At 43.2% G+C, this 142,438-nt stretch overlaps 8 protein-coding genes across 11 annotated transcripts in view; 1 reads left to right on the top strand and 7 right to left on the bottom strand.

Annotated features, from left to right (window-relative positions):
* Positions 1–10,489, bottom strand: part of aatkb (apoptosis-associated tyrosine kinase b) — a 28,454-nt gene extending 17,965 nt beyond the window's left edge. The window contains exons 1-3 of the mRNA XM_071907840.2: positions 10,462–10,489; positions 7,137–7,270; positions 1,936–2,077 (exon numbers count right to left, since the gene is read on the bottom strand). Of these exons, the coding sequence (XP_071763941.1) occupies positions 1,936–2,077; positions 7,137–7,270; positions 10,462–10,489 (304 nt within the window). The remainder of the gene's footprint in view (positions 1–1,935; positions 2,078–7,136; positions 7,271–10,461) is intronic.
* A 25,541-nt stretch (positions 10,490–36,030) lies between these two features.
* LOC139918345 (parvalbumin-like EF-hand-containing protein) lies at positions 36,031–37,692 on the top strand. The gene is made up of 4 exons (XM_071907681.2): positions 36,031–36,136; positions 36,276–36,411; positions 36,514–36,629; positions 37,649–37,692. Exons 1-4 carry the CDS (start codon positions 36,031–36,033, stop codon positions 37,690–37,692), a joined length of 402 nt encoding a protein of 133 aa, XP_071763782.1.
* A 1,025-nt stretch (positions 37,693–38,717) lies between these two features.
* Positions 38,718–49,442, bottom strand: st6galnac (ST6 (alpha-N-acetyl-neuraminyl-2,3-beta-galactosyl-1,3)-N-acetylgalactosaminide alpha-2,6-sialyltransferase). The gene is made up of 10 exons (XM_071907873.2): positions 49,319–49,442; positions 47,662–48,102; positions 45,977–46,346; positions 44,428–44,593; positions 43,769–43,943; positions 42,784–42,922; positions 41,876–41,979; positions 41,551–41,634; positions 41,179–41,278; positions 38,718–40,757 (listed from the first exon to the last, which is right to left on the bottom strand). The coding sequence occupies exons 2-10, from the start codon at positions 47,799–47,801 to the stop codon at positions 40,587–40,589; spliced, it is 1,449 nt and encodes a 482-aa protein (XP_071763974.1). The 5' UTR covers positions 47,802–48,102; positions 49,319–49,442; the 3' UTR covers positions 38,718–40,586.
* A 1,088-nt stretch (positions 49,443–50,530) lies between these two features.
* cep131 (centrosomal protein 131) lies at positions 50,531–72,025 on the bottom strand. The gene is made up of 26 exons (XM_071907740.2): positions 71,899–72,025; positions 70,683–70,879; positions 70,333–70,427; positions 68,456–68,567; positions 68,039–68,166; positions 67,508–67,612; positions 66,713–66,889; positions 66,406–66,523; positions 66,193–66,309; positions 65,455–65,647; positions 64,864–64,961; positions 64,476–64,655; positions 64,105–64,296; positions 63,404–63,541; positions 63,148–63,273; positions 62,896–63,012; positions 61,931–62,033; positions 60,255–60,456; positions 59,008–59,115; positions 58,187–58,304; positions 57,184–57,258; positions 55,025–55,167; positions 54,612–54,789; positions 54,264–54,460; positions 53,940–54,000; positions 50,531–53,820 (listed from the first exon to the last, which is right to left on the bottom strand). Exons 2-26 carry the CDS (start codon positions 70,866–70,868, stop codon positions 53,749–53,751), a joined length of 3,339 nt encoding a protein of 1,112 aa, XP_071763841.2. The 5' UTR covers positions 70,869–70,879; positions 71,899–72,025; the 3' UTR covers positions 50,531–53,748.
* A 371-nt stretch (positions 72,026–72,396) lies between these two features.
* On the bottom strand, positions 72,397–102,740 carry rnf213b (ring finger protein 213b). 4 transcript variants are annotated; one of them, XM_078290864.1, is made up of 65 exons: positions 102,681–102,740; positions 101,833–101,992; positions 100,362–101,272; positions 100,101–100,256; positions 99,817–99,989; positions 99,419–99,714; positions 99,065–99,312; positions 98,365–98,571; positions 98,080–98,284; positions 97,926–97,981; positions 97,673–97,838; positions 97,439–97,588; positions 97,138–97,236; positions 96,707–96,835; positions 96,270–96,435; positions 96,005–96,172; positions 95,720–95,869; positions 94,941–95,572; positions 94,341–94,500; positions 93,953–94,170; positions 93,721–93,864; positions 93,453–93,605; positions 92,011–93,334; positions 91,530–91,714; positions 91,260–91,412; positions 87,303–91,145; positions 87,076–87,212; positions 86,881–86,979; positions 86,657–86,769; positions 86,432–86,545; positions 86,237–86,298; positions 85,951–86,107; positions 85,329–85,464; positions 84,626–84,814; positions 84,399–84,532; positions 84,113–84,288; positions 83,813–84,016; positions 83,301–83,488; positions 83,076–83,196; positions 82,646–82,743; positions 82,044–82,223; positions 81,632–81,777; positions 81,429–81,528; positions 81,225–81,336; positions 80,863–81,058; positions 80,536–80,735; positions 80,092–80,214; positions 79,488–79,598; positions 79,128–79,370; positions 78,930–79,011; positions 78,761–78,795; positions 78,547–78,647; positions 78,302–78,452; positions 78,033–78,198; positions 77,842–77,936; positions 76,973–77,221; positions 75,984–76,116; positions 75,780–75,863; positions 75,432–75,612; positions 75,108–75,309; positions 74,934–75,011; positions 74,512–74,709; positions 74,142–74,231; positions 73,449–73,627; positions 72,397–72,870 (listed from the first exon to the last, which is right to left on the bottom strand). In XM_078290864.1, the coding sequence occupies exons 2-65, from the start codon at positions 101,932–101,934 to the stop codon at positions 72,732–72,734; spliced, it is 15,696 nt and encodes a 5,231-aa protein (XP_078146990.1). In that variant the 5' UTR covers positions 101,935–101,992; positions 102,681–102,740; the 3' UTR covers positions 72,397–72,731. The 4 variants fall into 4 exon arrangements, with proteins under 4 accessions (XP_078146990.1, XP_078146988.1, XP_078146989.1 ...); XM_078290862.1 differs by lacking the exons at positions 99,817–99,989; positions 100,101–100,256; positions 100,362–101,272; positions 101,833–101,992; positions 102,681–102,740 and having other exon boundaries at positions 96,005–96,169; positions 99,419–99,541; XM_078290863.1 differs by lacking the exons at positions 99,817–99,989; positions 100,101–100,256; positions 100,362–101,272; positions 101,833–101,992; positions 102,681–102,740 and having other exon boundaries at positions 85,954–86,107; positions 99,419–99,541.
* A 1,382-nt stretch (positions 102,741–104,122) lies between these two features.
* Positions 104,123–105,558, bottom strand: LOC144543003 (uncharacterized). Its single transcript, XM_078290952.1, has 4 exons — positions 105,417–105,558; positions 105,131–105,239; positions 104,690–104,819; positions 104,123–104,482 (listed from the first exon to the last, which is right to left on the bottom strand). The coding sequence occupies exons 2-4, from the start codon at positions 105,228–105,230 to the stop codon at positions 104,200–104,202; spliced, it is 513 nt and encodes a 170-aa protein (XP_078147078.1). The 5' UTR covers positions 105,231–105,239; positions 105,417–105,558; the 3' UTR covers positions 104,123–104,199.
* An 880-nt stretch (positions 105,559–106,438) lies between these two features.
* nploc4 (NPL4 homolog, ubiquitin recognition factor) lies at positions 106,439–123,123 on the bottom strand. Its single transcript, XM_071907876.2, has 17 exons — positions 122,980–123,123; positions 122,130–122,210; positions 120,057–120,166; positions 118,620–118,865; positions 118,440–118,488; positions 118,232–118,326; positions 118,008–118,131; positions 117,590–117,769; positions 115,628–115,714; positions 113,310–113,381; positions 113,084–113,210; positions 111,635–111,795; positions 111,215–111,286; positions 110,958–111,050; positions 110,353–110,469; positions 109,736–109,838; positions 106,439–109,609 (listed from the first exon to the last, which is right to left on the bottom strand). Exons 1-17 carry the CDS (start codon positions 122,992–122,994, stop codon positions 109,446–109,448), a joined length of 1,896 nt encoding a protein of 631 aa, XP_071763977.1. The 5' UTR covers positions 122,995–123,123; the 3' UTR covers positions 106,439–109,445.
* Positions 123,124–128,506: 5,383 nt separating this feature from the next.
* pde6gb (phosphodiesterase 6G, cGMP-specific, rod, gamma, paralog b) lies at positions 128,507–132,044 on the bottom strand. Its single transcript, XM_071907810.1, has 4 exons — positions 131,964–132,044; positions 130,018–130,241; positions 129,871–129,911; positions 128,507–129,362 (listed from the first exon to the last, which is right to left on the bottom strand). The coding sequence occupies exons 2-4, from the start codon at positions 130,161–130,163 to the stop codon at positions 129,286–129,288; spliced, it is 264 nt and encodes an 87-aa protein (XP_071763911.1). The 5' UTR covers positions 130,164–130,241; positions 131,964–132,044; the 3' UTR covers positions 128,507–129,285.
* Positions 132,045–142,438: the final 10,394 nt, after the last annotated feature.

The following is a 142,438-nucleotide window of genomic DNA, read 5'->3' on the forward strand; positions in this document are numbered from 1 at the left end:
TCCTCTTCCAGTCCAGTGCATCCCGGTCCAGTCTCTGGTGAGGTGCTGAGCTATAGTGCTGCCCTTGGACAATCCTCCAAATTCAATTGTGACGTTTACCCATGGTCGCGTAACTCAATTTGAAATGGTGGCATGCCGAGGATTTAGAGGGCGCCATAATTGACAGGGTTACTTTGTTCAGCAAATTTGTGAAAGTGCAATTGTGTTTGTTAGAAGTATTGGGAATATGTTTTCTGGGTGAGAGGCGATGTGTGTGCACCCTTGCATATGTGTGTGAATACAAGGGCTGTACTTCTTTTTGCTTATATATATGTGTGTGTGTGTGTGTAGCTGTTCACACATCTCCGCGAGTGCTATGAGTGGGTGTGAATCCATTACTCTTAGCCTGCAGCACAGAGCAGCTGCATCAGGGTGGGTCTTGGGGACCTAGCGGCAGGCCGAGCCAAGCTCTTACAGTATGGGTGTCTCATTAGGGGCTCCACCTATCCACATACTCCATTCTCCCATCAATAACCCCAGTTCACAGCAGGGGGAAAGGGGGGGGGACGTTGGCTGAAGGCAACGAGACTTACTCACAGCTCCTAACTACTTCAGCTCCCATCTACCTCACCTCTCAGGAATCATCAGAGGTTGAAAAGGTTGGGAGGGAAAGAAGACGAAGCCCTGACAAAATGGCCGCGAATAGCAGCCGTCAAACATAAGAAAGATAATGAGAAAGGTATATGGAGATTTATAAGTATAGATAGAACAACAGATCGATTTCTCTCACTTTAGTCTATCATTTAAAAAAAAAAGTTCCTCTGGTGATGTCACTGGGTGAGGCCCTCCTGAAGGGTGCAGCAACAGACTCCTGACCTCTGTCACTACTGCAATACCATATGGTTTCTATTATTCACTGAAGAGGAAGCATATGTTAAGCTTTTATCCAACACTTAGCAGTATGTGCCTTTTTCACACTGCGACTGGATCTGCTTATCTGACTAGTACAGGTCAAACCTTAGGGCCTAGTCTCAAACAAACTTGCACATCCACTTCTGTTTGAGCTTTGATGCTTACTATAGTGGAGCGTATGGTTGGGGCAGACCGACCTCCGGGCGAACTCAGTGGGCATGACCTATTAAGTCCAACCACACTCCGATATCATAAGTTTATCAGGCTGAATCTACCCCTATCAGGGCTATCAGCCCCATATGCATCAACGCACAACAGCGGCCATTGTCACACAGAACCAGATAGAGAGGGAGAAAGCAACAGGGTGAAAGAGGGATATTCTCATCGGGGTTTGGTGCTCTCGCATGCCTCACATACCAAGGAGCAGTAGTGTAGGCTGGCCGCCTGGACATTATTATGCAACAGGCAGATGTTTGTGGGAGAGAGTCGGGGTGAGAGAGAGTAAGAGAGAGAGTTGAAGAGCACAGAGTTCATTCTGTAGGGACCCAACACTGGAGCTCAGGCTAGTAGGGATTGTGGGATAGGTGGAGGCCCAGCCAACCAAGGCCAGTGTTAGGGCGTTGGTCACTCACTCCGGGGACAGACTCTGGCTTGGGCCAAACACAGCCTTCCTCTTACATTACTCTCACACCCTTGAAAAGTTCTCGCATTTGTAACGCTCTGGCATATTTGCAAAGCTGTTGCAAGGTTTGCATCACTTTTTACGGCGAAAAGAGTAAAGACATAAATTACAAAGCGCTGACAAAAAACGTCGAAAACAATTTTCCGTTTGGATATTCCTAGGCCACCTGTTATACCTTTGACATCATCTTATATGTCATCCCCTTTGAAAGCAGAGCAAAATCTTAAATCTCTGTAAACGCAGCCTGGGGATTTCAAAGATTTTCTGGAAGTGAGAAGACTGCAAATGGGGGTGGAGGGGCCAAGTTTTAACTGAACTGAACTGAACTGAACTGAACCGAACTGAACTGAATGTTGACCCACCTGATCGAGCGGGTTGCTTGGCCACCGGCAGGGAGACCTCGGTGAGGGGCAGGATGTAGACCTCCGGGCCGCTCTGGGAGGCTGGCGATGCCAAAGTGGACAAATCCGCATGATACTCCTCCCCGTCCACATTCTCAAACTCCTGGAACACACAATGCACAAATACACACAAAGGTCAAAGGTCATCTAAACGAAGCTTGGCAGACCAGACCAGAGAAACAAGGAGCAGGTTGCTCCTTGTTTTGTTGCATTAGACTGGCAGTCTTTCTTGACTTGGACAGTCACAAATTTAAGGACATGAATTAGAAGTAAAGGTCAAAGTGAAAAGCATCCTCAAAATCTTCCAAACGCATTAAAAGTGTCATTTTAATGAAGTGACATAAAACTGTAGCCATTTAAAACAAGCATGGTGTGTTTTTTTACTGCATCAGGCCCTAATCTTCCTCAAGAAGCATCATAGAAAACAGTATAAGCAGTCCATTCCAGAGAAATAGGAAATGGTGCCAGCAAATGGAGCAGTCATACAAATACAAAATTGATGATATTGTGGCTTAGTCCTTGGCCTCTTGAGAGTGTTTCACAAGGCAGAACCGAAGCGAACTGAAGCAAGCAGTCCTGGCCTAGTTCAGCGTCTCCCTGAGCTGCTGTGAGACTGCTGGAACGGGACAATGTAAACACGGCAAGTCTGGTTTCTCCAAAGAATATTAGCACTAAGATTATCATCATCCTCGCGTTAGCAACGAAGACAGATGATTTTAGAGCTGAGATGCCTTCTGGAAACCAGCACAGCACAGGTACGGACTGGAGTGGAGAGATGGGCTGAATTCACGTTCACTTTGTTCCACTCAGGGAGTATGTGTTTTTTTGAAAATATTTGACTAGGAAAACATCATATTTGGCCATGAAACTGTTTAAGAAAACTTAAATAAATACCTAGCCATTGCAAAGCGCAGGGCAGTTTCAGTGTAAATTTAGCATTGATCGAATGAACAAAGAATTCAACCCCAACCCTCCTGTAGTGTGAACAGGGAATAAGACTTTTGCCTTCATTTACTGCAGTATAGGCATCCGATCCAGCTCTGCGATGCATAGGCCCCATATGGCCGAGAGCAGCAGAGCGATCAATAGGTCTTTGCAACATTGAGAGGCAGAGAGGCATTAGTGTCTGCAGCAGAGAGCTTGATAGTCAGACTGATCGAGCTCAAGTCACTGGCAATAGAGATCTTCCATTATAATACAGATAGCTGGTCCTCAGTGCTGACTGGCTGAATCACATTGTTACACACCAGATAAACACACCTATGACCGCATAACAGTTCATTTAAATATGAATGCACTAACTAGCAATCACCGCTCATATCAGTACTGTTCAAGAACTATATTGCTTGGCAGAAAAGTCACATTTAATTGTTATCAGAGAAGCTGCGTGAAAGATCCCTTATGTCTGGTGGATGCAGTGACACATAGCAGGATGAAGCAGAGATAGAGGAGGGGAGGGAATTGGCCGGATCCAAAGACCGGATGTCAGGATAAAGCTCTCTTAGTCGGGAGCCGTGGAGCGGCGGGGTCCCAACGATGGAAAAATGTGACCCGCCGTAGCCCTCTGCAACACCCACTCATGTATACACTCACACACACACACACACACACACACACACACACACGCGCTTGCACGCACACACACATTAAAAACACAAACACCTCCATCTCTTGTTTCATCCTGTCCCCCAAGAGCGCGTGCACACACACACACAGCGCGCTCATGCATGTATGACGCGCACATTGCACACACACACATATGCACACACACTACACGCACACACACCCTCCCTCCCTCCGCCTCAGATCCACATCTTCACACGGCCCTGGGCGCCCTCCCATTTAACATGTGTTTTCACTCTCCACATCATCAGAGGACCGACGACACAGACCTCTCACACATACTGTGACACGCACGCACACACACACGCACACACGCACACACACACACACACACACACACGCGCCAGCATTTACAGAACATCCAAAGACGCAAAAATAATCTCACACATTCCATGCATGCTGCACTAAGTCGTGTGAAAACATGCTGCGGTCTCTTATTTGCAAAAAGGGTAAATACATAAATATATTCACATACTTGTGCTTTTCACATGCAGAATGCAGAAAGACTGCTAACAATACACATTTACATGACCAGACTGTATAAATAAGTTACAGAAAACCATTACTTCAAATGAAACGCTTTCATTCCACAAACTTCTTCAAATATTTACATTTGCATTCTTCTTTTAAGTGCTCTTTCCCCATAGCTGAACAGCAATATAACCAATTGACTCTCCCAGTAGTAAAATAAACATAATAAAATCATCAATACATTTGGCACCGTGACCCCACAGCATATCCAGCTCTCTTACCTCGCCTCAGAGTCCAGTGGTGAGGATGACATGTTGCTCATTCAAAGAGGAAAGGCTCTCAAATGCCCTTAAAAATATGCCTTCTGCCCTGGTTACAGCATCTCAACCTCTGCAGACCTCTCTCTCCTTCTCTCTCTCTCACACACACACACACGTACAATAACACACCAGGGTCCCCAGGGTGGTGGGGGGGGCCCAAGCTGGTGTGATGGGCGCAGGGCAGCAGGAGGTTGGCGGTGCCAGGCAAGAGTGCCCACAGCAAAGGCAGGCACCGTTCTGCAGAGAGAGAGAGCCTCATTGTTGAGCGCGGGGAAGAGGAGGAAGAGCTTTGTAGCTGACCACCACTGTCCCTGGGACTGTTGAGAGGGATGGAGGGATGGAGGGAGAGGAAGAGGGATGGAGAGAGAGAGAGAGAGAGAGAGAGAGAGGGAGAAAGAGGGGGGGTGGAGGGGAGTAAGAGGGAGGAGCGCTATCTCCCAGTTCGCAGGCCAGCCAGATCTTGTGGTCTTCTCTTGTGAGAGAGAGAGGGAGAGAGAGAGAGGGAGAGAGGGAGATAGAGAGAGAAAGAGAGAGAGAGAGAGAGAGAGAGAGAGAGAAAGAGGGATGAGAGGGGGGGGGACTGAGAAAAAATGGGAGAAATTGAGCCCCCACAAAAATGTGAGGCAGAAAAAAAGTGGGAGGGAAGGGTTTTCACATTCTATACTCATGACATCACTCTCCCCTTCCTTCTCCTTCTCCTTCTTCCTCTCTCTCTCTCTCTCTCTCCCTCTCTCTCTCTTTCTCTCTCTCTCTCTCTCTCAAAAGCCAAAGAACATCTGCAGGGCAGTCCCCTTCCCCAATGAACCAAGAGCGCGCGCACACACACACACACACACACACACATACACACACACACACACGCACACACGCATACACACACACACACACACACACACACACACACACACACTGACTGACTGCATTCATTCCTTAATCCCTAACCCTGACCTCAACCCTCACCACTACATGACTAAACTTTAACCCTTACTCTAACTAAACCTAATCCTAATTCTAATCTTAATCCTAAAGTAGCCCCTTTAAAGACATGAAAACAAGCAAAATGTCCTCACTGTGAAGGATTTTCTTCATCTCCCTATCCTTGTGAGGACATTTGGTCCTCATAAGTATAGAAATACAAGAAGACACACACACACACTTTTTTTTTTCTTTTTTTCCCTGAAATCCTCTCTTCCTGCTCTGGGAGAGGCCGTGTCCAATTCCAGATGGGGCCCCGGGGCCGGATGCACTGTGGGCTCTGGGGTATGCCCTTCCTCACGCCCTCGCGCCCCCTCCCCCCCCACCCCCTCAACCCCCGGCCCCTTTTCTGTTTTCGGACACACCCTGACAGGACCGAGTTGGGTGGTCCAGCCCCACCAGAAGACATGAACCAGACATACAGCACATAGATACGCATACAGAACAATTACCTGCACACAATACATATTACTCTTATTATCTCTTATTATTATTATAGAGAGTGGGTGAGAAAACAGGAGAGATGTGATGTCATGCGGACCTAAAGAGATACTCCTCAGTGCAGCCCTGCGTTTATTCAGACAGACTCAACTTGTAGGGAGAGGAAATGAAAAAGGGAGAGAGAGAGAGAGGGCTTAGAGAGAGAGAGAGAGAGAGAGAGAGAGAGAGAAGATGGAGTTTTACCAGAGGGTGAACATGTCTGATGATTATTAATACAATCCTACACCTCCATGACTGTGTGAGAGGAGTCATTCGACAGGCTTAATTGCGCGGCTTCGTCTCCTCCTCTGAAATTTCCCCTCGCAGTGTCAGCGCCTCTGCAAAAGTTCTCTAAAGTGACTCGAATTATGTTAATGGCTTACACACTGTTGCGGCATAAATTAATCAGTCGGAGAATAAATCTCATATTCTTTTGACAGCGGCGCGTCTTGTGCGGGAATATTAACTATAGGAGCTTGTTGCATAAACCACAGCGGATGAGATCAATGGAATAATGCATTACAGTATCAAGCACTGCTGTGTGTTGTGTTATGCAGTGCGTATTTTGGTGATGTTTTTTGGTGAAGTTATCATAAATGTCACCTTTAATAAGTTGAAACATGCAGCTGAACGGTGCAAAAACCCACATATGTAAACTCAAGAGAGCAGATAGACAATGAGAACTCAGAGAGATAGAGATAGAGCACACACACACACACACACACACATACAGAGACATATAGACATATATTCCGTCAATTTTGCAGTCGTGCACAATCCCCGCCATTCCTCCCACGTTCCTTGTCCTATTTTCTCCGCTGCCGTGACCCATTTCTGCGCGCTGTTCAGAAATGGGGCCGGCATACACAAACAGCGAGTGGATGACAAGGACAAGATGGTTCAGAGAAGCTGCGGGCCTCCCACTGCTCCACAAAAAACAGCCTCTTCCCCACCTTTGTCTGCTCTTCCGCCTACATCCCATCAACATTTTTGCAAAGCGTAAGTGGCTGGAGACCTTGTGCGCGGAACACAATAGGCATCTAATGAGAGGCTGTGGGGGGAAATTTCCATGTTCAGGCCATTTGCAGTAACGCTTGTGGGCAAAGAGATTTGGAGTGCGTATCTCTATGCAAGACGGCATGAAAAGTTGATATGATTTAATGAGTGTGTGTGTGTGTGTGTGTGTGTGGGTGTCGAAGTGTGTCTCTCTGCCTCATATTTTGCAGATTAGAGCACCAAGGGAAGTGATTTTCTGTACATCCGAGTGTGTGTGCGCACAAAGGAGAGGCCCACCTTGAAGCCGCCCTTGCCCTTCTTGCAGCAGAGGCAGGCCAGCATGAGGAAGACGAAGGTGAAGAGGCCCGAGAAGGAGATGGCCACCACAGCCAGGGACGACGACCAGGACAGCTCACTCAGCGGAGCGCCATCTGCAGGAGACAACAAGAGTTACAATCACAGGTGTAGACACGCACGCATACACAGTATACTTTCAAGTGACTAAAAGGCATAAAAAAGCGTGAATCACATAACGATGCATTCAGATTACGCAGCTTTTTAAGGATGAATGTGTTTTTGCATGACTGTTTCACTAGCAGTAAATGGGCTTTTCCATCACTTCATGTATAATGTAATACAGCCCATAAACAACACCTGATTGCTTTGTCAGGAGAAATTATTCTCTTGATCTCGCATTCCCATTTAGAGGCATTTACATGTCTGATTTATGTCTCGGCTTCATGCGTTTGCTCCAAATCAAATGTTATGAATCATAGCCCCGTAGGATTCATATGCCATGATTTACATTACACCTCTGCACCCAAAGCCACGTTAAAATTAATCTGTTGATTTATCAGCAAAAAAGACATATTTTTGTTTTGCTTTTTCATTAGAAACGTCCCAGAGTGCGCCGTGAAACAGCATTTTGAAGGTGATTTAGACATAAATGTTTTTGGTATTAGTGCTTTTTACGTGAGTGAAAGGAACATTTTTGCATAACACAGTCAGGAGGGAGGCGGAGGATGAACTCGGGTCTCTTCCTTGTCTCAGTGCTACAGTGCAGTATCCTAGAAACAGACGCTCCAACTGTTCCAGCCTGTTTGAAGTGTTACTGACAAACCAAACCCCCTGAGATCTTCCAAGACATATGCAGTCAATATATGTTTACCCCGCTATAGCATGCACATGGTGTGTGCTGATGATGTATATTCATGATGTTTTGAGATGATTCCATAGGGAGAGGATACACTAGATGTGATATTTAAATCTAAACAACAGAGCAACAGAGCAGAAATACATGAAATATCTCACTAAGTGTTCTATTGCGTTCTATTGCACTAGCACTGATAAACACCAATGTCTCATCGAATCAACACCCACTGAACACCTTCAGAAAAGCAACTGAAACAATAAAGCTATTCATCAGAACATCTGAACAACATTCGATCCAGTACTAAACACTATGCACTATAAATTATACCCAGAAGGCCATTTTGGTGCCAATTTAGCTCATGGCATGATAAAGCCCCCCTATGTGTCCTAAATACATCATTTTTCAGTATGATTTCTCTGCAGAGAATAAATGTGATGATTTAATTAAAAGCGAGATGCAAATGCAATCATGATACAATATTAATGAAGTTTATTTACAAATATTTACACACTCCAGTTCCGCTTCTGAAGCCCAACAGCGTACATTTCTCTGCTGAGTTATTTTCTTCGAGCTCTTTCCTCACATCTCTCTCTCTCACTCCATTACGCTGAGCCCCCCCCCCTTCACTCTGTATCAGGAAAAGCAATTTTCAAACTTTGGTGTTTCGAATTATCTCGGATGTGAGCTGCATGCACATTGTCCAATCTCGTGAATAATATCTCATGTTTCATTTTTGGGGTTTTCTGGGCAGTGAGTGATTTATTTTTCATCCTGTGACGGGTTCAGAAATGCAACGGTTACCACGGAAACAGATTGGACAGACAGCCATGCAGGATTGCCTTCAGCTGTAAATCTCTCACGTTGATCCGTGCCAACAACAGTGCCACCCCCAGCACCAAAGACACACTCATACACTCATACACACACACACACACACACACACACTCATGCACACACACACACACACACACATACACAGAGCACAGAGAGTCATTTCTGCTGCCAGTTTGTGCTGATCCTCTGAAAGCTCGTACGACTGGCTCTCAGCGAGTATCAGGCTCTTAGTATAATTGGGCAGAGAGAGAACACTGTCGTTTAGGAGGCCGGCTGGCAGAATGCGGAAAGAGAACAGAATAAAATCATGCAAAATTAACAATTAAATGCTGGATTAGCCAGCCATCTCAGAAAAAATCACTTTTGGAGTCCTAGTCTTCATTTTATATTGCTGGAATGGACTGAATTGAATGAAATTAATTTACCTAAAGTCTCCATTGAAGTACAATGTAACACCGCAGCAGACAGAGGTGGAGGGAACCTTGGAAAGAGCCAGCTTGCTGAACCAGTCAGTAACCCTGTGCAATGCCATCCAAGAGATGCCTTATAAGATCCAGATTTAATTACATTTTATTTGGCAAGGGGGCAATTACAGAGAGCAGAGACAGTATTCTACCTCTGCTGTTTGTTTTAAACTCCCTCTATTCCTCACGCTCATATAAATCCCGGCTCCAGTGGCACACGGGGGGGGATGTGACTGGGAATATAGCTCTCCATTACAGTAATATTTGAGGGACACACTTAGGTCCACGTGCCGTCAAAATGAAAACAAAGCATTTGAGCCCCGGCTAATACACTTGCTCATTAAAGGCCTGTTCCGACCGGTTGCCCCTTGTACGCCGAAGCAGGAAAGTGAGCTAGTTATTTAATGCAATGCTTTTGGGGTAAAGGGAGAAAGCGAGCGCAGGAGAAAGGGAGAAAGAGAGAGGAGAGAGGAGAGAGAAAGAATTAATATCTAATCTTGTACCTGGGCTTTCTCCAGGGAAGTGCCCAGGAGAAGTAGGTGGATGCAGAAAGCCTAGTGCAGCACTTAAAGTTGGCGAGCTTGCATTAAAAGAAAAGAGAGGCGAGGAGAGGAGAGGAGAGGAGAGAATATATATTGGTGCAATGATATGAGGCTGCTGTACATGAATGTGAATGTGGGCTGGTTAGCACAACATGTACCAGTAACATGTTGTTTAGCAGGTAATGACCATGTCCTCTTGTATCCTCTCTTGTGAAAATGGGTCAATCAATTAATCAACAATCAATTAATGATTTTGGTGATATACTGCACCCACACATACACAAATACCCTCTTGCAGAGTCTTTCTTTCCCCAGCTGTGTGAAATCAATGGCATTGACTGCTCATCTTAATGAAGCAGAGTGCGAGTGGAGAATCTCCCTCTCGTTAGCTGTAATGAGCCCCGATCCAAAGAGACAAATGTCTGCCGCGAAAGGTCATCCAGCTCGCAGAGACACATCCCTCCAGAGAGCCTCTTTAACACCGCTAAACAATACCGAACATTTACAGTGACAAAGGTAGGGAGCAGGGAGGTGAACTGAGCTTTTTATTTATTTTTATTTTTTTTGCTGCATTTTACTTTGCTCTGCTCGAGTTCGGCGTAGCTCTGTAAAAAAAACCTGCCTCTCACCGAGCAGCGACTCAGAGGTGGTAGCCATTTTTAGCCTCCCGAGGCGGAGAGCCGAAGCACATCCTGATGACTAAATGATGAAAAGGGAAAGAGAGAGAGCGTGTGAGGAGAAGAGGGGGAGAGAAGAAAGGATCTGATTTGGGGAGAGAGAGAGAAGAGAGAGCACCCAGAGCTGTGTGCTCTGTAGACTCCCTCCCCCCCCCTCCCAGGAGAATCTCTCAGTACTCAACACAGAAACTCAACTAGCTAAAGAGCAGCACCGAGTCTGGCTGAGAGCAGACAGAGGCTGAGACTGCAGTGTGGTGCGTTTGAAACCGGCTGGGTGTTTCTGATGCCTCACGTGCTTGTTCTCCCCCTTTTGCAGTGTGCAGTTACTGTGGGCTGGGAAACCATTCAGCGTCTTTTTGCAGCTTAATGAGCTACTTAACGAGCTCTCTGGTAAGTTGAATTAGACTTCAGCGTTGGTTAATATGGTTGCACTAGAGGTTCTACTCACAGCTCGAGAGTCAGACCTACATGGCGTTGTATTTTTCCCACTCATTGCAGAACTAAACTGAGATGTAAAACTAAATATACCAACAGCAGTACAGTACAGGTATGAGTCACCGGCTTGTCAGATAGACCGGAGATGCTAGTTGGCAGGGTGGACATTTAGGTTAGGGGTTAGAGCGGGACTTTGCTGACAGCATCCCAGTCCAGACTCTTATCACCTGTCAGCATAATAACCTGGATCAGCCTCGATCTGTGGCAGTCTACTAACTCTGTGGCTTCTAAACTCATAAAACAGATGCTGTACCGGCAAAACGAATTGTCGTGCGTCTGCCATAGCTGGGTCTTGTGATTGCTTCAAGAGGACTGATTCCAAGTCTAATTCAAAGCCGTCAATGATTAGCGGCTCGTTACGGCCGGGCCTGTTCTATTCTGATAAGCCAGCTGGCCGTTTAGAGCAAGCGGTGCCCAGTTTTATCCCTCAGCTGCGATCCAGAGGGGTACCCACTCGCCTGTCCAACGGTAGCGGGCACTGGCGGGTGGGAAGATGCCAGGCTAGTTACAGTTCTGGCCCGGCTTCCTTTCCCCATATCCAGCTGAGGGAAGCAGTGTGAGGTACGTCCAGGTGACCAGCTGACACCCTTCACCCATCAGCGGCCCGTGGGGTCACTGTCCCCGCCGCACAGCTAAATAGTCCAAAGCTCGGCGGAGAGAAAGGTGAAAGCACCTGCAGGGCTGGAAGCGGGCCAGAACAAACCTTTTACAAAGCGGACACAATTAAGGGTGAGAGGGAGAGAGAGAGAGGAGAGGTCAGGAATGAACGGGATTGATTTCAAAACGCTGTCTAGTACGTCCATTTTGAAAAAAAACGATTTGGTGTGTTTGCCGTGCGTTGAAATTCACCACCATTCATTTTGTAAACTATTTTGTAAGCAACGTCTTCTAATGACTCTAATAACAAGGTCACAAAAAGAACAGAAGAAGAATCTGAGGATATGGAAAGTTTGTTTGTGTGTGTATGTGTGTGTGTGTGTGTGGGGGGGGGGGGGGGGGGGGGGGTGGCATGCTGCATCTTTATTACATAATTTATCATTCCAGACTCTAGCTGAGTGAAATGGTCTGTGGTCACGAAGCCCCGGGAGCAGAAAAGTAAAGGCTGGGCCCCCTGCTGGACTCCAACAGAGAGACAGGGCTTTCCTCTATTGACATGCAAACACACACACACACACACACACACACACACACACACACACACACTAATGTTGTAGATATGAACATAGAAGGCAGAGGAGCAGGATACAAAGAGCATTCTATGTGAGATGCAAATGTGACCTACAGTGTCTGGTAAAGGCCGCAGACCCACGCATACATCAAGCCAGGGACAATAGAGCACGTTCATACTGTTACATCATGTGTTCATGCATGGGTGTGAATGAACGCTTTTATTTCAACACACTATTTATCCCTTCTGAAACATAAGTAGCACCTGAAATTCCTTGCTCAAAATATCAAAAACACATATGACTAAATCCTAAAAACTGTCACTACTTTGTTGGAAACTTTACTTGTTTTTAACTTGGACTTGGACTTGGACAGACTTGAATGTCTGGTTTGGGAATGAAACTCTACAAAATGTGTGCGCACGCAAGCATAGCCAAGCTTCAAATCTCCATGAATTCCATTAAATCCCTATGCAAATATGCACGTAATCGCTGCCAAATGTTCATACGGTCACATCTGAAGTGTGTTCAGAGTATCGCTGTGGAATTCCTTATCTCTCTCCTACGCTGCATCAGGAGCAGGAGGAGTGAGTTAGGGCAGTCAGGCTAATGCTGACGGTCAGGTGTCAAGAGTGTGAGCGGTGATTTCACCCGCTGCAGTCAGGTGAGTGATGCCTGTGACCCACAGACCTTGGAAGAGCCACAGCCACTGACAGACGAGGAAACACAGCGTGAGCAAAGTGCTGAGAGATGCTCTGCAACCTGACAGTGTGTATGTGTGTGTGTGTGTGTGTGTTGCAGTATTTATATCCCTGTGAGAGCCAGTTTTAGTTTTTAGACCTTTGGAGTGAGGGCAATTTTGTGAAGTGAGGATATTTTTTATCTTGGACTTGGGTTTAGAGTAAGGATTAGGTTTAGGTTAGGGTTAAGGAATGAATATAATCAATGGAAAGTCCTCACAAGTATAGTAAGACATGCGTGAGGGTGTGTGTGTGCCAAGCCGGTGACAGAGACGGAGCTTCTCTGCTCAGAGCCAAGAGGGCCACTACATCAGAAATGCTGGCTCTGTTAAAATAAATCATCCCCCCCCCCCCCCCCCCCCCCCCCAATGCTAGCGCTACTGCTGACACCATGCTTCCATCAGACACTGAGAGAGAGAGAGACTGAGACAGAATAGAAAAAGGAAGACTGATCAGTGGAAAGGCCGAAACAAAACAAAAACAGGAAAAGTAGAAGATGTTGATGGTGACAGGATGAGAACAGACAAGGTAGAGAGGGGAAAGGGAGGAGGGTGAGAGGAGGAGGAGGAAGGGTTGGAGATGGTTAAACAAGCCCATATGGGCCAAACACATGTGAACTGCATGCGGCTGATGGCCTGGCCACATGATAACAGTCTGTCTAAGGGGACAAAGAGAAAGGCAAGCTGCCATGCATCTGCCATGCACAGTAAATAGTGCAATAATCCTCTTTCTGTTCATTTCTTTACATTAATATAATTATATTGAATATCTATGTAGAGATAGATAGATAGATAGATAGATAGATAGATAGATAGATAGATAGATAGATAGATAGATAGATAGATAGATGTACAGTATATAGTAGTAGTAGTATAGTAGAGTATAGTATAGTATTGCATAGTATAGTATAGAAGAGTATAGTATAGTATAGTAGTATAGTCTAGTATAGTATAGTATAGAATAGTATAGTTAGTATAGCATAGAGTACAGTATAGAATAGTATAGTATAGTATAGTATAGTCCAGTATAGTATAGTCCAGTATAGTATAGTACAGTATAGTATAGTACAGTAGTTTAGTATAGTATAATATAGTATAGTACAGTACAGTATAGTATAGAATAGAATAGAATAGAATAGTATTATAGTATAGTACAGTACAGTAAAGTACAGTATAGTATAGTATAGTATAGTATAGTATAGTATCATATGGTATGGTAACACTGAACAAAACAACAGAGATGCACTTTTGGTCTGTCATCAGTGATATGAATGTAAACAGGACCAAATGGTAACAAAGCTGTAACGGCTGCCTGGGCTTGTGACTCAGGAACCGGCCGGGGAGCAAAAATCAGCTGGTTTCCATGGTGACTGCTTCCCCCAATCCCGTTCAGACTAATTCAAATGCCCTCCTAATGCTCACGGACACTGTGCCAATACAGAAAACAACTTGCCCCTGCCACCAGAGAGGAAACGCACCTTCCACACACTCTCCTAAATGAAACATCCAGTCCTATGAAGCATAACCTTTCTTTTGGCTTTTCTAGAGGCACAACATAAAAAGGGAAAACAATCCTTAAATAAAAAATCCAACACTGTTAAAAAACAGCTATTGGTGATGCACCTTGCATTTCCTTCTATTTTGTTGTTTGGTGTATTTTTCTTATTCCTGTGGGTAACTGGCTAAACATGGATGTCACGTTGAGATATTTCCAGCGCAGCTACAATGGAGTTTAATAGAAAATGTTTCAGCGAACATCCATGGTAAACGTCAGGTTTTTTGGTGTCAGTCCCTCAGAATCAAAGAACGAGGGCTTCTTTCTAGTCTCGCCATTTTGCACCAACGTTCGACAATCATACAGAGAGAAATCCATCGTAGAAGAGGCAGAGAGACCAATTTCTCCACTGACAGCAGCCTCAATAGACCAGAAGGCAATGCAACAAGACATGCTGCAGTTTAAGTAAGAGGTGCGACTCACTTTTTCTCGCTCTCTTGCTCTTACTATGCTATCACTGTCGCTATTTCTCTCTCCACCTACATGTGTAAGCCACAGCTGGATGCAGCAAGTTCCCACCTGGGTTGTCGAAAGTCATTCTGGTAAATGAAAGAACTCACTAACTGCAGTGGACGTAGACAGGTTGAGAGAAAGTGGGTTCACCCAAAAAATTAATTCTAACACTATCACAAATTTGCATAACAGTGTAAGAGGATCTGTGGGTGGATTTTTCTTTTAAAACAAGATGAGACAACTCAGCCTATGGAGGACATAAGGTGGCTACCCATGACCTCAGCTGTGGACCACAACGCCCTGGGGCTCCTGTGCTCCTGGCCCGCCGTGAGGATTATGTAACTCTCCCTCTGTAGATATGTCACCCTGAACAAAATACCTGCGCCAAGCAAACACCACAAAGTCAATCACCTCTCCCCTGCGTTATAGCTCCCATCGGAAGGGTCAAAATCAAAACCACCACAACTCCTGCGTTGGAACTCGACACCCTCCCACTCGTCATCTGTCATGCAGAGGCTTTGAGGGGGAAAATATAGCCTGTCAGTGTGACATTCTCCAGCGTATCATCGTACTACTGTTGTTTGGACCTGTCACACAAAGGATTTGGAGGATTAGCTATTCATATCATGTGGGAGTTGGGTCTACCTTCCGTCCTTATAAGCAGCCAGCCCACGTACTATAACCTAATTACACAGGAAGCTGTAATTCAGAGCTACTAACCATGGAACATGCCTCCCTAGAGCAGCCATATTATCTGTGTTCAGCAGCCTTGTACAAAGCGCAGAGTCGTTCTCCAGCGCAGCCGCGTCGGCGTTTCTTGCTGACAAGACTGTGTTTGTTTCGGTGGGCGTTGTGCATGAGTTTGTGTATCTCTCAGTGTGTGTGTGTGTGTGCATATGAATATAGCATCTACCTGACATTTCCCTACCCTCCTCTGGCAGAGCTGCGCTTCAGTATGCTGAGCGCGGCCCTGGCTGTCTGTTCCCCTTTAGCAGACAGCTTTTACCCGAGGCTCCGCTCTCACCGCGTCCCCGGCCCAGATAACACGCCGTCTAGCCCCAAAAAACCGCCCCAACACTGTCGGGTTTTATTCAGCCGCGGCTCTCTCCCCCCCGGAGGGCCTGACAGAGGCGGATCTGCAGGACCTCGGCCTAGCAACTTGCTGTCCGAGCCGCAGCCATTAGTCTAATAACCTGCTGTCATCGCTCAGTGTCGTTTTCGCTGTCTGTTCCGCGCATCGGTGCCACCGCCAGACTTTTAATGGACAGTCAGAGAAGGGCGGATGGTGAAAATTCAGCGCGCAAGATAAACAGTTCCCGTCGCACTTGGGAACACATAATCTCCAAAGCCCAGCTGGGAGTCAGCAACTTTGGGGATATTTGCACTCGCTTATCAGCTGCGGGGATTCAACCGGATGTGTATGCCCTCATAGTGTGTGTGTGTGTGTGTGTGATCTGTTAAAGGTCGCAACACTGGGAGGAACAGCGGCGTTTACATCCCTCCCTCTGACCTCACATCACAAAAAACACGAATGCGAGTCACCCCTTCTTCTCTTTTCCGCTCTTTTCTCTCGGTCTAAACGTTGCAGCGCTGGCTGTCTCTGGGGAAGAGGGGATTTGCTCTGCGTGTGGATGCCTCTCAAGTATCGAAAACAGCCGAAGCTTGGTTGCTTTTACTCTATATATGGGGATCAACAGCAGTTTTGTTGTTTTTTTTGTAGGCTTACGTTGTCATAGAAAAGCGCACCCGGAAACCTGCTGGGAGGACGTACTTTGAAATAAACAAAGGGATGGAAGCGGGGGGAAGAGTCAGGATTTGTGTGTGATTGCAGCAGTTGTGTCTAATTGGTGTGTTTGTGAAGAGAGGAGGAGATGTGTGTGTGTGTGTGTGTGTGTGTGTGTGTGTGTGTGTGTGTGTGTGTGTGTGCCTGCTAACAAGAGCTGACGTTTGGCATTTTATTAATGCCCTCTAAGGTCACACTATAATGGTGATGTCACATTTGCTAACTGTGCCCGCGTGCATTAAATACATAAAGCATGTAAGATGAGATGAAAGATGAAACTTTATTGATCCCAGCGGGTAAATTAGGTTGTTGCAGTGGCAAAATAATAGGATTTCTCCAGGAAAAAAATAAGATAATAGAATTTAAGCACACAAACAGAATATGAAACAAGCAATAAGGGATGGTGTAGAGTAGAAATAATGAGAATAATAAAACAATAAAAGCAATAAAATCGAATAGAATCAGCTGTGGGGTTATGTAAACATATGCTGCTGACAACTTCACTGCAAGAGTGGCAAATATGGGAAAGACTATGGATTATTTACACGTATGGATTTATTTGAGCTTGAATGTGTTTGATGTAGTAGGGATAGAGATGTAGTATGGAATTGCATATGATATGTATATGATATAGTATAATATATGATGTAGTATGGTATATGACATGGATATGATATGGTATGTAAAGCCCTTTGAGACATGCTTGTGATAAAGGGCTATATAAATAAACTTGACTTTACTTGCAGTTGTTCCTTACAGATATTACTAACAGTCTCGATTGCTTACTTCAATATGGAATATATAACAATATAGTATGTAACACTCCTGTGACTTTCAGCCATTCAGTCTTTGTGCTAAACCATGAATATTCATTATCGTATTTTCATATTTGTCAGCGCGGGCACGGAATGTACAAACAGTTACAATAGCAATAGATCTTAAATCCTTCTTTTAGCCCCATGGAGAGTAAAATACATATTCAGTGAATAGCTTTATTGAATAAGGAGTATTTGTCAAGATGTTAACTCAGGAATATTACTCAGCACAATACGATGTGAATGTCTGGCATCTATCATGTCTTTGTAGAAGAGAAAGCAGGGGATTGTGGGTCTCTAAAGCTTGCAGCTCACGTGTAGCGGTGCTTTTCCATGACCAATGAACTATGACAACAAAGCAAGGCTGTATTTAGATGTAGGCCTATTCTGTATGTATGCACGGGTAGGTAATGAGACATGGCTGACAAACTGTACAAAGGCACATGTGCACGCATGCAAGGAGACAGACACAGATACGCCCCCCGCACAGAAACACACACACATTACGTGGTTCACCTAAGTGTACCTCCGAGGCCAGGGGGGCAGCGTATGAGAGCGTCCCGCTGTTTGTGTCTCTTATCTGGATGAATCACTCACAACACGCGAAGCTCAATGGAGCGGAGGGAATCATAGACTACTACACATCGCAGACTGTGAAGCACGGTTATTCCTGCATGCATATTTGTTCCTCCTCTCCTCGGTCTCTATTCTTTGAGTTTTTCATTCCCTTCTCCCTCTCTATCTCTTTCTACCCCCGTCCCGCTCTCGTCCTGTGCAGAGATGAACCTCGAGAGGCCACCGGAGCAGAATGAATCCCTTCTTCCTGCTCTCCGTCCCCGCCGGCGGTGACTGCACACGCTCAGATGTGACATCACAGGCGCCACGCTGGGGCCTATTACATAATACGCACCTCACAGGAGCCGCCAGTTACAGGTCACTACAACACACGGGAGACACAGAGGATATATATATATATATATATATATATATATACACACAGATGGCACATGCGGTGTCTCCACAGACACACACGCATGCATGCACACATACATCCACACTCAACACAAATGCATAAAGTGGCCATGTACAGTATATGCACAAGGTATATACGATACATAAAGGTTGTGGTTGGATCCATGCTTCAATGCGAGCTTCAAAATAAACAGAACATGATACAATTAGTCTCCAAATGCTTGTAAAAGTATACTAAGGATGTCAAGGAAGAAGATGGCATCTGGCTTTCAGCAGATGGTGATTGTGCCCAAATGAGTATTAGAGTCGGGAATTGTGGAACAGATTCAGAGACAGTGTTTTCATCATTACAGCAACTTCAGTAAAGTAAGGGGGAAGACGGGTTTCTGTTTGCTCCAATGGCCTCTTAAGACTCTCAAAGCCACCACATGTCACAAGAATAACTTTGCCCTGACTATTCCCAGTCTGGATAATGGCACTTCCAGGAAATGAAATGACTGCATTATAGGATAAAAGCAGCTCATTTGAATTGTAATGTTTGTATAAGGACTGCCGCCAATGCAGAATTCTTAGTGATAGACAGACGAAAAGGCAAAAATGGGAACTGACTGTACCACTGCAAATACTGACCCGCCAGAGCCTGTAATGTGTGGGCATTTTCTTGTTCTTGCCTGTTCCGTTGACAATGGATAAAAAGCACCTTTTAACTAATCAACTGGCCCACTTTGAAATGCCAGTGTATAAACAACACGGAGACTTGAGAGCATCTCTCCACAGCCAGCAGGATCTTTTCAAGTGCTGACGAGAGATGCCGGCCAGGTTTGTGATATTCCTTCGTGATGATTATGCGCGATCACAGAGAGCGCTCACACTCCAAAGTGCCCTCCCCCCCACCCCCCCACCCCGCTGTGCATGGTTTCCAAGCACGGTTGCCATGGAGACACTTAGTATATCAGCCTCCCTCATTTCAATGTGTGGCTCCATGTAAAAATGGCTTTACGATAAGAGGCATAATGTATTCCAAGGGTTATTAGGAGGGTGCTACCTGTTCAGGGCCGGAATAAAGCATTATTATGGTATGGAATGAGAAAAGATGTGCAGGCTGCTTTATTTATCTGTGCCATGTTGGCTTTATGCTGAAGCTGAGGAGAGAGAGAGAGCTGTTGCAGCTGGGTAAAAGTGTGAGATCTGCTCTGCCTGTAAATGATCGTCCTGTGTGTGTGTGTGTGTGTGTATGTGTGTGTGTGTGTGTGTGTGTGTATGCATAGATTTATATGTTGTGCAGCGAGAATAGCTAAGCTTACATCTATATTTATATGCTTTTCTGCATCTGTGGGTGTGAGAGTGAGAGAGAATGAGATAGAGACGGACAGAGAGAGAGAGTGAGAGAGAGAGAGAGAGAGAGAGAGAGAGAGAGAGAGAGAGAGAGAGAGGAGAGAGAGGGAGAGAGAGAGAGAGTGTATCTGGGGGATTGTAGTTGTCCGGCTCAGGCCGTGAGGGAGTCGGCTGGCTGTGATCAGGGAACACTGATCCAGGCGGGGGTGAGTGATGTTCTAAATATTGGATGAGCTCATCTGTGACCGAGAAGCAGCAGGGGAAATGGCAGAAATCAGAAAGTGGAGCAAATGCTTGGCCAACGCTGCTGCACAACACACACACACACACTATACAAACACACACAGATGCTCTTTCTCTGTCTCTCTCTCTCTCTCACATACACATACAAACGTATAGACACATACGCACTCACACTTACACATGCACTCTTTCTCTCACTCAATGCATAGTTAATACACTCACAAATGGCGCACATGCACACACACAGACTTAGACACATGCACAAAGTCTCCACTCCCTGTCGCTACCCATCATAACATGAAGAAACACGCTCCTGCAGCGGCGGCCTCACGTGTGGCGGCGGCCTGCTCACGTGCAAATCATAACGTTGCCGATTTCAGCGAGAGAGAAGACTCGCCCGCGTTTGCTGGCTCAGACCTTGATTGGTCAAAGAGCTCAGAAACGCTGAACTCACCTGTTATGAATGAGAACACTGATTCACAGAGATGGGGACATGTGCGTTGCCGTGGCGACCATTTGAGGAGCATCTGCAGCGCTATGGCTTTACCAGCGTCCCCAACGTCTAACACCTTGTCATCCCTGTGGCTGGTCAGTGGCGCTGACCTCACGGGTCCACCCACATGCAGATCTAACTGTTTCATAGATGCTCTCATTTTGCACAGCATTCAATCATAAATAGGAAGTAATCACAAGTCGCAAGTACATCACATATGAGTGAGCAAGACTGCCCTTTCTCAAAATAGCATGGGCAGCTTCTCTCCTCTCAATTCAACTGGCATCATTTCCAGATTTCCATACAAGTTCTGTAGCAGACCTAGTGAAATAGCATCTGCAAACACTTGTTATGGTTTGTTTAGCCCAGTGATTCTCAACCTTTTTCATATCAAGGACCCCTAATTTACTACACATTAGGGCCACAGACCCACATTTCATGAAATTTTGTCTCTCTGACCGAAATTTTTATTGTTAGATATGATTTTGTCCAGAATTCCATGACTATCTGTATTGTAGGTAGAGAGATAACAGTGAAACTATGATCAAAATAGTAATTCTTCTACATTCTCTAATTGTGTTAACTTATTGTAAATGAAATAACAGTGAAGTTTAACTATTCATCATTTTTCTGGGGACCCCTTGGAACCCTCTCAAGGATCCCTGGTGGCCCCGGACCCCACGTTGAGAACCACTGTTTTAGCCTACTTAGGTGTGAGATAGGTGGGGTTTGACCTTGGACAATACAATGAGTGCCAGAAGGTTCATACAATCACAGGAAAGCGTTCAAAAGTCAGTTTAGTATTCTTTTGACTGACAGCGATTCTACAGATCAGACACTATCAGAATGAAAAACCCCGACCATCTGGTTCTGCAAGCAGATTGAAACAAACGCTAAGAATGATGCACACCCAGGTCTGTTCTGCAGTCTATCCAGTACGATCAGTTTCGAGTTGATTTCCTCTTTCCTCTTGGCTCGCGTTCCTCCATCGGCACCATTCCCTGTTCTTGCTCCTCTCTCTGCGTCAGAAAGCGCCCGAGTCTGAACCCATCACCCCATTTCTCAGCCACGCAACCGTGGCTGACGATGAATCCCTCTAAATCACAGGCTTAACAGCCTGCTGTGATACTGCAGGGGCTGGGAGGGCCTCTCTTGCACAGTTCAGAGATGGATAGATAGATAGATAGATAGATAGATAGATAGATAGATAGATAGATAGATAGATAGATAGATAGATAGACAGATAGATAGATAGATAGATAGACAGACAGACAGATAGATAGATAGATAGATAGATAGATAGATAGATAGATAGAGTATGACCAAAGGAGAAAAAGCACAGGAACCAAAGAAAGAAATCAACACCATGTGATACTGTATATCGATTCAACCTGTAAATGCTCTGCAGTCAGTGCAGTCCACTACTCCTCTGTCCACTCTCCTGTCCTTGAGTCTAGCTGATCAGCCTCTTCTGTGTAAACACACTAGCCAGCTAAGATGATAACTGGCTGGAAGTCCATTCAACGTCTCTCTAACAGTCCGGAGCTCCGTAGCAAATCAATTTCTCATTAATGCCCCAGCCGGGAGAGTAAAAAGGAGCCGGAAATGAAATTATTCCCAAAGTACATTTTGTAATTACGCTGACAGGCGAAATAATAATTGATATATTGGCTTGCGTTTGTCTATTGCTTTTCATCCGGAGAGCCAAATTGTTTTATTTCAAAGGAGGTTATTTTATCCTATATGGGGAGGTCATTGGTGTGATGTGTGAGGCAGCCATTACCATAAAGACACATTTTTGAGATGGCTGGCTTGTCAGTCTATATTTTTGTTCTTTGTATGAATGAGATAAAATAGGCACCAGAGGAAAGAGAGAGGGATGAATTCAGTTTTTCCTGAAGTTCTTACTTCCTTTTCTGTGAACTACTCCTTTAACAAAGACAAAGCATGTCTTTCACAGTGGTTATTAGGTACATTTGGAATATACTGTAATGGAAACCCTCCATAGCAAATGTTTCCTCCTTAGCTCATTGCCTGGCCCTTGTTTCCACTGTGGGCGCTGTCCATTGTACTGAAACACATGTGATGCATAGAGGCCAGCACTCCCATTCACTCCCATTCTACATACTCCTATTCAACTTAGCACATAGGACAAAATACCCATTAGGCGTAACATGCATTTTGTCAACAACTCAGCAATCTCTCTGATCAAACATGACTTTCACAGCTATGGTGTGTGGGCCTCATCAGTAGCTGCAGAGAAAGAGATCCCAGCGCGGGGAACGAGCGGCGCCACAAAGGCGATCCAAACAGGTGACTTGTGTCACACTCTATCATCCATCCCATTAGTCAGGCCCGCGATAGAGCGGGATGGAAGCGGCAGGCTGGTAAACCTTGCTCAAGGGCACCACCGCAGAATCACGTATCAGAAATCAGAGAGGTAGCGAGCCTGAAACTCCCTGCTTGCGTGGCGCTATCAACAGAGACGATCAATGGGAGGATTAGGAGATAAAACACAGTTGTTTGACTTCTGCTGTAGTAAAAGCTGTAGTAAAACTCATGCTCCTGCACTCCATTATCCAGTGTTTTACACAGTAGTATATACAGTATTTTGCCAATCTAGTAATGCTGGCCCCAGTATATAAAAATCAGGATTGTGGTCAACACACTTTCAAGTCAAACACATACGGATAGTGCATTCTCCAGCATTCAAGCACTGGAAATCTTTTGCCATAACGTATATAAAGAAATTATGAAAGTGAAGGCTCTGACATTATTCTGTGAATTGCGTTTCAATTTACATTTTCAAATGAGCGAATTGAAAGTACGGGCGCAGCTCTGGTACATATATTGCACAAACTCGCATAGCGGCATTAACAACTGCCTCCGGCCACAGATTTCTCTGGTTTAAATGTCAAAGTTAATTCTGGGATGGAACAAGTCGCTCTGAGAGAAAGGCAGCGATAGAGCCAGGGTGGGAAGTAATTGTGGAATCAATTTTGGGTCTCAATCTATTGCTGTTGCAAACCTCTCAGCTGCTGAGCAATGCATGAGGATGACTCCCGGCTGAGCTTTAGGGCGGCTGTCAGACTGTTGGCCGACACAGTGGCAGCATATGATGGAGTCCTTGTTGCACACTGCTGGCTGATAAACAGTCTAATTGCCTCATGCCTCATCCTGCATATTGGTACATTTCCACAAGGCAGCAGGGTGGCATAGTGAGTCGGGGAGCCTGTTCTCCAACTGGAAGATCCTTACATTACGTTATTATTTCATGAAGTGTGCATACATCTCTGCATGGATTTGCAGAGATGTATGCACACTTTAATATATCCATAGGGATGAATGTATGAGTGTACACTTGAGGGAAAAAGGGAGCTGAATTAGACAGAAGGCTGGTCTCTGTCAATCCCCTATTCTATGCTATAGTCTCTGGGGTCCATGTTGGCAACAGAAGGAGAACTAAATGGCTAAATAATATACTTTACATACACCATATGATAGATTCTGTCTGTCTTCTCGTCCCCTAATCCCTCTTTCTAAAAGCCCCTTAAATATATCCTGTTTCATTGTACACCAGACTCTTCCCAAGCATTGATAATCTCCCTCCACAACAAGAGAAAAAAGGATTCCCGGTCAGGTTTAAACGGCGATGTTCAACAAACACTCAGCAGTTTGCACACATTCGCCGGCAGATGCAGAGGGAGGAACCGTTGTGTTGTACAAGCTTGTCAATCCATTGATAGTTTCTTTGTGGCGTATCGAGCCATTAAAGCGTCAAAGTGGGGAGTGTGTGAGTGTGTGTGTATCTCGTCTTCCGCTGCAAGCTGGGGATGTTTACATCCTTTTTTTATTCTCCTCCAGCCATCTGAGGTTGGATGGGAAGCTACCTGAATCACAGCGCTTTGAATTCAATTTGAATGGAGATGGCATGAATGAGCGTGAGTCAGTACGCTTCCTTCAACTAAAACATGGATGAACAATGGAATAGTTATTTCTGCAATCAAGCTATTATTCTTCAAAGGATTCTTCAGTCTGTTTACATGGGACCCCTACAGACACTTATGCACATGCGCACACACACACACACACACTCACACACACAAAGAACCTCCCACAGAGCGCAGTGTCCATTAGCAATCTGAGGCATTTCTGCAGCAGCCTCACTTAAGACACTTTGGGCTGCTCAATAGTGGAAGGATTATGCTGTGAACAAGTCTTTCTGCAGAGACAGAATAAAACTGCAGACAAAATACAAAGAAATACAGATGGTGCAACACTACTGCTGGCTGATATTCATTCTTTAAGACCACCAAGGTTCTTTTATCTTTTGAAATCGGTGTGTGTGTGTGTGTGTGTGTGTGTCGGTTTTGAGGCATAGAAAAGATCAGAGGAGAGAGCTTTTAGAGCTTGCTGAATTGCTGCACATGGCATGTATCCAAATCCTATCCACAGACATTTCGCCCTGCATTACTACGTCAAAAGCTTCTCCACTTGCCAACACCACACCATTTATTCTGCCAGCTTCCCTTTCTGTCAAAACATCCCTCTCCCTGTTATCCTCTTCTCTCCTCTTCCATCCAAGTCCTATATCCCTGCCCTGCCCTACAGGGAAAGGACTCGGCTACAGTCCAAACACAAGCACCCCACCCCAAACTGCGCATATTCCCACATCTCCTCCAGACCGACAGAGGAGAGGAGGGTCATTCACCTTTTACCCCCCCTCTCTCTCCTGGGTTTACCTGCTCCTCCTGCCCCCTGCCTGTGTCCTCCAGCGCTGGGACCTGGTGGCGAGGGTAGTCCACACGTCCTGTTTCCCCTTCTCCTTCGGCGTCCATATAACCCGAGTGTGTGCGGGCGTATGTGCAGCCAGGAGCCAAGTGAGATATGTGAAATGGATAACCTGGGAGCCTGGGCAGCGGGCCAGCGCTGCCAGTAAAAACACCCCCACCGCCGCTGATACCAAGCCCTTGCTTTTACTGCTAATCATATTGGCACTGGGTTGTGATGTCATCCCTATACTGTGGTCAGCATGGCTTGGCCCAGCAGGAAGATCCAGGTCAGGACAAGCCTCTTCCTTGCTCTCTCTCTCTCTCTCTCTCTCTCTGTCCTTGCTCTTTAGTTCCCTCCCTCTGAGCATTTCTTCCTCTGTCGCATTCTCAGTTTCACTCTTTTCCACTGCTTTTCAATGTGATCAGTCGACTTCTCTGCCTCCATCCCTCCATTTACTTGCCCCTACATCCCCCATCCCAGCATCAATGACCTCATTCAAAAGATTAGACACATTGTAGTAAAGAACAGAAAATATCTGAGCAATGGAGGCTCCCATTTCACAGACAAAGGCAGATGCGAACAAGATATTCGGACAGAAAGACACTTTGAAAGTGTATTTAATAATATGAACAGGTTACTTTGTGATATTCAGGAGATTAGGAGTAAAATGTTTCTCATGTATAAAGAAAAATGGTCTGTTGATATATGGTATAAGCAAAAATTACGAACTTATTGTCTCATAAAGAGTAGCTACAGTGTAGAACCTTATGTGAAGTATAATTTAAACAAAAGACAAAGATCCCTATGTGCACAGTTACGTTCAGGAACATTACCATTAGCCCTAGAGACCGGCAGGTTTAATGCCACTCCAGAGGAGGACAGACTTTGTTTGTTGTGTGAGTTAGGTGAAATTGAGAATGAGGTTCATTTCTTGCTTTACTGTCCTGTCTACGAGGACATAAGGGATGTACTTTTTAGTAAAATGTCTTCTATTTATGTTGATTTCTTTGGGCTGGATGATTATGAAAAACTTGAGTTGTGCTTCAAGAAGGGAATCTTTTCTGTAGCAGATTTTATTTGCCAAGCTTGGGAGAGAAGGCAGAATATTTTGTTTAAGACCGAGCTATATAATAATCTGTAATTTTGTAATGAAATGTAATGAAATGTATGACCACTGCAACTGTAACTTTGGTGTCTTGTAAACCCATGAGGGTTGGGCACTTTGTGTGCATGACACGAAAATAAAAAGAAAATCAATCAATCACATCAGAGTGACTTCAGCACCACGGCCAGCTCCATGACAATAGCTGACAATCAAAGGTTTCTCGGAGAATAGAGCAATCAAGGCAAATTAAGTGGGGTTCCCAGCAGTGGAAGTTAAGGTTCAACTGGAAGTAATAGAGAGAGGGAAACCAGAGAATGGAAAGTCTTGCTTGGTCCTCTCTGGCACTATCAGACCACAGCAGGGACTGATACAGTGGAAGGGATGGGGGGGGGGATTTATGCAATTCAATTAACGTGTTTCGAAAAGGGCAGGAGAGCATTACGAAACAAGAGCAGTCGTTGAAAGGGAGACAGCAGAGAGCCACTCAAGCGCAGATTGGGGATATCTAGTGGAAGACAACCATTATACACAGTAGGCTTAGTTATTACGGCACACTGAGCACTGCATGGCAATTTCGCAAACAAAGCAGACAAGTAATCCACACGTAGACAATAGTTAATAAGCCAACATGCCGGTATCCTTGCTTTGAACTCTGTGCAAAGTTAAAGGTTGGGAGACTCTTGAAAAGGCTTCGGCACTGAATGTGTAAATCCATTTTTTTTTTTTATCCGCTGTGAAAACAAGAGATGGGAAAGCCATAGACTGCTGCACCTTTTGGTCGCCATAGCAACCACCTGAATGACAGGCCAGCAGCTGCTTATGCCGCGCAATGATAAATAGGCAAGCATTGCATTTGGTTTCACATTAAAAACGCAGGCATTCATGTATTCAAGTGATTTCAAATGATTTCACCATGGAATATCCAATGAGATGTGAGGAACAATGGGCCGATCCGCGCTCCATTCATTGTCTTCTAATCCTCTTCTCTTCCAGCACTAATTGGATAACTCCAGCTACATCCTTATGCTCCAATTAGAGAAAGCCTCTGCTCCTCGGCTCCCAGGATTCCTTTCACCTTTCACCTTCATTTCCTGTTTTTTCACCTTTCACCTTTATACCTACTGCACCTTTAAACTGCCCAGCTGACCTGACTCCCTGACCTGGCCGGCTGAGGGAAACCGATGCTGAAGCAGAATCTCTGTGGACCTTGCTTCTTTAATAAATATTATTTATACACTTGCTCCATGATATAGTCAAAGGACCCACAGGTGAAGCCCACCTCCCCCTCTCCACCACACACACACACGTGCACACACGCACGCACACGCGCGCACACACAAACACACAATTTCTCTGTTTCTCTCTCTCTCCCTCTCCTTTTTCATCCCAATCTCTCTCTTTCAGACAAACACACAGAGAGGCACGTGTAGGACGCACAAAATCACGCGCGCGCGCGCACACACACAGCATTAATAATTGCAGATGGGGAAGCTTACATCATGTCTATATGGTTCTATATGGTGTATGTATATTGGTTCGCTCTTAGAAGTAGGCGCAAACTGACAAGATCTTTGCGCATATATTGCCAACCTACTGTTTATGCAGGGACTAACACACCTTAGAGTCTATTATGGGATGGAAATACATAACTGTATTCATTATTCAGGGATGTTAGCAGTGGAATGTCGGCTCACCTGAGTCGAAATGGGAGCTGAGGGCAAAGCCGGGGCTGATAAAGACCGAAGACATCGTCACCAGTAACACCAGCATCTTCCTCGCCGTGGAGATACCCGGTGCTGCGAACGGACAACTGCAGATTGCGGTGGCGACAAACTAGGCAACAGTATTTCTTGAGCAAAGCTTCATTTCTCCTCTCAAAGCGGCCCCGGGTGATATCTCAAAGCGCGCCTCCATTTCTCGCCGGTGTGATGAAGACAGATGCTGACAGAGACGCGCACCTCCTCCGTTTCTGTGCGGCAACTAGATGAAGTCACTGCATGCCGAGGCCAATTGTTCCCTTTCTATTTTTCCTATTGAAGTCCCCCAACTGTGAGATGTGCTGCTGAGATTGTCGCTGCAGAGGAGAGGAGGAGGAGAGGAGGAGGAGGAGGAGGGGGGGGGGCGACAAAGTGCCGTGTAGCAATCAAGTTGATCCAGAAACGAATTCCCCCCCTTTCCGTTTGCACCAAATCGCGCGCAGGTCCGGGACGCCGAGACGCCGGGACACCGGGACGCACTCACGGCCGAAACTCATCCGAAAGCCCTGACCGAGATCAGAGATAATGTAGCACCTCTGTTCAGTCCAGGTTTTCTCTCATAGCTGTTGAAAGCTGAAAGCGGTGGGAGCTGTCCGGGGTGCTGACAGCAAGAGCGCCATCTTGCTTGGTAATGCGCCCAAATAGAATTTATAGAGTGGGTTTTGCGCTCTGTCTGCAGGGGGGAGGGGACTTGGGATGCTGTGGACAGGCTTTTGTGTTGCTTTAACATGTTCACTTGACTGGCATATACAGTATAGAGTAAGATGGGATAAAATGATGTGCAACAGTCTCCTTTTTGCCACTAGTCTACTAATTTTCTAATTCTCACTCCAAGGTTGCAGGCTGTAGGCTGTTCCATCTTCACCAGGTGCAAGGAACAAAGCAAATGTTTCTACATGAATTTTGTATGATCAATGTGAATACTCCTATATGTGTGTGTGTGTGTGTGTGTGTGTGTGTGTGTGTGTGTGTTCAGAGCATCACCTTCAAGCTTCTGGAGGCAGCTCCTGCAGCTGCGATTTGTCTGATCCTCTGCCTCGACTATTTACTCACACTCCCACAGTTAGATAAGAAGAGATATAAAAAAAAAAAAAAATCTCCCATGAACAAACTGTGATGTAACACCGGGGAAAGGCGCACACAGCCTCTCCACACTAATCCCACTGTTCATACATGTTGGATGAGGCCCCCTTCCCCCACCCAACAACATTCATCCCTTTCCCCAATCCCCCCCTCCCTCCTCCCTCCTCCCTCCTCCCTCCTTTCTCCCTCATCCCACTTCCAGTCAGATTGGATTCCCCGGCGGCAGAGGGGGAGTCAACTTTTTCCTTGCACATCACCCACGGCTACTATGATTGTAATTCTTCTCCAACGCAGAGGGATAGAAATGTCACAGACTGGGCTGTCAAAGAAAAGAAATGTCTGTCTTCCCAGAAATCCATTCTTCGTCACGATCCTCCATCCTCCATCCTTCGCATTCTGCACAGTCTCGACCCCCACCCTGCTCTTTCTTCCATGGATGGATGGTTATGTAATGTGTCATCCATAATTAATAGATATTATATAGTCTGAATGATTGTCTATGACAAGATGTTCTGGCAGCTTCCATTAAGAGCATATATAGAGTTGTGGCTTAAAGAAAAATCTACAAACCAAAAAAAGCGGTGATGCAAATAAGCAATTGTTTAGGCTGGTGTTTCATGACAGGAATACAAATGGCACATCCTTGTTCAGATGACTGTATGTGCGAGGCCGCTGTCTTTCTTTTTCCTCCCGGAGAGATAGTAAGTGCCGAGGAATAAGAAGAGCAGATGATGTATGGCTTGTCATCTCTGTCCTTGATTCCATTTCAGTCCCATTTACTTTCTAATGGAGCCCGCACTTGATGAATAAGAACTCAGCGGAAATAGACGGCATGGGGCCACAGTGTATGTTTTCTATACAGGGTCCTATTTTTGGACATTTTGATTTTTCTCCTCTGACGGGAATATTCCTCTTAAATCTCTTTTCCTCCTCCCCCTCCTCCCCCTCCTCCCCCTCCTCCTCTTGTTTCTCTGTCTTATCACTTCATATTCTACTCTCTGACACATTGTGTTGCATGTCTGCCGTTTCCCTGGAAACAGAAAGGAAGACGATAAGATGGATTTTGGAGGTGAAAAGCCAGCAGAGGGGATTGTGTTTTCAATCACTTCACGTCATACATCAGCTGTGGTCAGCAGTGGATTAATATAGCATCTAACTGTACATTTAGATTTTCATTTTGTCATTGCACAGATGATATTATATTGACCATTTTCTACATATCAGTCCCATTTTGTGTTGCAGACAGCACTAATGGAATTACAGCATTGGAATTTAAGCAGCCGCCCATCCCCGCACCCCATCCATCTCTATCTCCACCCCAGTCTTCCCGGCTGTCCCCAGGGGGTGATGCGGGAGGATAGCAGGCCGCCTTTAACGGCTCCCTCTGGAGCCCCGGTCACTCTGCACCTGGGCAGCTGCAGATGGTGAGTTAGCCCTCTCTGGTTTCAACCTCCGGGCTCGTAAAGACCCGCTAGCCCTGGGATTCCACCGCAGCCAGCAGCGAGCTCAGCCTGGACCCTCTCCATCCTCCTCCCCCTCAGCAGCCCCGGATCCAACATGATACGATGGAGCTAATATGAGAGCAACAAATCGCTGTTGTCATGCGAAAGCCTTCCAATTTTGGTGATTTTCATGTTTTATCATCAAATGAAGGATTACACGCTCCTCTATGGGTTGAGAAAATTCTACACTCTATTGGGCTGATGAAACCCTTTCAAAACCCCATTGGATAAACTTAAAAATGCATGGTGGTCAAGATGAAAACTGTTCCTGGAAAGTTGACATTTGGGAGATACAAGGGTTTTACCTGACTGCACATACTTCATATTCAATAATGGTTCTCACAAGCCTCCATTTAAAACACTAAAGCACAAAAAAATCTCTGAGTATAGACTTAATATATGAAGCATATTTCTCATAATTCATTATGCATACTCAGTACATTTCCCAGCCCACAGTAAATGCACGATATGTTTCCTATTATGGTAATAGTCTTCTCCTACGATAGAAATATGGATATCTCCGTTCAGTGTGGAGCCTGAAAATTGGCTACAGTGGGCTTGCATAGTGCAAACATCCAAGCCACCGACATAATCAAACTGCCAATGCGATGAATTACTTTGTAATAGCTGAGCACACTGGGTGCCAAGACTCCGCAATAATACTTCTGCAGAGGAGGAGACCTTCTGCTCACATTGTGAATAGGCTTGAGATTGGTGGGGACTGTTCATTCAAGAATCCCCCTCATGAGCAAATAATTAGAGGATAGAGAGGGAGACTAATTAAGAAGCCCAACTGTTTGTGTGTGTGTGTGTGTGTGTGTGTGTGTGTGTTTTAGTGCAGGCGCATGTGTGTTTGAGATACCTCTGAATCCTGTAGGCCCAGGAAGGAACAATGTCCATGGGGATAAGAGACTGATTAACTCCCAGACATAACAAACTCTGCTGGGATAAAGAGGTGCTGTGGATTGTACTCCATCAGACTGCGGGGAGAGAGATAACGTCCCAGTCATGTAAAATGAGTCTAGGCTCTGCCGGGGTGAGCCGAACAACAGTGTTACTATCTGGCTTCTGGAAACAGCAGATTGGTAATAGGCTGAATTATATCTGAAATGCTCATTTTGCTTGTTTACAAGCTCAGTCCCCTGCTGGCTGCCCCACAGTCTATTTCCTCCGTCTAATAAAGCTTAAGAGAGAAATTACGCAATTTCTTCTTCAGTGGCCCCATAAAAATTAACCAAATGAAGGGTTCTTATTCTGTCTTCAAAAACAAGCAAAGGTCTTAAAATGACTTATAATTTTAATAGTAACCTATAATTTACTTTACCACCAATCATTATGTAAGAGTAGGTGTCAATTTTTTTAAATGGTGGGAATCTCATTTTGGAATCAGACTCCTCACATTTACAAAATTAAATGAGGCATCATTCAAAACACACTTTCACACGCAGTAAAGCCTGTGAATGGTGCATTAGTGTTACACACACACACAGCGACAGGATACAGCTGTGTGTATTCACACATCATTAGGAGGTTGTCGGCGCAACTCTGGTGTGCTAATCCACCACACTAATGTATGTCTGTTAAATGTGACGCTTCAGCTGAATGGGTCTTTATGAAGTCAATTTCAATTAGGCTCCAAGGCTCTTCGGACTTGAACACCCAATTCAGACATGCTAATAGGATTAATTACACTTACTTCATTCCAAAGTATTAAAAAAAGGGGAGACTCAGAGGAATGGAAAGATTTTGCTTTTCAAGTTACTCTATCTTCGACTGAACTGTAGCAGTCGTGCTGCATTATGGGTCAGCATCGCAGATGAGAATATTGAACCTTTGAATCAATACGGCGTCGGAGCCATTTTACTTGAGTGGTGAAGGCTTCGGTGAATCACGTCGCATCAAAACACCACTCAATAACTGACACAAACACAGTTTCACTTGCTCGTAGCAGCTGGGGTCGGAAACGCCTCACCTCACATGCAGTACTGTAGTGTGCTGTACACACACCTCCACAAACACACACACAGTGAAGGCTTAATGCACAAATATAGTGAGGACACTTATTAGAACACAGTGTTATATAACTGCTATTACTGTAAAGCTCCTACTTACAAAATCTTCACTTTACAGCAGACAGCTTCAATTGGTCTATCTTTTAAAACAACTTGTGAAAACACATTTGATTCCTGCTTGTGCTTCCTTGATTAGCCATACACAGCTGTTTGACTCTGTAAAGCACTTAGTTGTAATTGCTGTGGTGAATATCCAGGCTTAAAAGTCTTTTCCAGACTTGGCTGAGGCCCTAGAAAGTGCCCTGGATTTGGGAATGTCTGATAGAAAGACGGTGGGAACCGCCCTGTGGGGCAGATGCGGTCGGGGGGTGCTACATGCGGCGTGTGACCTATTAGAAACCAAGTGCTCCTCTCATGGAGTGTCTTAAATGTTAGCATCCAGTCTTAAAGGGGTCTGAGCACAGCTGGAGGCCTGGCTGGGAGGGGATCCAATGTAAGATAGCCTGGATCAATACACAGCGGATAACAAACTCAGTAGGGCCTCTGCAAACAGTCTGATAGGCTTCAATAGGCCTGTATACACATGTTCTTCTATTAATTAGACTCTCTCTCCAAGGAAGATAAGCACACATGCGCACACACTCATATGAATTGTACTATAGTACAAATCTGCACCAATATCACTTATCTAATCCAGTTTCATCTATGCATCATCCTGTACTGTAGTTTTGGTGCATGCATTAGTATGAGAACTGATCTATACACAATTGCCCAGAAGTGTTTCGCTGCGCATGTGTTATTTAGCACAAGTTAGCGCGTACAACTGAGTTATATAACCAGCCATTCTCTGCAGAACACCGTTTCCAACAGCCAGTCCTCTCTCCTGCAGCTCCTGTATTTAAGTGTGTGGCGAACAGCCAGCAAACTTGATTATCTGCCTTGCGTGAGGCTGACAGAGAACTAGGGCCATAGCTCTGAAATGATTTATCACTGGAATGGCGATGTTCTGATCAAAGTGGTAATGGTGTGTGTGTGTGTGTGTGTGTGTGTGTGTGTGGAATAGACTTCCCTACAGCTGCTGAGGTGCCCGGTCTACACTCTTTGCCTTTGAAATGTAGCCCCAGATTTTAAGGGTCAACTTCAGTAAATATCAGCTGGTATCAGAGAACTGACTTCAGGCAGTGGGCTCAGACTGCAAAGCACACAGCACCCAAAACTACCTGTTAACTGGGAGAGAAGAGACCAAAAAGAACATGGCTTGACATAGTATAGACTGTGAGAGTACTGCAGTCCTAATATGCTTCCTTGTCTAAAATACTTGAGAAGGAGAATAGAATAGAATAGAATAGAATAGAATAGAATAGAATAGAATAGAATCAAATCTAATAGAATGCATTTGGTCTGTACAGCTACTGTATGTTATATAGAGAACTGAGTTTCTTTTGCTGCTAGAGTATGTAGAGTATATTCTCAGTAAACTTCAACAGCCATGCCAAGGCCCTGGCACAGAGTGGAGAGTGGCTGGCTCAGCTGGCTCAGCCATAACAAATATGAGCTCATATCAGACCAGTGTTCAGGCTATATTACAAAGCAAAGCACTTAGCCATATCTGACAGTTAACTGAGAGAGAAGAGGACAAAAATCCATTGGCGAAATGATAGCTGGATGAAGCACTAACTCACAAGACTCAATGGTGTGCATCCTTGTCCCATTTGTAGAATCAGCCATTGGTGATGTGCTGCACCGCTGCTGCACTATCACCACCCCCTCTTAATTATTTGGAAAACCCTGCAGTACAAATGCATTAAAAATGCAAAGTGTGGGGACCGGTACAACAGCTCCCACTTTAGGAAAACAACCGATAAACTCTGGATGCACTGGGCACTATGAATAATCTTCAAGTGCCGTGCCAAGGCTGTCCTCTGGTTCAACCCTACCAAGAGGTGGCTGTCCTCCAACTCAACCCTATCAACAGGCTTAATGTGGGGTCTTGGCCAGTACATCTGGAGAGAAGCGTTCCTGTCTGGGACAACAGGAGCCAAGACTCTAATGGAGAACGGCTCCACCAGGGAAAGCAAGACAGGTGCAAGGCCACTGGTGGCTCCATCCTGCCCATATATAAGAGACAGAGAGAGGGGGAGGGTCATCTTTACCAGGAAACCTTGAATCTGGTGAGTAGGACTGGACAGGATATGGACAGATAGATACGTTGAAAAGGGGAAATGGTAAATGGGATAGACCTTGAGTTGGTCTTCTGTCTGTGCAGTAAACGTCAATAACTGGTAACGATTTCCAATTTCTCAGAGATGTTTTGCTTGATGTCAGTGTCATTTTCTCACTTCCAAGCGTGGCAGTAGTTTGTCAAAGTTGTAAAAAAAAAAAAGTGGAATAAGTGTTTTAATCTCCAGTGTCTTGTCTGGCTTTTTGCTCTTTGGAACTTGTAGATTGAGAGCAGAATTGTCCGCTTTGATCTGCTGAATTGATGTGTCTTTATAACCCCCGGCCAACGCGAGGGGAGAGAAACGCAGATATTCATCTTGATAAGAGAGTTCTTGAAGTGCAAATGATAGTGCGAGATTGGGGGGAGGAGTATGATGGGAATGATGAAACCCATGGAAATGCAGCAGCAGTTTACGCTTTATGTTGGGTAGCTTCTATGGCTGTTTTCACCCTCCGCCACATCCTGCGTGACCAGAATGTAAAAGCCTAGTTATACAGCTAACGAAGTATGTATACTAATGCTCGGCCATAGACCCATACCACCATTTCTCTCTCTCTCTCTCTCTCTCTCTCTCTCTCTCTCTCTCTCTCTCCCACACACACACACACACACACACACACAAGTACCATGGTGACTTCTGAAATGATGTGTCCTCTGAGATCAGCGTTGGCAGCATCCTAACCACATATCTCATTATGAGGAGGACCCAAAATATCCATGAGCTACCCCGCCATGAGTAACCCAGCTATGACTAATCACTTGACTGGGTAATTGAAGTTCTATTGATTTGCAGTGGCTCAACATTCGGGGCCGTAGATGACTGGATTTGCTAACCAAATCGATTGCCTTTGAGCGTGCCAAGAAGCTGTTGCTGAAAGAGCAGTGGACGCTTTGCTGGATATTCAACCAGTGGAAACAGAAGTGGGGAAGTAGATACTCCTCCACACACACTCCAAAAGTGTTTAACCCTCTCTGCTTGCTTCCTTCCTGCTCCCCAGCCCAGGACAGACGTAAGCAACATGGCAGATGACTTTGGCCTGCAGGTGAAGAAGGTGGCTGTGGCCATGGGCGCCTCCCTCACGGACCGGGACATCAACCGCATGCCACGGGAGATGAGAATGCAGGGTGTGTGTGTTTGAGATGGGAGTTATGCATTGAAAGCGATGAGTACGATGAGATAATGCATGAAGAGGTACATGTGTGAGTCATGTGGATGATGTCGCTCGCTGATGTCATCTTTTGTCCACTCTCTGTCGCACTGCAGGCAACTTCAACTACAGCAAGTTCCTGGAGTACATGAGGCAGTTCAAGACTTCCGAACAGCGGGAGGAGGCCATCAAGAAGGCCTTCCAGATGCTGGACAAAGACGGCAGTGGCTACATAGAGTGGAACGAGATCAAGTATGGGTCCGATAAAGAATGACACGCATACTGGCCTAACAATTCAGTCGAATAGATTTGAGTCTCTTCCACTCAAGCTCAAAAGGATTTCCCTTCTCCTAGGTATATTCTGTCCACTGTGCCGAATTCAACCCATTCAATGCCTCTTTCTGATGAGGAGGCAGAGGCCATGATCCAGGCAGGAGACGCAGACGGAGACGGACGCATTGACTACAGTGGTGAGAGAGCCTGTTCTGCTGAATTGACTTGCCCTGTATTCTAAGCTGCACTGACCCATCATCACCACTAAGGGTCAGCAGTTAGTAACTCTACATGTGTCAGGGAGCCCTAGAGGCAACTGGGTCACTCTTCAGGCCTTATAAAGTTGAATCAGCAAGTAATTTATTGTATCACGAGGATGTTTATTATGGGAATGCAAACACTTCAGTGGATTTAGTTGATCTTTCTCATGGTAAACCATTGATAGAGCAGTGTTTAAAGGTCAGGATAGCAGTAGATGAGCTCAGCATAATGCAAAACTGCAGTTGTTCAAATAGCAATACATGTTGTCGTGGAAGACTTAGAGCCCAGTTATTATCACAGAGGTCCAACCGCCAATATTTAACTTGGGCAAATAACTGGGTGGCAAATATATCCCAAGTGGACACTGACTGTTTAAAAATGCAACCAATAAAAATAGTGTCTTAGGTTGTATATAAGATACCTATTAATATGTCTTGTAGCAATGTATTTTCCTAAAAATCAATAGATGAAATGAGAATATTTTACTCTCTTTGGAACACTTTTGACCAACGTTTTTTGAGGGCCAAATTTGGCCAGCAGGCCCTAGTTTGGGCAGCCCAGTCCTACAGCCTAACATTATGTTGAGCACACACCTTCAGTGTCAGACACTGGAAAATTCGACCATGTTTGACCCTCTTGTTATGCGTTGACAACTCCCTGTTTTATTTGACTATGATCTGGATATACAAAATGAGAGCCATATGTGAACTGGTAATCTATTCTCACACACATTCACCCACATCTACTTAAATTCCTGAAAAAGAGCTTGGCTTGCAGACTTGTGGTCGCATACTACTAACTGTAGTATGTAACTGTAATGTCCCGCTGCCAGACATTTTGGCCGTCGCCCCAGCACTGAAATGCATGACTCATGACCGTGGTAACTCCCTTATGCAGCTCCCACCCTCACTCCCATTCACATCTGTCCCTAAAGCTTCCCCTCCCTGCCTTGCAGAGTTCTCAAACATGGTGAAGCTGGAGAAGAAACCAAGAAAGTAAAGAGGTCACATGGTTCATCTGCACTCCAGAATGTTACAAGAGAGTGTGTGTGTGTGTGTGTGTGTGTGTGTGTGAGAGAGAGAGAGAGTTTGAAGGAGAGAGAGAGAGAGAGAGAGGGAGAGAGAGAGAGAGAGAGAGAGAGAGGCCCTGCATGCCAGTTGTACCCTCCCTGAAGAATGCTCTTCCTCCTGTGGATTGAAAAGCATCCAGGCATCGGGTTAGTGTGAGGACTATTGTTGTTCCCAGTAGTTTTGGCTGTAGTTCACAAATACATTTTACCAAAAAGGGTGGGGGTGATTAAAAGTTGGGTGTTGGGGTTATTTTATTGGCTGAATGCCCCGTGTTTGTCTGTAAATTGTGTATTCCTCAGTCATTTTTGGAAGCTGCATAAAGCTATAGCGTGATTATGTTCCTCTCATGCCCAGCCTTTTCTTATCCATGCACTTTTGTTTGTCTGCTAGAGTTAAAGGGTAGGTGTTCGCACACACCCGTCATCTGACTATATAGGGGAGACCAGGGATGGTTGTAACATGGGGTTAGTTGTAAAAGCACCATTTCCATCAATCAGGGATAAGTGAGAGTCATATGATCACTACTGTACACACCCACTTCCTTTCTGATGTTACATGTACAGTTTGCAGTAAGTAAGTAAGTAATTTTTTGAACCAAGTTTATATTTTGATTAGCACTGATAGTGTTGAAGTTAACATGATAGGACTTGTATTAGATTAAACAGTAGTCAAGTAAAATGTGATGCGTTCCATCCATGCTAATCTCAAACCACCGTTCTACAACAGCTAGAAATATAATGGCCGACAGGGGTGGTGACAGTTGTAACACTGTTGAAAAAAGTGTTACTGTGACTCATTTATTAAACAGTTATGTGATGGAACACCACATTTCAGTTAATTTTGTTAAAAGACAACCCATACATGCATGCGCAGTTAAGAGATGTTAAAATGGTTTCGTTCAAAAGGATCAAGATAGTCAAAGACACACACACGCACAGACACATACACAGTGACTGACAGTCATGTTGTTCTTTAATGTCATACAGCCTTCATTAGAGCTGTTCTAATGCATAGTGCATAGTATGAGCTCAATTTTTGCTTCTTTCCTCTTGTTGTTACAACTTACCCCAGCTAGTGTTACAACTTACCCCGGTATCGGGGTAGGTTATAACAATGGAACTCCTTGTATTTGACATCAATTCATGAAGTCTGTGATAATATAATAGAGGTTAAAGTGTTTGCTATTTGTAGCAGACAGATGTGGGCACTTTGTGTCAAAATTTGAGAAATCTAACACCAAAACCCAAACAAAAGGGACTGAGACAAAATGTGTTACAATCATCCCCGGTCTCCCCTATATATCCTCACCAAGGCACCATGCCAGTCCAGAATACAAGAGCGTACACAAACATAAATTGGACACACACTGAGAATGACTGCTGTGCTTGACACTGCTAACCCTTTTCAGTGTCTGTGCTCTTGTTCTCCACTGGACATAGAAGAAGGAAAGGTCAGAGACAAACCAAGAATAAATCCCAAAACCACAGAGATAAAATCACAGTTTTGCTTTTATACAGATTTTTAAGGTCAAAATCAAAATTGCACTACAAACCCACCCATCCATTCCTCATTGCAAAAATATGATCCAATGTTTCAGTTAACTGGAACATTCAGTTTTGAACACAATCCGACACCATAAAAACTTGTGAATTTTAAATAAACATATATTCCCTGATCTGCACAGTGTCTTTGGTTACTTGTCTGTTCCCCTACACCACAAATCTACAGTACACTGTCATTATTGTTGCGCTACTCCATGTCATACATACAGTATGTCCATGGAGATGAGTCCAGATGAGTGACAATGTGAAGGAAATCAACAGTGAGAACAATGAATCTCGATGAACTTCGACCCCATACCGCCACAGCTCAGAGATGAGTTCAGGTGCACAAGCAGAGTCTGTAAAGAGCGTCCTTGGAGACCGTCACAGAATCCAAACAGAGAGAAAAAAAGGCCACTGGCAACGTGTCCTCTTTTGTGTTGTTGCGGAAACTCCACCGCTTCAAATATTTTCCTTGGTTACCTCGGCCACGACGCATTTTCCAGACTAGTGATTCACATTAAAGGCACTGAGAGTCCTAATGGAGTCCATACAGTATTCTTCTTATCATACTATGGCACTGTGTGGGAAAAAAGTACACTTTTGTGCTATAAAAAAATAGTCGGGATGTAAGAACAAAGAAAAAAACAATAAGTTAAGTTCCTAAAACTAAATGCACTTTCACTTTTAAATACTTTTCCCACTGAGCTTTCGTCACACTCAGTTTGTTCACCTTCCACTTTAAACACACACACACACACACACAGACATTCACACACACACTCAGAGAGGGAGAGAGAGAACAGAATCTGAGTAAATATCAGAATAGAACATGACTACTGCCAGCAGTGCTCTGACCAGCTATTTAGGGCAGGGAGACAGGATATTTTAAGTAAGTGGCCAACTGAATTGCAGTCTTGTCCCTTGTCAACATACTGTACCACACAGCACACACAACTCAGCTTTCACACACCCGAACTCTGATTGCATGATATGCCTTAAGTAATAGTAAAATGTGTCAAATAAAACCCTAAAACCCTAAAACAAATCCTGAACAATCATAGCAGCTGTCAATAAGAAAAAAAAAAAATCCTAGTTCAGGAATCATAAAAGAAAAAAGCGCTTTCTCTCTTCTCAACAACAGGAAGCTAGAGAGTCACTGTGAGAGAAAGCGGGGTTGTCTGTTGTCGGGGGTTTTCCGTCTTCCTGTCATGTGCTCCGGTCTACTGCTGGTTAACGTGCACGCAGGCAGGATGCCGTCATTTCCGGGCCCGACTCCGACTCACTGGTGCATGTAGAGGCGCAGGAGGCCCGCCTGGTTCAGCTGCTGCCACAGGCTCAACTCCAGGCGCAGGTCGTGGTTGGCGAAGAAACCCACCTTGTGGTAGCTCTTGTCGTAGTAGTGGTCAGAGTAGTTGTTGTAGTCCGGGGTCATGAAGCCGTACGCGCTCACCTTTATCAACACAGAAACAAACAGTGAATGACCTAATTTATGCCCTTTTTTTTGTTTTTTTTTTACTTGAATTTCAGCCTCGGGGGGGAGAACGCTGCTCATTTGCATCCGCAGAACAGACCAGTTGGAAAACAAGCTTTCACAGCGATCAAATTCAATTCAATGCTTGGGTGGATATTTAAACAATATGAGGACAATATGAGAAGGTTGGCACTGCAACACACTACTGTTTCCAAGGTAAACTTTCTCAGAATTGTTTTGTGAGTGACTCCCTATCACGAGCTGATCAGGGTTACACAACGATATCCGAGGTGTGTGTTTTGCAAGACCGACAGTTAGCAGTAAATCCGTTCTCACACTGTCAAGTGCAGTCCTGCCGCAGAGTGCATATAGACCTGTCTACGATGATGATGGATCCTACCTGGTCGCAGGTGTGCAGAGCGGCCAGCAGCATCGCAGCGCCTGTTGACGGACGGTATATGTTCTTATATTTGGTTGTCATGGTATGGGACCGGAGGAATCTGAAACATTACAAAATGAAAACAATCTGTATGGTCAGTTTCTGAGACAGTGATGCGGAGGAGCATGAGGGAGAATCCCCGAGGAGTTTCTTGGCATTCTTCACATATTCCTGAATCTTTTAGTAGTTGCTCATTAATACATAAGTCCTCTTTGTGTGGGAACTCCCCAGAGCACACTCCTATTTCAACCTCAATCTCATTCACACTATTTGTAACCAGAGACATGCTTTTATTGTGATCAGACACACCCATCCCGCTGGTAAAACTCCCACCTGTTTCTGAGGTAACGGATGAAATCGGGATGATACATCTTCAACTTTTCTGCTGACACATTTTCTCCAAAGTAGTTGGGTGGACTAAAGAAATATGGAAATATGAGAGTATTACATAATCACACAATCCATTCACAGTCAATTATCCAACACCACACACACACACACACACACACACACACACACACACACACACACGCGCACACACAGGTACAGACGTATGTGGACATGTGCATGCAAGCACACATACACACCAAAAAAACAAAATTTCATCATTGCTTGTGCGTCATCAGAGTTGACGATGCACTTCATGAGTGTTACTAACGACTTGCTGCGCTCAGGCCCTCTCTCTACTGGAGTGTGTGTGGCGGCAGCCTTCATCAACAAGTAGTCACGGTCATGATCTGGCAAGAAGATATACCGTGTCTCCTGGAGAGAGAGAGAGAGAGAGAGAGAGAGAGAGATGACTAATCTGATTTATCTAAACAGAAAACTTAAATGGTATCCTGTTCAGCTCTATCCAAACATGTTCCTTTTTTCTTCTTTTCTTTTCTATCCCATGACCAATGCCCAGTGGTGGTAAAAGTACTCAAATCCTTTACTTAAGTAAAAGTAGCAATATCATAATAGAAAAATATGTTTTTATTTTAACTCCATTAAAAGTAAAAGTCCTGCATTCAAAAGTTTACTTAAGTAAAAGTATAGAAGTATTAGCAGTAAAATGTACTTAAGTATTAAAAGTAAAAGTCCTCATTCTTTCAGAGTGTTAAATTATTGAAGCATTAACCTGTAAGAAGTATTTTAATGTTGCAGGTCTAACTGCTCCATATACTGTTGGGGAGTTTAAACTCCAATGCAACATATGTTTTGCATGTAAAACCTTATTCTGCAAAGTAACTAGTAACTCCAGCCATCAGATAAATGTAGTGGAGGAAAAGTAGAAAGTCTCACAAAATGGAAATACTGAGGAAATACTAGTAAGTAAAGTGCCAGTACCTCAAAACTGTACTTAAGTACAGTACTTGAGTAAATGTACTTTTCTCTTGTGTCAATGCCCTAATTCTATCTCCCCTATTCTATCTCTATGTGCTGTGACCTGGGCCTGCTTCTACCAGGACAGTATTTTAGGGGGTGCAGACCCCTTAATTTTATACTGTACCCCCACAGTTTTTCACCCCTGTGAGATGCAATCTAATTCTATGGTGAGGAAAAAGTGTCCTGTTTGGTCCTGACCTCAGACACAGGCGGCCCTTGATACCCGAGGCCGGCGTAGCTCCTCATGGAGTTCCTCATTGTATTGGTGGAGAACGTGTAGTGGGTGGTCCGTGACCCCACGTCCTGTTCGAAGCCCTTAATGACTGCCCCGTTGGTCCTGCAGATCAATGGTGTTCACACACACACACACACACACACACACACAAACACACAGATGAAAGATGCACACGCGCATGCATACAGGCAAATAAACACACCGACACATACAAGCACACAGACACACACAAGAACACTGTTAATTACCACTTAACCCATCGGTCACCATGGCAACCACACACACAGGGACCAGTCTATGCACTGAAGGAGCACTTGAATGACACATCCTGAATGACACACAATGACTGTGTGCTTGCTGGCATTAGCACCTCTGATCTGCAGCTTTTCACCAGAGCCCACGCTGACTATTCACTACAGGCTACAACAACACACCTATTCTCATTTCACAGTGCTTTGGCGACCGGGTGGGAAAACCAGTGAGGGAGCAATTTGAGTTCACAGGGGTGGTTTTAAAGGAAAAATCCACCATCAGATGTTCTTACACTGTTATGTTCAATGGATTCCAGGAGTTATTTTGTGATGAAGTGTTGTAATTTTGTTTTGTTTTTTTGGTGTATCCACTTTCTCTCAACCTGCCTCTACTTCTGCTTCAGTTAGTGGTTTCCTCCATTTCGCAGGATGCCTTTCGACAACCCCCAGAGAATGTGCCTGAACTTGCTGCATTCAGCTGTGGGTTTTATGTGTAGGTAGAGAGAGAAATAGCAATAGTGGAGCATGTTTTACCAGTCGAGAAAAAAGCACGAGTCGCACCTCTTACTCAAAACACAAAATAACATAACTGTCTGTGGAGAAATGACGTGACTGAAGTGTTTTAGGGTGGATTCTTCCTTTAACACAGGGTCCACTTTACACTTGAACACTCAACAAGGCCAAAGTCAGCGTGTACCTGAAGACGTAGTCGTGACTGTCGATCTCCGTTCCTTTCTTGGAGTCCTTCAGTATCCCACCATTCCCCACCACAGCACAGCGGATACACTGCGATTTGATCCGGCGATGGCTCCAGTCGTCAAACATCTGCCAGTTAGCAGAAGAATTGAGGACAGAGAGAGTTGCCACCAGCGCTGTCGACGCAAAAATAGAATACATTTGTGGATGGAATTTAACACAGAATCCTTGAATCGGGCAAGAAAAGATCTAGTGGCTGAATGCAGCCAAGATGGAATTTTTGTGCTTCTGCAGTTGTATACGCCTACAGACTCAGTTGTTGGGATTGGTCTGAAAGAAAAAAAAGACCCTGAGGCTACATGTGTGGGCAAACAGACAGGAAGCTATCATTCTCTTAACGTGACAAGCATCTTAACTGCGTGGAGGCCCACATGCCCTTGATTATATAATGAGAAACACTTTCAGTCTGCCATCCGGATATACTTGAATTTTAGATATGAAAACATACACCACCAGCTCAACAGTACATGATGTGTGTGACATGACAAAAGATGGCAAAACATGGCGTGTGACGTGAAAATTCTGTATTCGTTTTCTCAATACTCTCAATAAAATATATTGTGATTTGGTTTGAGGTCGACTAAGCGGTTGAGGACTTACTCTCGTAGTCGACCCCCCCCCAGCCGTGTGTCCCTGGGTACTGGCTCAGGCGCTGGTACTGCTCAGGAGTGGCATGCTTGGCCCACTGGAGGACTGGAATACTCTTCAGAAAACGCCCACCAAAGTCAGTTGATGGGACTCTCCTCCTCACACTGTCCGGACAGTCCTGCAGGGAGCAGGTACCAGAGTTGCTGTTATCTCACACACACACACACACACACACATACAGAACTTCCCCTCTAACCAATGACAGGGTCTTAATCCCAACATACAGTCATGTCTACATGATCATTAGCCCACACTACAGACCAGCATCATTAGTTCCACTTGGCGGGTTGCGCAACCGCAATATTAACCCACAGACTCTCGCTGGAGGCAATTATCTAGTAATTACACAGCTACGGAAGAGCAACTCTAATGACAGAAGGGATGCTGGAGGTTTTGTCCTGCGAGAGGAATATTCATTATGAAACTTACATGGAGACATATTACTGACACACATGAATAAAACACAAACTACATATATGAAGGAACACAAGGAAACATGAAAGAATGCACACATACATACACATAAACACAGAGTTTAAGGTCAACAGAAACAAAGAGCCTGATCTGATTAAACTGAACCCATTAGCAACTTTGTTTCACTAATTGTATTATCCATGCCACTGGTTCTCTATAGAATCAGTTACCCTACGTATCCCAGTCTATGAGGTACGCAATCCTTAGTCTGAACCGCAGTTAAACTGACATGGAAGTCTTTACAATATCATACTTAATACTTAATATGTCATTGAAAGACGTGGAAAATATGAACTGTGAGTCACTTAATCATAGTGAATTATTTTAATTATAGTCTTAATCAGTCAATCAAAATGAAACCGACACCACCACCGCCACAGAGCCCTGTGATTGCTCACATGAGACGTTCTTAAGCAATGTCTCCATTTCATAGTCGTGTGCTTTCTCATCCTCTCCTCTGTTCCCCTCGGTGGACCATCTGACAAACGCAACTGAAAGGATTTTGTGCTGATGACACACTCGAGGGGCAGAGGGAGACGGAGAAACGGAGCCAGACCGCGTGAGGCTTGACTTCATCTTTCTGGTAAACATTCACGGGGAAGGCTGGCACACCCTTTTTTTTTTACTCGGTTGCGTCAAACAAGTCCATCATTCTGTCAAACCTGTGGAAAAGCAGTGGTGTGTGACAGCTATCATGAAAACGAAGAGGTTCCGATACTCCGCCGATGATCTCTAAGCAATCTAATGCACCAGATCATCCGAGGCACATCGCAAGGGGGTATAAATTACCTCTCTGATTACCTATTGCATAATCCCTTGTTTAATTACAATATCACTCTTTATCCTCTTGCAACAGCTAACTACCTGTAGAATCATCTTACCCACCACCCACTGCTGCTGCAAAAAAAAAAAAAGGGGGGGGGGCATTATTTTTAAGCACAAAACGCAGACACAGAGATCAGAGATCTACACAGAAAGCTGAAGTCACAACAAGCAGATTCTGCAGAGATACCGAGGTGGAACTGACTGTTTGCGGTGGGATATCTTCACTGGCGTAGGTATCTCCGATGTAGGGAGGCTGTGTCGTCCTGGGAGTGCGGGTGGGCTGCCGGGGCCGCAGATTAAGGCCTTCGGTGGCGGTTCTGCCATTATCCTTGGCATCAGACTCGGAACTAGACTCGCTGACATCTCTTGGCGGAGGCAGGGTGTTGTTCTTGGCCGGTTGCTCTCCGGCGGCTGCGGGTGGTTGGGCCTTTAAAGGCAGAGCCTGTGTGGCACTTTTCTGCTCATGCGGAGCCGCTCCGGTGAACAGCTTCGGGTCAAAGGTCGAGGCAGGGGGCGCCTGGGACCAGCGGTCACCGTCGCCGCCGAGACGCTCCTCGGAGTCTTGTGACACGCTGGAAGACAAAACATGCACTGATAAGCATGGCAGGTCACTGGTGGACATGGATCATCTAACCTTCCTTTCACACGGTGCATTGCCCTTGCTTGACTCCAATCCCTGGCTTTTCAAACAAAAAACACGCATTCTTAATTGTTTTCTGTGAGAGTAGAAGGGTGAAGGTCTCCAGTGTGGGAGAGAAATAAGGTGATTTATGCCTCTCCGTTTCACAAGGCATAGCTTTGCCAATTTATTACAGTCATGCTGATGGTGTAAAGTGATTAAAAAGAAGAGCTATTCCTGAGAAAACAGTGAGCTAGAACATAAACATAGGTCATGGTTGAAACTTTCTGTCCTTCCACTTACACAGAAACTCTCAGTTCTGCTTTTCTTCTTCCCCTTTAATTATCAATATTGTACCTGGGGTGTGTATGTGAGCTACTGCACACAAGGCTTTTCACTGCTACAAACCATCCAGCACAAGGAAACAAAAAAAAAAAACGTAACCTTCTTGTTGTAGAATTAGTTAGCCTTCATGTTCCAGATTCACGGGTTGCATAGTGCCACATGGGCTACTCTGTTCAGGTAACCATGGCACTCCCTTTACCCTGATTATTAGGCTGATGCACCAGATGCTGTTGATGTCAGGCTCAGCAGGAAGTAAACCTCATAAAGCCCAGTAATGAGATGCAAATGTAATAGAGCAGTCGTATAAAAGTGTAACTGGAACTTGGCAGTCAGATAAAAGACCGGCTCAGCAGCTCCAGCATTCCTCAAAATGAGAGAGCCGTGAGCTGTGAATGCCCCAAACTTATCATTTAGTGTCTGAAATAGACCATTGAGAGATGGCCATCTTTGCCATTCCTTCCCTCCTCTTAATGCACCTTATCTGGACTCGCTGGCTTTTAAACCTGGAGCACTGCCCATGATAACAAAGCTTACATTTCACATATGTGTGTAAGAGACCACCTCCAGTGAAATAACTCCGGGGGCTTTTTTCATTACTGCAGCCAGAGCGCTGTGTGGCTCCTTTGTTGAAACCACAATGATACAACTAGAGGGGGGAATAAGTACTGGTTACTGAAAACCATGGAACTTTTAATACCCTCCATGATCTAAGAGTTTAACCCTGTGCCATTTTACTACTGGTGGCCATTTGGGAGAACGCTGAAATTGTTTTTATATGTGAATACTGTCTTTTCTGGATACAGCCTTCCATAATACTGGTAAATCTTGATTTAGGCACCATGTAATAACATATGAATACTGCATTCACAAACCACATTTAATGAAAGAAAGACATAAGTGTAGGTTTTGCCCCACCAACTCACCCGCTTGCACCCTGGGTGAAGTGAGCCAGACCCACCATGTGCCAAGGCACGCGGATCTCCAGGCTCACACACAGGATGTAGATGCACAGCAGGCAGCTGATGGCCAGGAAGCCCAGCACCAGCTTCTTCTGGAGCGCCATGGCCCGTCACGGAGAGCCCGACCCCGGGCGGCGGGCTGCGTGTGTGCCCCCTGCCTTCCGCGCTCCCCAAAGGAACATGAGGAGGCAGAGGATGGAGGCTGGGGCAGAGAGGGGGAGAGGAGAGAGAGAGAGAGAGAGAGAGAGAGAGAGAGAGAGAGAGAGAGAGAGAGAGAGAGAGAGAGAGAGAGAGAGAGAGAGAGAGAGAGGCCGAGGAAGCAGGAGGGGTGGAGGTGGTGAAGGTGGGGGACTTAATTAGCCCACAACAGGCTCTGGGCTCCACTCTGGGCTTCTCTCAACACAACTAGGGGAGGGAGGGGAGGAAGGAGAGAGGTACAGACAGACAGAGAGAGAGTTAGAAAGTGTGAGGGGGGGCAGGATGGAAGGGGAAACTTTATCTTTCAGCGTCAACACGGCTCCCAATAATCCCTTTTTAATGAAACCTCTGCCCGCGCACCCATGCACAAACTGCACGCTCACCATCGTCATATCCTTTTACATTCCTCTTTTATTCCGCCGCTTTCTTTGTATATTTACCCTGGCCTTCCTACTATGCAGCAACCGTTCATTATGCGGGATACAACAGAGGCAAGGCTGAAACTGGATCAATCTTAGCGATGACTGCGTAAATGAATCACACTCTGGCTGGCAGAACTGTGGCCCGGATAGACAGCATTCTCTACTAACTGGGCAGGAGAATGCAGAGGGTGATGACAGCTGCAAACGCAGGAAACCAGAAAAAGGACACGTCTTCTTATTCATCCCCCCACTGTTTTGTGGTCAAACCCTGAGTCTGAAGCAAATAGCATACACACTGAGCACCACCCCTCTCCACTTCTCACCTCTTTGTAAGCAGTGTAATAAACATGGCCCGAGGCAGCGGGGGCACTCCACTGCTGAAATCTGCTCTCTAACTTCTCTTTACCAGTCAAGTCTCTAGCTGCTTTGTTAAGTCCAGCCAATCCATGGGCCTAATCCCTTAATAACTGGATGAATCTGTAAAATGATAACCAGCACTGATGACAATGTCAATGATACACTTTCCCAAGCTTGTTTAGGTACTCCGGTCTGAGGCTAAATGGGGAATGGAAAGAATGTGTTGCGGTGATCCAGTGATAAACTCAGCTCCCGTGTCTCTGATAACAGACATAACACTGGGAAACTGAGACGGAATCTCTTTTGTTCCAGTAAAAGGTTTTTCAGACAATAAGCACTCGATACAGCTGGCAGAGATTTCAACCTTACTGAATTAAATGTCATGGAAGTAATTACATTTTCTCCAATATGACTCGGTGCCAAAAAAAGTCAGGGCAAAATGAAAGGAGTAACTAAACAGATATTGCATTAACCCCAGTTCAACATATTAAACTGAGACGAGTCATGACTTTTCAATCTCTCTCCCTTTAGTTAGAGGACTGTTACTCTCTTTCTCTTCCGTCTCTCTGTCTCTCTCTGCTCCTCTCCTGTCAACAGAAAGCTGTAAACATAAAAAAAGATAGATATTTTAAATGTCCTCTCACCAATTGGCAGTCTTCAGTAGTCTGTAGAGGCAGTTTTCCCGGCATGACAGTTATAATGAGAGTATATTCCTCTAAGTTAGGAGCTCTCTGTTCCTCATCTAGTGTGGAGTGGCTACACTGAGAGCCCCGGCACAGTATGGGCGGTACCATTGTGAAATGAGCAACAGCTGCTGGCAATTGGTCAACCCCCTCAACCCCACAGTGTGAGGGGAAGAGGTGGAGAGAGAGAGAGAGCGAGAGAGAGAGAGAGAGAGAAAGAGCGAGAGAGGGAGGGAGAAAACGAAACAGAGAAAGACCCTCTCTCCAGGTTGCAATAAAGTTAGACATGAGCAGACAGCTCTAAAGAAGATCTTTGCTATGATCACAGTGTGCGGAGACCCTGACCCTCACAAAACCTAATGACAGACAAGAGACAGAACAAGGCACATACACACACACACACACACAGGCCCATAAACAAACAGACACAAAAGGAGCTGTCAGTGCAACAAGCAGGAACATGCAGGGCTAATGTCCCCCAGGTTCTCCAACAAGCTGACAGCCTGTTTTTTTTTTTATCAAGGAAGGAGGCTTCAGTCTCCCCGTTCCCACACAAAGACAAACATCTCTATCAGTCAGATAACTGTACAGAGTCAGAGGAGGCCCCCCCCCCTCCTTTTCCCTCTCCTTTCCTCCTCCATCCAGCCTTCACCGGCCCAGTCAGCGGGGACCTTGAAGCCAAGTGGGAGTCAATAGTCGGCGTGCCTCTCTAGGTTCGGTTTCCTCTGCGAAAAGGGAGAAAGGAAACATACAGAAAGGAGAGATGCATTTCAATACGCAGCGCCGGTCGCTTTGGCAGGCAGAGGAAGCGAGCTAGCTGGAGGGCGAGGGAGAGAAGGGGAGGGAGAAAAGAAGTGGGTCAGCTCTGGACATTATTCCAGATGTATAGGCTACAACATCCCTCTGGTGTTTTCAGCCCGCCTTCATAAAGGCATAAGAGGGGGAAAGGACACTGCAATTAGGGAGCTATTATGGTGAAATCTCCGTTTACACAAGATATTCTAGAAACATTTGGTTTACAGACATTTGAGCATAACAGCTTGCTGGTATTTCAACATAATTGTTTAATTAGCAATGAAATTATGCATGTTAACAATTTTGACATTTTGGCAATAAAGTTCAGTAAGTAAACCATAACGGGTTCCAAACCAACAACTATTTTGGCTACGCATTCATATTCCAGAGGGTATTGACTAGATGTGATTGAAGACACTTTTCCACCAACCAATGAGTTATGGTCCGAGAGAGAGACAGGGAGAGACAGGGAGAGAGAGGGATGAGGGGAGGGTGGGGAGCCGAAACAAGCGAACAATTGTTTTTCTTCTCTCGGCGAATAAGGACGAGAAACACAAGTCCGTCTTCCAAACAGTCTTTTTCTTTTTATTCTCTTTTCGCAGATAGATCAGTCATCTTTTTCACAGTTTTGAACCATCACTATGAACAGCAATAAAAACGAACAAATAAAACAACATAAGAGTTCAGTTCGGTTCAGTCAAGAGCTAAGAGTTTGGGCACAAAGGGTTATACTGAAACCATATATATATATATATATATATATAAAAATGGAAACATGAAAACAAAACAATAACCGACGACAACTGGAGTGGTTTGTGTACAAAGTCAAATTAAAAATTCAACCAAATAGACTACTTTCAGTGTGTGTGTGTGAGTGTGTATCTGCACTCAAGCCATCAGGGTCATCCCAGGTCAAAAAGAGAGGAATGGTGGAACTGTGGAACGAACACACACACGCCCACACACAAACACACGCACACAAAGGCAAGGCTCATTGGCACATGTGGGACGGGCATGCGCGACAAATGCCAACCCATACTGCCACCCTCTAGGGTACGAGGCCAACAGCCCCGCCGGCTGTGCCAACACCAGCAGAGGAATGGGAGGCTGGGAGCAAACTGTGGCGCTTCAAAAAGCTCGGGCCTCCAAGTCACGGTCATTATGACTCGCGTCTAATCTCAGTTGCTGACCGTGAAACCCGGAGTGATGCGTGACACATGCTAACCTTGACGGGCAAATGAATCACGTCTGTCTCTCGCTAAAAGACTAAGCGGGGATTTTTTTATCCTTCCTTTTTCTTTTTTTTTTTTATAAAAGGTCTGTGAAGAGAAGATGGAAGTGAATTGAACTATTGGCATTTTGGTCTGCCTCCTCCTGGCTGACATGACATCACTTATTTAATGCCTCTGAGGTCAGAAACCCCATTACCCATAACCCCGCACTACATAAACCCCTAACCTAGATCACTAGATTACACTTCATAGGAACCTCGAACATTGTGGCTCAGACACCTACATTCCATATCAGAAAAACCTGACATACTGTACTTCAACCATCTGAAAATGGCATAGTTATTACGCATTACCACAATTATCTTGTGTTTCTGAAAAAAGCATGCAAAAAACATTGTTTGCTAGCTTTTTTGAAATTGTTACTTCAAAACCTTCACCTCGTCCACAGCATTTGTATGGACAAATAACACTACAAGGGTCAGATAAGAGTGCTAAGTGGGAAAATAAATAAAAAAAGAAAGAAACAATATAAATATTCTGTGACATGAGGTCTAATTGGGAGGGCCGTGGAGCCGTGAGAATGGAAGCAGAGTGTGGTCTGTCACATCGTGTTGCACCTAAATAACAGGCTTACTTCCTGGTTTAGAGTTTCCCCTGCAGCGCAAACTCTTGTTACAGCCCCCCCACCTATTTCAAGCTATGGACTTTCTGAAAAAGACCATTCTCACTGAAATCTTATCCACAAAGAGTTGCTGTGTCTGCGAGAGGCACTTCTTCTAAACATCTTCATATATTTTCATTTTTTACGGGTTAAGAAATTAGAAACAAAGCACATGAAAAGAAAAATCAAGGTAAAAGAAAGTTACTTTTAAAGCCAAGTGCTGAGAAGTTTTGGCTCCTGAGAGAATTACAAAGCAGGGCTGGACAATCCATACCCAGCGTTGTTTAGGGATAGTGTGTGACATGGCCCCCTTTCACCCCATTCAGAGTCTGATGCATTTTGTCACAGTGCTGCCTCTGGATCTGGTGTAGCAAAGCCTATAGGGCTTCTAGCGTACGCCTGGTCACATGAAACCAGCAGTCTTGCCTTGTGCACCCTCTCAACCCTCCTACTACCCCACTCTGTCCCAGGCTCTGCTTTCCTAATCCTATAAACATTTTCTATGCACATTCCTCCATCACGCCGCCCCCCCCTTTCTCCTCTTTTTTCTTTCTGTCTCACATTCAGAAACGTTCAAAACCACTCTGTAATCATGACCTCTCTGCCTTTGACCTCAAACGCGCCGTCAGAAGTCCCATCTTTCATCGCTCCTAACCTTACATTTGCCTACAGCCGTTCCTCTCATTCTTTCTAGCAACATTCTAGCACACGCTCTATAACTTTAGTCTACAACCGATGTTAGTACGCTACTTCTAACCTCTTTGTTAGATTTGATTTTGGTGCAAGACTCGCATAACAAACTGTTCGGAGCTATACTGGGCTGGTCACATGGCTGCAGAGGGGGGAGGTGGAGGGGTTGAGTTGTTGGGGTGTTCCTAGCGAGGCTGGATCATGTAATTAGCACTAGCCCAGAGGGGGCACTGGGACAAAAGACATCTATGACTCAACACACAAAGGGGGCACCGAGAGCCCAGGCTCGTACAGGCACAACTCTCAGCTCTGACGCTGAGTGATCTGAATCCTGGGGGTTGGAGGGGTGGGGGGTGGGGGGGTTGGATGGCTGTAAGTGGGCCTTCAGAGAGAACAACCCCCACCTTCTCCCACTCCCCTTTACCCCGGCAGCGCAGGCCTGGGCTGGTTTTTGAAAACATCTGGAACTGTTCTCTGTGGCCGCCAGAGTCTGTGGAGAACAAGGAGGCTTTCCTGCTCCCGCAGAGCGAAGAGAGAGAGAGGGGGGTGGGGGGGGGGGGGGTGGTACGGTCACAAAAACTGCAGCATTCCTCCTCCGGAAGGGAAAGAACGGACAAGATAGCCTTTCGGCTGGCTCCTGTGGGGCTGCTGAAGAAAACAGCCACCTGGTTTGTGGCATTTAAAAGAAGGGAGGTTCTGACACACAACATCCTCTTTCATGCCTAGGGAGGAAACCTATAGAGTGAAGCCCGGCGCTTTCCTTCTATGTCCCGTTTTGCATGTTTCAAATGAGGTAGGACAAGGCTCGGTCCCTGGAGCTCCCTCGCTCGGCCTTCTGAAGTTCCACAGGCTCCATCTCGCTAGCAGGAACAATATCCAAAGGAAAACCAAGAAACCGGGGGGGGGGGGGTGGCCCAAGTGACACAATGGATAGAGTGTCGAGGAGAGAAGGAGAGAGACGTTGGGGGCGGGGGAGAGCGCTCCAGAGGGATAAGACCTGGCCTTCCTGTCAGTCACTTCTCCAGCAGCTGCTTCCTCTGCTGTTCCCACAGGGCCTCCAGGTGATCTGCCCTCTTCAGAGCAGCCTATCAGAGGAGAAGGAAATATTTACTCGTGCTGTCAATCATCTCTCCCCGAGTGTGTTTACTTAGTGGTCATGCTCTGACAGAAAGATACAGTCTTCGCTGCATAACTGGCTTCTCACCTCATGCTGCTTCCGAAGACTAGTGACGGTTTCTTCCTTCTTCAAGATGGCTGACTTCACTCTGGAAAATCAGAGGGAGGAGAACATTATCATGGTGTTAGTGCTATTTCTTGACCAAAGAATGGGAGATTTTGCTGCTTTTTTCACTTAAACCCAAACCTTTTCTTAACAACCGATTGATCATCCTCTTTCCACAGTAGATAAATGTCCAATCCCTTTATTCAGTTCATCTAGTCATCTATTACTCCATCCATCTACACCTTCATCACTTCTGCACTCCTCCTTCAGCCCATTAACTGCCCTACCCACTCCATCCCGCCTTACCGTTGGTGGACCTCAGCCAGCTCCTCCTCCTTCTCCCTGGTGACTCTCTCCACCTCCAGCCGTAGCCGGGCCCGGACCTCCGACACCTCAACCTTCATCCGGCGGTTCTCCTCCTCCGTCATCACCAGCCGGTCGGCGAACTCCTGCCTGATCACCTCCGCCAGGCTGCGGCGCTCCTCCGCCAGCTTGTCCCTAGTCTAGACAAGAGGAGTTGGACTAAGTCAGATGGGATGGCAAATGCATCAGATTGTAGTTCTCTGGATATAAACCTTTGCTGACTTGCTATTTGGCAGTACACAGAAGAGAAGGGTCTTAAACTTTGGTGAATGACAGTGATTTGCTCCATACCTGTGTGACATCCTCAATCTCCTGTTCTCTCTGTCTGAGCAGGCCCTGCACTCTGATCAGCTCTCCATCTGTCTCCATCTGTCTCTTCCTCAGCTCCTGCTGTTTCTCCACGGCCGCCCTCTCGGAGCGCTCCAGCTCTCTCAGCTCAGCCTCGTACTTCTCCCTCACGCGCTTCACCCTGGGAACAGCATGTGTTACTGGTTGGTGTTGATACAAACATGTGGACCATATGGTGAAGCTGCAGTTTACACGAGAGGAGCATAGGGCTCCAACGGCAGGAGCAGAAGTGAAAACCAGCAGAAATAGTCTAGAAGTGTAAAATGGATGGACGCCACACTCTCTCCGTTAAAAGTAATGCCATAGTTTGTCAAAAGCGACGTGTACCGATTGTCAGCGCACACACACACACACACCTGTTGTCGGCTGCCCTGTCACACTCCTCTCTGGCACCGCTGGTCTCTTCCTCCAGCCTCTGGATGGCGAGCTCGATCTCCTTATCACGTCCTCGCCGCACTTCCTCTTTGAGTTCACGCTCCCGACTCAGCAGCCACGCTTCCTGTGGACACAAACACACACGCTGTCACTCCTAGCTACCGCTTGACTTCATATACACACACATGTAGAACCATGGACATACATACGCATTTAAATGATTTATTTATGTCCACATAAATACAAGCATACAAGACATAAACATCATGAACGCAGTCAAATATTAGGAGTCAGTCAGTTACATAAGTGCCTAATTGGCAACCACATTGTTGCATACACACACACACAAAAAAAGGATGATAATAATGACAGGTCGAAAGATAACAGATAGTATCCACTTCATAGGTATAAAAAGCAGCACCTTCTCCATATTGAGCGGCTGCCAATGATAGCGGATACTGAACAATACCTCGCTAACTGCTTGGCCCTTCTCTTAGGGAGACCAGCCATCTGAAGGCCCCTCACAACTAGCTACACATGACCCAGGCTGCCAAATATGAAAACTAAAAGTTTACACTTGTAGCCTAGCTGTGAAATGGTCTGCTCCAGCTGTTTATATTTCAGCATCTTGGTAGAAAGGCTTCCTCTAGGCTGTAGTCAAAAGTACAGCCGACCTCTAAAATGAACAAAGATCTTCACGGACAACAACAAGATCGTGGTGTTGGCTGTAATATTAGAGAACACGTCTGAATCATCACTACACAGACTGACCATGCCTGGCTTGACAGTAGAATGCTTATAAAGCATTATAGATGACCTGAAAATAGATGCGATATCTTTTGATATCAAATCCACTATTCTGTCATGCCTACATATGTAAAGCCCCCTGTATGCATGGCAACCATTCAGGATGTGAGACATGGTTTCGGCTATCTGATCATGACCATGATGTTTACAGTGAGGAGCATTGACTGTCAGGAAGCTGGATGGAAAGATCAAGCTTAGTTGGTAAAACCTGTACTTTTGCTTCTATTGTGAAGATGACAGTGCTCTCATCTATGGCACACACACTTCCAAGAAAACACACCAATGATAATCACCATGGACCAAAATGCTTTTTTGATTATTTTAATTATTAACATTCACATGTTAGAGTCACTGACAAACAGGGGAGTGGTGCGTTCGTGTTTTTCTAGCCTGACTCAGTGCCCTGAGGGTATTGTCCATGACATTCAAACATGCAATAAGCGATTTCGGACCCTGTAACCAACCCTGAACCTAACGTGTGCTATGTGGAGATTTCCGTGAGACGTAATGATATAAACAAGCAGCCACACACGCGGGCCAGCTGTGTTGTTGTTTTCACCTCTTTCCTACAGCTTGTTGTCAAAGTCGGCCCGAGTCGTAGCTTTTCCTCTTTCTAAAACTAGCTCGTCTCCTCCCTCGCAGTTTGAAAGCGGCGCTCTACCCCTCCCATCCCTGAAAAGAATTCTAGTGAATGCGGAATCCATGAAGCAAGCGAGTAAACTTGTTCAAGTAGTAAACTTGCTACCTACCTCTTCACTTCACAAAATCTGGCTAAGCAAGACTGGTAACGGGCGACATTTCTCCGTAGGTACTTTATGCACGGTTTGTCCTTAAGGGCTTTGCTGTGCATGTTTACAAAATGTCGTGCTGTTTCTGTCACCCTCTAGTGGTCGGAAAATCGCTTAGTGTAGCTTTAAGAGGAAAATGGGAGGTATGGGGGGCATGGGTTGCTCTCACTCTCACTGCTGCACAGACCATAGAGATTTGGCAATGTGCCACCTGCTATGTCGCTAAACACAATGGAAAATGACCATTTATAGCAAAAAGGCTCAGCTTCAGTTCTTTACAAGTGTACTGAGTGAGTGAGTATCATTCTTCAATTTGAAACAGAGTGGCACTATGAACACTCAGAACCTCTGGTTTCACAGCATACAGTAGTGAGTGGCTGGCCCAGATGCTTAAAGGGTCCTATGGGGACAATAATTCACATTTACAGGGTATTTAGTGGTTTGCTATACCTCACCATGAAGAGAGGGCGTGGCTGAGAGCAGATACAGTGCAAAACAACACATCCATGCAAGTATGTTCTCCAAGTGCATGCACACACACAAACCTCTTTTTTCATGTAGTTTTCTTCCCAGGTCTGCTTTTCAATCTCCAGGCGTTCTTGTAATGCTTTCATCTCCACCTAGTTACACAAACAACACACTCAATTAGCCTGCTACAGTCCTGCTACCTGCCATCCAAGCCCCACCTTCTCCTCCTGAGACCTCTGCTGAATGCTCATAAGGGTGTGCATACTAGACAAGACAACTGGCTGTTCCAGAGAGATTTTCACGATTGGGATGCTCCAAGAATGCTTCTGAAGAAAAACAATAACAGATTCTGTACAGTTCTGCAGCGCATAGATAGAAACGGTCAAAACTGGAGAGAAGGGGAAGTCAGACACGGTATAAGAAGACTCTCCATTAATGTTGAAATCATAGATTTTTTTCTTTTGTCTCTTGCCACTGAAGCGGTCATATCTTTTCCTGTATTCTAAATATAACATAACATCTTTGACTTATACCTCAGTCATATACTTTGTTGTTGTTCTGAAATCCATTTGTCTTAAACCTTTCAAATTCTCCTTCCCTTTCCCTTGCTTACAGGTTGGAACTTCAATCCTTTTCTATGTGGCAATCACATATAATTCTGTCTGAATACGCCAAGAGGATTGTGGGAGTTGCGTGAAAATGAGCAGCTTAGGTGTGAAAATTCATAGTTAAACGTAGTATTATTGTGAAAATGTAAGGTTATTTTATTAATAAGATATTCAATAAACAACAGATATGATTTGTAGAAAATTGTGTTCTCAGGTGCTGTAAACCATGACAAGTTCGACAGGTATTGAGGAATGAACTGTCTCACCCCTGACTGGCTGACCTGAATTTGCCTGTTACTGACTAGAAAGCTGTAGCTATAGCTCCGTGGTAAAAAGGAAAAAGAAACCTATGACACAGCGTTTTTTTTGCCCACTTCACTACATTTTTCAGGGTTGCCCTGGTTTCCTTCCTAAAGTTACTGCAGTTGGTTTCCTTCCTGAAGTTATCCTGTGCTCTGAGCGGAGTCATTACCTGGTGTCTCCTCTCCTGCTCCTCTCGGGTCTTGTCCAGCTCCTCTCGGAGGGTTCGCCCGGCCAGAGAGCTGTTGTCTTCCAGCTGCCTCCGCAGATCCTCCAGCTCCGCTCGCTGCCTGCGAGAGAGACGCAGAGGAGCGAGCTCAGAGTGTGATTCACACATTTCGTCACCATATCACATTATAACAATCCCTGTGGCATGGAGCAGTTCACTGCCAAACTATGGTGTACTTTTTTAAAACTTTTAATCATTCCAGGAAAGTCACTTGAGACACACACAGGTACACACATTCCCACCTGAGAGCCACCCTAGTACAACCAGTCTTCTGCTGTTTGCTCAAGGGCACCTCAACAGTGTCCCAGGATAATGACTGTAACCTAACCATAACCCTAAATAGAAGGCTTGGGGGATTTGTTTTCTTGATATTCCATTGATTCAGTTTCTAATTCCTAGGACTGAAGTGGTCACTAGGCAATATGAGCTTACTGAATATTGTTGTGTGGCAGATTTGGAACTATTGGGACCCAAGTGATTTCTGGGGATATCTCTTTCTAGATAGATGGCTCTGGTTTATGCATTTGCACTCTCATTCCAGGTTGCAGTAAAGTTAGACGTGAGCAGAGAGCTCTAAAGATCTTTGCTATGAGAGAGAGAGAGAGAGAGAGAGAGAGAGAGAGAGAGAGAGAGAGAGAGAGAGAGAGAGAGAGAGAGAGAGAGAGAGAGAGAGAGAGAGAGAGAGAGAGAGAGAGAGAGAGAGAGAGAGAGAGAGAGAGAGAGAGAGAGAGAGAGAGAGAGAGAGAGAGAGACTTTGACCCTACCTAGCAGCCAGCTGGGCCAGCCTCTCCTTCTCATCAGCCACCTCCTTGTAGAGACGCCTCCTCTGCTGCTGCAAGGACAGCTCCTCCTCCTGGAGCTGCTTCTCATATCTGACACACACACACACACACACACACACACACACATATATGTAAGTGCGATTGTACACATGCTGCTAGGATAAACCTAAACAATGGATAACTACTAAACAGTGGCAGAGCACACAGAGAGTCTGTTTATCAAACTCTCGCTAACAGTAGCATCTCATATATGCTAGACACATTCACAAACTGGTGTATTTCTGCAAATGGAACAAGGTCATCGCCAAATTCTCTATCTACAATGGATGTAAGTGCAATTAAAAGCCTCTCCGTCTGTCTCTCGACCTCTCAGCGCAGGACAGGCAGCGTGATTGCGGCGCTTCCAAAAATAGCCATGAGAACATGCGTGAGAAATAACAAACTATTAAGAGAGGGAAGGCCATCTCTGCAGCACCCCAGGCTTTAATGCACTCAGCTTCACACAGACAGCTTGGCTTGTAAGAGGTTCACCTTGAAGCTACTTCCCGTTTAGTTTTTCCATCGTTTGGTTCAGAGTAGCATGATTGTCCGGTCGGGTGTTTCAGGGGTTCCCGTGAATGTGTTTACATTCTTGTGGCCAATTCAGCCGTGGCCACAAGTTTTGTGTGCATCTATGTTTACCGGTGTCGAACACTGCATTTTAGTTTGTGTCAAACAATGCATTTTATTTTACACTACCAGTCAAAAGTTTGGACCACATTTTTCTTTATTTTTACTATTTTCCACATTTTAGAATAATAGTAAAGACCTCAAAACTATGAAATAACACAAATGGAATTATGTAGTGACCAAAAAAAAATCAAAACTATCTTATATTAGCCGCCCTTTGCCTTGATGGAAAGACAAAGGCTTTGGAAAGAAATTCATACATAGGCATCAACTTCACTATTTATATTTGTCTAAGAAACAAATTTAAAGCATTTAAGCAAAAGCCTTTAGATCAAAACGGCTTTAAGATAATGAAAAACATACTACATTCAATCGGGTGTGTCCACACTTTTGACTGGTAGTGTATAATGCACTTCGTATTAAAAGCAAATCTTAAAGTGCCAAACAATGTCACACAATTAAAAGCAAATAAAGCAAGGAAGCAAGAAACAGAGGTATATGGCATATATAGGCCAATATGTGTGATGATGAATTATGAGCTGTATGATCTGTATGACTACCTCTGCTTGGCCAGCTCCCTCTCTCTCTGGCACTGCTCCTCCTTCTCCCTCTCCAGCTGCTGGCGGAGCTCCTCGCACTGGCGGACGTAGCGCTGGGCTGCCCTCTCGTCCGCCTGCAGCAGCTCCGCCTCGTGGAGGACCCGCAGCTTCTTCAGCTCCTGCTTGTGCTTGGAGATCAGCTTCTGGATCTCTGGCTCCAGACCTGGGGAGGGAGGAAGGAAAGCAACAGTTACACACGTGTGGTCGGGGCCTGCAAGATGTTCACCGCATACCGTATAAAACTGTGGGGGAGAAGAAAAAAAGATGAGTGAGAGATGATTTCAAATGTGTTTTTTATTTGAAAACAATGGTTCCGACCATTCATGAGTCAAAAGTACCATAAAGCATTTTCTTTTTCAATCCTGGTGGAAAAAAAGAAGTAAATATGCCTGAGCAGTGAGTGATTCAAGACAGAGAAACAGTTCTGGCTCCTCAAGCCCTGTGACTGTGCCAAAAAAAAAGAAAACACCTCCCTAGCATTGGTTGATTGGTGTCTGTTACTTTTTCAAGGAATCGGGCCATCGCAGGCAGGAAACAGCGCACATGGAACAAAATGGTAAGGTTCAGGAGAATGCACGTCTTTGCTCATGTTGCTCTTGCCCAACACAAGAAACTGAGCAAACCAACTGCAGCTACACATAATAATTTTAATGCGACACTTCACGATGCAGCTTGTTTTCTTTGAGGTAGTTCGGTTGCCAGCTGTTTGGAAGGACAGAGCCCTCCCAGAGACAGCATGAGCACTGAAAAGTAGGATATGTGTGTTGGTAGCTTGCTACGGGTGGAAACATTTCAAGACTTCTTACAGATTTCATAAACCAATTAGTAACCAAAGTTGCCATCCATGCCAACTTTCTGAGATCAGTGTCCTCTGAGAGGGATGTGAGAACAACTTTGATTAGAGTTTTTCACGGCAGTCTTCTAAATTTTTTAGAAGAAAACCTAATTGGGGCCAACGACGGTAAAAACCACAGCCCCAATTACGCCTAAGCTGTCCCACATAAAGATGATCACAGTAAATATCCTTTATTAAATTGTTTTTGCAATGGCCTTCTTACCTGTAATGACTTTCTGCATAATTTGTTCAAAAATTCAACAAGATCCACCATACCCACTTGAAACTAACTGCATAAAAGGGACACGCAAGGGTTTAATATGCACTGGGAAGAACCTCTTTTGCACATCATATTTCTGCTATGTTATGTTTACCTTTTTAACTGATTGTATGTCTGCAGTTTTTCATTGAAAATTAATAAAAACTTGGTCAAAAAAAAAAAAAAAAAAAAAATGCACTGGGAAGGAGAAGCAGAAGTAAACAACTGGTGACGGAAGTTATGCCACACCACTGCTACAAAATACATAACACGCGCTTATTAGATGTAGCTCAGGTTCTGAGCTGCAGTTATAATTTGGTTAACAGCGTAAAACAGAGGATTTATGAAAAAGCGAGACGGTCCTGATATAAGCAAGGCAAGTTTGACAGATGAGGGCAGACACGACAAGTTACCCCTAAGCATACTGGAATTACATGTTCTGTTTCAGAGCTTAGCTAAAGCTATTGGGATCAGGGAGCCAGCGAAGCAAAAACAGTCAAAATCTCGGATTTCCAATACAAGCTGAAGCTATCTGTAGAATACCTTTGACAGTGATCTCTTTGATCTTCTTGGTCTTTTCGTCGATCCATTTCTCCCGACGGACCTTCTCTGTGGCGCTCATCAGCTCTTTCAGCTTCTTGATCTCCTGTGGATGGAGGGAGTGAAGGAGGGCAGAGGGCAAGTTATGTTGTGGTATGGTGTCACAAGGTCACGATAGAGTGAAGTGGCACTAAAGTGATGAAAACTACTGATACAGTAGCAGCACACCGCCTTGGTCCTATTTAAAGCAGGGGGAGTACATTGTGGATCACAGGGTTCAGTTTGTCACACTGTGACAACAACAACAACAACATGTAGGGGAATAAATTCAAGGTGAAATACTGATGTAAGATCAAATGGATCATCAGGAAACATCATACAGCCAGGTTATGAAAGGACAGAGTTCAGAAAGTGTCAAATAGCCTACTGCGCAGTAAACCAGCATCTTAGGAAAAGGTTCATATCTGGTATGAGACCAAAGCTACAGACAAACCAGACAAGAGAAAAGCCTGAGGAGACTTACATGCAGACAGACTGTCCCAGAGAAGATGTGAAGGATGAACAAATGAAAGAAAGAAGCAAAGGTGGAGTGAGAAAGATGACGGTGACGGGGATGAGTGGGTTAGAGGGAAAAAAAATGTTACCTCGCACAAGGGACCCAGAATTTGCCACACCTAAAGCCAGAAAAAATTAGACATACAGACAAGGACAGAGAAAGAGAGGAAGGAGAAAGAGGAGGAAAAGAGAGAGAAGACAGTTAAACAAAAGCAGCACTGCAAGAGGGCAAAAACACATGAGGTGCAGAGACACAAAGCATAAGCAGAGGCAGAAGTTATTTGCAGTGAAAAATGAGAACCACGCGCAAAACACTCGCAAGTCTTCACAGAAACATTGGAATAATTTAGTGACTCAAGTTTGCCCCCTGGTGGGCAAAGCCGGGCCTGTGAGCAGCTCATGCCCCATCTCACCATTTCATGCTGCTCCTGCATCTGGGCGATCTTCTTGGTGTACTTCTGGTCCACCTGCTTCAGTTCTCCTACCACTCCCTCACAGCGCTCGCTCAGAGCCTTTTTATCATTGATCAGCTGAAGAGAGAGAGGACACGTTTTAGACACAAAGACAGACAGAATAAGGAGAAGAGCATAGAGAAAATAAATTGTTTGAGGCATGAGAGCAGGCTGCAGCTGAGTTTGGATTGTGTTTGGATTGTGTGTGTCTACCTGATCGATGAAGGCCAGGTGTCTCTGGATGGTGGCTTCATATTGTTCCTTCTGGAGCTGGAAGTTTCTGTTCAGCTCCTTCTCCGTCTCCTTCACATGTCTCACCGTCAGCTCCCTCTGCTGGGCCTGATGGAGAAAAGAGGAGGCGAGATGACAGCTGATGTTACTGAAGAAATGCACTCTACTTGAAAATGTACAACAATGAGATGTGACTGCGTGAGGAGTGTGTGTGTGTGTGTGTGTGTGTCTCCCCCACCAGTGCGGTCTGCAGCATGTTGACGGTGCGTCTCTTCTCGTCCAACTCCAGCTTGAGTCTCATCATGGAGCCGGTGATTTCAGCGGCGGTGGCCGACGCCTGCTCCACGCCGACCAGCTCCTCCTCAGACAAAACCACCTGGAAACACAGAGGAACCATTCAGCGGTCAGTCAACACAAAGCAACTCTTAGGACTGAAGTCATGAGATCCAAAAAAAAACCACGAGGATTAACACAATCAGAACACCGGGTGGCAGTTTAGAGTCAACTGAATAAAAAAAAAAAAGAATAAAAAAATATAACTAGAACTAATTGTATCCAGTCCATTGGCTTATTCATGGCGATGATGTATGTTTCTTTCTGAATACAAGAAGAGGATTGTGGGAGTTTTAAATTTGCACAATATTCCAACTTTTACTTCCTTTCATGAATTAGATATTGCACAATACAGAACTGGTCTAAACCATGGCAACGTTTGACAGCACACAGTGAAGAGGAGTGAAGTGACTCATCCCTGTCTGATTGACCTGAATTCCCACAGTGCCTTGGGAAAAACACTATGATTAACACAATCAGAATATTTGCCGGCATGCTAGGGTAAACTGAATCCAAAATAATGGAAAAAAGAAGCAATTACTGTCAATATTAGGAGTCTGTTTGCAACAAGACAATCAGTTCCCAAAACAAACTCCAGACCCTCACCTCTCTGTGTGACCCTGAGGTGACGGAGCGCGGTCTCTCCTGTTCGGACTTCTCCATCTCGTCCAGGAAGCTCATGATGCTCTGCAGCTTGGCCTCGGACAGCAGGGCGCCCCCGTCTGGCAGCGCGGGGTTGTGGATCAGCTGGCCGTGACGCTCCAGGTTGTCTGTGGTCAGAGAGTTGGACTCGCCGTCCTTTGATGAGTCATGGGGGAGATACAGGTTAAAGTCACGGCAAGAGTAGCTTTCTAATGTAGCAGTTTCATTCTGAATGAGGGCAAGAAAAAAGCAACCAAAAGGGCAACTAAGTAAATAAGTAGGAAATGAATACTTCAAGTGATAAACGTGCCATAACGTAAGTGCGGAACCCTGACCTCGTCTATCCACGCATATTTGTCTTTGCGGTAGCTCTTGGGCTCCGACAATCTCTCTGGCTCCTCCTCTAGCAGCTTCAGGGTGTCCAGCAGCTCGTTGAGGGTGGTTTTAGACTGGGCCCTGCTGGACAAAGCACCCTGACGCTGGTCCTCCACACTCACCGACCTCTGGAGGATCTCCTGGAGCATGGAGATAACAATGTGAATGGCAATTAGACAAGTGCTATAAAGGGTTTGGACTGGCAAATGAATAACGGATCAGTAATTTTGATCATTAAATATCAATATCGGATACAAAAACTTGCATCTGACGCTTATACTGTAGCATCCACTGAAAAATACTGTAATTCTCACACAACAAGTGGAATTGGAAGTTTCTATTAGTTACCTGGGAGCACTGGGAGCCTCTGCGATTGGACAAAGCCGGGGAAATGGCTCTAAAGCTGGAGACTTCACCAAGATCAGTCACAACATTCACATTGGAGTCTGTGGAAACACATAACCAGTGAGCACACCTATGGGACTGTAACATATTTTCCATGTCAAAAATACCATATTTTTCTAGACCTTAACTTCTTGACTGGATTTGAATTTTGTTGGTGTTCAATATGACATGTTATTAGTGGTTGGGCAGTATGAATACGCTTAGTTATATCACACTATAGCTGTTCTTCTTATTCTTCATAACACAAATTTGACAATAGATGAAATGCCAGTGGATTTTCAGTTTGTCCAGTGTGGATTTACAGTGTGTATTCATATGTACACTTCACTGTAGTGAATGTTTTTCCACACTTTTTGGGGTAATTCCCAAACTCAAGACCTGGAAATGATCAAATTCACATTCCATAATTTTCTCAATTTTCCAGACTTGCGTAGGAACCATTTTAATATGGCCAATCTCATGTTAAAGGGTGACTTCACAGAATAACAGTGATGGATCTGATGCTGAAAGAAACCAGAACAGAGGCATACAGACCTGTGTTCTTAGCTTTGACGTCAGTGGGTGACATCGGGCTGTTCTTGCTTGGGGAGGCTGGGGTGTTGTTGGTGGGGGAAATCTTAGGGGGCTTCTTGCGCCCCACCTTACCGCTCTGCCTCAGGCTTTCCAGCTCATCCTCCGCCACCTGCTGCACCTCTGCAGCCCGCTGGGCTCTTTTCTGCTGCAGCTCCTATAGCATGCCGCCCGAGGGAGACCGTGGGCAATCAGTTAGTGAGCCAACAGCGTTTGTTTTATTTGGCTCAGCAATGTTTCGGAAACATCTGGATTGTAAGGACGAAGAGGCAAATCTCCTAACAACCAAAGATTGCACCATCTTGAGGTTCCACTGGAGAATTAACCATCTGCTAATAATGGTTAAAGTGATAATCCACAAGATTCTTGTTTTGTTTTTATTTTTTATTTTAGCGACATCTCTGATGCTAAGTGGTCATTGCTGTGGTGTTTTTACACTTTTGCACTTTCCAGAGATCACTTGTCAATCAAACAGTAGGATCAATGGATGCTTATGGTTTGAAATAATAAGATCACAAACAAGCATGATCTCCTTTCATTATGAGGCTACATGTAGGTTACATTTGGTAGGCTACTTTCATTCTTTGTAATCCCGTGAAATGATTTTGAAATGTTGTTTTACTATTTGAAAAGCCAGCCAGAAGAACACCAGGGAATAGCAACTACAACTACTAGCAAAGTAACGTAAATCAAATGTGTTACCTGGATGGCAGCGAGGCGGGCCAGACGAGCCTTCTCTTCACGGATCCGTTTCCTGTCCTCCTCCTTCTTCTTCTGCTGCTCTGGGCACCTGTCCTCCTCTGCTCTCTGTTCCCGCTCCTTCAAGGGAATGAGACAGAGAGGGTTTATACAATAATATCAAGGGAAAGAAAGAAGAAACAAGAGAGCCAACCTGTGGAATAAGGCGATGGGTACCTTTTTCTTGGTGGCGAGGATGCGTTTGAGCACCGCCTGGCCAGCATGTTGTCTCTTGGCATGGCGTCTGTACCAGCGCTGGATGGTGACTGCTGCATGGTTCACCTGCTGAATAAACCTTTAAATATACAAGACAGGTGCACTTATGAGTAATAGAACAGTAAACGGAAGACAGTGGTAACCATGATAGTGGATGAATGGAATAGTTGACACATGGTAGAAAAAAGAGAATACAGTGGAAATAAGCCTGTGAAATGGTTAATATCATGATGTATAATTTAGAACTCTGGATGAGGTGAAGTCTGACCTCTCGGCCTCCTCCTCAGTGACCTCTCTCCTGCGGGACAGGATGGGGCTGCCTCGCTGGGCTGATGCCGGGCTCTTGTTGTTGGAGGTGGACAATGTTGAGAAGTTCTTCTGGGACTTGGTGAGGGAGCCGTTCTCCAGCGATACCTCGTCGTTCCCCGTGGCCTTAAGGATGTTGCTGAAAGAAAAAATAAGAGAGATATCAAGATGAGAAATGGGATTATTATGAGACACTTTTCACACAAGGTCCATTAAACATTAGGGTTCGACCGATTTTGAATACTGACACCAATATTTTTGGATTGAAGTTGCTGATAGCAGATATTTTGAGTGGATATTTAATATCTTTAAATTAATATGAATATAAATATAATATAATAATATAATATAATAAAATGACCATTGCATCATGCAAAATAAATAAATAAATAAATCTAACTATTCAGTGTTTCCGGCAGAATTTTATTCTAGGTTACTGAAATGGCATTTAGACCACGAGACACCAAAACTCTCCATTGAAACCCGGGATAATAATGATAATAGGCATATTCATGCAATCTGATCAAAATGGGGGGCTTCCTATACAAGAGTAGTATTGATCAATCATACAATAATTTATACAATATATGTATTTAAACAAACTGCATCATATCCATCGTGTTGGAGGTGCCCAACACTGACTGGCTAGTATCTGACTAGTAGAAAGCCAATGTTGGCCCGCTATATCGGCCTAACCCTATTAAACATGCCACTGAAACTATGTCAAGCAAACAATTGTGCTCATTTATGGACTTACTTGAAAGAGGGCTTCTGGTTGGAGCTCTTAGGCGTGAGTGGCTTTTCAGAGTAGTTATTGTGTAAGATGGTGGTGACAGAGTTCCCCACAGCTCCCTTGTTGCTTCTATAAAAAAAAAAAAGGTAAAATGATACATTTTCTCTAACGGACAGCTCTGATTTACAAACCTGTTGAAAAGCTCATGTGTTGGCATCTACATTAAGTATCAAGAATGCCACTCTACCACCTTCAAGGCAGTGCAGTAATCGATACGTGCCTTGACACAAATTCTTACCATAGTCCAAGTTGAGCCTGCGCGGATTTTGTTTGACAATTTTCGGGGGAAAAAAGCCTCAGTGAGTGGGTGGAATGCCTGAAGGCAGTATCAGCTGCCATTATTCAGCAGGTATGAAACACGAGACGCAGATAGTAATCCAGAATGCAGCAGTGCAAGTAGTCACCAGGCCTAGGGAGAGGCCCGTCCCTGCTCTGTTGAGCTATTCCCCAGCTGTGTGTGTGTGTGTGTATGGATGTGTCAGAGACGCTGCCCACCTGTTGTTGGCGGTGAAGTTGGCAGCCAGTGCAATGCCAGGCTCTCTCTTCTTCAGGCCGGTGGGAGAGTCCATGCTGCCTGTGCTGCGGGAACTAGAGGGCAGGGGGAAAGCTCTGGGCTGGTCATCCTAAAATAAAGAGAACATACACTTGTTACACTTACACAATCTGATAAACCTGACCTACTGTAACATCTGAAAATTTAAAAGCACAGAATGGATTATCTTTCAATGTTTGAAAAAGGAACAAAGCTTTTGTTATTAGCTACAGTTGAATATTTAACTAAAATTATCTTTAATTCTGGTATTGGCTATGCATATGATGATTAATAAATCTGTTATTATGCATATTAGCTATATATAGTCTATGACAAATTAACAAATGGCAAAGTGTGGTTGACGGTGATATGTTAAGTACCAGGATGTTCCATGTGGTTCTATCTGGTGAGGCCTTGCTGAGGCTGGCCAGCTTCCTGCGTCCATCTGAGCTGCTGTCAAACAGGGCCAGGAAGTCGTCATTCTGATCCTCACTGTGAAACACATAAAAGCCAGCCATAGCTAAGGTTCACTGTTTTATATTCTATAATGTTGCACTATGCTTCTTTGGCATTAAACCAAATCATCACCAATCAAACATCATCCAGGGTTCTATTGCCAAGCGTGTATGCATTTTAAGAGTGAAACAGTAGTTGAAAAGGCTGAGGTGGTGGCTGTCTGAGCCAAACAAATTATTTCAAATCTGCCCTTTTAAGTGGGGAAAGAGCACATGGCTTGCGGGCTCGGTTTTCACCCAACAAGGGCTTAGCGGTACACAACACACAATTAAGCAACTCAACACAAAGCAGGGGCCTTTAAGCATGGCCTTCAGTGGCAGCTTTTGTGATTAAATGTTGCCGTGACAGCTGCATAGACGGGACTCATCCCCGTCTCTTCTCCCCCAAGTGCTGGAATTCAGTATGTAGCAGCAGCCCCTCTGCCAAGGGGAATTCCATTATGGATTCCATGCAAATGCACACATGCATATGTTGATCCCAGTGGCCTGTCATTCATCCTTCAAATAGCCTTACACACCCCAAACACACACCAGCAACTCCATCATTAGTCGCAGATGTAGGGTGACCTCCTGTCTGGCCTGGCCTCCGCTGGCATCTGTGCTGGAGCCTGCCTGCGCTGTGCAGGGTGTTGCTGTCTGGGTGAGTGTATAAATGTGTGTGAGCATGTGTGTGTTTAAGTGAAGGGTGGGGGGGGGGCTAAGCCAGCTGGCCCAATGAAAAGCAATCTGACAACACTAATTCAGGCAGCACATTCCTCTACGTTTCCTTTTACAAGAGAGTGATGCGTGGAGGGGAGGAAGCAGTGGAGAGGGAGAGGGTGGAGATCGACCCAATGACAGTCCTGAAAGACTCAAAGAGTTGGTAGTGGGTATGGAGGGGGGTATTTAGAATGTCTTTAAATTTAAAGCCCCTCCGCTCTGCATCCTGGGAGGCAGCAAGGGGAGCGGGGATGCCGGCAGCTGCCGGACAATAGAATCAGAGCGTGCACACACACACTTCTCCTTTCACTAGCTCCTGGTGGAGGGGGTAACCCGACCCCAAGGTCCCGGCCCTCCCCCTCTAACCTGGGACAAAGCAAGGCCCTGCTCCCCCCGAGCAACAGCCCCCCAGCTTCCCTCCACTCTTTATCATGCAGTAGCCGGCGCGCCACAATGCCCATTGTCCCAACTGACGAATCTTCTGGGCCGCCAGCTGTTGCTCACTAAAGAGAGGCACGCTGCTTTAAAGAGTCAAGACTCCACGCAAGCCGGCTGAGCTACAGTAACTGTTCTTGCAGTTATGCACTGTGGTAACATGAAGACTGGATCAGAAGACTGTCTGACACAGAATGTGCAGATTCTACTATGACATTTCCAAACACAAAACTATTCATCGGTTCTTCATATTTCAATAGCAGGTAGGTCTAATTACTGTGGAGGTCATGTGATGAACAATCTGAGAACCAAAGAGCCAGCTTTGCCTGAAGCTTTGCAGAGTGCATGTAGCAGCACATACTGTATGCAGCTTAGTGTATGTCAACGATTAGGAACGACGAAAACAAGATAATTCCATAGAGCTATCAGAACTGAGAGGGGAGCCCCTTTCCAAAATACATACAGTATATATGAGCAATACTTAAGCAACATACTGAAATATTGCTAGTCTAGTTATAAATGTGTCACAGCATAAATAGTTCCATCGTTATTACATCCCTGCAGGTGTGTATGCATATGTGTGTGTGTGCGTGTGTGTGTGTGTGTACCTTAAACTGATGTTGGCCTGCTGGTTAACCTGTGTGGTGCTGTTGGACCGCCGAAGGTTCTTGATGGAGCGGGAGCTGCCGAAGGTTGCATCACTCTGTGGATTTAACAGACTCAGTGAATGACATGGTTTGACTGTAAACATTACACACTGGGTATCATGAAGCATTCTGATGAAGTTCACTGTTTTAGGAAAACTACACAACAATCCTGATGCAATCCTGTCTTGGATAATGCTGTCTCTTGATTAGATTCTCTGATCACTCACACACCATCATCAGCTACACTCCCCATACCTGTAATACCGTACATATTGCAGTGTAGTGCACCTGTGCCACAGTGGTTTACTCACCAGGGTGTTGCGTTTTCCCTTGCTGTCGCTAGCCACAGATACCGACACGGAGCGGGAGAAGTATTTCCCAGGTGATGCACTGCTGGGCCTTTTGGACACAGAGAGCTGGGAGCCTGTCAAGCTGAGGTCCAGAGCATCTCCTGAGACACCTGTGGGGATGGACGCGGGGCTACGTGTGGTATGCATCCTTTGTAGGCCTGCGAAGAAGGTGGTTGTAATGACTATGAGGTGCAATAGGCCACAAAGCCCCCCACCTATTTCTCCAGGGACTCCAGCAGGCGCAGCAATGAAAATAGACGAAATAACAGTCACTTTCCCCTGGCTTGTTTGTTTCCCAGGGTAACCAACAACAAAGCCACTCACAACTTCCACTGCCGCTGAGGTGGCTTGACAACTGAGGAGGAATACGCTAAGACAAAGCCGTGGTAAAAGCAGTGGACAAAATGAGAATTAGGCTGCTAACGTTATATCATGTTCTGTGGTCTAAACCTATATGTCCATTACGTTAAGCAAGCAGACCCAGTGAGAAGACTCTCATTAAAATGCAACGTTGTTGAGGCTATAATAACTGTACCCTGACGTTACTCCCAATATGTGAGCTAGCGTAGTTATCTCTTCTAAAACAATTCTCTACATACAAAGCTAGCCAACGTTAACTGTGTCAAGGACAGCATTTTACTATTGTTCGCTACAATGTTGCAGGTGTATGTTTGTGTTATTATCTTCCTAGACAGGAAAAACAAGCCCAGTTGAGCATGAGAGGTAACGTTATGATAAAGAGGTAGGAAACAGCATTACAGCAAAAATGTGATGTTCTGTGCTATTCTCAGCTAACAACATAACACTTGCTAGCTGGCAAGGTAAGATACGTTAACAACTATTAGCTAACACAATCACTGTAACTGCAGCTACGAATAAATCTTGTTACCGTTACCTTGTTGTTGGTTGGGACAGATTATTCCCAAGGTACGTTAAGCAACTGATGCAAATCATATCAGAATAAGATAACGTTACACTGATTTGTCAAATCAACGCATCGTTTTAGCAGGCGAAATGGTATTCCATTCCCAACGTAGCGTTAAAATCCTTCAGGGAAATGAAAAGCTGCCAGATTTGTTTTCAGAATAAGCCTTCTCATGCCAAAGCAAAAATTTCTCCTATTTACCCCCATCATCACCAGATGAGCAAATATGTTGGCGAATGAGCAAATACTTACAATCAGAAGCTGGATGGCACCATTGTGGATTATTTAGCCAAACACAGCACTCATGAACTATCGCAAATATCGTTTAACTGCCAAGACAGTCCTCCGCTGCTCAGTGAAAGTATTCCGTTCGACTCCGTCGACCAAGATGATAAGGAACGAAAATAACGCGCAACATCTTCTCTGTGGCAACAAAACAGTAGAGCTCCGCCCCTCGACGTCTGGGAGTGGTGGAGAATGAACAATGTCCATTTATTCGAGCATCTGATAGGCAGGGGAGAGCTGTCTGTCTACTGTTCACTGTGCAAGGGGGCATGGCTCAAATTAAATGTTTGGTTGACTATGCAAAGGGAGGCGTGATGACAAGATGAAAATAAGTTTTTTCCCCCAAGTTATCAGTGTTGGGGAATGCTTTCATAGAAAACAATCCAGTTCCAACACATTCAAAGGTGATTTGTTAATAGTTTCCTAACACCACAATAATAGAATGAACATAATGCAATGCAATAATATGGTTCATTTTTTTATTGTACCACTCTCCCTCTTTCCTTTCTCTCTCTCATTACATATTCAAGTTTAACCCCTAATAGAAACATTTATAATATTCACATTATGGAAAGACACATATATTTAAAATGTTCTGCCTCATCCTATCATATGGAATGAATGAATTATAGACACTGAGACAATGTTAAGGCAGTTGAATGACAGCATCATGCAGATATTCTAATATAGGTAGTAGTAATAATAAAAAAGAAATCATATGCCCTGTAATAATAAAAAGAACATCAGAAATGGTTTATTTTTCTACAGAAATGATCTATAAAAGACTTGACTCTAATGATCTATATTTTTCTGAACTGTACAGCTGCCCTCCACACATCAGCTCCTTTGTCCAGTGTGATGTCCTCTGGTAAGGAATCAAGCCCCGGCAGAGGTGGAAGGTTTTTCTGATCCAAATGGTTCTCCACAGTGGACCTGATGCTGGAGACAGCAAGGAGGGAGGGAAAGGAGGAGCAACAGTTAGCACTGCATCCATTGTTCTCTCCACACACATTCCTATTCACTTCCCTGTCCAGCTGCTGCTTCAATAGAGATGACCTGTGCCTGCAGAGGGTATATAACTTAAGCCCCTTTCCCCTGACAGATGGCCGCCTGGAGGGGTCACGCTCTGGTCCTGGGAGTCAAAAGGCCCCAAATCCCAGGGGAGAGCTCAGGGTGAGACCCCCACACTTCACTGTGACTGAAAGTGTCCACTTTCAATGGATTCCTTTAAATGAGGGTGGTAATCTTTGTTCTGACAATAGGCACACTTCTTTCATTTATGAGACTCCAAAAATGTCTTCTCTTCAACAAAACCACTTTGGGCAAACAGGGAAATACACATCCCTTCAAACAAAATAATGCAAATGCTTTGTAAATGATATGTTTTACCATTTGTTTGGTGCATTACCTCCTGCAGACCCTAAACTCACAAATGGTCAAAATACATTTGCTAGTTGTGTCGTCAGTATGGAGGGGGGCATACAAATGGCTTGTTGGTGATATTAGAGTTTGCTTACTCCCAGTGTGGCAGGTAGTCCTGGTCTGGCATGGAGTTGCTCGTCTTCAGTAGGAGAATTTCATGCAGCTCCAGAGAGAAAGTGTCAACGTCTGTGACAGCAAGGAACATCTTCACTCCTTTCCTCTCCTCCTCAGACAGCTTCTGCTGGAATTTTGAAGGCAGCCTCTGAAACGGGTCCTGGAACATATAGATAGTGGACTGCGTGTTATCAAAGTTTGATTCACACCTCTTGATCCTGGATGCTACGGACTGCATCAAACTATACAACGCTTATGAAAATCTTCAAAGTATGTGCTTCGTGGCAGAAACTGCAGAAGGAATTCAAACAATTCACTTTATTGTTGGGGTCAAACACTGAGCGCCTGCCATGTCGGACGGCACACTTTCTACGGATTTACAGCCCAGCAAGTTTAGCTCTTTGTGGTCTTTGAGGTCAGTCACTGGCAGCTAGCAGGGGTCACATGAGTGAAAAGAATTACTCAAAAACAAAATATGCGGTCACCGAGGGGGAGTTTCATGCATGGCTTTTGTGTTTCTAGGTCTTTAAAGTGGCTCGGCCTAGGCACAGATCCATTGTTGTGATCAGTCATCAACAGTCAATAGGGATAATTCTGTCACACTCTCGCCTGTTTCTCTTGTGACTGCCGTATTCAGCAACCTGCTGGCACATTATGATTTTATTCTTACTAACCTGCTTTCGGCTCAGCATGAGCTCAGATTTCCAGCAGGTTAGGAGCTGCCAGGTGAATATGCTGTGTTCCAGTCTACTCTCTCCGAGAGCCTGAAATGAAAATGAAACAGAAGGGTTTAATGGATTTAAGTGATTTAGGTGATACTAGGTTAGATCAGCGCACAGTAGGAGAAAGTTTTATTCCACTTATTTCCAAAGTGCACAATAGTGGAGTGGAGTAGTCTATAAATGTGAATACTATCATTGTATAGACAGACTAACAATAGGGTGGTGTAATAGTGCCTCGCATACAAAAAGAGATCCATATAATCACATATTATTTGCATAGCTATGTTGAAAGAGAAATATCTGTAGGTTCGGAGGTTTCTACCTTGGCTACACAGCTGGAGATCTGCGGGCCCATCTGCAGTGAATCAGTAAGGTAGGACAAAAGTTGACCTTGGGGATCCCCGCCCGTCTTGCCAAGGAAGCGCAGGCCAATCTCCACCACAAACACGGCATCACAAACATCAGTGTATGAACGCAGCACCGTCCGCATGGCACCGCTCACCGATCCCTTCAGCGGCTCCTATACCACAGACAGAGCAACTGTCAGCAGGCCACTGAGTGGCGCCTGGCAGGGGGGAGACCTCTCCCGGTGAATGGAAACAGAGAGGAGTTTGGGTGAAGGAATTTGACCTCTAACAAAGTGGCCTCTCAAAATCCCACAGGGGAAACTACTGTGAACATTCTTGGGCTGGCATTTAGTCAGTGTTGTCTCTGGACAAAGACTGGTACCAGAAATGGACTTACCTGACGAATCTTGTCTCTGACCTCTGTTAGGACCACAGAGAAATCCTGTAGGTGTCTGTTCAAGTACCTTGAGGTGTCCTGATTTTGATAAAAGTGGACAATAGAGCTGGTTAGTAGAAAAGGTGGCATCACCCAGCATTTGCATGCAATTGTGAGATCCTTTTCCATTCTTACCGCTTCGATAAGTGGTTTTCCGGTCAGGAAGCGACGGGCCAGTTGGGTTTGGATCCCTGGCAGGTTGTAACTAATGTCAGTCTCCCTGCCTTTCCTCAAGGTGTAGTGGCAGTGGGCTAACACCAGGGGTAGCAGCTCCCTTTCTGGATGGCACAAGGTTAGCTGGGTCTCTGATATCTCCTCCAATGGAACACTGTATTCACTGGGGAAATATCACAGGTAAATAGACAGTCATCTGTAAAATGCCAAAGTCTTAATCATACCAGTAAATTCCATTCAAAGGCCAAATGCCTTAGCAGTTGACACCGGACAAGGCGGACTGACCTGTCTTCTTGGTGACTCAGTTTCCTAGCCTCTCTCACCAAGCTGTTGTGAGTGTTTGACAGGAAATCTACCAGAGTTCGAAGACATGACCCAGGTCCACGTCGACATGGTGTCAGGAACTCCCCAGAGCTCTCTGGTGTCACCTCTTTCTCACACAGCTTCATGTCCGCACCCAAGTCTGCTGTTATATATACAGACACAGGAGCAAGCAAATCAAGGCATGCAGTGAAGGCAGCAGACACCAGATATCTCAAGCACACCACTACACTACATAACTACTCAACATACAAACATGCACACGCACACACACACACATATTTACGTTAGAATTAATGTACATGTGCTTACAATTGTTCGCCGCATCCAGTCTGAGGCAATTCCACACCTCGATGAATCTCTTCACCCTCTCATGCAGTATCTTCTTCTGGTATCCTATCAGGGATAATGAGAAAGGTGTGTTTGTGTGTGTGATGGTGGTGGTGGATTTTTTCATTACACTTTCATTGGTGGTGTTGTACATTCAATTCAAAATGTGATCTGATGTAAATATACCTGCTGGTATCTGCTGCAACATCTGTGCAATACTCTGGGGTGTAGTGTCTGATGCCAGGGGAAATACCCTCAAAAGGTCTGACTGTAATGCAGCCAGCTCAGGTAGGTGATGTAACTGTCTCACACACTGTATCTAGGACAAATACACACACACATATTTCAGGCTAGGGACACAGTAGAAGACTTTTAGAAATCCTACAAATGCATTGCATGACACATATACTGATGGATTTCACAGATTCTTTTGTCTCTCAGTTGTAAATATGCTCACACTAGATGATTAGGCAAGGACTGGGTATCACACACAATATAATTGAGATTATGCTGCTGACTCTAGATACGTCACTGACATCAGGACCTCTAATATTGCAGGAGCATGATCCAATGTGAAATGTATTAATATGTACTGATCTGTACACTTTGTAGTGAGAGTTGGAGGTGAGTAGGCTTAAAAAATATAATGTTAGCTAGGCTAGCAACTTACATTCATTGTAGGACAGGAGTTCACAAAGTGTTTAATTTCAAGGACCTTAAATAAGTATGCATTATATTATAATATCATATATATTTTATCATTAATATAACTTTTTAATATAACATTTCTACCTCACCTCACTATAAACTAGGCTCTCATTGGCTATTCCACTCTCCACTCTAGGAATGAAACTGTGATCACACACTTCAGGACCCGTCCAGATGTCAGGTTGTAAAAATCGAACATGTTTGATATGATTGGGGCGGCTTAGATCAGTGTGTGAGTCAAACGGGGTGGTTAAGATTGAATCTGTAAACTCCTCACACTACCAGATAATCTGTTTGGATCATCAGTCCCGACCAAGCCTCTGATCGGGATTTCCCCTTCCCAATTGTGGGTGCAAATCTGGTGCAAATCGGCCTGATAATCCTCTAGTGTGTCCCCAGACTTACTCATAAATAGGATTACGATGCATAGACATAGATGAAAACACTGTGGACACATTCTCCAGTACCTTCTTAAGAAACAGGGTAAGCAGGGATAAGGAGGTGCGCCCCTGTGCCTCTCCCACCAGCTGAGAGAAGCGTTCCACTGTCATCATCTCAGGTAGACTCCAGAAGGAGGATTGATGTGTTGGGCAGTCAGAGGGGAGGGACAACATGGGCCCAGGATCCCCATAGAGGAGCTTCATCAGAGGGCTTCCAACAAGCTTATTGTCAGCACTGATTCTCTCCTGGGCTTCAGCCATATTCCTCGCCAAATTCTGAGAACATGAATGTTTTTAAAGGTGCAATAATTAGCATTTTTACTGTCCCATAGCACAAAAAGACCATGCTATATCTGTGGGGTTTGATCAATACCAGCAACTCAATGATTACTACATCAGGTGCTGAGATTTGGGGTTTTCAAAAGTTTTGGAACAAAACCTCCCCACCCATTAGAATTCCAAGACACTCCCAATCCCCCCTCCACACACACACACACACACACACCGACTGGCATTTCCAACTGCTCAAGGATGGATGACAGTGCTATGAGTGAGTGATCGGCATTCCAAAAACATTTTGCTCTCAAGCCAAAAAAAGCACATGACAAAGCAGTCTTACTATTGCCGTATTTTGCATGGTGATACGTTACCTCTTCACTGGATGTTTCTGTTGGATTGCTGCTCTAATTAGCTAGCTTACTCATCGCAGTTGTGAAAATGTGACTTTATTATTTATGCCAATTACAGGCCACCCTGAGCTGTGCCAGAGACCTTTCAATGTTATAGCAATTCCTTGGTCAGGAGGTTGATAAATAAAAGAAGAATAAAAAGAATCACATCTTATTGGTGTTTAAACAATCAATTCACTGTGGTTTCAAAAAATGTGTATTCCTTACCACAAGTACTGGGTTAATGGCAGAATCACAGGCTAGCTTCTCCCACTGTTCCCGTCCAGGTCTGGAGGACAGGTCAGGTCTTGCGTGGCGGGAACCTTTACCGTTAACAATCAAGGGATTTACTGTATGTCACATGTTGTTACGCAAAGGAAACAGCAGGCTGAAAATCATTTGAAAGGTAATATCATCACCTGCAGTAAACTTTACGCAGGTGTTGAGAATCAAATGAACTGTAACTGCCGTGTCGTCCATGTTCTGATCCAGCGTCCGCCCCAGCACTTTCATGTCCTTTTCAAGGTGGTTCCACAGGAAGCCAAGAACATCCCGCACGCTGGGGTGAATCATGTTGCTGACTCCCTACAACACAAAAAACAACACAGGTGTATTTTTACACACTATTGTTTTCAGTACCAGTGGTGTTAAAACCCTTTTCTTGGTGCAGATTTTGGTGAAGTCTCACCCGGTTATTCCTTATAGCGCCTTGTAGCATGGCGAGGTGTGTAAGCAGCCGAAGGATGCAGGACTGGGCAGGTGTCATCTGTCTCTCAGGGGCTTCAGACCTCTGCAAAGCCTCTCCTAATATGTGTCCTGTCCGAGTTTGGTCTCCGAAACTTTACACACATAAGAAGAGACATGATGAAATTTATGGAGTATATCAGACTGAGACAATAATGTCACAGAGCAGGTTAATTAACAGGTTAATACCTCTGTTCTGCACGTTGAAATCCAGCGACTGGGGAGTAATTTTGCCCGCCAACTTGTACTCCACAGTCTGGGCATCTTGATAAGGTTGTGGGTTTACCACACTATGGGACAGTACAGAAGCATATGATGCATTGTTTGAGTGTTTGTTGCTTTTTTCATTATGTTTAATGTTAGAAATGCTTGCCAAAGAATGACACAAAAAATAAACTCATACCTCTCCCACAAAGCATGCATGGCCATTGGCACAGTCTGCAAATCATGAATAAGACATTACATCCTAAAGCACAATTCATTGGTAAGTGATGACAGATATCTCTTTAACATCTGACACATAACTTTGCGATCCAATCCTTTATAATGTTCGCTACAAGTAAAATACTCACAATACATCTGTAATTTCTTCTCTTTCAGCCACTGTCTGGCATCACTTGTGTGGTCATCTGGCATGGTTGGCAGGAAGGAGTGCTTGGAGGCAAGATGAAATTGATTTAATGAGCTACATCCAAAGAAAACAGATTGGAGTATGAGATAGCATGAAGCAGCAAAACCTAAATCAAAGCACAAGATAATAAGTGTCTTACTGTAACATTCTGAGGTTGGAAGGCGATCTGGTAGAGAGGAACCAGTAGAGAGTTTCCACTGAGGAGCACAGAGTCCACATGGACCAGCAGCTCCAAGAGGGTGCATGTCTGAGCTGGAAGATCCTGGTCGATGTGGAGAGGGGAGCCCAGTCCGCCTATCTGATTGGATAGAAGTGCAGTGCAGAACTCCCTCAATTCTGCTGACATGGTGTTTTTCAGGACGCCTTCCAGTCTTCCAGTCTCCTGTACAGCCGCATGTCAAAAACAGAAGGTTAAAGTTACAAACACCTCAGAGTCAATATCTGATGTCAGTATCTGAGCAATATGACACAATGGAAATTAGATGTCAAATATGGTGACCTGTGGAGAGGGGCGCATGTTGAGGTCAGATGATTTATAACGGCAGGTGACTTGTCTAAACAGGGCCAGGGCTAGCAGAACATGGGTAGCAGCCTTAGAACCTCTCAGCTTCTACAGAGAAGATATAAAACAATGGAGACATAAAGCAGGAGTACAGTGAATCCTGAAGTTGATCAAGAAACATGAGAAAACATGGGTGCACGATGCTAAGAATTATGCTGCTGCAAAGAAATTTGAAAAAGCATGGGGTAATGGATGGATCATATTAAATGTAATAAGTTTCCATTTCTTGATTTGTTTCAAAATTTCACTCACTATGTTAAACTGTGTATATATCATTTGTTAATGTTAAGTGTTTGTATGGACGTATTTGTACAATTAATGCACTTTGACAACAAAATTACTAATTGTCGTTGAATTGATTATTGAGTTGACTTTATATGAAATTCATTCATTCATTCATTCCACACGCACATTCTTGTTAAAGTATTTTTTTTTACTCTTAGTGTTACCATCTTTTTTAATATGCTAAACAAACTAAACCATCTCATTAGAAATGTTGGAGTACTCTACTTGCTGCAGAAATGAGCAGAGTCTCTCTGACCTGTAGTTCTATCACCAGAGGGTCTGATCTGTTTTCCAGCAGAACCTGGGCCACAGCATCCCTCAGGGCCCGGTAAGACGGCCCGCAGCACAGGAACCGGTCCACCTCGGCCGGAATCATCCTCTTTGAGAAAAAAATATTTTGGTGAGTTTACTTTGATTCAAAATACAGGTTTAAGCTCTACCTTGCAGTTATTAGTTTCTGCTTAGACAAGAATGCCTTTTCATCAGTGAATAAACTGAAGCTAATGGTGCAATGTAATTCCATCTTATGGTTGAATTATGTATTGCAATACATTCTTTGCTTATTAATAGTATCAGTGGATACGCAGTTGTGATGTTTAGTTGACAAATAGCCAGCAACATGAAATTCTACCTCATACTCAATAAAATCTGGGTTTAAAGCAACATAATATATACATTCAAGATATCAAGATAGCTGTACCTGAAGTCGAAGGACCTCCGAAGGGAAGACCCAGCTCCAGGCAGGACTATTCATCAGGCCCTTGATGCAGTCCATGCCAGCTTGTCTGTGGAGCGCTCTAAGCAGGTACACCCTGTGCCAGTCATTACCACAGTACTCGCACACCGCCTTTACCTGCTGCAGATACTGATCAGCCTCCATCCCTCCATCACCAGCATTTACTGAAGAAACAAAAACATTTGGATACAGTTATTAACTTCCCTTTTTTATTTATTAACTGTACCTGATGAAATTTGATTTGTACAGTTCTCGTTGTTGTAAAGTCAAACAAAGCTCAGTAATACACACCTTGGACCACGGTTTTCTCCACCATTCGGGCAGCAGTGGCCAGACACAGCCGTAGCCTGGCTATATTGAGCAGGAACTCTGCTGGGTCTGCTTGTCTGTCTGGGGTCTGTTTCCTGGCTAGCCTGCTCAAGAAACAGACCTCCACTTGCAGCCTCTTCTGCTCCACTTCTCGCACTTCTGAGCACAACAGAGAGTCCTGAAACAAAACCAATATGCGATCAATAGCAAGTGATGATGCTTTTCTAAACATCCGATGTTGGGTAGGTCTTTCCAAGGTACAATCCTCTGGCAGATTACCAGTTTAAAGATGATAACGTTACATAAGAAGTCAGCGATGGGCAAGTGAAGTTGGTGTCTGTTACCTGGAAACAGTTGACAAAGAGCAGGTAGAGTTCAGTGCGGTCTTCTCTGTCTAGAACTTTCTCCTCTAGATTCTTTAGGTAGGTTTGGATGTGGGCCTTTGCCTGGTCAAAACTGATAGATACACTATTGTTAGAGTACATGCGAATTCTGGAAAAGTGTATGGTTGTGTTTATGTATGTGTGTTGTTTGACTCATGCCCATACCTGTATTGCAGCAGCAGTTTAGGCAGTACGGAGCGGACTACAGGACTGTTGTCCACACACTCCAGGAAGGGACTGAGCTCTCTGGTCCTGTATACATCTCCTGCATCACACAAGAGAATCAACGGTTGAATGCCTCATCATCACAGTATCATGTAGCATTCAGCTATTATCATACACTAAGCAGTTTTACTTCTCCCACTGACCGTGAGCAGAAACGAGTAAGGAGAAGAGCAGCTCCACGACTCCCTCTCCTGGCCTCTCCCCCTCAGACAGACAGAACCTGGACACCACCTCCAGGAAGAAGGAGTTACAGCAGCTCCTAATGTCTGCTTGCTGCTGAAGCGCTGCCCTGAGGGATGAGAAGCACAGTATTACTGGGGAGGGTAATACTAATACTAACACATTCTTTAATAAGTAATAGCATTGGATGCTAAGATGCTACCTCTACAATTCTTTGCACTTTGTTTCACAGAATGTTGCTCAGTCAAACATTGTTTGATAGAAAACTTCTCACTATTAACTAAGATAGTTTGTTATGGTAACTGTAAGAGTTGAGAGATAGTACCAATTCACCAAGTTAAATAAATGTTATTTCTGTCATTTTTTTTAACTCACTTGATGGTGTGAGAGACAGTTGGTTGGAAGTCGGGTGGCAAGTCTGCCCTACATTTAGGGCAAAAATGTCTGTCTGCCTGAATGCATTGCTGGAGGCAGTGTGAACAAAAGACATGTTCACAGGGCAAGACAGACGGCTCTTTGAGCTCTAACAGGCAAACTGGGCAAGTAATGCCATACCTTTGGGGAAAAAACAAAAGAGATGAATTATTTCACTATAAAATAAATACATGTCCAAATAAAGAGATCATGCATACAAGTAGCATCAGTCATCAAAGTCATAAATATAGTCTTAAAAAAAATGGGTTTTTTTAGAACAAGAGAAGAAACATCTCCCAATATGATATTTTCACTTGTTTCTAATGCAATTAAACTGAAAACGGTGTTGGAAACAAGTGCTGGAAACTAGTGGAATTATCCACTGGCAGAATTTTTCAGTTCTTTTTAAGAAACATAATATTTTAATACTGAATATGAGACTACGTGACTTGTTAAGATTGACATTTTTTGCAGTGTATTAGAGTAACTACAGATGTTGGCATAATCTTACATACAAAAATCTGCATTTTACTGAATACAAATGTTCAAAGGCAGTGTCAGACCTTAGGTCCCTGTTACACTCAGCATGATAAGAGTTGAGGATGCGGATCAGCTGCTGCAATGTGTCCACACTCCTTATATCAGGTGAGCCCTGCATCAGCTGTTGAAAAGACAGAAGAAATTTAACTTACATTCTTCATGCAACACTGGCCCCCCCCTAAACCTCCCACCACTACTCGCACTTTACTTTTATTGTTACTGTTCATTTACTGAGAAGTGTATAATAATGCATTATTATCCCTTGCAGTGGTTTTGCTCTTTGCTGTATCTTACCTACTCTTATTGTCGTTTCTTGGTCATAACATTATTTTATGCCCATTGCACTTGTTCTTTACAAAGTTGCTTTAATCATAACATGATGAAAACACAGACCCCTTATGTGCTTCATTCCAAGTACTAACCAAGTAACAAGTCTCTAACCATTTCACTTACATTTTGGAGAAGGTTGCAGTGTTTAAGAGCCAGTTCTTTCAATCGAGAGTCTCTCTGTTTAACCTCAAACATGACTCGCTGGATGAAAGCTGCTACGACCAGCATCCCATGCCATAGTGACCTGAAAGAGCATGTGAGATTATGAATAAAACTAGAAACACACTCTCTCTGTCTCAGCTTACAAAGAGTTCTATAAATCTTGCCACATTCATTTTCAGTCCCTACCTGATGGAGTCCAAATGTTGCAGACAGCCAGGGCTACAGAGGATACTGTATTTCTGACCAAAGGCTCGATCTAGACATGGCTGCAGGAACTCCACTCTGCTCACAAAGGACTCACACTCTTGCAGGGATGTCACAGTCAGCAGCTTGATTCTCTCAACACAGATACCAAGCGCTAAAATGTCCTCAACCTGTTAAAAATAAAAGATACCATTATACATAACCTAGTGCCCAATTCTAAATAAAGAACTATCATTTATGCACTTATGGATATTTAGGTGAATTTGACAGCAAAGTTATATTTTTGCGAAGAATATGCAAATTATCTTGGTTATGCATACTAGATGTCTGTGCCACCTGTAAAATATCAATACCATATGGTTTAGCTTTACTAACCCCTTCATATTTCAACAAATACATGCAGTTGGCACAAAGATAAAACTCAAGAGGTTTGAGCCAAGCCAAAATGGTATTGGTCTTGATGCTGTTCCATGTCAAAGAACAGTAATTCTCACCATTTCTGTGGGCTCCCTCTTCGACCCCTGCTGAAAGACATCAGTGGCTAGCTGGGGTTGCAGCAGCAGTATGTGGCAGAGAGTGTCCAGTCTCGGGGCATAATGTTTGGCAGCAGCCATGACCCAAGCAGGAGAGAGGTCGGATATTGTATTCATGGACTGCTGAAGCTCAGACACACAGCCCAACATTGCCTTGGTGAACACCTGTGTATAGCAGATGGGGTGAAAAGTCAATGTCAAGCCTATTTGGCTGTTTGCACACTTTGCTTCACCTAAATGTGTAATTCATAAAGTCTATACCCTAAGCTCATCCTTTGACTTGATCTTCAAAGAAAGCAGCAGAAAGTCTTGTAGGTAGCGTTGGCCATATTCCAGTCGCTCCTCTTGTGAGAGTTTCTGTAAGTAGCTTCCCAGCCTGCTGTTGTTGAAGGCGCTCACAAACTGAAGAATCCTCTCTGTGCCGTCCTCCTTTGTCACTGTGAGGAACATAAAGGTGAAAGAGACAAAGATCAGATGTTTATGTGACCTCTTAATGACTACATGCATGAAGTCATTCGAATGAACAAATTATCAGTCCGAGACATACCTGGTATAAATTCAGATTCCTCCCATAGGCTCTGGAGGTGCATTCTGATGAGCCAGCTGAAGGGGGCAGCACAGGGTTGTCCTTCACCATCCAGCATGAAGAAATGTTGCACTAGTACCTCCTGATCTAACACACTAGAAATTGGAGGCAAGCAAAATGGTGCCATTTGTTGATTTATATTCAATTTGCTAATGATAGATAATTACAAAAGAAGTAATCCCCAGTACCTTGAGTTTTGAGGAGGTGTCAGGTCTAAAATCTGTGTGTCTGCCAGAATGTCCAACCACAGCTCTATCAGGCCCTGACTGAGCTTTGCACCGAAGAGCAGGTCCAGATTGGCATACCTGTCCATAACTTCCACCATGCCAGCCAAGACCGGAGTCACGGTGGACTGAAGACAGCGCCACAGGGTATGCCTGGCAGATAAACACAAGACAGAAAGCTATACTTAATCAAATCACTGACCATTATAATTTGAAAAATATTCTGAAATGGAAATTCAGGATTAGTGTCAGATGATCAGTTTTAAGGAAAAAGAACATTCTCTCTAAACTACACTACCAGTCAAAAGTTTGGACACATACATTTTAGAATAACAGACATCAAAACTATGAAATAACACAAATGGAATTATGGAGTGACCAAAAAAGTGTTAAACCAATCAAAACTATCTTATATTTTAGATTCTTTAAAGTAGCTTTGAAAAGAAATTCATACATAGGCATCAACTTTACTATTTATATTTGTCTAAAAAACAAATTTCAAGCATTAAAGCATAAGCTAATATAATAATAATAATAATCAAAATGGCTTTAAGATAATGAAAAACATACAACATTCAATCAGGTGTTTCCAAACTTTTGACTGGTAGTGTATATGTCAACGCTTTCAAAAGTTTACCATTTCATCAGAAGGTATTGGAAATTTTACCTTAGAGTGCCCCCCTCCTGTAGAGCCTGGCGTTTCTTGGCTTCCCTGCTCACCCACTCCCCAGGAGAGCACATCATCTCTTCCCTCTGTGCCAAAGCCACTGCCAGTCTGCCTAGCAACACCTCCTGGAAGCGAGCTTTAACAGAGATCATCATGTTACCTTTTTATTCTCATAGTAGAGTAGATAGGTAGTGTGTGGGGATAAATGTATTTTAAAGGGGCATTAAGTAATCTATGACCTCTATTGGCAACCAGTAGAACCTGCAATAACATGGATAGAACTTAATTACTCCTACACAAGTGTCTAGCACAGCCCCAAGCGATGCTGGCTAGTAATGGACAAAATTAATCAAGTCACAATTCACAACAGACAAGTAAGCTTCCTTATTAGAGCAGAGATTTAACAGAATTGTCTAGTGAAGAGGTAATATATCTTAGCCATCTTAATATCTTTTAGCCGTCACAACTGAAATGCAATGCCAGTTACTCGCTTGCAGCACCGTCATTGAGCATTTGAAAAAGTGGTAGGTAAAGTGAGTTGAAAACCTGAAATGCACCTGGCGAAGTGAGTGATTGGTATTGATCAATAACCCTATCAAACCCCGCCCATGACTATATTCACCACCTATGTGTCCTTGATCCGTTCCCAGAAGAGTCAGAAGTATGTACATCCGTTGCATGCTCCTTGGTGTCGAGTCACTCGGATCCCTCAGCAAACCCACAGCTTTTTGGATGCATGACCTCACCAGGGACAGGCTGTGGAGGTGGGCTGTCTCTGCCTGTACAACAACACAATTACAGGATGAATGGTTGAAGATTAAATACAAAAAACTACATTTTGTGTTATACTAACATATATAAAGCTATGTACATAATACAACATCTATTGTACTGTACTGCTTATCTACCCTTAGAGTCACACTTGTGTCCACTTCAGAGTCTCTTCTTTTCTTCTCTGTTTCCATTTGTTCTAATGAAGATAAAGAAATGCTGTTTGTTACAGGAAAACTAGCAGCCTTAAGAACATTGAATACATTCATTTACTGACATTAATATAATATACAACACTTGGAGTCACTGCTCAGAGGGTCTACAATTTCTACCTGACAGTGCAGGGTAGAGTAGCTTGCTAATGAGAGTTCCACAGAAAACTGACAGGTTCAGGCTCATGTCCTCTGTATCCCTGAGGTCATCAATGTGCACTGAGTGCCAGACTCCTTTGACACACAACAAAAAACATGCATTTATTTTTTTTTCAATTCATGTAAAATACAGTAAAGAAGTCATTACATTAACAGTGCATTAACTTTGTTCCACTTAATACTCACCTCCTTGGAAACCAATGTATTGAGATCGACTTGGGATCCTGGAAAGCTTGGCAATGAAAACCACACAGCAGGTCTGATCATCCAATGACATCAGGTAATTCATGGTGCAGTATCTAGATACAGATGGAATCATAAACACCCGTAAAACACCTGTAATTACCCTTTTCTGTATATGTATGTAATCAAATTGCATATCTGGTTAGGAGCCTGACAGTGAGCCCTACTTTGCTGACGCTATGAGCTCGTCACTGCAGTGGGATTCTTCTAGGTCCATCTGAACTAACAGAATGTGAAGAGACGGGCCAGTATCTTGAAAGAAGCCCCTGAAATATTTAATGTGATAGATTGAGAGAAAGATTAAAAACCCAAAAAACTAAATCCATGGTAATATTACTTGATTACAAACAGAGGTAGTGTACCGTATCTTGCCGCAGAAGGAGACCTCAGTATCAAACTGGTGGAGGGAGAGCAGGAGGATCTTGTCTGTGCGCAGGCCCAGAGCCTGAGCTACTACCTTAACATCTAATCTGGTTAGCAAGCTGGAGAATGTAGTCACCTTGGCAAAACAAATACAGAAAGGAGACAGTGAAGTCAACAAATAGTTGAGGAATGACCAAAATACAACTTAAACTGTGGTATTGCTTACCTCTAGAAAATTGCTGGACTCCTGATGCTTATTCAGGTGAATTTCCAGGAAATCTCTGAGTGAGTGATGATGCTGTTGCTGGAAATACATCCGCTGAAGCCTCTCCCTCTCCTGGTTTGCCAAGTCTGAATACTTTAGCCTCAGCACAGAGTCAGGGGTGGCACAGTTCAACAAGAAACATTTGGCTGATTCAAAAACCTCTTCTTCCTCATTTTCACCAGAAGACACAGCACTGTTTTCTGTCTCCATCTTGTCTTCGTTCTCATCCGGGATATAATTCACTCCTGTGTCATCATTCCATACCTCAGGGGAGACATCATCAATCATTCCCACTGACACACTTTTTTGCTCTTTTCCATCATTCTCTATATCCATTGCATCAACCAACTGATTGTCCTCTTCATCAACTACCTCTTTGTGTCTGCTAGAAGTTGTCTCATGTGTTTCATTTGGTTCAACTTCCTTCATTGACTCCTCTTTTTCATCCTCTTGCTGTAGTGTTACTGCATTGTCCCCTATTTTTTGTGCTCTTCTGTCCAGTGCCTGTAACAGAGCACTGGCACAGGAATCACCATGGAAGCCAACAAATATGTCAGACAGTTTGAAATCCCCTGAGGCCTCACCGGAGAATTCCTCCACCCACTCCTTGAGTTTGTCCAGAACCCTGCATTGCCATGGTGCCAGATCTGTACTCCTGTCTACCCTGTGTTTTTCAAGCCTATTGATGAGGGGCACTGGAAAGTGTTCATAGACCTTCTTCTGGTCCTCCACTACCACCAGTCTGAAGTTTTTGTGGACACGGCACTTGACTCTGTGGGAGCCAAGCCCCAGATCAACATATTGCTGTTTACTGAGGTAAACATAGTACTGGTTCAAAGCATCATACAGACTTTCATAAAGATTCTGCATGTTGAGGAGGATGACAGTACGCCCGGTCTCCATGCATGTTTTCACCCGGTTCACATTTCGGCATATTTGGGCATATTCCTGGTCCTTTGGGAATCCTGAGCCAAACACAATTTCAGGGGGTGGATGGTCTTCTTTGGCAAAGATCTGTTGCTGAAGGATATGGAGAGCAGCATTGTTAGTGGTGAGCAAAAGGAGGTAACGGCTTTCTTGGCTGCTGTCGTGATCAAGATTTTTTTTGACCATTTGCAGGGTGCTTGGCCGTGGAATTTCTGTGAGGTTTTGGGAGACCTCTTGGAAGAATATGACAGGGTCAAAACCCTCTGGCTGTCCACTGAAGTTACGCAGGATGGCCTCTACCAACTGTCTGTCATCCGGCTCTTGTTGCGAGGATTTGACTGTAGCAAAAAGCATTTTCACTAGGCTGTAAAAATCCCTGAGACCAAAGAACTGATTCTTTGCTGTCTCCTTACAGATACTCAAGAAGGCCTTAGCCAATGGTGGGAAGAGGTGTATGATTTTCAGAAGAATTTGGCTGGAGGATGAACAAATTCCTTTGGCAGTTTCCACCAGTTCATTCTCACTGGGATCCCATCTGGATACAAATATTCCTCTGTTCATCTTTGCTGGGTCAAGAGCCCAGTTGGAGATACCAACAAAGCCAACCTTCATGTGTGGATCTGGCTTGTCGTTGTCAATGCAACCATCCTCCAAGAGGGGATGAAGGGTCTTCAAGGGCATTTGAGGGGAATCTTCTGCAAGACCTATCTCATCAAGGACCACCACTGACACATACTCGTCCATGTTTTTGTCCTTCTGAAAACGGGCACAGCTCCTGAACGTCCCTATGATGCCCTCAGGACTTGAGTGAGGACTGCATTGGAAGGAGACCATGTGAACTTGCTTGAGCTCCTTGAATAGTTCACTGTGGGAGTTCTGACCCTGCATGGCATCAGCAACCACTGTCTTCGCAAGTGACTTAGAGCTGCCTGGCTTGCCAACCAGAAAGAGTGGGATCCTGAGTTCAATGCAGACCACCATGAGAAACACATTCTCTTTAAGGGCTACATTTTTGGCTATGGTCTCCCTTGTCTCTATGTTCTGCAGGAAGAATTCTTGACAGGATGAAATCTCTTTTTGCAATGTTTCTGCAGAGCAGAGGGTGTTTGGAAAGTACCTACAGATTGCAGAGAGGTACTCTTCCTTTGACACCAGAGATGGGTAGTAGCAGACTCCTACTGCGAGAGCCAAGCACTTCAGTGTCTTCTCAGCCTTGCTGAGATTCTGGCAGTTGGGGAACAAGACATTACTATGCTGGTAAAACCAAACTAGCACTTTCATAGACCTCTCCACATCTCTTAGACTCACAAAACTGCATTCATTTTTTCGACTCCGCATATATTCCTGAGAGGCTGCCAGAACATTTGAAATGATGTTTTCGCAACCAACTGGCAAATCAAGGTTGTCAACTTTCTTCTGAACTATCTGTTTGATGTAGGAAAGTTCAGTTGAATCACTCAACTGACCAAAATCCCACACTAAGGAAGCCATGCTTGGAGGCAGAGGATGAACTCTGTACACCAGTTGCCTCAGAGGGACTTTGCCAAGGCAGTCGTCTGTTTCCTCTGCCTTCACTCTGTATCCTAAGCCTGCACGTTCCAAACGTTCCACCATTTCAGGTGAATGCTTCCGGTAAGGATTGCAAGCAGCTATTATTTTCAAGCCGCTGTCTGCCCTCAGAGGATCCCCTTTCACGGTTCGATCACATAGGATTTCTTTGATGGCAAAAATGGCCTCTGTGGTGTTGGCCTCATCAAAGAATAGAATGGTGTCTAGTTTGTGTGTTCTGCGGTTCTTCTCAGCAAGTATCTCAGCCTCCTTCACTTTTGTGTAGATCATCTCAGCTGTAGTTCCACCATGAACTTTGACAAGTACCATGTTCTCTAGCTTTCTTTCCTCCCTCTGCAGATCACAAAGGAAACGGACTAATCGAGTCTTTCCACAGCCAGTCTCTCCCATGATGACCACTGGAATTCCACATCGGAATCTCATGTGAATGGCTAACATCTTCATCACGTTGTCAGCAGTGAGCTCATATGTTGGGTCTGGATCAAATTTTCTGTTCATCATTCCTTTCTCGGCACCAACAACACATGAAATCCTCTTGATTTTGTCTGGTCGGAACAACTGATCAAAGTCTTCAGTGAGACAGATTCTTTGGCGCTCCAAACCTTCAAAAAGTTTGTGTGTCATCACATTTTCTATCAGGACCTTGTGGCTGTGAGGATCAACTGCATTGAGGTTGTTTCCCCTTGAACTTCTCTTCACATGAAAGCCAAGGAATGACATTGAGCATCGGTCTGCATTAAAGAAAATGTATGGATGAGACTCACTCTCCCAATGCTTACGAATTGTCAGACGGGCTAGAAGGTCATCCTCCGGGCTGTTATCAAAGTGCAGCAAGGGGCTTTCATCAGATGTGTTCATAGATGGTGAGGCAAAATCTCGTGCCATCAGAATCATGAACTTCACAATGAAGCCCTTGAAACCAGGTAGATGGTCAGCAAGAAAATCTGGATCACAGAAAATGGAGTGCTCACAGTCTTTCAGCTGCACATTGAGGAACCAAGAGAAGTTCTTCAGCTCAGCCCAAGATGGATCTTGCATTCCACAGTTTGACAGGAAGTGGTTTAGACAATCGATAGGATCCCCCACTTTGGACCCTTCCTGGTACTTAAATTGATCCAGGTTCTGATTCCTGTTGAAGAGCTTTAAGAATTGATAAGGTCTCTGAATTCCCTCACTGCAAAACTCCTGCTCATCCATGAGTGGGTCTAAGGTCGTCCTCGTCAACATCCCTCGATCAGCCAACTGTTTCACCTCTTTTGGAGGTCTGCAATGGATGGTAGGCAGAATGTCAAGAAGTCCAACATTCATCTATGTGAGCAAATCAAACACAAATCAATTCACAATTAAATCATGAATCCCCTGTCTTCTGCTTTATCTCAGCAGACATTCAACAATATGACATTTCTAAAGTGACATTTCTACCTGCTTTGGTTGGTTATGAGGGGGTGTGTGTGGTCTCAGGACCTCAACAGTGATCAAGTGAGCTGCATTCCTTCTCCACAGCATTCCCTGGCTGTCACTCAAACAGCTCAGAACTAACAGATGAAACAGGAGCTCCTCCAGGCCAGAATGAACCTAACAATTAACAAATGGAAAAAAAAGATGATTCTCAAGTACAACCTTCAACAGAACCACCTATAAATGCAGTTGCAAACGCTTTAAATATTCTGAAATCAGCTACGACAGACTTACACCAGCAGTGTCGATGTGAAGGAGCACAGGGTCCTCCTCTCTCAAAGGTGCCAGTCTTACTGATAGAGTCTGAATCAAGGAGTCTACATCAACCCTTGGCTCAATCAACCTAATCCTTATATGTTTTGCCCTGGGAGATTTCTGCTGGAACTTCTCAAACAAACGGTCAACATAAAGGGATTTCCCTATAGAGAGAAGTAAGATCTATGTTATGGAAGGTCATTTCTATGTCTTATTTCAATTAAAAATATTTTATTATTGTGTAAATTCATTTTAACACTGTGACTTAAAAATGTCTTCATGATAATTTCTACAAATGGATGAAGGAAAAAAAAGGTGGAATGGCAATTATAATGTTTCAGTAAGAAACAAAGCAATAACAAAGTTTTTACATGCAAAATTCTTTGTTGCTACTATTGTAAAAACATTTTTAATATTGGCATACGTGCCAACATATGACATTAGCCAAACAAGTTCTTACCAACTGCAGGGCGTACAGATGACACCACCCAGACTGACAGTTGCTCTGGAGAAATCAGTGAGACAGGGTTTTGTGGGAATGGAACAGTGAAGTGGTGGTGAAGATATTTCCTGGCACTCTCTGCTATTACACCCACTCCTGCCTGCACTTTGTGGTTGCTGAAGAAAGAGGGCACGTATCTGTGCTGGTGGCCAACGGGACTGACCATCATCAAACGATAATGAGGGCTGGCACTTCTCTCAAGGCACTCAAAGAGCTCCCCCAGGGCCACGCTGACATCATAGCCCAACAGCCCTGGATTCACCAGGGAATAGATCCTTTGCCAGCTTCCTTTGGAGCCTTGGCCCAGAGCTCGACGAAGAAAGATCTCCACCTCCTCCTCCGTGGTCTCCTCTCTGCAGAGTAGCACCTCATCTGTGGATGGCAGAGGCTGCTCTGGGCTCTCCATGTAAAAAGACATGACAGTTGTCAAAACCTCTGCAGTGGGACAAAGAATTAGATTGGGCTTTCCCTCCTGGAGAGCAGGTGGCAGCTTCCTCATCACATGCTGTTGGTTCATGTCAGAAAGATATGAGAGGAAGTGGGCCAGAGTTGAGATGTCCAAATACTGGTTGAGGTACTGTGGCATGTCATCTTTGAATTGCCTCCAGAGGTCCTCCAGACTATCCTCGGCATCCTTCCCGATGACATCAACATCCCCATGATCATATTCCACAACACTATCATCCTCATCATCTGAGGACTGAATTAAATTCTCAGCCTCTTCCATGTCCCCTTCATGCTGTCTTGGCCAAGCTAATATTAAGTCCATAGAGGGTTCGTATTCTTGATCATCATAATCAAACTCGTCACTTTCCAAAGCATCATGCTGAGACTGTGGCTTCAAATTCATACCTGTTGCATAAGCATAAGCAACTCTGATATCAGCCAGGGTGCACTGGGGCTTTATGGGAAAAAGTAAATGCCATAATTGTTGAGGAACTGAGGCCTGCTGTTGACACACATTATGTATCCAGTGGCATAGGTACACCATCTGCTCTGAGGTGTAGTGGTTCAGCATGTCGAAGTGTGAGCGCTTCTCACTGATAAAGGAACACCATTCCTTATGGCAGGTTTCCATGGAATGACCCAGCTTTTGTAGCTGCTCCGTCACATCCCCACAGTACACCATATCTTTACCCTTCAGGGATAAGAATGTCACTTGGATGCATGGCTGCTGCTCTGGGCAGCACTGGACCTGAGCGTGCCATTCCCTGAAAAGCATGTTGCCTGATGTTTGCATTTGAAGAAGGACAGTGCCCAGTCTCTGAACTCCTTCAAAAACCTGTAGTATATGGATAGAGGGGGGGATTCATACAATTAATCTCAACACATAATTTAGATCGTACACATTGGGCTTAATATTCAAATTGATTAAATTTAAAATGTAAAATTCCACTGACCTGTGTGAACCGATTGACTTGTTCTCTGCCATGCTCTCCTTTGGACGACATGAGCATGAGTTTGTTCTGCAGCTCCAGCAGGTCCTCAAGTCTGTAGCTCTTCTCTTCTCTGCCCTTTTTCACTTTGACCAGCAGGAGGCTTTGTAGGCATCTCTGCAAATAAATGGAAAACAGAAACCAAATCAGTCATGAATAGCATAAATTATTGATAAGAATTGTTGAGCTATATTTGGTTTACTGATGACAGATTGTCATCATCTCCACTTACCTTCTCTGTGTTTTCTTCAGACCATCCTATATGATAAACTCCCTGGGCATTAATGGAAGAGGCCAGGGAGAGAGAGGACTGCTCCACAGAACCATGGGCCTCCTTCAGTCCTTTCAGCCAGCTCAGCAAACGAGTAGATTCTCTCTGGATAGCAAAACCAGTAGCATCATTTTCACTTTGCCACAGCAACAGTGGTTTATACACTGCACAAATATAAGGGAGAAATAGGTACCAATTTGTCTGGTAGTTTGTCATCTCTACATTGGGTATCCCACACCTGCTTAGCACAGTTCATGAACTCATCAAAGCCAGCTCTCGGGGGGAGAGAGTAGAGCAGGGGGCCGTAGCCCATCACTGCATCATCGAAGCAGGCCACTTGGTCTATCTCTGTGTCATTCTCTCCAGCAGATATGGAGGCCAGGTCAACAAAGACCTTCACGTCTCTCATATCTATTGAGGGAACATGAAAGTTACTGACAGAGCAGGCAGGCATCTTCTATAAGAGACAATATACTGCCCTACAATTACAGATTTATAAAAAAAAATATTAAAAAATCATTGACATTCGATGAAAGCAAATGTTTCTGCATGAACAGATAGACATCATGTAAGTGCCTTACCTTTGAGGTTCTCTTTGACCCAGCTGACTAGAGTATGGCTCGCTAGAAACTCTTCCAGACAGGCAGTGTGCTGCTTGGTGACTGTGGATAGTTGTTGCTTGGCATGTAGCAGGTCATCAGTGATGGACCCCAAGACCCTCTGCTTAAATGTGTCTTCTTCCTGTAACATTTATTTCAAGAATATAATATGCATTGACAAGAAAAGTACATTTCCTGGAGAAAATGTGTGGGCTAGCTGAAAGTATCTGGAAGTGTGTTTCCTTCAGCTTGAAAGATTAAACATTGAATAATTATGCAGTTATGCAGTCAATATACAGTCACTGCAGTTAATCTTTTTTAAGTGTTTGCAATTTGACCATCAAATTGTTCACTCTCTGCCATTCATTTCTATTTTATTAACAATAAATGTGAAATATTTTAAGTATATAGAGTATGAAAATGTTGAATACGTTAAAGTTGTTAGAGTTTTGGAGAGAAAAATAATAGTAATAAAAATAATATAACAAAAGTGTGTTTTCTATTTAGCTAGTCCACTAACAAATATACTAAATTCTACAATAAATACTGTAATTGGAATTTAATGTCTGATCATGACATTACCAGTTGGGTGAGACTGCGGATTTCACTGAAGTTCCCAGAAAGTTCCATTTTTGCAGCAATTTTCAGCATTGCACTGGCTGCGGCTGCTGCCTCGTGGAGCTGTCGATACTTCTGGATTTGATCAAGTCTCAGCTCCACCCAGTTGTTCTCAAGGCTAAACTCTTCCCACCCACAAAATATGTCAGACATCAGACTCAGCTCCTTCTTCATTAGTTTCCCATCTCCCTGGTCCCCTGTGTCCACCAAAGCCTGGTCAAGCTCCTTGAAAGTGATATCTTCATTAGCAATTTTGATGCCAAGATGACAGAAATCTTTCAGTAGCGGTTTCCAGATTGTGTCATAGATCTGTGTTAGGGTTACTGGAACAGGCACTGTGCAGGGTTGCCCCCTTGAGGCCACAGCTGCAGCCTGCTTGACCCAAGAGGTGAGAATCAGGTTGCTCTGATGCAGAATGTGCATTTCACTGGCCATTTCCAGGATGTTCGGACTGGTGTTATACCAGAGGACCTGGCAAGAGCCTGTCTCCCTCAACTTCCTCTGGCCATCAAAGGGTTGAACCCGCACCAGTTTGTTCAGGTTTACAGACTGGAGATCTTTTCTGTGTTGATCCTCAAGAGTGGACATCTCAGCAACTGGTTAAAAAAGAACAAAAAACAGAAAAAAACTGATGCTACTATAAGCCCGCAACAATACAGAAGCAAAGCCTTTGCAAAGCTTCTTTACATTAATATAATTTCAGTCATAATGAGGAAACTAATGATTGCTGTAGTTATTCTCACCTGTGATGCTTTCTGTAACCTTCGCTATCATCTTTATCAGTGTATCCATATGCTGTCTCTGCTGATTGAAAGATTTCAAAGCTGTCTCTCTCTGAGCCAGAAGACCCTCTGCATCGGCAGGGATGGTCTCCAACTTGGTATTTTTCCTGTCTGTGGAAGACATTACACAACTAACATTAACCAATACAGTGTTTTCCATTTAGTGGGAAATTTAGTGTAGTGATCATGGAGGCCATTTGTCATATTAATGCAGGTGAATATACAAATAGAAGTGAAGGTTCATACACTGGTGGTAAAGTCTCTTAAACTGCTCTTTATAGTGCAGGGTGGTCTGTAGGTGTCCCAGTGATACATGTCCTTGAAATAGTGCTTCCACCAGGGATGCCAGTGTGCTCTGACATCCTTGGATAACCTGCTGTGCAGCATCATCCACCTGTATGGCCTTCCAATCTGCTGCACCAGAAGAATGTATATAAGATATTGTGAACATTGAAAAAAAAAACACATTTATAAAACTGCATAAATATCCTTAACAAATTAGATACAATACCATTAGAAAGAAGGTGGTTGATGGCAGACTGTGGATCAAGCAGCTGGACCACAGAGTTTTCTCCAAACCGTGCTGCTGACTCAACCACAATGGCGGACAGGATTGGGTCAGGGACATCCTTTACTCTGGAGGTCAGACTCTGCATCAGTTCCCCCTCTTTCCCTGCCTGAAAACATGGATGTGCTCAGTACAATCAATTCCAATCAATTGGTTTGAAAAGCAATCAACTTGGAAAATCTGGGCAGGGGAAGATCATGAAAAGAGCTCTCCCCTTCCTAAACAAGTGCCTTTTTAAGGTAGACTGCTCATCAAGATGAGTGACAAGTGTTGGGGCGGAAACTTGACCAACTGAGGGGGAGGAGGGTGGGACTAAAAACACACTTTCTGTCTCAAGGCAAAAAGTTGCAGATTGTAGCTTTAGAAAATAAATCATGTACCTGGCAGATGCTCTTGATAGCAGACTGACACAGCTTGTGGAAAGAGGTCTGTATGATATCATGGCTTCTCCTTATAGCTCCCATGGATGAGTCAAGACAGCACACCATTACTTTATCCACGTCACTTGCCTGTAGAGAAAAACAAACAACTCAGCTGTAACAGCATACTAAATGTGTGTGTGCGTGTGTGTGCGTGTGTGTGTGTGTCTGTGTGCTGTCCATTAGGGCAGCAGGGTGACCTAGGGGTTAGAGACCATCCTTAGGAATTGGAATTGGAAAGCATCCGCCCTGCTGTGTCCTTGAGCAACACACTGAATCCCTACCAGCTCCAGGACTGCTGTTCTGTTTTTGACCCTGACCTCTGACCTCCCTATGGAGGGGGAAATGGGAAAAGATAATTTCCCCACAGGAATCAATAAAGTATCACATACCTTGGAAATCCTCTTCCTCAGGTCTTTCTCCAGGCTAGACCTCCACTGGGACAAAACTTCCTCAACAGAGCACTCCACCTTCAGCTGAGCATCCCACATCTAACAATTCAGCAACTTAATTAGTATTATTTATGAGGCCTGACATATCAAACCTGGTATAACTCTCCATGATCACACAAACTATGCGGTGAATACTAACAGAGAAAGGCACTGAACACAACCAAAATCAACCAAATGAAGACTACTGGCTGAGATAAAACAAATGTGATATAAAGCTGGTAATGAATATGATGCTGTGTACCTCAATTTCTTTTGGGTAGCTGAGTGATTTAGACTGCGACAAAAGGGGATTTTGCAGTAGTCCATCTCTCCACTCGCTGATCTGCTGCTGCACATTACACAGCTCGTCAAAGAACCGCTCCTTAAAGGTCTTCATCTCATCATCTTGGGACTAAGAAGCACAAAAAGAATACAGTGAATTACAGTTACAGTGTCACAATGAAGCAAACAAAACATCAAAACATGAGATTAATACCTCTCTTCTAAGTGCAGAATCCAACATCTCTGCCAACTTCAGCACTAGTTGGTAGGACAGCACTGCAGCCTGGTAGCACTGGACAAGTCGCACCATTCTGCATGTGTTCTTCACCACATTGATGCCACTCAAGAACACTGACTTGATATTTCCAGATTCGATCATTCTATAGATATAATCCAAAAATTAGAGGGAGAATAATGTCATAGCACAAAAATCAGTTGTATTTGAAGAATATTTCAGATGTCATTACCTTTCTTTTTCTTTTTCTACTCTCATCAGTATATGGGTCAAGATGTTTCCAGTATGCTGCATGTTGAAAGGATGAGAATTATCACAGATGATAATTTTAAAGATAAATTATGTTCTTTTAAAAGTTCAGTATTTGACATTTGTACATTGTTCACCTCCACATTCAGCTGTTCTCTGTTGTTATCTCCATATTTTCGAAGCCTGTATAACAGACTTTGGATCAAGTGTTTTGGATGTATTTCAGTCAGGTCTGAGAATTCAGGAATGTCCTCAAATGCGACCAGAGACAGCCAGCTCACCAAAACCAGAGGCATCTCTTCAGCCACAGATGAGTGCTTCTGGATCAAACTCAGCATTATCCTGTGAAAAAACAAAATGTTAATGCAATTCCAACAGGATCACCATTTCAGGAAAAGAAAGTTGCTTTGAGAGGGACTCACCTTCTTTTGTCAGAGGAGGATCGTATATTCTCTCTAAAGTTGCTGAATTTGACCCCGTCCAGTCCAGACCAGTTCTCTTCCTCAACAGTTGGACCCAATCTGGTTGCATCTGCCCCTGGCTGTCTGAGTTTGTGGAGTAGTGGAATGAGCAGGATGAGCTCCGATACCGCTTGCTGTGCACAGTAGTTTATCAACCCCAATACAATGCTGAGGGGCAGAAACAGAGAGCAGTTGGGACATACAATATTTTGTATATCAATACCTCAGATCAATACTAATACTATTACTCGTACTACTACGACTACCACTACTCCTACTGCTACTACTACGGCTACTACTAGTACTACTACTATTACTACTACTACTCCTACTGCTACTACCACTAGTACTATTACTGCTACTACTACTATTACTATTACTCCTACTGCTACTACTACTACTACTATTACTATTGCTGCTGCTGCTACTACTACTACTACTACTACTACTACTACTACTACTACTACTACTACTACTACTACTATTACTACTGCTACTAATACTATTACTCCTACTGCTACTGCTACTACTACTACTGCTACTGCTACTACTACTACTACTACTAATAATAATAATAATAGGTAACAATAGGGTGAATAAGCTTGTCTACATGTACTGAGACAAAATACTTTCCCCCAACTTAAAGCTTGTGTAAACTTACTACTGTGGATTTTGGAAGGCACTGAGCAACCCCTGCAGGTTTTGGTTGTCCATTGCAGTGTCTGAGGTCACCACGTAACAAAGCTCAGCCCAGCCTTTCACTCCAAGCTCGATGTTGCATTTTCTGGTAACCATGAAAACAGACAATCCCAGCACAAGAGGGTTGGTTCTCCTCCAGCTTTCTGCAGATGTTCCCTCTGACTCTCCTTTTAAGATGCGGATCAACTGCTCTGAAATCAGCTCTGATGCCTGGTAATTAAAATAGAGTATTTAGATATTGGTGGAATATTGAGTGCAATGTATAATTCATGCATTTATAAGCAAGATGCAATCATTCTTCTGTTGTTGCACCAACCTTGATCATGGGGGGTTGTGAACTGTCCGGGTATTCCACCCTTTGGTGAACATAAGTGAAACTGAGCTTAAAATGTTCCAAGTTCTCACACAAGGTCTGCCTGCTCTCTTTGTTGGATGGGGACCATTTCTGGAAGATTCTGTTCAGCAGAACATTAGCCGAGAATTGCCAGGCATCTGAAATCTCCATACCCTTTGATGTTTTCCAACCAACCATAGTAAGGCCAGTTTTAACCCAACTTGGCATCATGGACCCAGCCTCCAGACGGCTAATGAGGCCTTCATAAAGGTGCAGCTCTGGATAAAACACAAGCATGGTGGATGATCAGTTTATATAAAAAGACTCATACCTGCTGTGCTGTTTTGACAAGCTGAAGCTAAATGGTTTGCTTATCTTACCTTTAACTTGTGAGTCCGTTGGAATATGAATATGTCTTGTGGCAATCTCTGCGATCTCTTTCTGCCGTTGCTGTACACCATACTGATAGGTAAACAACTGTCCTCTAGTTAGGTAACTTTCCTCAATGGAAAGACTTGCTTCTATCAAGTAGCCTTGCTGCTGATGTAGGCCACTGAAGACAAAATGTTGTAAAATAATGTGTTACTATGACAGATTCATTATTAGATGATTATTGCAGCTGAAAACTATATTACAGCTAAATACAAAAATCATTAATACTCACACAAAATGTGTCATTTCAAGGGGGACATATCCATTTTCATCATATAGCAACAGCTTATCATGCTTTTTGTTGAATCTAAACTTTCTGTCTAACACGGCATAGATGTGAACGGTGAACATGGGAACATCGGGTGGAGGTCTCACTGGACTTCGATCACTATGGAGAGAGAAAAATACACATTATGTTGGTTTTGGTTACTGTAATGACACACATATTTATAGAGACAGCTTTAGCCATAGTATTTGGGATAGCTGGACTCACCGTTTCCCCCTGCTTTGGGATGTTTTCATGCCTTCATCTGCTGTTTTAGAGGCTGGCATATTTGACTGTTTCTCACTCTCCGCCTCTCCAGCCACTGCTTTGGCATAAGACTTGGGCTTGGCACCTTTCTGTACTTGGGAGTCTGTGGGATCATCTGAGATTCCTCCAGAGGGATGCACCTCTTTACTCTTTTGTTCGTCTTTGCGGTTTGCATTCTGCTCCATGGGAGAATCTGATGATACACCATTACTTTCTGTATTTTCACGTGTGGGTTGAGAAGAATCAGATTGGTCATTTTGCTTTAACTGAGTCTTAGCAGTGTCTTGCAGCTGGGTATCGAGTGTGTGGTCGTTTTGCTTTAGCTGCGTCTCGGCAGTGTTGTTGTCTTGCATTGGCTGGGCATTGGCAATGTGGTCATCTTGCATTGGCTGAGTTTTGGCAGCATGTTCTCCTTGGCAAGGCTGGGTCTCTTCAGTGCACTCTTCTTGTTTTGGCCCCGCAAAGTCTGCAGCTTCTGTCTGTGTTTCCTGATTGCTCTGAACAACTACTGGAGTCTGTGTTACTCTGTTCCTGCCTTTACACTTCCTTGTTTGAGTCTGAGCTTGCACCATCTTAGTATCTTTGTGGTGTTGTGTTCCACTGTTTTTTACATTATGCATCAATCCATCTTTTTGGGGCTGAGACTGACTGGTTTCAGCTTGGTGATCCTCCTGTTGTGTTTCCAGTGTCATGCTTTCCTGAATTTGGCTGGTTATACTCTCCATAACTTCCATCTTGTCCTTGTCTTTGTTCTGACCTTTGACATCTCCCTCTCCTTGGACGTTGGAAACATTCTTTTTTCTTCTTTTATTTCTCCTTGTCCTCTTTTTTATATCTTGAACTTTCTTGCTGGGATCGCATTGTGCTTGCACCTGAAATAGACATGCAATGTTACAACAAAATGCAGAAAAAAGGTTGTAAATGTTCATATTTAATGTACATATGTTCAGGCCATACGGTCCATATGTACTTAAAACCCCACACAACACACATCCTGTACTTTTTAGTACTCTGCATCCTTTTGCAGCTCAGCACCTTACACACTGATAATTGTAAATTGTTTATAACTGGCCACCTTTCTACTTATTTTATCTATTCCTTGCTATTTTTATTTTTTATTTTTTATCCTATGTTATTATGTACATATAGCTTTTATGATACTTGTCATTTTTCCCTGTATATAGCTTTATATTATTATATATTATTATATTGATATCCTGTTACTACGTTTGCTATTTGCACAGTTGTCGGAGTTGTTGCAACTCCATTTTACTGTACATGTACAATTATGCATGTGACAAATAAATCTCTTGAATCTTGAATCTTGAATCTATTATTTTGTATATGTAAGATTGAGAAGCATAAGAAGAGGTTTCTCTGAAATCCTGAAAATTGATATGCATTCTTCGCCAGGACGTGCCGTTACTTCTACCTTTTCCCTCGTCCTGGGTCTTTTGGGTGCAACATCCTCCTTATTCGTGCCATCTGTCTGGGATCCATGGGCAGCGTGGAGATCCTCCGCTCCCCCCTCCATCTGCAGGGACTCTTTTCTGAGGGGAATCCCTGATCCCCTCTCCTCCTGTTGTCTGTCTCTGAATATAAAGTTCCATGCAATTATACACTGCATGCACCCCTAACTCTCAAACACTAGCTATATTGAACTACTTCAACTCTAATGTTCAACTTTAGAGTTACAAAGTAGAGCAAATGCAATCCAAGAGACAGTTTGGATTACTGTGGGCCTAAGTAAGGGAGAGGCATAATGAGAAATACTGACACAACTTGTTTAGGGGAGGAAAACAAATCTGATTTCTATTTCCTAGGTGGGGCTATTCATATTCTACAAGGATCCTATACTTAAAAACATAATGTAGGTCAGAACAATTATACCAAAGACAATCCTATACTAATACTAGAACAAAACACCATGTTGTACAGACACATTATAAGTTAATGTAGAAATGTTTTAGTGATACCATAGGAAATTTAAAAAAAGACCATAAAGTATGATAGGTCCCCCAAAAATTCACAATAAGTACCTACAGGATTATTGTAGTGATTTTTAGTCAGACTTAAATGGAAAACTCTGTCAGCATTTATTCATAAAGCAGCTTAGAAGTTAGCCGAATGCTATTTAAACTATACTGTTCAGTCGTTAATTAGGCTACGTTTCAATTGTAATAAACTGTAGGCCAATTAAACTTAGTATCGTACTAGAGGTAAAGCACGATATTAACGACTAATAACAGTAATAATGACAAGATTATTTCGGTTGTGTACCTTCTCAATAACTTCTTTTCTCAGTCCACGCAGCAACGAGTCTGTCACAAGCGATAACTTTACTGAAATACTGGAAAACATCAGTTTTTATCGTCACCTGTTGTCTCCTCCCAGTGGTGAATTTAAGGGAATGTCGTACACTTTTAAGTAATGCTACTCTAAGAGCTGGCGTTTCTTTTGACATAAAAAACATTTATATAAGCTCTCTATGTTAACCATGTTAAGTAGTAATAAATTAAAAAAACACCTTACACACAATTTAGGTCAACTTGTCCACTGTATCTGGACATGTAAGAAGTCTTCCAGTCATTATTTAGTACGTAATTGTACGACTGTCCCTAACATAAACGAAGACGACCTTTCAGTTTCATTTCTGCCCCCGTCTCATCAAAGAAGAAACTTAATGCTGCCTTCAAGTGCTCATAGTAAGCTCTCACTTTCGATTTCAGTAGTAACAAATATGATTTGTCGCGAAATAATAAACAAAATGGACCTTGTAACAAAAGTAGTTTTTGGCTGTTGTTTTGCTCTAGAAGTCAAGTTAAACAGAGATAGGGCTACTTTGTGCTGCAACGTCAAAATGAAGAGGATAAAATGCAGCCATGTAATTGATGTTTTAATTTATTGAACAAAAAAATAACATAATGCCTATTAATAAAATTCAGCACCTTTGCCAGCAGGTGTTAATATGGCTTCCACATATTATAGTTGCTGAGTCACATCTTAGCAACTTGGATATCATTGAACATTTTCACATATAGGCAACCTAATCATCTCTTTGTTGTTGTTCATGTGCGCTTTGTTTACATTTCCGACAGTTATGAAGGCAGCATATCGTATGCTTCTGACAACACCAGAACCCTAGAGAAGCCATTTATGCTTTTGCTAAACTCTGTGTAGGCTATACATAGAATATATAATAGCCTATAATAACAAATAATGAAGGAACAAAAAACAAAAAAGGCTATATAGCAGTTAGAAAGTTAGAAACAGAGGACTAAGACGACAAAACATTGTTTTATTTATTTATTTGTTTATTTATGTACGTTTTATACCATCTTTCCAAAATTAAGTCAAAGCCAAACCAGACTCCCTACCATAGGCCTACTGTCTTGTGAATTATGTAAATAAAAAATCTAGGTGTCTCTTTTTAATGGTGTGGAGCCATCTTGTGGTCAACAAATGCCATTGCCTGTGGCTTTTTTTTTTCATATAAAATAAGTAGGTTAAAACAGAGATATCTGATATTAGATAGAAACAGTATGACATAAAAACAATATATTTACAGCCTTTTCATGCAGACAGGTTATGGAAAGATAAATAAATATATGAAAGAGTACAGGATTGTCAAGCAGTTTGATTTATATATGTTGCAGCCCTTGTGGGAAAATTCAGTTTTTTTCTACATTGAATGTAACATAATATACTTCCAACCCCTCTCGAGTGTCAAAGAAACACAGAACGGAATGATTAGGATTGTGTTGCAGCTAAAAGGTTCATCATCTCCGGTTCACACCTCTCAGTCCTGGGAACCAGCAGGCTTCTTGATTCTCCGAACCACGATCCTGCTTCTCCTGCCCGGTGGCCTGCTCCTCTCCTCTGTGGCCGCGGCCTCCGGCTCGCCTGGCAGCAGCCCCGGGGGTCGCGGCTCCGCTCTGGGCGGCGCGGGGCTCCTTCCCGCGCGCACGTCGTCCACGAAGGCCTCCACCCCGTCGAACTTGGAGGTCAGCTCGCCCAGGCGCTCCTTCAGGGCGTTGAACTCCTTGTAGAGGTCTCCCAGGGCGTCCGACAGCGGCTGGATCCTGGGGTACGGGAGAGTAAAAGGAGCAGGGAAAGAGAGAGAAAAAAAAAAGAACATCTCAGTTTTAGTGTTATTACTGGAACACTAAAGCAACTTACATCAAGGGGGGGAAACTGAGGATTCTTCACATATCCTCAGTTTTTTTTTTTTTTTTGCAAAATCAAAATGAAGATCCTGATACAAAAATGAACAAAGGACCTGCACACACCTCCCATAGTCAGGCAGCACAGTGCTGTGGTCGTGGAGGAGCAGGTCTTTCACCTGGGTCATGATGGCATATTTCCAGTTGTCTAAAACCAAAGTGAGGTTGGCACATCCCCTGGTGTTGACTTTCTCCGCTACATGCGCAGCAGCAAGCAGAGAACCAAAGTGACAAAGAAACACAGAGTGATGAAGTTACCAATGGAGCTGCTGTTCCTCTTATAAGCCAGTCGTCCTTTATAAAAAAGACAGATAATAAAACTATGACCATGTTCTTTCCATTTTTCCTCATATTGTAAAATCATGGTTTAAATCAGTGATTCTCCACTTTTTTCTTATTAAGGACCCCTAATTTAGAACCACTGGTTTAAATGGCAAAAGGACACTACAGGATCCTACTCTTTTCATTGCTCGTCTTGAGAAGTGAACAACAGGAGACACCAGTTACCTTCATTCCTAAAGTCCCATTCTGGGTTCTGGGTTCCCCTCCGTTTCTGAGCAGCACCCAGAGCCAGCAGCAAGACCAGCAGAGCTAGAACAGCCTTCATCCCTTAAATCTGCATATTACAACAAATGCACAAAGATGCTTGAGTATCACAGGAAACTGCATTCACAATGTGCAGCAAAATGCTTTGACAAAAGGCAACATCCAAGAGTTATATTGCCACCTAAAAATTCATCTTCATCTTCATTACTGTATAGATGCTACAGTGGACAAAGTGTAGAATACATACCCGCATTGGCTCAAGATGTTATCCTTTATATGACTGTCCAAAGAACTGAGACAATGTAGTGTGGACAAAACTGAGACTTGCTTTTTGTACAGCTCATTATCTAAGAAGAGGGTGTGTCCTTGGTCTCCACTCCCATTCGAGGCGCACACAAACTGCACAGCATATATCATGATTTCACTTGGATAATAGTCAAGTGCAAGCCTGGTGAAACTTTTCTCTTCCCTTCCAAGACTGATCTGCACTGCTTTCCATCAAGAGGTCTGTCTTAACTCCCTGTTTTGAGCCCATCAATATAACATGAAAGAGTTTGTATTTTTTTTTACAATTCTTGTCAACACTCAAGCTGATGGGATACTACTTTTAAACACCAAAAACTGCAGATGAACTGTAAGATGTCCCTCTGGGACCTTCTGCAGAGGTGTTTAATGTTTTACAGTCACCTCCAACTTCAGCATTCCTGGCCTTCATCTGCTGTCCATCTGCGGTCCTGAGGAGGCAGGCCGGTGTCCGTGGCGATAGGGCTCACTTTACATCTGACACCTCTGTAACAGGCTCTGATCCCTTGTAAAGATATATGTCAAGATTTTCCCTCAGGGAAAAAAGGTGGGATTCCTTACAGTATGATAAATTAAAAACTCTGCATTGTATTGGCCATTTTACAAGATGCAAATGTGCACACAGCAAGCTATTTGAACATAGGGTCTTGTGATGGCTAATGGTGTGATTTATTGAAATAGTTGTCTATGGCCTTGTAACAAGTCTGGTCAAAATAGTATTTCCATCAAAGAACTTGAAAAAAAAATGGAAACCCCACTCTGCAAAAACCCCATCTAATGTAAATCACTTGATAGATTTGGTGGTCGAAGTGCACACAGTGATGAAAACCAGGTTGAACTCCATTCAAAAGAGACCAAGGGAACTTTATGTCCATGACTAGCAAATTGGCAGCACATTGTCAATGTTGAGGAATTCTGAACGATCTATCCATCAACCAACAAATCAGACAGTATGATTATCCATAATAGGAATTCTTAGTTGTTTTTTTTTTATTATTTATTTTGTTTCAAATCCAGGTCAACAGCATACAACTTTTCAGGGTCCCCAGTTAGCTCAGTGGACAGTGAGGATGTAACTCCAAGAGCATGCTTGCTCAGCAAACCTTCCCTGGATTAATAAAAAAAAAAAAAAAAAAAAAAAAATCACTGCCATCCTTTAGTATGACATCAGATAATCGCGCTCAAGAATTCACACAGGGGCAAAAATGATATAAATGGGCAAAACAAACATTTTTTCAACCATTTTCAAATTAATCTACAACTAAAAATATATACTCACTTCATCAATGGAATTACTGTCAAGCTCTTACAAAAAAAGCACACATCTCATAAATAGCATAATTTGCAGCCCATGACTCATCCTCTTAACTGAAAAGGTCAGTTTCCCCAATAGCAACTTCTAACACTTTTAGTGACACGTTCAATCCTCTTGCCATTCGGAGCATCCTTTGGGCAAGCCAACTGTGGAAATAGTTTACTAAAGTTGGTTAAAGTTGAGGTATTCAATGCACAAAGTTAAAGCAAAACTATAGGGGAAAAAAAGCCAGTTAAACATGAAAAGTAGTGATGGAAAGAAGAACCATGTGAACTGAAATCAGTCATCTACAGTCAGTGGCAAAAGTATTGGAACAGTGGATTAAAAGTGATTCTTTTTGTCAAAAACTACAGAAGTTAATATTGTTCAAAAGCTGTAAATAAGGGGAAAGTGCAGGTTGTCAGCTATTGATTTTGCTTTTTTAGTAAACCATGTTTGAAAAATATCTGGGCAGTACTCCAATTTCAGATGAGCATGAGAAAAAATGTAAATACACTGAAGTCATGCAAGGTAATTTTGGTCACATACCTCATACACAATAACTGTATTATGTTTATTACTCATCAATATTACATTGACTGTTGACATCATCTTTGAGATGCTCTGCTTAGCCCTTAATGCAGCCTCTTAAACCTCTGCCCAGACTACGGGTTATTGTACCAACCAAAAACTTTGGTTCTGGCACCACACTGCCTGTAAAGAGTTCCCACATAACTGCATACGGAAATTAGCAGTGTGGTTACTCCTTGTACTGTATGCTAGAGACTTTATGAACATTTAGGCAGAGTAACTCAAAGTAAGTATTCTGTTTTTGTATGTTAGCGGTGTGCAACCAAAATTGAACTTTCATTACTTAAATTATGTGAAAAATATTGGTCCCAATATTATTCTTACATGATAAAAATGACAGATTTTAACATGCAAAAGAAAAAAAAATACCAGTTTTAACCCACTATCCTAATATGCCTGCTGCTGACTGTATATTAAGTGACCTATACACCCTCTAGTGCTATTGAAGAGAATAAGTGCTTTTCACATATTTTCAGGTTCTGCCCCCTTCTACACCAACTGTAGCATGATGGAAGGAAACCAAGTGGAGAAAAAAGCATTCTGGATTGTGTGGTGGACATCACTCATGACGTAAAACTACTCCTGCTGGAATAAGCTCCAGTTTCTTACTTTAGTGTACAGGGAATAGTTATCTGCAAAACCGAACGCTCACCTCAACCTGCCCTTATTTAAGCTCACCATGCCTCCTACTTTTTTTACTCCCATCTTTTTTTACTCCGTCTTCCTCCCACTTCCAGATGTGCAGCACATTGGACTGATGAGACAAGTGTAATGTTAGGCATCTTTCTCTCCCCACAGTGACCTGCGACCTCTAGCACTTTGAGCGCCGAAGTCTTTGAAGGCTGAGTGATGGAAACCCATAGGGGCCCATCAGACGAGGACCATTTGTTATGGTCGGGCCCCTCTGGACTGGCGCCAGCAAGAAAGTAAGAACCACAGGTAGGGAGTGACCGAGAGAAAGTGGGGAGCACCATTTGTTTCTAGAAGCACCTCACGGCTAATACAGTGTGAGTCAGTAAGGGCATGATGATGAATGGTGCCTTGGGGCATCTTACCAGCAAAAAAAAAAACACAGCTGATAAAAATAGGCTACATATTATGCCTGTTCAAGTTCAAAACACCAAACCCAAAAGCTACAATTCCATCAAACCAGGGTAATCTCTCTTGAAATCACCTCCAGTGGGTGGGACATCAGTCCAAAAAGGTAATAATCACTGAGGAAACGCCTGAGCCACTGCCAGCACATCAGTTCGGCAACCAGGGGGGAAAAGCTAAGGGTGGATCTGGGCAAGCTGCTTTTTGCCACTGCCTTTCCAAATCTGGGATTTGACTGATTTTTAATCATTTTCAAAGTGATTTACAAATGAAAATATACTCTCTCCTTCAGTGGAATTACTCCCAAGCTCTTAGCCTTTTCAAGTCTGGGGTTTGACCAATGATTGTACTGTAAGGGACTGTGAAAGGGACCAAGACCTATAAAAACCTGACTGAGCAAAGTCCAAACTGAAGATTCAAAATTCCAAGGTATCGCTACAATCAGATAAAAAAAAAAAAAGCTTAATTAAATAACAGTATCATTCCTCAAATGTATTATTTACACAACAGATTTCCAGAATATATTGTGAGAGAGGGGCACTGATGTGAGAGAGAACATCCAAACACTAGAGTCTTTGCTGTTGTCCTGAGTCACAGCAATATTTATTTGAGCCAAGAGGGGATTATTTGGGGGCCATGGGTTGAAGGAAGGAGCCTTAGCCAAAGTGCTTTACCTAAACGTACCCCGCCACTCGCGAGAGCCACTGTGAGAGGGATACAAAAACACAGTCATCAGTTTTACTTTATTTACTCATTGAATTTGGTGTAAACGAGTGCATCCCTTTGCGCTTCTTTTTCTACCCCACAGCAGTCTGTGAGATGGGAAGGACAGAGGCTAAGAGGTGGGGCGGAAAAAAAGGGCATCTCGCAGCTGGTCCCGGCGCGGTGATGTCATTGGCGAGTTAAGAGAGGGGCTGGGCAGGGCTGGAGAAGATTAGGGGAACTGGGGGAGAGGGGCTGGGAGCAGGATGGAAAAGGACGGGGACGGGGACTTTAACTGCGGGGCAGGCTGCACATTTCACAGTGCTCCGTGCCAGGCTGGTTCATGAAGGTGCAGTGGAGGCAGGACCACATGGCCGAGGATGAGGCAGGGACAGAGGGGCCGCCGCCCATGGCCCCGTACTCCAGAGAGCTTGATGGCTGCCCACCCACCGTACCTGAAAGGACAGGGGGAGGAGACGGGATGACAAAATACATGCATTAGCACACAATATAAATCAGGTTTACACTTTGAAACAGAGCGGAGTGTGGGACTGTGCCCTCCTTGATAAGCAGTGACTTACTGCACAGCTGCTCGATGGTGGCCCACTGCTCGGACTTCTTCCAAGTCTGTGCCAGGTCCTCATTGGAGGTCTTCACTGCATCTAGTAGGAGTCCAATGCTGTCCTGCAAGAAGCAACACAGAAACTCAGATCAATCCAGAGGACATACTTCAACAAAAACCCCACAACATCAGCTAGCCATTTTGTAAGTCTGTTTCCACATTGTTGTGATTTTCAGGGGTTGTTGAGGATGTTATTGGAGACATGCGAATCTAGTCAAGCAATCAATGTTTGATCTACAACTTTATGGGCCTATTAAGTAACTTACATCATCTAAGTGCTATGCTGTTTTTGGCTATAAAAGGGAAACAAAGTCAAACACAAAGAAACATTACTAAATGAGTTTTTGCCAATGACAGACGTTTTTGATAGTCATGGCGGGCCAAAGGCCAATTTGAAATGTAACCAACATGAACAAAAGGACTGAGTGAAAACATCCCGACACTAGTAACCACTTCCAGATTGGAGAAAAATGTGGCCATAATCGAACCCTTTTGCTGCATGACAAACGCACAACCAAAAAAGATGTGTGCTTGCGTTGCCTGCATATGTGGCTTTGAGGTAACGTATTGACTTACTCTCAGCGGCATGACTTCATTGGTGACCAGGAAGAGGAGCAGATGGAAGTCTGACACGATATTCAGGAATACGGCGGAGGTGCACTGGGACAGGTATGTGGCTAAACTGTGGAAATCCTATGGACACATAACAAAAAAATGGGGACATGGTCAAGATGTATATCTTCCTCTGACCCCTGAGGAGGGTTTGGACTCCCAAAGTGACCCTGATTTTCTCTGGACACTAAGCTGTGACTGATCATGACATTATATGATCATGGTTGAAATGTAGCAGAGATATGGCTCCAGTGGACAGAAGGAAGTCAGAGAAGAGAAACGGTGTAACAAGAGCCTTGTGCACCATAAGTATGTGGGTTATTTGTTTGGTTAGCTGCTACAGCTAAGAAGCTGTAACAAATAAACATTATTACCACATACATGCTTAACAATTAAACAGTTAAACTTTTAGTTTTAGTTGCAACAATCAACCACAATATTCCAACAAGAAAAATTTATGTTTTCACATTGCCACTTTTTGCTTATCAATATGCCTATTCATTGAGACTGGTCAAATCAGAGGTGAGAAGGTTTGGATAAACAGGAGTCTATCTGTGTAACTTAGTTACTTGTGTCTCTCCCAGGACATCACGGTTCTCTATGGGGAAACGTTGTGTGGAGGAGAAGGTGTACTGGGGGTCCTTTGGGAAAGTGGTAGTTATCTGTGGAAGAAGAAAATGAGGAATTTATTTAGAAGCCCATTATATTACCAAAGCCAAAATATGAAGTAGACTACACTGCAAGAACTCCACAAATAAATGGAAAAGATATGCTGCCAAAACAAAAAATCATCTACTGAACATGGAAAAAGTCATATCATACTCACATCTATGATAAGGTACTCCACAGGAAGAGGCCGGGCTAGAAATGTGACTTCATTTCCAAATTTGTCTTTATCCTGTTGGGTGGAAGGAGAAAATCATTAGTAGGGACTGCATATGAATTGATTCTGTATGAGGAGACTTCTCAAACAAACATCTGGACAGACTGACTGATAATGGCTGCCCTCAACAACAAGTGTCTTTCATTCATAAGGCGTCATTATCTTTCATTCAAAAGGCGTCATTATTCTGATCATTAGAGATGCAGTCTGATCATTTCTGTGATGGTCAGATAGAATGGATTTCGACCTTAGGCTATCACTATATATGTGTAATAATATCATAGTGGCAGCTGCACGTGTGTGTCCGTCCTTGTATATGTGTGCAGCTATGAGCCTGTACCTGTGTGGTGTGTGGCTTATTACCGTGTAGAAGACGTCCGGTACGTACTGCTCGGGGCTGGACTCTTTAGCGTAGCCCAGCTCCGGGGCGTCTCTACAGGGCAGTAGGCACTCGTCTCTCACCAGAGCCATGCACTGGTTGGACACCTGGTAGCCCTCAAAGTGCACCTGTTGGTCTGGACCGCCTGCACACAGAGCACAGGAGTAGACAAATATATTAACCTGCAGAATATTGCAACACTAGTCAAGTTATAGCGTTTCCCCTTGTTGCTGGCTGAAGAAATAATTCCATTTTCATATTACTAACTATTCAGTAGTGCAATCCTATACATGCTTAAGGCGATAGTTCATTTTGGTCAAACATAGTACTCATGACTTTTGCCCTCAGGAGTTTCTGAGCTATCACCATCAACAATGGCTGTCCCAACAATAAATAAATAGTCATGGAAATTGCTAAATACTCCTGGGTGCCTGAAAATAACTATATATTGGAATAAATCACAATTACCATTAAAGGAAGATGGGAAGGCTACTATTACAGCCTATTTAGGTTGTCTATGTCAATGTGGTGTACTTTAAGTGATCAATATCCAAGTATTCTTCGGCCCTATAAACATGTAACTCATTTGCAAACAAACTGCTTCTTTATACAAGGGAAAGTAAAAACAGAGAGCAGTTTGCCCAAGCTGGCATTAAATGTGTATCCATGACATCAGCTGTGGCTGCCAGCGCCTCTTTAATGCAAATGACAGCAATGAAGTCACTGCTAAGTTCTCCTGAGCTTTTAGGGAACAAGTATAAGAGGAGATCTTGCAACTTTGTAATGGAAGGAGTGTAAACACTTGGCCTTGAACACAGACCAAACAAAGAGCCTCAGAGAGCTTGAGTTTAGTATTGTATTATGTTGCTCCACTGGCCTCAAAACTAAGTCCACTATGTACCTGCTTGGGAACAATTCAGGCATCTCACATGCTTCTGAATACACTAAATGGGATGTATATTTCTCCAGAGTGCAACTAGGTGGTCAAGAAGAAGTAAAGTGAAGTTGTTCAATTACTAGTTTTGGAATTTTAATAATGGCTTTGCCTAGAGTCAGACTGAAAACAAAGCACACGTTTCATTTTTCAAAATAAGCCACCGTCTTTAATGGATGATCAAGTTCCTACTCAAGTCATGAGATATTGCCACTCAATATAGTACTGCTAGTATGGAAAGCCCTTCTGGCTTATGGTTTAATTTGAATTCAGCAAGATAGCTTTTTGAACAGCCACTATCAAATTAAGGGCCTCAGTACAGGAAATTGGGCAAAAAAGTTAATATTTTAGGTAAATGTTAACGTTTATGTTCATGGTCTAGACACAAATAACAGTATCAAAATCCTATTTCAGTTTTACTTTAAAGTTAGAATAAGAGGTGGCGAAGCTCACCTCGGCACTCAAGGCCAATTTCACCTCAGAGTAACCAACCACTTACCTGTTGCCACCACGGTCACAAATTTGGAGCCAAAATGGCCGTCTCTGGAGAGTCTGCAGGGATTTGAATATCGATTCTGGAAGTATCCAGCTGTGATGCACTCCTCCGCACTTAGGTAGTACGAGTCCTAACAAAAGTAAGGACAATAATTAGGATGCGAAATACAGCATGTCTCACTTGCTTTAGCCTGAAATACGTAACTGCGTAGAGTTATATGGATCCTCACCTTGTTTCTACTGTAGCGAACAGTGCCTATCCTTGTATCCTCAGAGACCAGGTCAGTGAAGATCCATCCCACCTACAGGCCAGAGGAGAGAAAACAGGTGAATTACAGCAAAATCATCCTAATCCACACATCACAATCATAGAACACACCCATAAACAGTACAGTAGCACCGCATCCAGGATAGAAAAGGTAAATGCTGTCCATAAATGGTAAATGGACTGCATTTATATAGCGCTTTTCTAGTCTACCGACCACTCAAAGCGCTTTACAACAATGCCTACATTCACCCATTCACACACACATTCATACACCGATGGCGGCAAGCTACCAGGGTGCTGGCACAACCATCGGGAGCAATTTGGGGTTCAGTATCTTGCCCAAGGACACTTCGACATGCGGACTGGAGGAGCCGGGGATCGAACCACCGACCTTCTGATTAGTGGATGACCCGCTCTACCTCCTGAGCCACAGCCGCCCCATACACAGCACACAAAGTTCTGCACTCAGTCAAAAGGCCTTTTTTTCCTTTATAACAAGAAAAGCATATGTGATATAAGGGCTTGGTACGTTTATGGCCTGGGCAACATATGGAAGCTCTTTGCGCCATCACACTCTGAAGCTTCAGGAATTCTGAGAATGCCACCATATTGATGACAGCCTCATGCACTTGAGATACCGGCTCCCCGTCTCTAACCATTGGAAAGGAATGGGCAAGCTAGGCAGACAAAGGATACATGTAGTGGTGGGCAGTACACCGGTACAAATGTTACACTGGTAGAAATCGTTGCTAAGGTTTACACTTGCCCATACTGTTTCTACCAGATGAGCCAGAAAGGCTGGAGGTGAACAGACCTCACATTTGCCATGTGGTAGTGCTGGGCAATAAAACAATATCTAGTTTAATTTTCCTCGATTTTGAAATTAAACCAGCTTGATAACTTTTGATAATGACCATAGCAGAGTTCCTCTCATCCTTAAAAGATAATTCTGGTTATTTTCAACCTAGGGCTTATTTTCCTAGTTTTTGTCATCATGCCGATTTATTGTGGTCAATATTTCATGACTTACTTCACTGTAGAGCATTACGTAGCTTCAGTTAGCTGGGAGTGCTGCTGTCCAATACACACACACAGCAAACTCTCCAACAGTTGAACCCAAAAAGCAATTAAAACATGTGCTATCAACACGTCTTCAAATTGTTGCGACTGAACAATTATCATGAGATTTCAGATATAATAATCCATTTGATACTTTTTTAGCATTACTCACATTTGCATCTTCTTCACTTTGCTGGCTGCCAGCTTTCTGCTGCATTCAGGTCAGATTGGAAGAAGCGGAAGAACATTGCTTGGTTTCGTTATCCTTATTTAAAGATGGTTATAGTGTTGAAAAATGTAAAAATTGCTCCCGTTTGTTCGTTTGATTATTTCTTTTTTACAGTTTTATTCTGGCAATAAAGAAGTGTTTTAAATGAAAGTTGACTGATCTATTCATCTTTTATTCAGGAGTATAATTAACCCTTTAAACTTGACAGAAAGAGTGATTTTACATATATTGTGATAAAAATAGATATAGCCATATTGCCCAGCACTACCATGTGGACGTATTTACGTTCTACAGACGACATAAAGCGGTTTGTTGCGCAAAATTGTTGAAAACACGTGGTTTAGGAATAGCACCCATGTGCGTTCATTTATGTTAGCAGAGACATAACGCTTGAGGGAAGCGAACGTAAAAACCAGTGCACCTCCTAACAGATAAGACCAAAAAAAAGCCATGGAAACCAACTATGGAAAACATCTACTGCTAGCTTTGTTGCACAACTCTTTGACAGGGGTGGTAACACCAGCAACCTATTTCACCAACTGAAGACGAAACGCGAGTATAAGTATTGTAAAAAATAAATTTTTCAATTGGTTTGTTTTACCAAAGAGTTTATGTGAGTGTCCCAAATAACAAAAGTCAAAATACTCAATTGTGATACCTGCCCTATAATTAACAAAATATTAAAGTAAGTGAACTGTTGAAAACCCTGGCAAACAAAAAAAAACAGGCTCTCTCACTTTTTGTACTTAAAATATCTCAAATGACATCGCCCACCACTGCTGGCAAAAGTCCACCGAGTTCAAGATTCAAAGTTTGTCACACTGCTGGAGTGAAAACTAAGTGTGGAAGCAAGATAGGAAACGGCCTCAATTAAAACAGTTGCACTGAGTGACACCAGATCAGCTAAGTGTCGTAAGGTTTTAACGTGCCTTTTTGAAGCTATATAGAGCTATAGTTTCAAATAAAGCAGACAGCAGGAAGAGCAGCCCAACCTTGCACAGGCCCAGTTTGGCAGCGATTTCGTCCACAGCAGCAGCCTTGGGATCCTCCAGCAATTCCAGGCTGTTCTGAGTGGCATTCTGAAACATATGAGGGAAGAATGGTGAAATCAACTCATGATATATAAGAATCGAATACATCAGTGTTGAGACCTACGCCTTGGTCGCAGGATGCCATACTGTCTTTTTAACAACCCCCACCCCTCTTGAGGACCACAATGGAAATAAGCTCCTGAGCTTTATTTTTAAACTGTAGGTCAAGATATTGCTCTGGCTGAATCTTACTCATGTACTTGTTTTTAAGATTATCAAATAAATTCAATCAATCAAGCTACTTAAAAAAAAAAAGACAGGAAAGGGTCAAATATAATCAAGAATGATCAGACAAATTTGAAAAGAAAAATACTGTGGAGCTGCTGAACAAGGACTTTCAGTTATTGATGGATAGAATATACTAATTGTACCAAGTAACTGAGAAATAAACACTCCTATTGATTTGATGAGACTTATGGACATATGACTATTGGCAACAATTACCAAAATAAAATGAAGGTATGTCATATAGGCTAGTAGCAAAAATCTGAACAAAAACATCAAATAACCACATTTTCTTCAGAACAATAGCTTGAACATTCAAAACTGCTGCTCTATTTTTTGTGCATTTATCCACCTTTGAGTCTACTGCCCCCCTGTATTTACCCAAGGTTACTACAACTGTGTAGAGGAGCAGTGGGCTTTCTTGATGTTGGCGTTTCAGTGTCTGATCACAAGCGCCAGTTTAATATTGTAGTGTTAATTTGCAAGGTGATTTGCAGATGATGCACATCTGCACATATTTCTGTACATACATTACCCACAATCTGTTAAACTGTTAAATGTGAACAGCTTACAATGCATATTTGCATGTCTGGACACATTTCTGTACATGTGTTCTTCCATCTGTATAACTAATAATGAGAGTAGCTAGCGATGCATACTTGCATATCAAATCTGGAAATCTGTTACCAAAGATGCTGTATTATTTGGTTTGTTATTCTAAATAAATTCAACTGTTGTAATTACTCATTGTATTGTCTTCAGTATTATATTTGTCTTAATGTCATCTATACCTATTCTCTGCGGCTGTGATGACCCAATTTTGCCATAGGGATCATTTCAGTCTCATCTAATCTAATATGCCAGTTTTAACACAACCAGCACTAATCGTTTTCTTCACCATGTGTGAGCAGGAAATAAACCCTAAACTAAAATAAATTCCTATGCTGTTTTGGAAGTGTTTTCACAATTTCATACTTTTGCCAGACCTGAATTTCTTATCTTGATTTGAAAGTTGTGGTCAGTGTTCAATATGATTTATATTGATAGTCATACTGCCTAGCCCCTATTCACTATGCCATCCCTGTTCTTCATAACAACAACCGTCATGATATGCAAGATCAGAGTCCGAAATGAACATCTGCCACCTGCCGAATGCTGGTAAAACCTGACTTTGGCAGATAAATCAATAAGGACACCCTCCATACTGGCCGGTAACATTTTGAGACAACAACATAGTCCTTCAAAATCCTCATTCTGTTGTACTTCATGATGAATTATAAACTTCATCCATTGTATCCGAGTAAGCAAATTCTATTAACACAGCACCTGATTCAATACACAAAATAGGACTGAAAAGAGGTAGGGTGACAAGTTTCTATGGAAAATGCCTATTCCAGTCTTATGTATTTATATAGCCCTTTATCACAAGCATGTCTCAAAGGGCTTTACATAGCATCATATACATAACTTTGCGAGATGACAAGGGATCCAAAACATAACAGCATTTTACCCATACTTGACAGAACATTTTATGCAATTTCTTAACTTTTCAAGCTCTGAAAATTACTCTTTTTTTTTACACCATACATTTCCAGACCTATGTAGGAAGCCAGTAAATTGAATCCAGACAGCACTCACCTGTGGGGGCTCGTAGATGGCAGCCACCTCAGCTCTGATGCCCAGTGGGATGTCTGTGTGCTCGGTGTACCTGCCATACAAATAGCCCATCCTCTGGCTGCCCGTCTTCCTCCAGAAGTCCAGGAAGCGGTCAGCAATGGTGTGGTTCTCAAACATGATGTTGTCCACGTGTCTGTATTTCTGGGATCAAAAAAAAAAAAAGATATATAAATTCATGTGCTCTCTCCTTTGCTCCTATTTCTCTTCTTAACCCATATCTCTATTCCAGGATCAGTCTAAGCTCACAGGACTGTTGACAAAGCACTACAGTCCTGACCCTTACACTCCTTACTATTGGTTTCTTTGAATTTTGGTGATCTACTCTACTATTGCACTCATTGTAAGCTTCTCTGCTGCAAGCACACATATCGGCACATACTTGTCTGTTGAGGGTGATGGCACTGGGCTGGCACTTGGTGCAGATCCCCTCTGGCCAAGGAGGGTGGCCCTCACAGCCCGACTTGATCTTACAGCTGATGTTCTCCAGGGCTGCAAACTTCCCTCTGTGGAAGAAGAGATCAGGGAGGATGTTAACATTTGACTAGCAGGGCATGGGTATTTCCACTGAGGAAATCAACAACAACAACTGGTGGTGCTTCTTACTTATCAGATCCACCGGTCAGCTTGCGAATGTAGGCGTGGAATGACATGTGCTTGACTGGTGGGTCTAGGTGATTCAGGTAGTCTTCGTCAAAAGGCTGGCGAGGAAGGCAAGTCAGAGCAAAATTGAGAAAACGCAGGTTAACAGTGTTGCAGCTAACATTATGATCTGTCAAGGCAAGACACAAAAAACAGACACAAATTCGCTTACCTCTAATGGTACACAGTGCACACACTTTCCAAGGGCACCATGTCGACATCTGCAATAAGCAAAGGATCAGTAGGTACTGAGATCTGCAGCTCACTTGTATCTTTGTGTTGGCTTTTGTCTGTTCAACCTACTCATGTAAAAGGTCTGTGAAAAAAAATCAAATCAAAAATCAATCCTTACAGCTGTGGATCTTTGTTCCTGTAGATTTTGCCATCCTGCTTGGCCAGGTACTGATCAATCTCATCCTCCTGGATCTGGGGTGCTGAGTGAGAGCGATGAATCAAAGAGGATGAAGAAGAGGATGATGAAGAGGACGAGGAGGAGGTGGAGGGTAGTGACGAAGATGAGTGTGGGGTGGCCGTGTCCATGACCTCCCCGGAGGATCCTGAGGAGCCTGAGGGATACAGGAACAGCATGTCTCCATGCCTAGAGAGGGAGATGAGATGAAGGGAGAAAAAAACATGATTAATGAAGAGAAAACTAATACAAGTGGCAAAGAAAACACAATTAATGAGTACATTAACATGCAGCCAACTAATCCATTAACTGGGCTAATTTCCTCTCATTCCAAATAGGATGACCTACTGTAATGCACATATTCTCAGGTTTAATTTTTACTAAAATTAAATGTGATTATAATTATACCAAGCAATTTTAAAGACGAGATGAAATGAAAAATGCCTTTTTAACCCTTTTAGATCACATCCCCGGTCATACTGTGCACCTATTTAACAATATATGCCAAAAAAAATACCAAAAATCTATTTCATTGTATTCTTATATTAAAATTCAATCATGTTTTCTTCCTGTAAAACAAAATATGCCGTGTGCTTACGTAAGCATGCCCGTAACTAATTTCAACCAATAATATCATGACATCCACCCATCAATCAATCTTCAACTTTTAGCGCACAGAGCTAAGAGGCTAAGATTCATTAGTTAGCTAGCTAGCAACAGCATGATACTTCGGTGTGTCTTCGGGTGTTATGACACACCCACTTTTCAACGTTCAAATCAAATTCCTCCCAGCGTTATGTCCCGCCTGTCTTTCCTGTTTCACTCGGAAATACGCCATGATACGGAAGTTAGATACTCTCGAAATGCCGTTTCATCTCGACTTTAAGTGTCTATTTTTTGGGTCAAGCTGCATAAATAATCCAGTGTGGTCTGCATGTAAAAACATTCCAGGGTAGCTGCATTTGACACAAAATTCTATGTCTTTTCCATGACTTCTGCATGATCAATGTGTTAGCGTCTATGTTCACATGTTACTTTTTTCTGAATGGCACATTTGAATGTGCCAGTTGTTGTTTTGATTAGCTACAACTATCACCTGGACATATATAATATGGAAATATATTATACGTGTCATTATTCCTTTAAGCAGATACCTAGATCTTCCAGCAGCTCAATGTTAAACATTTGACTAGATGAAATCCAAGACATTTTCATGACATTTCCAAACCTGGATACGTCTCCATAGGACTACAGAACACAATTTAAAAATTAAATGCCTTTTAGGTTCTAAATCTAACTTAGGTAGTGACTGATAAGTTGTCAAATTTAGGTTCTTTTATATTTCTAATAATGATCATGATTAACACTGCTAGCACTCACTTGATCTTTAGCAGGCTGAGGGTCTTGTTCTGGGACAGGATCTCTCCAGTCTTGTTGCGGTTCAGGTAGATGGAGAAGCCATTGGAATTGAATCCAAACTCTTTGGCCACCTGAGAAAGAGGAGAGTGTCATGTGCTGGTTATCAGGGATGAAAAAGGGCTCAAACAACCTTGCATAAGTTTGCCTACAATCAAGAAGACACTAATCTTCTATGTGCTATCAAATGCATTTGATGTTGAAAATCAAAATAAATTATGTTTTCAATCAAGCCAAGCGGATTATGAAAGTAGAAATGATTCATCCTTCCTTGGAATCTATGAAAAAAAAAAAAACATCTACCAATGAAAAATATGCTTGAGTAAATGGGTGTCCAATCTTCAAATGCCAATTAACCTGTCAAAGCAGATTATCAAAGAGCAGCTTGGCATTGGAGAAAGTGGGCTTGTGGGAGCAGCTCATAAGGTCATCGCAGAGCAAGCCAATCTCAGAGCTATTAAGAGCACTCCGAGTCGGCCAGCCAAGAGAGTATCCCATGGCAGTTTCATCATCACATCTCATATCAGACAGGGACTCAACCTGATGCTGGTCACCAGCCTATACTTTATCATCTGAGGTATAATTAATTCAACAACACTTAGTGAACTTTTGAGCTGCAATGTATACACCAGCGCATGATTATCCTTGCAGTAAAACTGAATTTATGATATGACGCTGAATATATTCTCAGTAGCCAAGACAGTGACATAGATGCCATGACATCTGATGACATGTAGACGTCATAGGCCATCTACCAATGGCCTACGACTATGTAGCATTTAGGCCTAAACAGCAATACCAATGTACTAGCAATTCATGAACCTGGCATTGTGAAACAGTAGCCATACTGTCGTTTTCTCAACTTGGTCAATGCTGCTAGATCTTCTGAGCAAAGAGGACAGTCTGAGGCTTGAAGCTCTATAAGCATAAAGCACTTATTTTACTCAAGCCACACAACAGGACCCAGTTTAAGATGCTATCACTGGATGCTGGGCGAAACTGTATACTGTCAAACTTTATGAGATAAAACATTATTTTCAGTTCCATTCATTCCTTGTCTCAGTTACAGAAAAATAGCCTGTGGGGCTCACAGACTTTCTCTGCTCTGCCTCACACTCACTGTTCTCTATTCCACTGGCTGCACATTAGTGGGGAACGAAAATACTCTTTTCATTGATCTGCAGGAAGCACAATCCTGCTTTAACAAAGATACATGCATTTTTAATGAGGTGCTGCTGCAACACTCCTCTGTGACCAGTCTGATGAATCATTCTTCTATTTTGGGGATTCAAGATCCAATGATGTGGATCTCCTCAATGATGTCATTATGTCATTTATGTTTGTGTTCTGATGTTTGCACAGAGTTAAGACGGAACAAAACTAACTAGGCTTACTCATTCACACTCACCCAATTTTAACACCAAAAACACATTTATTTACTATGTTTCCTTCTATTCTTCCCTCCGTACTCTCATATGTGGGGTAGGAGCTGGGGCTTAAACCACTACCTAGCAAGCAGCTGTGATAAGGCTACATTTCACAACTGTGCAAAGCAGTGCATCCGCCACACTCTCTGAACACAAAGCTCCCCGGCGAGCCATGCATCCAGAGTGGATTCCTCCCTTTAGCCAGCCGGGCATAGGGGAGCACTGCAGCGCTGCACTGCCCTGGCCCTTCCTGCAGCGCTTCATACATAAATTAACACTGAGCAGGCACAGGCAAAATCCAGGGAAACACGGGTGTACTTTGTGACAACAAAGTACATCGATACTAGCACCGCTGTAGAGATACAGCATGTTAAAGCTGTGGTGTACGTGTTGTACCACTGGCAAAAACATGCTTGCAGAGGTGGGCTTAAGAATAGTGGGAATGAGGGGGACATAATGACTTGGAACAAAATTATTACCTTGAGGGATTTATTGGAAATATGGTCTCAATGTGAAGTCTAAGAAAATGAGAGTGTTGTATTAGGCCTATGAGGTTTTGATAATATGTATGACCCACTCTGACCAAATTGTTACATTTTCCACACAGTACCTTCTTCAGAAAAGCAGCAGCAGTCTCCCTCTTGGTAGAAGGAATTTTCTTCATCCCATCTGGGGACTGTACCCTGATGATCTTAATGAGAAACAACAGAGCCCAAATGAAACCCCACACATACTGCATTCAGTGGTCTGTATGTCAATTCAAATGCTTTGGGTTTCAGGAGTCCAGTCTTAGTAGTCTAAACTAATTGTGAAGCAAAGATAGGATAAACCCAAAACTGCCTGAGAGCGATCTCCCAGTACCTTTCAGTCAAACAACTCCTGCTCTGACAGAGGTGTCAGTGTCAGGACAGTATGACAACGATGACAGTGCAAAACAGTAATGTTAGCTCATGAGCTTCTACCTTTCATCCAAGCGGCTTCAAGTAGTTATGGCTATGTTGAAGGTTTTACGGTGAATTAATTGTTGGGTAGCTAACGTTGTCACGGCGTTAGGGCTCATTCACAAAGTCAACAAAAATGTCACTTTTTTGTCAACCCACAAGAAACATTCACGCTTCTTTGAAAATCACACAACACCGATTTAACCTGGCTAGCTAGTGAGCTAACATGCTAAACAATATTTCATAGTTTTATTCCGAATTTTCAGTTGTTTATCTAGCTTCACCGTTAGCCAACTATGCTTCTTTTCAGTTGGACGTCGTAAGATAGCCAAAGGCTACGGTGAGCTGGTTAGCTTACTAACTAGGCCCCAGTCATTCTCCGGCTAGCGATAGGTAGCTAACGTTAGCTAGCAAGCTAATTCTGCTGCCTCATCACTCCGGACTTCGGCTAATAAGCTAGCTCACATTAGCCGAGTCCGACTCCTCACTAACAACAATACAACCTCCTGTCATACTTACAATATTATCTGCCATATTGCTCGGGTGAGTGTTCCCGATAGGTATCGCTGTGTTGCTAAGCCGACAATGATTACGGTAATTACAAATTTAACGTAACGTTACTGTCTGGATAGTGTCAACGAAACTCCATCCCACAACTCAAACACCGGGTGTTGCAGACATTAGCGCCCGTCAGTTTCCCAGTGGTCCCACACCCCTAATGCCACGGCCGAAACAATCTTTGTTGTAGCTAAAAGCGTGTGTTCCACTGAGTTGTAATACACCAACTGAAGTGGTGTATTACAACTCATTGTGCAATAGAACAGCTAACAAAATAAAATGCTGTTTTAAACATTCAGAAATGTATGTTGGACAGAACAAGGGAAAATTACATAACTAGCTGACTTCAATGCACACGACCTTACTCCCTAGGTTACTGCAAACTTGTTTTTTATTTGACCTTGACTTTTTTCCGCATTTTGTTATAGAGGACCAAAATAGTCACAATAAATATGTCACTGAAATAAATAATTACATAAATAAATACAGAAATAAATTAATAATTAATTGATTGTTTTCCTTTTATTTAAAAATTATTAAATAATATTTCATAATTATTGTTTTCACAATTACATGATGATATTATTCTGAATTACATTTTTCAAAGTAGTTCTTTTATTTACCTTTTTCTTTTTTCATTGCTCCTCTTTTTATTTCATAATGACTCTTTTCATTTTATAATGTCACTTTTCATAATCTCAGCCGTCTGTCAATCAAAGTGAATGGGGCGGGTCTTACCCCATGGGCCAAATGACGTTAAAAAAGTCATAATATTATGAGAATAAAGTGGTAATTTTGAGAAAAAAAGTCAAAATATTACTTTAATATATTATCAGCACCTGGATAAGGACCTGACACCGAGGTAGAGAAGAGAAGCAGTTCACTTCCCCACAGAATCCCGACAGCTGCCAACAGCACCCAGCACTTCAGCTACACTCAGCTAACCGCTAACAGGCAATCGTAGGGAAATTGTTTGCTAACTCTAGCATGCATTCCTACCTATGATTCCTACTATGGATGTCAATTTTGGGTAATTTTTCTTGGCCCAACATCTGTCATCGACCCTGGTTTCTTCTGTGTGTATGTGTGTGTGTGTGCAGTGAGCTAGAGGTTTTTTGTGAAACCTCCTGGAGATCTGTCCTCTCTGTCCTGCCCAGACCCGGACCGAAGCCCCCAGTCTGAGCAGAGCAGAGTGCTGGGAGCTCCTGTTCTTCTCCAGCAGAACCTGATGGAGCAGGTAGGAAGAGGGACCAGAGCCCTGTAGGCTTTGTGGAACTGATTAATTCAACATTGATTTGTTAGGCTAACTCTAGTCAGGATTTTCATAGTAATCCTCGGTTTTTTCAGTGTGACCATGGCATCCCTCTCTGTGAAGTTCTCAAGACTATTCTTGATGAAACTACCTGCTTAAGCCTTCGTTTGACATTTAGTCAACTGAGAGTTGCCTGTCTGTTTTACCTTGCATCTCAAACCAATGAATGGAAATCACGATCAAAACAAAACATTTAATTGATGCATTGACTTACCTGCCATAGGTAAAATCTCCTGGTAAGTGAATGTCCATGTGTGTGGCTTCTAGCCTGCCTGGTGTACAAGCCAATCATGGGACGTTTGGCATCTGTCAAATTCAGCTGAAACCACCTAGGTTTAGGCTAGTTGCTGTGGGTTGCTGAGTCTCGAAACATTTTGAAGCAGTTTACCTGATTGCTAGTTTGTTTACCTGGCCTCTGTCAAAAGTCCAGCTAGTTTCAACTTTTTTAATGGACTGATATTTTCACGCACTGATGTCTATCAATCCATGCCATCCAGCAATGCACAAGTCTCACCAAAGTACATTCATAACTAGTCATTTTTATGTAGTGCAAATGCACATGTGAACGGCACCATATTGTGGCGTAAAGAGCGCGTACCGTAATTAGGCACTGCAGTGCACACTGGGCACAAACAGCCTGGCTGCCTCTGACTTGAGTCCACTTGGATCCATGGAGCTAGTTGATTTTCTAATAAACCATCTTCCATATTAAACTCTTACTAACAAGATCTGGACCACTAGCAGTAAAACAGCCCTAAAGCATCCAAGATCCTCCACCATATTGTGTTAGTATTAATATTACCATAATTGTCTTTTGTCGCCAAACATGCCGATGGTGTGCATGGCCAAAAAGTTCCATTTTGGTCTCATCTGACCACAACACACAATTGCAGTTCCAGTGATGCTTGTCAAAGTTCAGGCGCTTCAGTTTATGGGTTGCACTCAGTAAGGGCTTCTTTCCTGCAACCCTTCCAAAGAGCTTGTTGACATGGAGGAGGCGTCTAACTGTTAATTTTGTAAATGAAAAAAATGGACTGACATGGACTGATTGCAATGCAACACTGAATTTATTTTTTGCAGTGGCATTTCAGTCCCTCTCTGTTTCCTTGGCTGTTTTCCTCAGTGTTTGGAACAGCCGACGGAAGAAGCGTCGGACTCTGTTCTTCTTCTTGGTCTTTTTGATCTCTGAAAAATAACAGAGGACAATCAATGCCTCAGTTCATCTTGATGGAAGTAGACATGAGCTACAGTGTGAGCGGACCTGATGAAGAACTCTTACCTGATGTGGTGTCAGAGGATTGTTGCACCTCCTCCTTCTCTTCAGTGCCAACCAGGCTGCTGGTCAAGCCTTCCTGGACTGAAGTAATGGCAGGAGCCTCAGTAGGGAGGGTCAGAGGAACCAGAGGAGCTTCAGTAGCGAGGGTCAGAGGAACCACAGGGGCTTCAGTAGGGAGGCTTAGAGGAACCAGAGGAGCTTCAGTAGAGAGAGTCAGAGGAACCAGAGGAGCTTCAGTAGGGAGGGTCAGAGGAACCAGAGGAGCTTCAGTAGGGAGGCTCAGAGGAACCAGAGGAGCTTCAGTAGGGAGGCTCAGAGGAACCACAGGAGCTTCAGTTGGGAGGCTCAAATCTAAGCTAAAATCTCAGCAGACGCTTCCACAAAATTCAGCGTCACGGGGCTGTTAGCCTCTAGTCTTGTTATGCTATGGCCTGTAGGTTCATAACTTATAAAAACTAAATCTCAATCTTCATCACTTTAGCTTTCTGGCTAACTCTGCTAACTTCAGTATGTAAACAAATCAAGTTATGCTTGAAGTCTCACAGGAAGAGAGATCTTCTGCCATTGAAAGTGCATTCTATTAATAGAATTCTAGGCCTATTTTACCTATATTACATGAGACTGTAGAATAAAATGTAAGGGTTGTGGGAAATTAATGTGAGTCAAGACCAGGTCCAAAGGGCGTTGAGACCAAGTCAAGGCCAAGACTAAAATAGGTAATAAATAGTGTACATGTCTTTCCAAAAAAGCTTAAGGAGTTTCTTAAAGATCAACAGAGATGATAGCTCTGGACTATACCCTTCAACATCCAACTAATGAATGTATTTTTTAACATAATTTGGCCCATGGGGCAAGACCAGCCTCAGAGCCAAGAAAAAAAAATTGATTGCAAAGGATTACCCAATCAGCAAACAGATCCCGCCCCATTCACTTTGATTGACAGATGGCTGAGACATTATGAAAAGTGACATTATGAAATGAAAAGAGTCATTATGAAATAAAAAGCAATGAAAAAAGAAAAAGGGAAATAAAATAACCACTTTGAAAAATGTAATTCTGAATAATATCATCATGTAAAATAAAAGCCATTTGAAAAATAAAAAAAAGTTTTTATGAAATAAAAATACAACTAAATATAGTCATGTTATTATGAAAACAATAATTATGAAATAATATTATTTAATTTTTTGAAATTAAAGAATAAAATCAATCAATTATTAATTTATTATTATTATATGATATTATATACAGTATTTCTGTATTTATTTATGTAATTATTCATTTTACTGACTTATTTATTTATTTAATTATGACTAATATGGTCCTCCATATTTTGTGGTGTTGTAGCGTGAATACAAAATTTATTAAATATGGGAAACATATGGAAGTCAACTCCATCACACATATACTTGTCACATGGTTGGGAAAATTACTTTAAAATTATCATCCACTAAAAGATTAGACCTAGGCCTACTGATTACCTGCTTAAAATTGTAATTAGCAGGCCTAACCTAATTATTTAATACTCACATTTAGTAATTTAATTACCTTTGGTTGCTCTGCCAATTTATTCACAGTTTTCATCAGGATCCAACCATTTTAGGTGTAAAATTATGTGTCTGTAATCTCAAAGTCTAAATGTCTTTGCTCCTTCAAACACATTAATGGTTATTCAAAGTTAGGCTATACAGTATAAAAGCTGTTATAATTTGGTTATTGCTTATATGGTAATTGTAATGGGCTACAGTTATCATTTTCTGTAACCAGATTGCTGTAATCCTTTGATGATATTATTTGTTTGAGGAATAATTTTGATGAGAAAAAATCCAGCACGGTTTTTGTTTTCCTTTTTTTATGCTTTATTTTTTTTGTTTTACCTCATCCTGTAGAGAGGACAAAGCTCCATTTCACATCTGTTAAGATTTGGGCATGTGCTGAAATCCACCCCACTCATCCCTCTCTACCATCCCTCACTGCTACAGTGCATGCACAGGAATCAGGATTTGAACATCACTCAAAATCCATAAACTCTATCATCATCAGCTGCTCATCATCAGGGCAAAGATACCAACTCATTGGTTGGACCACGGCCTTCATCTTCTTGATTAGAACAACAAAAGCTAAGTGTAAAGGTGAATGCAAATCATGCTGTGATTTTTCATAGATCTCACAGATTGGTGCAGGTTTGATAAGGATCGTGGAGGGCACTACTCCGCTATCTAAAGATGAAAAGAACGAGGGCTCAATGACAACGATGATGAAGATGATAATGAAATGAAATGAGGATGATGAAATGAGGATGAAATCAAAAGCGCAAAGGTGTAACGATGAATGATGGATGAAAGAGAGGACTAATGAGGAAAAATGTTATATGTGACACAACACATCTCCTACTCTACAAGATAACAGATCTCAAATGAATGCTACAATAATGAGCTTGAAAAGACAAATATAAAGTAGAACACACAGGGCACAACATCGTCATGTGATGAGAGAAAAAATCAAGAGTCAAACATGCAAACACAAAAGACATATTTCCATGTACATGAATATGATACAAGGGAGATAATACAAATGGAAGAGAGATGAAAATAATGTTAAAACAAGCAAACACAATGATGGTATGCATGGATGGATGACATTGTGTAAAAACTTACACAACACCTGCCCAAATTCATGAGACACAACACAACACACAAACTACCGCCCTTCCAAATCACACTGGCCTGATGCAACATATTTGCATGGAATTCTGCTTTGTGTATTCGGATCAGATCAATGCCCTGGATATTTATTCTTTATAGAAATACTGAAACACATTTGAATTTCTTTCTTGATGCTTGTGGTGAAGAGAAACACAGAGGTTGTCCAAACTGCCAAACATTACAAGCCTCTATCCCTGAGAATACACATGTATCAGACTAGATTCACACATTTTGTGTGGGTATAAAATTTAGAAAAACATTTAGATAAAAGGGAGTATGAAGAAATATGTACCCTGGTGAGGATGGGTGCATGTACCAGTAAGAGGTTGGTCGAAACAGAGGGAAAAGAGGGGCATGGGATGAGGATTCATTGACATTATCCCACTGAAAGAGTACGCTCAGCAATGGCTAGCTGTTGTCCAATCTCTACAGAAGTCAGATTTGTGTTTTATATGTTCGGCATTGATGGACAAGCCTCTGAGATGGCAAAGAGAGGCGCCGAAGCACATGAAATGGGAACCCACCCATTTCACGGGTTTGTCACTTGTACTCAATTTGAGGCTGCCTTGCTTGCGTAAGTTTCACGTTTTGTCCATGAGAAGAAGAATAGAAAAAGAAAAGAGGACAGAAAGAGAAAGCGCATACAGGGAAAGGAGAGTAGGAGAGAAAGAGAAAACGCTGCAGATAACGGTGCAGATCTAACGAGGGTGTCAGAGAAATCGATAGATCCTAAACATGAGCAGATGTCGTAATGGGAACTCTGTGCTGCGGAATGGAAAAGAAGAATCTGGTCTAAGAGGACAGACGGTTATTTTTTGCAGACGTTTTTTCTCTTTTTTCCATTTTTTGTGTTTGTTACAGTTCATTGTCATGGTTCCATTGAAAGCTAGGGAGGTCGAGCCTGAGGCAGATGGTTTGAAGTGCGTGGAGGTGGCCTGGAGTCCACAGAGGATCGCGGGAAGGTGCAGGAAGGCTCAGATGATACCGTACTGGGCCAGCTCATGCAGCTCCAGGTGATTGAAGGCCTCCCAGGGGCAAATGACAGTGATGTCTGCAAAGAAACACAAACAGGTTTGTTTTCGGCCGGGTGTCAGCAGATAACAGCAATTGATGGGAAATGCATCTTTTTTTTTTCTTTTTTCTTTTTTTATAATTTATTTTTATAATTTTTAACAGGGTTATAAACAGAAGTCGGTAACGTGAAAAAAACAAACCCAGAAATTTAAGAAGAACTAGGTTGCCAGTTCTTTTCCCCTTTTTTAAACAGACAGTTGAAAAAAAGGGGATTAAGTTCTCACCCTCTCAATTTGCCTGCAAAATACTATCCATTTGTCCCAATAAGCCTTTGTCTTTTTGTAGTCTTAGAGTGAAAGTTAAACATTCCATACTGTATATACAATCAACTATATTCATCCACTGGCCAAGAGTAGGAGAAGTTTGTCTTCTCCTACTCTCTTACTCATTTCCATTTCTGTTACCCAGATACAAAGAAAGACAAGTGAACTCAACATCTAAACCCAAAAGATGGGAGATGCATCTCAATAAAGAAGTGAACCTACCTGTGCCTAAGCCCTCCATGCCAGGTATATCATCACCAAAGCTGTAAAAAAGAAATCAAGAACATCAGTCACACGTGATAAATATCTATTCCCCCTCTATGTGGAGACTTTGAATGAATATAACAGAGTGCCGCATGCCACACTCACCCCTGGATCCCCTTCTTGGGAGGCTTGCTCTTGAACTGACGAGTCTGCCTCTGCTTGAACTTGGGCGGTCCCTTGCGCGGGGTGGCGGGCCCGCCGGTGACACGGGTGGCCGACTTGATCTCGGTTTTCGGCGGCTCAAGATTCATTTTGAGTCGTTATGATACTGTGTGCGGGTTGTTGGCTTTGACGGACACCTCTCTGGAGTACAGTCGTCTTGATGATGTCTTTGGAAGAGGCACAGGAGGTCAATAGAAGTGAAAAACGTTATTCTCTGTAAATCACTTTGTGTGCAACCAGGTATTATATTAGATGCTTTAACAATTAATTTCATGTAACAGTTAGTGTGCAGCCTCTCTCACCTTTGTCTGACATTACAGGCCCTAATCCTCTTACTTGTCTAAGGATTTACACTCATATTTCCTTGTCATTTAATATCTGAGATGGACTACCTTGGAGAGAAAGGATGACCCAATTTCTATAATCCCTGGCTCAAGTTAATAAGTATTCCCTGTCTCTGTTTCGAGCCAGCCATACACATATGGATTAATCTGGTTAGAGCAAGGGCAGCACGTCAGATATGCTGAGTATGCACTGAGGGTCTAATGGATCAATCCTCTCACCGCGTCCTCCTGCAATGACATTCACGGAGCTTGTAATAGAACCTCAATACGTTTCTGGATTGAGGATGAGTCATAATCATATGCTATGATAGTAGTATGAATATGTACAGTTAACTATGATCATACCCTGATAAACTTTGTCCGTGCAAAGAATACATCTCAAAATGAAACACACTGGTAATATGTATTTTTTTTGTAAAAGGTTGTACTAGCTTGTCCATTCAAGGAGCAAATACTGCCTTTTCATTTCCTACAATTAACAATTTGACTGTTTTGCACATTTGAAAATGATGATGTAACTTCTTATTCACTCTTTCAACAGATTAGAACTTATTTAAGAATTCAGAGTCCATGTATTGAATAGAAGTTGCTTCTCATGAGTTGCCGTTAACACCCATGCAGCATTAACAAGCCACATTCTCTCTCTGTTACCTACTGACTGCATCTAAGGAGAATAGCTGATTCTTCAGTCTTGTAAAGAGGTACAAAGGAGAAAAATGTAAAGAAAGGGAAGAAACTCATACTAAGAATAAGAAACTTATTCTTAGTACGCAATTTATTCCACAAAGGTATTTACTGTATATAGGCAGATATTACTTTTATTCCTGCAACCTTAATCTGGTATCAAACAAGAGCAGAATATTTGTGTTGTGAATATTCAAGTTGCATAATTGTGTTTTCTACTGCCACTGATAATGCTCAAATATATCATATTTCTAAACAGACTGATGCAGTATGTTATAATGGATCAGTCTGTTAAAAGATTGATTGCCTCTTTCCTATAACTGGCCAAGATTTTTGTGTTTCTTATACACTGTGGTGATTCACCACTATTGTTTAATACCTGACGATGAGAAGAGTCATAGAACTGAAACAATCTGTCTGCTGTTTTTGTAATAAATTTAAAATGTTGTGTTCACTGCAGCACAACAGATTAAGCACTTCACTGAATCAATTCACTGACCTAATAAGATGATAATTCCAAAAACAATGTACTCAACACAAACCCCACTGAGGTTTTATCTTGATCCCAAAAAAACAATTTAATCCGTGACAGATACCCTCATCCTTTTCAGTTCAAGTCAATTAAGCACAAATCCATTGAGTTTCATGCAAGAAAGAATATCAATATCCATAACGTCTTGCTGCCATGGCGATTGGTACAATTACAATGAATTCCATTGCAGCTCCAGAATAGCAATATCCACTGTCACTGGCTTTCATGGCGGGTTAGCACAATTGTACAGAAATCCCATGTAGCTCAAGAATAGCAACATCTGTAATCATTCGCTGTCACGGTGGGGATGTGCCAGCAGGTCTACTCACCGGCTGCTTGGGTGAAGGACAGCCAGACGAGTGGGTGTGAGCGCAGCACTGCTCTCTCTAGCAGACGTGTGGACTTCTATGCTAGGCTTGCTGTGAGGGCCAAATGGGGCTTAGGAGCCCTCTTATATGCTGAGCCCCTCGGCAGATTAGAAACGCACCGCCTACCGTCCCTGTCAACACTTTGCATGTTTGGGGTTTGGGTCGAGGCAGAGATGGGACGGGGGTGGGGGGAATGGATAGAGTTGGAACAGAAATGTCTAATTTTTGTTGTGGGGAGTAGATTTTGGAATAAATGCCATGCGCACTATAATGACATTCAGTGATTTGGATTGAATCATATCAGAAATATAACAGCAATTTTCTAATTTGTAGCGTTGGTTGTAATTTCTGAATGAAAATTGCTGTGATATGAAGGCCTACTCCATTACAATAAAATGCCAATACTATGATATACAGTGACTGTCTGCGGCCATCTAATTTTGACACTGATGAAAAAAAAAAAGATTTTTGTTTTCGTTTGTATTGTTCTTGCTTGCTTGCTTTCAGATGTCCAAAACATGATGCACTATATGCCTCTAGAACATTCAAGAATACATTCAGCTATGCTAATCACATACCTGATATTACACCTAATGGGAATATGAGACAAGAGGATGAATGAGATAATACAGTCTGAGACATGTTGATGAAGATTATTGATGAAGCAGGAAGCATCCTGACAGGCCCGGTAGCCCACTCCCTCTGTGTTATGCAATCGTCCCACCATCTGCTACAGGCCGGGTGTCAACAAACCCCCCAATCCTCCATCCTTCAAAAGTTTCTTAGATAACCTTAATGGAAGTTACAATGTAATTCCCCGCAGCCAGGGTGACCCCACACGCTAAGACAGACACATGGCTACATCCCACATAACAGAAATCAATCACTCTACAGCTTTGGATTACAAGGACTTCTGATTAGTTAATTACATTGGTTATAAACAAGGACGGGATTCATTTGCCCTATTAATTTGTTGGACAAAATGTGCTCATGGTCTAACATTTCACCACCTCTTATGGTGAAGAAGACTTTAACATATCACAAGATGTTTACATTATGCTACTGGCCCCGTTAGTGGACACTGACCATTAATTTACAATGGATTTGCCCCAATTTCTGTTATTTGGACACGTGCAGTAGGAGGGGCTCATGTGTTTTGGTTGGGATGTGAGGTAAAGGGTCATTAGCGCCCTGAGGGCGCGTCTGTCTAGATGTGCCTGATGACCCTTAAGCCCTCAGCGGGAGGGTGTGAGGGTGCACGTGCCCGGCTCTTTGTAAGCCATTAATAAGAAGTGAATGATCACTCACAAGAGACAGAGGGGTAGAATCGATGCAAACTAACAATTCTATTATCTAGAAATATCCCATTAACTGATTGTTAGTTTAGTGACCCATGAAAGGAATTACACATCATTTTGTGGTACACACAGGCAATCTGTATGAGTATATACACCACTAAGGCAGCTTCATCTCACCCTTTAGATCAGTGATTCTCAACCTTTTTCATATCAAGGACCCATAATTTAGTACACATTAGGCCCATGGACCCCCATTTGATGAGATTTTGTCTCTACTACCCAAATCTGAGAATATTTTTATTGTTAGATATGATTTTGTCCAGAATTCCATGACTATCTGTATTATAGGTAGAGAGATAACAGTGATGATCAAAATTCATTCAGTCATTCTTCTACATTCTCTAATTGTGTTAACTCCTTGTAAATGAAATAATGGTGAAGTTTAACAATTCATCAATATGCTGGGGACCCTCTGGAACCCACTCAAGGACCCCTGGTGGTCCCCGGACCTCACGTTGAGAACCACCGCTTTAGATGTACATGCATCTGGCTGATTATGCTGCCTTCTGCAAAAAAATGCAAAATGTTAATCTCCTCAGTAATCTTAAGAATTGAACTGACACATTATTTCTTTGCTTTTAAAAAAGGGAAGGGACCCGTCTGACTGCTCAAGCTACTGCCCTCTGTCAATTTTAAATGCTGATATTAAGCTGTTTGCCAAAGTCTTAGCTTCTCGATTGGAACCATATATGCCCGCTTTAATCCAACAAACGGGTTTCATTAAGAATCGCCTTGCCTCGGACAATGTCTGCCGCCTTCTCCATGTTATCGAAGCTTCCAACACCGCAGATTCCTCAAACGCTATTTTGTCACTTGATGCAGAGAAGGCATTTGACCGCCTCGAGTGGCATTTTCTTTGGGCTGTATTGCGCCATATGGGTTTTGGGAATAATTTTTTAGCAATGATGCAAGTATTGTATACTAACCCAACAGCTATGGTGTTGACTGGGAACACCTGTTCCAGGCAGTTTTCAATTTCAAGGGGCTCTCGCCAGGGCTGTCCTCTTTCCCCTTTGTTATTTGTTCTATCTCTTGAACCTCTGGCCCAGGCGGTCCGGCAGTCAGTTAGTCATAACCCTATTATTGTACACAACACCAAACACTACATATCTTTGTACGCAGATGACATATTGCTCTTTCTTCAGAATATCTCTCAGTCTCTTCCTTACCTCTTGAATATCTTTAATGACTTTAGCCAGGTCTCAGGATACAAAATTAACTGGGGAAAATCTGCATTACTACCACTGAATGCCTCCGCCAGACAGCTGGCTACCCCTTTAAACATCCCTGTGGTCCAGACCCTCAAATATGTAGGAGTTTCAATCTATCCCATGGTTACAAGCACTGTGACTAATAATTTTAAGAAAGTGCTTGCTGAGGTGGAAACTGATCTTCAAAGGTGGATCACATCACCCTTGTCATTCCACTCCCGTATTTCAGTAATTAAGATGAACATTCTCCCACAAATAATTTTTTTTAGTTCTATGCTCCCTTTGGCACCACCCAAAGACTATTGGAAGAAAATTCACTCCCTGATCTCTAAATTTATCTGGGCTAAGAAAAGACCCAGACTTAAATTATCTACCCTTCAGAGACAAAACAATTCAGGTGGATTAGGTCTCCCAAACTTTCAATGGTACTATTGATCATTTGTGTTACGCCCTCTCTCCACCTGATTTGATCCTGCTGCTTGTGTGTCCTGGCGTCCTATTGAGGAGAACATTGTTCAGCCCCACAGATTACAAGACCTTATTTATTCCAATATCTCTGTTAAACAATCTAAAATGAAATTATCACTGAGCTTATCTCTGTTTGGCGTATCACTGAAAAATTCTGTAAAATTACTCCCAACTGGTATCTTCAATCACCCATATTTCTTAATGCTGGTCTCCAGCTGGGAGGGCGTCCTATATCTTTTCCCAGATGGTCTAATAATGGTATATATACACTCTCAGATATTTTTGGGGCTGAGGGTCTCCGCTCATTCCAAGACATTCAGAAACACTTCAATCTACCTGGTACCTCCTTTTTCTTTTATCTTCAATTGCGCACAGCAATGCGCACCTATGGGGTACCTTGGGATGGCACACTAGGCTCACATCCTTTTCACAAGGCATTGACTAGCCAATACCAATTGACAGAGTATGGAAACAGGACTTCCTACCATGTGACAATAGTTTGGACTGGCAATTAATTTGGCTTTATCTTCCAGAAACCCCAACCACCGAGTTATTCATTTCAACTTCATACACAGAACTTATTTCACTCCCCGCACATTGTATAAATTGAAAGCCATACCCTCACCTAACTGCACTCTGTGCTCACAAAACAGCTTAGGTACTTTTTTTCATATGGTATGGGAGTGCCCGGGTGTTGTGGATTTCTGGAAGAAGGTCTGTGGCATGCGGTCCACCATTGTGTCCAAACAGATTCTGTACTCACCAACTGTCCTATTACTTAATGATAGCTCCAGCCTGGACCTACTTATCAAACATAAACGCCTCTGGTTGGTATTGTGGTATTACTTGCATTTATTGTCTCATTTGTCCATGTTTCCTTCTTTTTTCATTTCTCTCTTTTCATTATTATAATCTCAGATCTATAAGAGATCAACATCTGAGTTGATATTTGTATTGAATGGGAGGATGTGAAAATTTGAAAATTCATTTTTGTTTATTTTTTGTTCACTCCTCTCTATTGTTAAATGAATGCTTGGTCACATCTGTTTCATACTAAAATATCAATAAAAAATTGATCACAAAAAAAAGAATTGAACTGACACAAGTTGACGTGAGCAAGATGCACACTTTCAACCTGGCAGACAGTTATGACACAGCCATCATAGCATGATGCAATGTGACACATTGCAGTGGTGGCTAAGGCCCTAATCTCCCATCAGCACGTCTTTAATTTTTTCCACTACGTCAGAGTCAGCGGGAACACTGCATGATCATGGTGAAACGCCTCATTTGTAATCCCCTGTATAACCCAGATCAAAGAATATCTCTGCTCCCTCGCTGGCAGGCCGACGCTGCCCATTGTCTCCGGGGTAATCAGGACTTATTACAGTGAATCACTATTGCCAGACTGTCGCTGACTCATAGTCATTGAGATCAGGGTCATTGTCACCTAAGAAACTGGCCCAGTGAGTGGCCACAGGCCGTATTCCTCTTCTGAGGTTCAGCTGACTGAAATAAAATACATCATACTAAAAGGGCAGTAGTCATTTTCACTGACCTGCCCCATCAGTAATGGACAGAAAATAGAATTTACTTCAGGTTTGGAAGAAGTCTATCTGATTCATCACAAACTGGACATCATTTAAAGCAATCTAAAATTAACTGTTTTGGTTATTCAGATATTTAGATACTGTAGTTATAGCAGTTGTTTGCATTTGTTAGTTATGTTAGAGCAAGTGAATAGGCTGAAAGCTATTTATCTTAAAACATTGAGTGATCTATGTAGTTAACATGTAGTTAATAGTTTAATATACTGAACAAAAATATAAACGCAACACTTTTGTTTTTGCTCCCATTTTTCATGAGTTGAAATATAAGATCGAAGACTTTTTCTATGCACACAAAAGGCTTATTTCTCTCAAATTTTGTTCACAAATTTGTTTAAATCCGTGTTAGTGAGCACTTCTCTTTTGCCAAGATAATCCATCCACCTGACAGGTGTGGCATATCAAGATGCTGATTAAACAGCATGATTATTGCCTTGGGCTGGTCACAATAAAAGGCCACTCTAAAATGTGCAGTTTTTATCACACAACACAATGCCACAGATGTTTTGAGGGCGCGTGCAGTTGGCATGCTGACTGCAGGAATGTCCACCAGAGCTCATGTTGCAGCATGATAATGCACGGCCCCATGTTGCAAGGATCTGTACACAATTCCTGGAAGCTGAAAACATCCCAGTTCTTGTATGGCCTGCTCACCAGACATGTTACCCATTGAGCATGTTTGGGATGCTCTGGATCGACGTGTACGACAGCGTGTTCCGATTCCTGCCAATATCCAGCAACTTCACACAGCCATTGAAGAGGAGTGGACCAACATTCCACAGGCCACAATCAACAACCTGATCAACTCTATGTGAAGGAGATGTGTCTCACTGCATGAGGCAAATGGTGGTCACACCAGATACTGACTGGTTTTCAAAAAATGCATATCTGTAGCCCTAGTCATGTGAGATCCATAGTTCAGTGCCTACTAAATGTCTTTTTTCAAGATAAAACTGCACATTTTAGAGTGGCCTTTTATTGTGACCAGCCCAAGGAACACCTGTGCAATAATCATGCTGTTTAATCAGCATCTTGATATGCCACACCTGTCAGGTGGATGGATTATCTTGGCAAAGGAGAAGTGCTCACTAACACGGATTTAAACAAATTTGTGAACAAAATTTGAGAGAAATAAGCCTTTTGTGTGCATAGAAAAAGTCTTCGATCTTTTATTTCAACTCATGAAAAATGGGAGCAAAACCAAAAGTGTTGCGTTTATATTTTTGTTCAGTATAGATAAAAACTCTTTAGAAGGTGTTGCATGTGCTTCCTTGGAGAAGCAAACTACTTCTGCCTCCAATATCTATAGAATCCAAACTCTAAGCAAACACTTTGTGGAAGTACTAAAAGCAAAAGTTAATCCTCATAAATCTGCTGTCTGAAGTGTTTTGAAATGGGTAAATTATTTACAGCAAATACAGTCTTTAGAGCTGAGATAAGAGACATGGACATGATTCAAAGTGAAAATGTTAAGAGGATCAGCCAATGATATCTTAGATCCTCATGAGAGCAAGATACCTATTTCATGACTATCTGGCACTCCCTAGTGGCTCGTAGGCTGAAGGGAAGCCAAGGAAAACAATAACAGAGTTGTCATTTTATAAATATAGACAAGGGTTATGGTACATTTATTAAACATAGATCTTTGACAAATATATTTAAAATGCATTATTTAGAGACAGTTAAATAAAATAAAACTATCCAGAAAATGTATATTAAAATAAAATTTAATTTCAATTAAAACTTCCATCAAAACGGATTCAAAAAGCAAAAAAAAAAAAACCCACTTCAAAACTGATCTGTGCAAATGTATTTCAGAATTGAAGGGAAAGACTATCTGTTTCAAGATCAGTGGTTAAGATCAAGTTAACATAAGTGAAATAAATCCAACGGGCTTGGCAGTGAAATGTTAATCTGAAACTGTTTTTGTCCATTATCTGCTGAAAATCCACTGTTGTCCACCCTTTAGCTTTTGGGACATGTACTCAATGACCAAAAGGAGACTATTCCTGACCAAGTTAAATATATAATTAAAATAATATATTTTGATGTCAATAGACATGTGCGACAGGACTGAGTTATAAAGTGCTTACACATAGTCAAAAAGGCCTTGCATAAAAAAAAACTCCCAACGACATGTCACTTCTTCAAGAGTCTGATCTCCATCTTCAGGTAGGTTTTAAGGTTCTCATCCAGGACATTCTCCTCAATGGCAGCTAGTGCCCGGTCGCCTCCGTCGTGGTAGTACGCCAGGAGCTGCTCCGCATGTTCGATCCACACACAGTTATGACACCCACTCATGCAGCAGTGGGTGGGAGCGGGCGGCGGGCCCTGGTCAGGGGACCAAGCGGAGGTAGCGGGGTTGCATTCGAGGTCACTGTTCTTGGATGAGTCAGTTAGCGTGGGAGGAGCGGGTGAATCTGGTCTGGCACACAGGCTGCGGACGGTCCCACTGTGTAGACCTCTCCACCACGATTGCCGAGAGCAATGACAGAACTGGTGTCTCATGTGTAGTAGGGAGAGGATGCACAGCTGACAAAAAAAGAAGCAGAATGTTCCATTTGTTTGCAGTGCGGTTAATTGAGGCATGAACAAGAACAATAGCAGCATCATATAGTAGCAGAATGGACCAGATGCCAACTATTGAGGCTTTTCCTTTAGAGGGAAAATCTAACAAAGACAGCTCAATACACAAACACCTGTCTCCTCCAGCCAATTAGCAAAGGCTATATTCTAAAATGTCATAAAGAAGAAACAAGAAACCACACAGAGTGCTGCTCCAATGGACAATAAACTCGAAAATTGCTTTGTAGACTAGCTGGGAAGGTCTTGCCTCTTCGGCCTCTAGCTTTGGTAGACTAACAGTTACATCATGTATTCTGTCTCATAATGGAAATTTCACTTTAAGGTGCTATAAGCAAAAGCACAACTGTTTTATACTTTTAAAACATTATTTACTATATAATGTTCTTCAAATGTCGCTAAAAGGGGTCACTGAAGAAAATGTATCAGTAAGGTTAGATCAAAGTCAGCCTTTTAGATCTGCTTGCCAAGACGGTTGCCGCTATGTATGTAGCTTTGTGGCTACTCCACCGTTAGCTTGGCTACCAACCTTCTGTAATGATAACGACGATCTCACGACATTTGTACCCAAACGCAACATCATCGCAGACAATAAGTATCTTGGTTATGTATCTGTACAACTCATTTTCTTTGACTGTGGACCTGACAGGTATTCCTTCGAGGGGTTAGCCTATGTCTTGCGAGCTACTTACGTCATTCCATATGTCCGTGAACTATGACCCTGCGTGTAACTATAAACAAAAGCGCTGATTGGCCAAGAGAAAATATATGACCAATGAAATCGACGGCTTCCATATTCTTTGAACCAATGGAAACCGTAGAAGAGTTTTAGGGACGGTCCACAACAGGCAGGTTGTATTTATACATACTGGCCAGCAGGGGTCACTATTCTATATACAGTACTGTATCTGTCCTATGATGAGGTGCAAAGGAAATTCTGATTTCCCACACAAAAAAGAACGTGAACAATCCTATAGGCCTAAGTTTTAGAGGAATACTATACGAATATCACAGAAAAACTGTAAATCCATATAGGACAATTATAGTGGTACCATAGGATATAAGAACTACCACAATGTACAATGATGTCAGTATTAACTCAATATTGAGTAGCTACCACAGACACTATAAGTCTCTGTGGGAATATTATAATATACAGTATATATTATCTATCATATATATGATATTATAGTGTGTTTTTGTTAGGGGTGAAAAGGAAGATGCTGTAGCTTTTGCTCATGTTTATTTTGTATTGTTGCCATGCGCAACTTTATTGGCTTACCTAATTACACTCAACTGTAATCTGTTTGCAGCTAAGAGACTGCATGTGCCTAGTCAGGTTCATCTCATTAGTTGCTGAGAGCAACACTCTTTCCTGACTCACCTGCACAGATAAACACTTTGATGTCAGTAAGTGCATGTTTACAAGTGAAACAGTGGGCCTATTTCTTGTTTGTGTTGTTTAAGATTGATTTTTTACGCTTGTGCTTTTATGAGTATTTTCCTCTGGCTATGTCAAAAAAACTATGAGGTTTATTTTATCATCCCAATCATCTCTTCTGCCTCTGCCTCTTCCATTAGATTAATTCATTTAAAATAATCAACACTTTGAAGAAAAGCATTCCTTTTAATGTCACTTTTTATAATTTGTCAGGTCTTTTCCCTGTCTGTGTGTGATGCTTGAATGATTGTGGTCAAGATTAAAATTGCTGTAAAGTAAACTCTGATAAGTTCTGCTACTTCTCCATACAGCTGCATCTACGCTGAAACCATATCTAAGTTGTATAAGCGGCTCGGGCCCCTTTGTTAAAATGCTTTGATGGACTTTCACTGACCTAGTTCATGACTAATTATGTGTTACTCAGGTTGCACTGAAAGAGCTTTAGAACCATTTGAAAGCAGATTTGGTTAGTAAAATGCCTCCTTTATGCTCATGTGTAAAATTAAGTCTTCTTTTGATGTAGTTGTTCTTTATTAGACTATGGCTCCACTATGCCATACCATGCCCTGCCACTTTCTTAACTATTTGACCCATTCACTGATGCATGAGGAGGTATGTGTGTGTGTGTGTGTGTGTGTGTGTGTGTGTGTGTGTGTGTGTGCGTGTGCGTGTGTGTGTGTGTGTTTGAATATATGGAAGAGAGGGAGCGTGAGGTTGAGGTCCCCACAGACCTTAATGTTTGCAAGCCACATCCATGGTAACGTTATGTGGAAACACAGCAGCTGCTCGACTAGGCATGAGATACCAGGTGTGTGGTGGGGCATGTTATCTCACCAAAGGCTGGGGACAATGTGACTTTATCCTAGGGAGAGGCTCTCCACCACTCAGAGTCACGGTTCATACAGACTCAGACCTTTATCCAAACACATAAGCCTAACCGCATTTAAAAGGCTGCTGATATTATTATGAAAGGACTGATGGATGGCAAATAATATCATTCTGAAGGGGACTATGGACTGTATAGACAGAATGTAATATACAGGCAAGAGTCTTATATTATTAGTCAGTGTTTTCTTTATATTTTTACTTTATATCATATCTGACTCCATTCCACAGTTTCATTTCTTATCGAGAGGTGTGCTTGATTTTGCATTTTTCACCCTAAAGACAGGATGGACAGAGACTTTATTCTATTCATGCTACAGACCGGAAGTGATATCACAACGAAGCTGTCAGACTAGAACAATATGCTGTACTGTATGGGTGGATAGAAAATACCCAGCTGACATCGTAGTCAAATCAGCCGTGAAGTGAGTAACCGTGCAGGTGATAGTGTTACACTATATCCTAATGTTTCTGTTTTCTGCTTAGTCACAGCTGCACACACACAACACAATCACAGCCAGCTCTATTACATAAACATGTTTATGTCTTTCACATCCTATCAAAAAGAGGATTCATTCATATAATGTGATTTAATATATGGTTGAGACAATCTAACAGTGTTTAGTGTCAACCAGCGCAGAGAATCTCTAAGTATGTCAGGTATGTGACCAGTGGGGGGGCACAGAGGTCCGCTTTCTCTGAGACTCCCAGCAGCCTTTCCTCAGAAATGGTCCCACCGCAGCCCCGCTGCTGGATAAGGTTTCTCTCAACACCTTTTCCCTCGGAAAGCCTGGAACCTCAGTTTGCCTCCGGCAGGTATTTCCTGAGAGGCCTTCGCTCAGATTGAGGGAAAGATAGATTGAGCCAGGCACATGGCAAACAT

This window comes from Centroberyx gerrardi, chromosome 20 (genome assembly GCF_048128805.1).
Source record: "Centroberyx gerrardi isolate f3 chromosome 20, fCenGer3.hap1.cur.20231027, whole genome shotgun sequence".
NCBI classification, from domain to species: Eukaryota; Metazoa; Chordata; class Actinopteri; order Beryciformes; family Berycidae; genus Centroberyx; species Centroberyx gerrardi.

What these genes read in the sequence shown, in the direction of transcription:
- LOC144543003 (XM_078290952.1), bottom strand. Translation starts at nt 105,230, where the DNA reads ATGAAGGCTGTTCTAGCTCTGCTGGTCTTGCTGCTGGCTCTGGGTGCT. An exon ending in ATGGGACTTTAGGAATGAAG is followed by an intron (nt 104,820 to 105,130) that starts GTAACTGGTGTC and finishes CTGCGCATGTAG; the next exon opens with CGGAGAAAGTCAACACCAGG. An exon ending in GTGCTGCCTGACTATGGGAG is followed by an intron (nt 104,483 to 104,689) that starts GTGTGTGCAGGT and finishes CCCGTACCCCAG; the next exon opens with GATCCAGCCGCTGTCGGACG.
- rnf213b (XM_078290864.1), bottom strand. Translation starts at nt 101,934, where the DNA reads ATGGAGGGGGGAGCGGAGGATCTCCACGCTGCCCATGGATCCCAGACA. An exon ending in CTATCAAGAGCATCTGCCAG is followed by an intron (nt 96,436 to 96,706) that starts GTACATGATTTA and finishes CCATGTTTTCAG; the next exon opens with GCAGGGAAAGAGGGGGAACT. An exon ending in ACTCTACCCTGCACTGTCAG is followed by an intron (nt 86,299 to 86,431) that starts GTAGAAATTGTA and finishes TATCTTCATTAG; the next exon opens with AACAAATGGAAACAGAGAAG.
- cep131 (XM_071907740.2), bottom strand. Translation starts at nt 70,868, where the DNA reads ATGCATACCACACGTAGCCCCGCGTCCATCCCCACAGGTGTCTCAGGA. An exon ending in ACATGCTGCAGACCGCACTG is followed by an intron (nt 63,274 to 63,403) that starts GTGGGGGAGACA and finishes TTTCTCCATCAG; the next exon opens with GCCCAGCAGAGGGAGCTGAC. An exon ending in CTGGCCCAGCTGGCTGCTAG is followed by an intron (nt 58,305 to 59,007) that starts GTAGGGTCAAAG and finishes TCTCTCTCGCAG; the next exon opens with GCAGCGAGCGGAGCTGGAGG.
- LOC139918345 (XM_071907681.2), top strand. Translation starts at nt 36,031, where the DNA reads ATGGCAGATGACTTTGGCCTGCAGGTGAAGAAGGTGGCTGTGGCCATG. An exon ending in ACGGGAGATGAGAATGCAGG is followed by an intron (nt 36,137 to 36,275) that starts GTGTGTGTGTTT and finishes GTCGCACTGCAG; the next exon opens with GCAACTTCAACTACAGCAAG. An exon ending in CGGACGCATTGACTACAGTG is followed by an intron (nt 36,630 to 37,648) that starts GTGAGAGAGCCT and finishes CCTGCCTTGCAG; the next exon opens with AGTTCTCAAACATGGTGAAG.
- st6galnac (XM_071907873.2), bottom strand. Translation starts at nt 47,801, where the DNA reads ATGGCGCTCCAGAAGAAGCTGGTGCTGGGCTTCCTGGCCATCAGCTGC. An exon ending in AAGGGCCGCCTGTGTCTGAG is followed by an intron (nt 41,980 to 42,783) that starts GTCAGGACCAAA and finishes CTCTCTCTCCAG; the next exon opens with GAGACACGGTATATCTTCTT. An exon ending in GGGCCTGAGCGCAGCAAGTC is followed by an intron (nt 41,635 to 41,875) that starts GTTAGTAACACT and finishes ATATTTCTTTAG; the next exon opens with TCCACCCAACTACTTTGGAG.
- pde6gb (XM_071907810.1), bottom strand. Translation starts at nt 130,163, where the DNA reads ATGAATCTTGAGCCGCCGAAAACCGAGATCAAGTCGGCCACCCGTGTC. An exon ending in CCCAAGAAGGGGATCCAGGG is followed by an intron (nt 129,912 to 130,017) that starts GTGAGTGTGGCA and finishes TCTTTTTTACAG; the next exon opens with CTTTGGTGATGATATACCTG. An exon ending in CATGGAGGGCTTAGGCACAG is followed by an intron (nt 129,363 to 129,870) that starts GTAGGTTCACTT and finishes GTTTCTTTGCAG; the next exon opens with ACATCACTGTCATTTGCCCC.
- nploc4 (XM_071907876.2), bottom strand. An exon ending in CCATCACCCTCAACAGACAA is followed by an intron (nt 117,770 to 118,007) that starts GTATGTGCCGAT and finishes TTTTGATCCCAG; the next exon opens with AAATACAGACACGTGGACAA. An exon ending in TGTGACCGTGGTGGCAACAG is followed by an intron (nt 111,796 to 113,083) that starts GTAAGTGGTTGG and finishes CTCTGTGTGCAG; the next exon opens with GCGGTCCAGACCAACAGGTG.